Raw genomic sequence first — 144179 nt, 5'->3', positions numbered from 1 at the left:
CCGCCGCCGTCAGTGTCAGCCAGTTTGCCGTGGCATACAGAGCTCCATCGCAGTCTTTAACACTGGTAGCATGCCGCGACAGCGTGGGCGTGGACCGTATGTGCAGTTGACGGACTTTGAGCGAGGGCGTATAGTGGGCATGCGGGAGGCCGGGTGGACGTACCGCCGAATTGCTCTACACGTGGGGCGTGAGGTCTCCACAGTACATCGATGTTGTCGCCAGTGGTCGGCGGAAGGTGCACGTGCCCGTCGATCTGGGACCGGACCGCAGCGACGCACGGATGCACGCCAAGACCGTAGGATCCTACGCAGTGCCGTAGGGGACCGCACCGCCACTTCCCAGCAAATTAGGGACACTGTTGCTCCTGGGGTATCGGCGAGGACCATTCGCAACCGTCTCCATGAAGCTGGGCTGCGGTCCCCCACACCGTTAGGCCGTCTTCCGCTCACGCCCCAACATCGTGCAGCCCGGCTCCAGTGGTGTCGCGACAGGCGTGAATGGAGGGAAGAATGGAGACGTGTCGTCTTCAGCTATGAGAGTCGCTTCTGCCTTGGTGCCAATGATGGTCGTATGCGTGTTTGGCGCCGTGCAGGTGAGCGCCACAATCAGGACTGCATAGAACCGAGGCACACAGGGCCAACACCCGGCATCATGGTGTGGGAAGCGATCTCTTACACTGACCGTACACCTCTGGTGATCGTCGAGGGGACACTGAATAGTGCACGGTACATCCAAACCGTCATCGAACCCATCGTTCTACCATTCCTAGACCGGCAAGGGAACTTGCTGTTCCAACAGGACAATGCACGTCCGCATGTATCCCGTGCCACCCAACGTGCTCTAGAAGGTGTAAGTCAACTACCCTGGCCAGCAAGATCTCCGGATCTGTCCCCCATTGAGCATGTTTGGGACTGGATGAAGCGTCGTCTCACGCGGTGTGCACGTCCAGCACGAACGCTGGTCCAACTGAGGTGCCAGGTGGAAATGGCATGGCAAGCCGTTCCACAGGACTACATCCAGCGTCTCTACGATCGACTCCATGGGAGAATAGCAGCCTCCATTGCTGCGAAATGTGGATATACACTGTACTAGTGCCGACATTGTGCATGCTCTGTTGCCTGTGTCTATGTGCCTGTGGTTCTGTCAGTGTGATCATGTTATTTATCTGACCCCAGGAATGTGTCAATAAAGTTTCCCCTTCCTGGGACAACGAATTCACGGTGTTCTTATTTCAGTTTCCAGGAGTGTATTTAATTAAGCCCCCATGCAAGGTTTGAGTCCTCCCTCGGGCATATGTGTGTGCGTGTGTGTGTGTGTGTGTTGTCCTTAGCGGAAGTTAAACTTAGGTTAATAATTTGTAAGACTAGGGACTGATGACCTCAGCAGTTAAGTCCCATAGACTTTACATACATTTGAACATTTTTCTTCGGATTTCACGAAAAACCACACACACACGACTGTTACGAAATATGCATGCTCATTGCACAACAGTAGCTAAACAGTGGAAGTGAACAGACCACAAGCGGCAGCTTGCCGACAGCGAACGGACGTGACGTTGATTGCTCTTCGAGGAAGGCAGCGCCAACGTGTGAAACGTCAATTACCAAGTAATTTTAATCAGGCTATAGTGTGTTGAATCAAGGGAGTAAATCCACTAGTAAGTGTCTGGATACAGTGGGAATTCAAATTGGATCGTTAATTTCAAGTTGTTTTCATTCATCTCTAAACCAAAGACTATTGATACTTCGGGGTCGGGGGGGGGGGGGGGGGGGTCATTGGGAATATGGCACTTGCATTAAGAAGCTTTCAGTTCCCATGGGTTTCGCTCTGAAATTTAAAGCTACTGTGCTCTTGACTGACTAGGGGTCCGCCATGAATTTTCGACTGAAGAAGGGGTCCGCCAGCCGAAAAGGTTGCATGCAGGGGGGTGCGGCATATTAAAAAAAGTTGCTAGTAACAAACAACTACTTTTATAATTTCCTTCGAACAAAAAGACGCCATTGATCTGGACTGAATTTCGCCCTACGTCGGTGTTAACGCCAGACAAGGCGGATGGGATCGAAGCGGGAATATTCCACGACGTCCCACAATAAATTCTGCAGTTTTTCAGCCACTGGACGAGAATAAAATGTGTTGCATTACTTATTGAAAGCCCTTCTATTACCGTACATAAAAAGAAGGAAAAGAGCGCATCAGCTATTCCAGTCGTTCTATTTTCCTATCCTTCACATTCTGGTGGAAAGTGAGCTTTTCTTGTCGAGTGTTACGCTTACATATTTCACTTCATGTCTCCTTGGAAGCTATTGTACATCGGATGCCTTCTGGTGAAGTATATGACAGTAGTCTTGTCTGAATTGTTTCATTTATTTTTCCTACTCCAGTTTTCTGTTAGATCCAGATGTATTGAAGACTTCTTATTGTTGCCGGATCCTAGTAAACAATGCTGTGTCGTATGTACAAGGAGGGGGGGGGGGGGATGTAAGTCATCTGCAACCCGAGGTCAGTTCATCAGTGCAACTGACGATAACTATAGGGCTGCTCACCGTAATATTGTCCCAGTTCGACTCGGACACTGGCGGTACACTTGTGGACCGTTCTGTCAACACGTCTGGAGAAGCTAAAGTATTTCACCAAGCGGGCTTCTCTCTCCCACCCCCCCACCCCCCAAAACAATAGGGCAATGGTGTTTCAAAGACATTCGTCCTATCTCTCATATTATACCTTCTACCTTCTCAGTGATTGAAAGGTGAAAATTTGGGTGAATTTTATCTTAATGGAGAGTGTAAACTGGAGTGTCTAGATACACTCATACGTCGATGTTTGTGCAACACAATCACGAATGGAACCCAAAATTTAGTCAAAGGTACAGCTGAGACGGGGCATCTGTGATAAATATTAAAAAGGAAATGCATTTTTAACTACTTTGACAACCCTTCATTTTTTGTGCCATGTGCAAAAAAACTAAATAAAATATTAAATTGGGAAGTAGGATTTTGTTACGGTATTGTCTTCAATGACGTGAAGGGATAAATTCGGCATACTATGATTAAACACTCTTTCAAATAAATGTTTTTGTGCGAGATACTTACTTAATAGTAATTTGAGAAAACGATTAGCAAAATGGGTCATTGGGAATATGGCACTTGCATTAAGAAGCTTTCAGTTCCCATGGGTTTCGCTCTGAAATTTAAAGCTACTGTGCTCTTGACTGACTAGGGGTCCGCCATGAATTTTCGACTGAAGAAGGGGTCCGCCAGCCGAAAAGGTTGCATGCAGGGGGGTGCGGCATATTAAAAAAAGTTGCTAGTAACAAACAACTACTTTTATAATTTCCTTCGAACAAAAAGACGCCATTGATCTGGACTGAATTTCGCCCTACGTCGGTGTTAACGCCAGACAAGGCGGATGGCAATGAAACCGCCGTCACACTTTCAGCATCGTTTGAAACGATCGAGCGAGCCGGCCGACGTCGGCCGTCGGCTGAATAGTCCGTTGTCGGATGGACTATGGTCGTATCCTGAACTAAAGCGCGCAGTGCAAGCTTCGTCTCATGTATCTCAAAACCTCCCTACAGTCTTTCGGCGTTCGCGCGGAAGACTTGTCTGCAGTATAAAGCGGTTCCTGATTAGAAAAAGACATCAGTGGGCCATCAGCTGGGGGATCGGGGGGAGATGCTCGAAAGGCTCAAATGGGAAGGCATGATGAGAACTATTTATCGTTAGGCTTCACGAAAACTACAATCAGTGCTGAAGAACGTCCTCACTGTGTAGTTCCTTTAATTATTTTAGCTGTTGACAGCATGAAGCCTAACAAGTTAGAGAGACATCTTGAAACAAAAAGCCCTGAATTAGCGTAAAAACCAAAACAATTTTTTGTCAGGAAACTAAATGTTTTATAGTTTGCAAAGAAGAACTTTACTAAAACGACGAATGTGAGTTCTAAGGGCCATTTAGCCGCTGACCATATTTCGCACAGGGTAGCTAAACATAAGAAACCACACAATATTTCAGAAATTTTGGTTTTACCAGCAGCGACTTATATGGTATTAACAAAGTTTACTGTCTTCCCACAACAACTCTGCTGAGTCCGCCCCGATAGCTGAGTGGTGCCGGCATGGTAGCTCATCGAGTTCGGTCAGAGGGTTAGCTGCCCTCTGTAATAAAAAACTGAGCGAATGGATCAATGAAGAACCTGAACGGGTCTCATGGGACGTCCGCCCCGAACAAATACAGTGACTAATATAAAACCAAATGAGATTTTAAAAAAACGTGCCGGGAGAAGGGGCCCGGGTTCGATTCCCGGATGGGTCGGAGATTTTCTCCGCTCAGTGACTGGTTGTTGTGTTGTCTTCATCATCATCGTCATCTCATCCCCATCGACGCGCAAGTCGCCGAAGTTGCGTCAACTAAAAAGACTTGCAACAGCCGACCGGTCTCCCCGATGGGAGGTCCTAGCCACACGACATTTCATTTCCTTTCAACTCTGCTAAAATGACGAATGTGACGTCCTCTTATCAGTTTTCTAAGAGGATTGCTAAACGCAAGAAACCTCACACGATTGCAGAAATTCTGGTTTCACCTGCAGCAATTGATATGCAATGGTATCAACAATGTTTGATGACGCACTTGCTCAACAGTTGAAAAGTATTCTTATCTCCAGTGACACAGTGCGTAGAAGAAATGTAGACATTTCTAGCCATTTACTCGAGCAGTTAATCGATAAATTGCTTAACAACTGATTTGCACTTCAAGTGAACGAATCGACTGATTTTCATAAAGATGCTCAATTTATTGCTTGTTTTGTTTCGCTGATGAGTTTAACATCCGAAAGGACTTGCTTTTCTGCAGCCAATCCTGCAAACAGCTACAGCTCAAACCCTGTTTGACAAGATCATTAATTTTTTAATCGAAACGGGGTATTGGTGAACGGGGGAAGTGGAGTATGCACAGATGGAGCTCCCTCAGTGAATGCAGTTCATGGTGGAGTGCAAGCGAAAGTTAAAACTATAGCTCCAGGTTCAGTGTGGACTCACTGCATGATATATCTGTAAGCTCTGGCTGGGTCGTCACATAATATTTAGACATGATGGTCCAGGATGGTTTTTAATATATTTTTAATCCAATTAAATTTATCAAAGTCACCTCTAAAACACTTTTCGAAGTGAACTTTTAGTGTTGCAAGTGCTGCAACCAGTCATAAAAAAACAGGTTACAATATTAACGAAAAATCTATAAACAGAAGGCTTTTTACAGCGTCGTATGAGATGGATGATGTCTTTAAAGGAGATTTTCTGTTGAAAATGGCTGACTACAGTGACATTTTTGACAAACTAAAAAGTCTTAGGATTTGACTTCAAGATAATCAAGCAACTCTACTATCTTGGAATGAAATAGTGAAGGTATTCATAAGGAAATTAGAGCTGTGGCAAAACCGAATGGAAAGTGGCATACTAAGTTTGTTCCTTACTCTAGAGTCACTTATAGAGGACATAGATAATCCGATACATTCAGTTGAGATAAAAACCTGCCTTCCTCATCATCTTACAACACTAAAGGTTTACTTCGAAAAGTATTTCAGAGGTTACTTTGATAAATTTAATTGGATTGAAAATATATTCAAAAATGCTCCAGGACCATCATGTCTAAATATAAAAGAGCAAGAACAATTTATTGATATCACTTTCGATACTTCTCTGACGAGCAAATTTCGTGTAGTGCCTTTGTTGGAGTTCCCAACGCCGAGGCAAATTGCAATGAAGTTCCTGATTCCTTTGGCAAATTGTTCGAGACTGGCTTCACAACTCTGGCAGCCATGAAGTCAAACTAACGTTCAAAGCAAAATGTAGGAGAAAAAAAAACTTCTAGTAGCTGTTTCTGCTATTACACCACGTCTTGAAAAGCTTCCGCCTCAAAACCAAGCTCTTCCGTTGCTTTGAACTTTCTAGTTAAAATTTTTAATGTTCTTGAAATCCTTCTTTGCTGAATTGTAAATATTGTTCGTTTCATAGTCATTGAATAAATGCAGAAGTGATAAGCAATTTGATGAGTATTTTGGTTACAATAATTCATGCAGTTTTGTTTTCTGTTCCGTAAAATCCTTCTAAACTGAATTCGGTAAAACAAAGAATAAGGCAACGAATATAAGAAAATACTATTTTTGTTAATAAAATAGGCTGGGGGTGCGATGCTATTTTTCGTTGTGGAGGGAGCCCAGAGGATAAGAGTTTAAGAGCCACTGCTCTACAGTATCCTCTAATATCATGGAAGCTATTCTCTGATGTCTGAACACATGCGCTATCATAGAGTCCTTTTTTCCTTGTCTCTGTTTTCCATATGTTCATTTCTTCTCCGATTCTGAAGATAACCTCCTCATTCCTTACCTTACCAGTCCACCTAATTTTCAACATTCTTCTGTAGCACCACGTCTCAGCTGCTTTGATTCTCTTCTGTTCATTGTTTCCCTCAGTCCTTGTTTCACTACCGTACAATGCAGGGTTCCAAAATTAAATTCTCAGAAATTTCTTACTCAAATTAAGACCAATTTCTGATAATAGTAGACTTCTCGCTCCTTCAGTCTTGAGTTATTTTGCTGTCTAGGTAGCAGAATTCTTTAACTTCATCTACTTCGTGATCCCCTATTCAGTGCTCTCATTTTCCCTACGTATTCTTCAGTTTACTCTCGATCTATATTCTGTACCGTTCATCCAATCAGCAGTTATTATAATTCTGATTCACCTTTACTGAGGACATGAACGTCATCAGCGGATGTTATCATTGATTCCCTTTCGGCCTGGATTGTAATCCCATTCTTGAACCTTTCTTTTATTTCCGTCATTGTTTCTTCTAGATCGAACAGTTGGGGGGAGAGAAAGCACTCCTGTCTTAGCCCGTTTTTATTCCGAGTACTTCGTTCTTAATTCCAATCAGATTGTTCACTCTTGTTTCTTGTACATATTACTCGTCTTTCCCTAAAGACTACTCTTTTGTTTTTGTTTTAAAAACTCTAATCCTTCAAGAATATCTAATCTACGCCCTTTCTTCTCGGTGTGCAAGATGTTGATTTCGGAAATAGCTTTAGACCTGTAATCTGTAATCAGAATCTCATAATTTTTCATTTATTAAAAGGTTTATTGGGTGTATTTCATGTTATATCGATTTCTACAAGCTGTGTCATTCAGTCCTTTCTGTATTTTCTATGATGACGTTTTTATGCTTCAAACTGTACTTCTAAGATCTGAGGTAGACAAAATGTTTACTTTACATGTCACTTTTAAACAAAATATTGGCTTTTATATTATGTACTGAACAATATTATTCTAATTTTCGACTGTCTACATTTGAATGTTTAAGTAGCCAAGTTGTACCGGCGGCTACTAGATGACGCTCTCGCTGCAGTGTTATGTTCACCTGCCGCACTTGTTAATGCGGGTGCCTCAGTCCGTTACAACCTGTGGCTGTACAGGTGTGAGCAGCCCTTAGAGGCTCGCCTTCACACATTCCTTTTAAATATTTTGTGACTAAAGTCCTTCTGGCCAGACATGTAAGAAATGTCTCTGTCTTGTATTGTTAGTCAGTACTTACACTTTTTTTATATAAAAATTTTTCCCATAAATTTGTAATTATGTTATAGACCATACTAAATTCTGATGAAGGCATTCTTAGAAGTGTTGAAACCTGGTTAATACGACTAAAAAATTGTGACCGAAGGCTCATTTGTTTCAATTTTAATTTATAAACGGTCACTCAGCCAAGCAGCCATGTTTAAATCTTTGGCTTTTTGTACTGGTTATGCAATTCTCTGTCTGTTTGATGCGTCACGTAACCACCTTTCTATTCGAAAACTGTTGTATTCAAAATGGCGGCTTCTAAAACGATCCTAATGTGTGGAACATACCCAAGCAGGTTTTGTCCCTCTCCCATCTGATACTGCTGGACTTTAAATTTCTGTTTATCCACTTGCTTTTGTTTTAGAAACCTACATTTTGGTCCATGGTGAAGCATGCAAAATTCACATTAAAACCTTATTTTATAAAATTTGTAGGTGGTAGAGCTTGATATTGCTTGCTGTCGTACGTGATTGTTGGTGTCGGCCGGTGTGGCCGAGCGGTTCTGGGCGCTTCAGTCTGGAACCGAGCGACCGCTACGGTCGCAGGTTCGAATCCTGCCTCGGGCATGGATGTGTGTGACGCCCTCAGGTTAGTTAGGTTTAAGTAGTTCTAAGTTCTAGGGGACTGATGACCACAGATGTTACGTCCCATAGTGCTCAGAGCCATTTGAACCATTTTTTGATTGTTGGTAGGATGGAAGTTTTGAGTAATAACTGCTTTATTTCTTTTATTACGAGGGCGTTCAATAAGCAATGCCACACATTAAAAAAAAAATCAGATTGAATTTATTCAGGATTCCAACACACCATATTATTCCCCACTCTTTGGGCTACAAAATCATAACCTCTTTTCAATGTGAAGGCCTTACACCACCTAACAGAGAGAGCCTGTATGCCAGAATATCGCCACTGTGCTGGTCGATGTCGGAGCCGACATCTTGCTGCAACAACTTCCCCATCATCCACGTACTGCTGGCCTCAGAGTGCATCTTTCACTGGGTCAGATGGAATTCAGAAGGTGCGAGATCCGGGTTATCGGGTGGGTGAGGAAGAACAGTCCAACGAAATCTTGTGAGCTCCTTTCGGGTGCGCAGACTTGCGTTGTCATGGAGAAGAAGTTTGGTTGCATTTTTGTGGCGACGAAAACGTTGAAGTCTAACACTGTAGGAATCACAGCTGTGTGCGAAGGGCCGGCACGCTGAAGATCGGACAAGTCCGCGCGATCTTGTTGCGATGACGACAGTCGCCTCGCCCAACGGCTTACAGTGCTTTTGTTCGCTGTTAGGAGTCTCCGTAGATATTCTGCAAGCGCCTATGACTATGTGCGACGCTCTGTTTTTCCTCCGAAAGACACTCGACAGCGCTCTGCTTGGAACGCACCTCTGTTATAGACACTGTTTTGAAGGCTGTTACTCTGCCGCCACCTATTCAAACTTCATGAAACTATAGGGATCGAAGCGGGAATATTCCACGACGTCCCACAATAAATTCTGCAGTTTTTCAGCCACTGGACGAGAATAAAATGTGTTGCATTACTTATTGAAAGCCCTTCTATTACCGTACATAAAAAGAAGGAAAAGAGCGCATCAGCTATTCCAGTCGTTCTATTTTCCTATCCTTCACATTCTGGTGGAAAGTGAGCTTTTCTTGTCGAGTGTTACGCTTACATATTTCACTTCATGTCTCCTTGGAAGCTATTGTACATCGGATGCCTTCTGGTGAAGTATATGACAGTAGTCTTGTCTGAATTGTTTCATTTATTTTTCCTACTCCAGTTTTCTGTTAGATCCAGATGTATTGAAGACTTCTTATTGTTGCCGGATCCTAGTAAACAATGCTGTGTCGTATGTACAAGGAGGGGGGGGGGGGATGTAAGTCATCTGCAACCCGAGGTCAGTTCATCAGTGCAACTGACGATAACTATAGGGCTGCTCACCGTAATATTGTCCCAGTTCGACTCGGACACTGGCGGTACACTTGTGGACCGTTCTGTCAACACGTCTGGAGAAGCTAAAGTATTTCACCAAGCGGGCTTCTCTCTCCCACCCCCCCACCCCCCAAAACAATAGGGCAATGGTGTTTCAAAGACATTCGTCCTATCTCTCATATTATACCTTCTACCTTCTCAGTGATTGAAAGGTGAAAATTTGGGTGAATTTTATCTTAATGGAGAGTGTAAACTGGAGTGTCTAGATACACTCATACGTCGATGTTTGTGCAACACAATCACGAATGGAACCCAAAATTTAGTCAAAGGTACAGCTGAGACGGGGCATCTGTGATAAATATTAAAAAGGAAATGCATTTTTAACTACTTTGACAACCCTTCATTTTTTGTGCCATGTGCAAAAAAACTAAATAAAATATTAAATTGGGAAGTAGGATTTTGTTACGGTATTGTCTTCAATGACGTGAAGGGATAAATTCGGCATACTATGATTAAACACTCTTTCAAATAAATGTTTTTGTGCGAGATACTTACTTAATAGTAATTTGAGAAAACGATTAGCAAAATGGGTTTCCTCATACAAGTCGTAAACAACGGAATGGGGGAACCTACATTAGAACAAAAGTTATTCATATGACACTGAACAAACAAGTATTGTGATAAAAATTTGTTGCTTATTAAAAGCAGAATTAACTATTTAATCTAGTCTGGCGTTTCACAAGCAAAAACTCGGGCAACAGAAACAGTTCTGACTGGATACTTGTCACTGCTCCTCTCAGAATGTCAACCAAATAGGCTTGGGATATTCGAAAGCTGTTTGTCTAAATATCGATGTATCAAATCAAAGTGAGCGATGTATTTAATCGATACTGGCCGAGCAGCGATATCGGTAACATCCATATTCTGCGGCGATATAATATGATATTATTATTATTATTATTATTATGTCCGCCCCCGGTAGCTGAGTGGTCAGCGCGACAGAATGTCAATGATAGGGGGCCCGCGTTCGATTCCCGGCTGGGTCGGAGATTTTCTCCGCTCAGGGACTAGGTGTTGTGTTGTCATCAGCATCACCATTTCATTCCCATCGACGCGCAAGTCGCCGCAGTGGCGTCAAGTCGAAAGACTTGCAGCCGGCGAACGGTCTACCCGACGGGAGGCCCTAGTCACAAGTCATTTACATTTTTACATTATTATTTTTAGTATCATCATTATCTAACTCATAATGGAGAAAAACTGTGCTTTATTTTTAATATTGAAGTATTTCAACCTAATAACGATACCTACACTTTTTTTACTTTGAAGTTCCTAGAGAAGTTTTATTTGTTCTCTATTGTGTATATTTCATCCAAAAGTAAGGTTGGCAGAAATATTGGCAATGTGGAAGTTGAGAAAAATAGAACAACTCTATGCACTCTTACACTTTTCCAGAATCATCAGTATATTTATGAATACCACACACTGGTCTGTTAGGAGATAACTCATTCACAATGCGGAGGGAAATATCTCAGCCAAGTTGCATTCTGTATCAGATAGCTAGGAATTATTGGTCTGTTGGGGCCTTCGGTTCCAGAAAAAACATTATTTTCAATAGCTGGTGAAGTGACTAAAAACCGAACATGCTAACTAATTATTTTTTAAGTTGTTTTGAAATAAGTTTTGAAATTTTTTCATTTGTATTAACTGTATTTTTGAGTGATTTTTTCCTGTCTAATTTTTCATATGCTCCAGTGTAACATTTTTATTTTTTCTAAAGTATTCTCTGTTTATATCTTGAGTAGTATACAATTATATTTAGTTGTCTTTAATTATTTATTAATTCTTAAAACCAGCCCCACACAGTTTTAAATAACACATGCAACTATAATCAACCCGAATTTTAAAATTAAATATTTGATACTTACATTTCGAAACGCCGATTTAGTTCATTCTATTAATTTTCGATATAGACACGTAGTGCGGTGATATTCGATTGTACCGAATATCGGTATTAATCTTTTGATGGTCCATCCATACAACCAAATGTCATTTTCTAACGGCTACTCCGCACACGAAGCAGAGCGACACAGACATCACGGTTAGTCTATGTCAAGGTGTGTCGGAATCGATAAAGGACAAGTTACTCACAAGCGCCTGCAAATAAAGCAAAAGTGACACGCAAAGAAGCTTTGCTTCAGGTGGCAGAGCGGATTTAGAAAAGTAGTAAGTAACTTGGAGGAGTCTTTCTTCAACACCTCACATTGTAAAGTTTCTATTTTCTAAGCAACTATTCGATTTACTTGTATATACACTACTGGCCATTGAAATTGCTACACCAAGAAGAAAAGCAGAAGATAAATGGGTATTCATTGAGCAAATATATTATACTGCAACTGACATGTGATTACATTTTCAAGCAATTTGGGTGCATAGATCCTGAGAAATCAGTACCCAGAACAACCACCTATGGCCGTAATAACGGCCTTGATACGCCTGGGCATTGAGTCAAACAGAGCTTGGATGGCGAGTACAGGTAAGGCTGCAGATGTAGCTTCAACACGATACCACAGTTCATCAAGAGTAGCGACTGGCGTATTGTGACGAGCCAGTTGCTCGGCCACCATTGACCAGACGTTTTCAATTGGTGAGCTATCTGGAGAATGTGCTGGCCAGGGAAGCAATCGAACATTTTCTGTATCCAAAAAGGCCCGTACAGGACCTGCAACATGCGATATCAAGTTGAAATGTAGTTCTTCGTAGAGATCGAATGAGGGGTAGAGCCACGGGTCGTAACACTTCTGAAATGTAACATCCGCTGTTCAAAGTGCCGTCAATGCGAACAAGAGGTGACCAAGACGTGTAACCAATGGCACCCCATACCATCACGCCGGGTGATACGCCAGTATAGCGATGACGAATACACGCTTCCAATGTGCGTATCCGCGATGTCGCCAAACACGGATGCGACCATCATGATGCTGCAAACAGAACCTGGATTCAACCGAAAAAATGACGTTTTGCAATTGGTGTACCCAGGTTCGTCTTCGAGTACACCATCGCAGGCGCTCCTGTCTGTCATGCAGCGTTAAGGTAACGGCAGCCATGGCTGATAGTCCATGCTGCTGCAAACGGCGTCGAACTGTTCGTGCAGATGGTTGTTGTCTTGCGAACGTCCCCATCTGTTGACTCAGGGATCGAGACATGCCCGCACGACCCGTTACAGCCATGTGGATAAGATGCCTGTCGTCTCGACTGCTAGTGATACGAGGCCGTTGGGATCCAGCACGGAGTTCCGTGTTACCCTCCTGAACCCATCGATTCCATATTCTGCTAACAGTTGTTACGTCCCCTAAGAAAAATTATAGAATTACATTATTTGATTTTCAAACAGCCGAGCAAAACTGAACGTACTCAGACATTACTCTCTTCACTTATTCTGACCAACACTAAACTGACACACAATATTTTTAACGTAACGCAATCTGACTTTCAGAAATCCCTACAAAGAATGGCCCTGACTAACATTAACCTTCACGTTTCACAAATCACTTACCTCACAAAAATCTTCGTTACTCGAACTACTGAAATACAGCGAGCACCACTACTGCCAGCTAAATAAAAGATTCAAACTACTGAAGGCACTAACTACTGACAGACATAGTTAGCAAATGAAAGATTTTGATAGCGAACACACAATGTATTTACCTTAATCGTGTTCAAAAGTCATAATATATAGCAGTTCATGACATCCTGTCTTACAAATTTCAAAACTCCGCCATTTCTCTCCCCACATCCACCACTGCTGGCGGCTCACCTCCAACTGCGCAACACTACGCGCTGTTCACATCCAACTGCCAAACACTACAATAGCAAATTCAAACAATGCAAACCAGCCACAGACTGCACAGCACAGCCAGTGATTTTCATACAGAGCGCTACGTGGCGTTACCGATATAAAAACCTAAACAGCCTACTTACATAGCCCCCACGCTCCCTACAAAAAATTTTACAAATTGTTTTGGGCAGTGGCCAATACAGATTTGAATTTTTTTATATAATTACAATATCAAAGAAATCAAATGCACACACGTGTTGATACAATGTTGGACAAAAGCTAATATTTTCTCACAGTCCATAAAGATAGTCCTGATCGTTCATCACATTAAAATTGCAGTGTTTTTCTCAAAGTCTGAGCAGTAAAAGAAAATGCACATGGAAGTAGTGGATTTCCATGCAGTCTTGAAGAAGTAGTGTTGTCCTTCCAACAGAAAGACAGTGCAGACTCCTGACATGCAGACAGGTAATGGGCCACAACAGAGCAAACCCACAGCAGAGTCAGTGGAAGTTTTGAAGAATATTGGTAGGTAGGTCATCACAGAGTAGACCCATTGTAGTCCTGGTAGAGATTACAGTATTTGTGGGCCATCAAAGATGCAGACCCACTATACTCCTTGTAGAAATAGTGGTATTGGTGGACCATCAAAGCTGCAGACCCACTGTAGTCCTTGTAGAGATGGCCAGCAGCCATCTGTTGCAACTGTGCAGGTGCACAATCACCATCGAAGAGTCTCGTGGACAATATAGCAAATCCATGAACCACCACTTGTGCACTCACAAAATGTTTTTTGAAATGTCCTTAGAACCAGCAATGCTGTTATCCAGTCCATTGCTGAATTATTAACACACGTGCAATCACTATCATTCCCTACTTCTCACATATTGTCCATATACTATGACCAACAGAAACGTGTGCAGTGAAATGTAACATAACAAAGGTACAAAATACATCATTAAAAACATAATAATACAGATAACATTTGTAGTAATACAGGCTTTACAAAACAATTGAAATCATATACATCAGTGTTACAGGAATTATGACACAAGTAAATACATAAAAGATCAGAATAACTTTTGAAAAAAAAGAATAAATAATGTTTAAGCATCTTTACAAGGTAAATAACATATTATCAGAAAAATTCTACAACATAAATCTTATTAGCTAAACACATACAGACAGGAAAACACAAATTGACTAAGTGTAATAACACAAAAAACAGGACACGGTTTGTTTTCAGTGTAACATTTGTTACTGCAGTCCAACCCAAAACTTCATTCCATACATCTTTCGTCTCATTTCAACATTTGTTTCCACCAAAAAAATCCTATCGAAGCATGCTTGCTGTATTTATATCTACATCTACATCTACATCCATACTCCGCAAGCCACCTGACTGTGTGTGGCGGAGGGTACCTAGAGTACCTCTATCGGTTCTCCCTTCTATTCCAGTCTCGTATTCCTCGTGGAAAGAAGGATTGTCGGTATGCCTCTGTGTGGGCTCTAATCTCTCTGACTTCCTCCTCGCGGTCCCTTCGTGAGATATATGTAGGAGTGAGCAATATACTGCTTGACTCTTCGGTAAGATATGTTCTCGAAACTTCAACAAAAGCCCGTACCGAGCTACTGAGCGTCTCTCTTGCAGAGTCTTCCATTGGAGTTTATCTATCACCTCCGTAACACTTTCGCGATTACTAAATGATCCTGCAACGATCCTCTATCAACCCTATTTGGTACGGATCCCACACTGCTGAGCTGTATTCAAGCAGTGGGCGAACAAGCGTACTGTAACCTACTTCCTTTGTTTTTGGATTGCATTTCCTTAGGATTCTTCCAATGAATCTCAGTCTGGCATCTGCTTTACCGATGATCAACTTTATATGATCATTCCATTTCAAATCACTCCAAATGCGTACTCCCAAATAATTTATGGCATTAACTGCTTCCAGTTGCTGACCTGCTATTTTGTAGCTAAATGATAAGGGATCTTTCTATGTATTTGCAGCACATTACACTTGTTCACATTGATATTCAATTGCCACTCCCTGCACCATGCGTCAATTCGCTGCAGATCCTCCTGCATTTCAGTACAATTTTTCATTGTTGCAACCTTTCGATATACCACAGCATCATCCGCAAAAAGCCTCAGTGAACTTCCGATGTCATCCACAAGGTCATTTATGTATATTGTGATTAGCAACGGTCATACGACACTCCCCTACGGCACACCTCAAATCACTCTTACTTCGGAAGACTTCTCTCCATTGAGAATGACATGCTGCGTCCTGTTATCTAGGAACTCTTCAATCCAATCACACAATTGGTCTGATAGTCCATATGCTCTTACTTTGTTCATTAAACGACTGTGGGGAACTGTCTCGAATGCCTTGCGGAAGTCAAGAAACACGGGATCTACCTGTGAACCCGTGTCTATGGCCCTCTGAGTCTCGTGAACGAATAGCGCGAGCTGGGTTTCACACGATCGTATTTTTCGAAACCCATGCTGATTCCTACAGACTAGATTTCTAGTCTCCAGAAAAGTCAATATACTCGAACATAATACGTGTTCCAAAATTCTACAACTGATCGACGTTAGAGATATAGGTCTATAGTTCTGCACATCTGTTCGACGTCCCTTCTTGAAAACGGGGATGACCTGTGCCCTTTTCCAATCCTTTGGAACGTTTCGCTCTTCTAGAGACCTACGGTACACCGCTGCAAGAAGGGGGGCAAGTTACTTCGCGTACTCTGTGTAAAATCGAACTGGTATCCCATCAGGTCCAGCGGCCTTTCTTCTTTTGAGCGATATTGTTTCTCTATCCCTCTGTCGTATATTTCGATATCTACCATTTTGTCATCTGTGCGACAATCTAGAGAAGGAACTACAGTGTAGTCTTCCTCTGTGAAACAGCTTTGGAAAAATACATTTAGTATTTCGGCCTTTAGTCTGTTATCCTCTGTTTCAGTACCATTTGGTCACTGAGTTTCTGAACATTTTGTTTTGATCCACCTACCGCTTTGACATAAGATCTAAATTTCTTAGGATTTTCTGCCAAGTCAGTACATAGAACTTTACTTTCGAGTTCATTGAACGCCTCTTGCATAGCCCTCCTCACACTACATTTCGCTTCGCGTAATTTTTGTTTGTCTGCAAGGCTTTGCCTATGTTTGTGTTTGCTGTGAAGTTCCCTTTGCTTCCGCAGCAGTTTTCTAACTCCGTTGTTGTACCACGGTGGCTCTTTCCCATCTCTTATGATCTTGCTTGGCACATACTCATCTAACGCATATTGTACGATGGTTTTGAACTTTGTCCACTCATCATCAACACTATCTGTACTTGAGTCAAAACTTTTGTGTTGGGCCCTCTGGTACTCTGAAATCTGCTTTTTGTCACTTTTGCTAAACAGAAAAATCTTCCTACTGTTTTTAATATTTCTGTTTACGGCTGAAATCATCGATGCAGTTACCGCTTTATGATCGCTGATTCCCTGTTCTGCGTTAACTGTTTCAAATAGTTCGGGTCTGTTTGTCACTAGAAGGTCTAATATGTTATCGCCACGAGTCGGTTCTCTGTTTAATTGCTCAAGGTAGTTTTCAGATAAAGCACTTTAAAAAAATTTCCCTGGATTCTTTGTCCCTGCCACCCGTTATGAACGTTTGAGTCTCCCAGTCTATACCCGGCAAATTAAAATTTCCACCCAGAACTATAACATGGTGGGGAAATCTACTCGAAATATTTTCCAAATTATCCTTTAGGTGCTCAGCCACAACAGCTGCTGAGCCAGGGGGCCTATAGAGACATCCAATTACCATGTCTGAGCCTGCTTTAACCGTGACCTTCAACCAAAATTATCTCACATTTCGCATCTCCGTCAATTTTCTTCGTTACTATTGTACTTCTTATCGCTATAAACACGCCTCCCCCTTCACTGTCCAGCCTATCTCTGCGGTATACATTCCAATCTGAGTTTAAAATTTCATTACTGTTTACATCTGGTTTCAGTCAACTTTCTGTCCCTAGTACTATGTGGGCATTGTGACCGTTTATTAATGAGAGCAGTTCTGGGACCTTTCTATAGACGCTCCTGCAGTTTACTATTAGCGCATTAATACTGTTATTCCCTGTTGCATTTTGCCTACTCCTACCTTGCCGCGTCTCAGGAGGCATCTTGTCGGGCCTAGGGAGGGAATCCTCTAACCTAAGAAACCCCCATGTGCACTCCACATGTACTCCGCTACCCTTGTAGCCGCTTCCTGCGTGTAGTGCACGCCTGACCTATTCAGGGAACCCTACATTTCTCCACCCGATAGCAGAGGTCGAGAAATTTGCACCCCAGATCTTCGCAGAATCGTCTGAGCCTGTGGTTTAAGCCATCCACTCGGCTCCAAACCAGATGACAGCGATCGGTTCTGGGAACGATACTACAAATAGTTAGCTCAGAGTCCACCCGCGAGCGAGGCTTTCCGTCTTCTCCAACTCCGCCAACCACCTATACGAACAGAGGATGACCTCTGAACCCGGACAGCAGGAGTCATTGGTGCCGACATGAGCAAAAAATTGTAGTCGGGTGCACCCAATGCTCTCTATCGCCGCCGGCGGGGCCTCCTCCACATCTCGGATGAGACCCCCCAGCAAGCAGACAGAGTGAACACTGGCCTTCTTCCCTGACCTTTCCGCTATTTACCTAAGGGGCTCCATCACCCGCCTAACGTTGGAGCTCCCAATAACTAATAAACCGCTTCCCCCGTGTGCCTGCTCGGACCTTGCTGAAGGAGCAGCCACATGTCCACTCACAGGCAGAGCGGGCGATGTCACACGGCCAGCCTCCAAATTGACCCTCTGCCTCGTGCGCCGCGAACGCCGCTGAACCCGCCACTCCCCTTGGGGAGAGGGTGGCCCAACCACATCCGGTACCTGCGAAGATGTCCCGACAGCAGGGACAGTGGGTGAAGCATGTGACACCTGGGGTGTACCATACGACGCACCAGACTCCCCACTGCCGCTACACTCCGAGGCAGCAGCCTGTAGACGGCTGACCACGGCCATCAACACGTTCAGCTGTTCGCGAACAGTGTCCAGCTCCTCCTGCGTCTGTACACAGCAGTCACACATCCTATCCATCCTAAGAAATCAATTTACTGTAGAGAGTTAATCAACTTTCAACTAGACTGATAATTCACTAAAGGCGGCTGATAGTTGACTAAACTGTGGTTACTAGACACTTCTTGTAGAAAACAATGAAAATAGCAGTACCTGTCTCTGGGCTGTATTCAAAACAAAGGCTAGCACTACTGGCACTATGGTTGACTACAGGGAATATCTCTGACTGTATTCAAAACAAACACGAAATCTATGGAACACTATTACTAGCATTCGACAATTAAAGTTTCCTAAAAGCAAAAACACGTGGAAGAAGAAGTGACAAGTAAGAAAAATACAGTTAATACTTAACGTAGCTCGCTGCACAGCAGAGGTGACGCAGACGGCAGTTACGATGACAATATGTTCACATATTTCTTACCTCATTATTTACTTTCCATTATCTTACCTCATCATTTATTTCCAAGAAAATCCTACCTAAACCTGTTGTCCCTAAACCCTACTTTTTTGTTCATATCCTCTTTCAAAATACTTCTTTGGTCAAACCATTTTCTTATACCTTCTCAATGCATTTCTTTCCATTCATCACAACTCGTTTTCTTATATAGCCTATCCCATCTTAAGCTAACTTAAATCTAGTGAGCTCAGGTGCTAAACTAAGGGACGAGGTAATGCAGCAGTGCAAAACAATTAACACAAACAGCAATAATAAAACATGCAAATTGGCAAAGCAAGCAGCATAAACTAGCAAAGCAAATGCAATATTACAACTAATATAAGGCAATGCGCAGTAAAGAAGAAAAATAAATCTGTTGTAAAACTGGCTTAACAGAGCAATACAAAGTCAAATTCAGTAACATTAGGCCTGGCAAACAGCAGCAGTAAATGCAGTAACTTATATCTAAACATGACAAAGCTCAAGCAGAAAAAATATTACAGTAAAAATGGCCATGTTTAATACCCATGTCACATCTTCACACTAGAGTGATGCATCACTGCAACTTACTGTAGCAGACAAGTTACCAAGTCACTGAAAAAAATTATGTATGCAATTCCTGTGAAGTGGAAATGTCTTTTTGCGCTCCCTCGTTTTTTTGGAAGTAGGTCATAAAATTATTCTTTACTGGATCTGTAGACAGAAAAGAGTGATATTAGTACATCCATTAACTTTTATTTTAAGCAATGCTGCAGTGCAGCTAGAAACTAGATATTAAACAAAATGAGCAATCTCTCAACTAGAACGACAATAGATGTAAAATGTTTCTCATCATTTCATTAGGCATTTTAGTAAATATCATAAATTAAGAGCTCCACAGTATAATCACATGTTTTCAAGTTTGAGCGTGTCGTATTTGCGATGCTTTCTGCAAAGAAATGTCAATAGTGAGGATAATGGCCTCCTTTTTTCTCCACCTGTGCCTCTGAAAGGCACACACTAAGGGTCGCCATATGTAACGTCCCCTTAGAAAAATTAATGAATTACTGTGCTGATAAACCTCTTACATTATTTGATTTTCAAACAGCTGAGCAAAACTGAACGTACTCAGACATTACTCTCTTCACTTATTCTGATCAACACTAAAGTGACACACAATATTTTTAACGCAACGCAATCTGACTTTCAAAAATCCCTACAAAAGAATGGCCCTGACTAACATTAACCTATATGTTTCACAAATCACTTACCTCACAAAACTCTTCGTTACTCGAACTACTGCAATACAGCGAGCACCACTACTGCCAGCTAAATAACAGATTCAAACTACTGAAGGCACTAACTACTGATAGGTATAGTTAGCAAATGAAAGATTTTGATAGCGAACAAACAATGTATTTATCTTAATAGTGCTCAAAAGTCATAATATATAGCAATTCATGACATTCTGTCTTACAAATTTCAAAACTCCGCCATTTCTCTCCCCACATCCACCACTGCTGGCGGCTCACCTCCAACTGCGCAACACCACGCGCTGTTAACAGTCAACTGCCCAACACTACAATAGCAAATTCCAACAATGCAAACCAGCCGCACACAGCACAGCCAGTGATTTTCACACAGAGCGCTACGTGGCGTTACCAATATAAAAACCTAAACAGCCTACTTACACAGTCATTGGATCTCGACAAACGCAAGCAGCAATGTCGCAATACGGTAGGCTACAACCCGGTCGTTATCAAAGTCGGAAACGTGATGGTACGCGTTTCTCCTCCTTACATGAGGCATCACAACAACGTTTCACCGGCGCCAACCTTGTGTGAATGCTCGAAAAGCTAATCATTTGCATATCACAGCATCTTCTTCCTATCGATTAAATTTCACGTCTGTAGCACGTCATCTTCGTGGTGTAGCAATTTTAATGGCCAGTAGTGTATCTTTTACATGTGCGTACATAAAATCATGCAGTACATTCCACAACTATGTTTAGGGCCAAAGTTTTCATTTACCTCTCACAATGTTCAATGTGCGTAAAAAAGAGTCGCTTACCGTGAGACCTGGTGAACTTGTAAATCAGTAGTGCAAAGCGAGATCCATCGCTAAGGTAGCTCTTACATGTACAGGGGTTGGACAGAAATATAGAAACACTTCGGAAAATTGGTGTTTGAACATACAGATGTTTAGGCAAGCCTGCAGGGCGCGCTGTAGTGTTTGACCACGAATGGCAGCTGTGCAGCGGCCTCAGTACGTTGCAACTGTCAGTCGTGGTCATAGCAGTGTTCTGTGTAGCTGTGAGTGCATTACGTCAAGCTAAGTGAACTCCAACGTGCAGCATCTTCTGTGATTCTCTATTTTTCTTTTAGTTTTTGCGAATAAAATTTTAATGCTTTTTATACGCTTTACGACTGCCTTAATTTCAATAGTATCAATTAAGAAACATTAGAAAAAGCATTCATAGAAAATTGTTTTGCTGCCAGTGGTCTAAGCTCGTAAGCTAAAAGGAATAGCAGGTATTCGGTTGAGGTGGCCGAGAAATTTCTGTTTGGTGCTGTGCAGTAGCATGTTTTAACTTGATAAAGTGACGAATTGTTGGTGCCAGGGAGGTTGGTCCTTTCGTAACCAAGGCAGCCGAAGTGTTTGGTGTTTCAAGACCTTTCGATCAAAAACATTTTGAATAATCATTTTTTAAATGTTGTAGAGAAAATAGGATCTTAATGTTCATTAGAAGAAGCAAGGCAGTTAATGGAAGAGGCCTTACCCACACCATTTGATACAATTGAAAGTCCACCCACCTCTCCTTCTGAAATTAAGAATATAATAAACTCTATCAAGAATAAAAGCCTAACATGGAATTGATGGTATTTCCAGCAGGATAATAAAAGCTTGTTCCCAAGAAATAAGTTGGATTATTAGCCACATATGTAATAGCTCTCTGAAGCAGGGTATTTTCCCAGATAGACTGATGTATACCACTGCATTAAAAAGGGGATACGTCTGATGTCAAGAACTACCGCCCAATCTCTCTCTTCTGACTGCCTTATCCAAAATTCTTGAAAAAGTATTGCATTGTACAGTAGCTTCATATCTGTGTAAAAATGAAGTTTTAACAAAATGTCAGTTTGGTTTCCAGAAGGGTTTTTCAACAGAAAATGCTATATATACTTTCACTAATATGAAATATTAAATGCTCTGAGTAACCGGAAGTCACCCGTTTGGGATTTTTTGTGACCTATCAAAGGCTTTTGATTGTGTAAATCGTGGAATACTTCTAGATAAGCTGAAGTACTGTGGTATGAATGGGACAGTGCTCAAATGGTTTAAATCATACGTAACTGGAAGAGAGCAGAACTTTGAAATAAGCAGTTCACGTAATAAGCAAAAAACTGGTGATTCTCAAACTGGGGAACATTCAAGAATGGGGTGCCACATGGTTCCATCTTGGTCCTCTGCTGTTCTTAATATATATTAATGACTTGCCATTCTACTGTATATTCACGAAGATGCAAAGCTGGTACTTTTTGCCAATGATACAAGTATAGTTATCACACCCAAAAGACAAGAATTAACTGGTGACATTGTACACGATGTTTTTCAGAAAATCATTAAGTGGTTCTCTGCAAATGGGCTCTCATTAAACTTTGACAAAACAGTATATACAGTTCCACACAGTAAATGGACTGACACCATTGATAAATGTAGACTTCGATCAGAAACCCGTAGCAAAGGTAGAATATTCAAAATTTCTAGGTGTATGCATTGATGACGGGTTGAACTGGAAAAAACACACTGAGGATCTGCTGAAACGTTTGAGTTCAGCTACTTATGCTATTAGGGTCATTGCAAATTTTGGCGATATACATCTGAGTAAATTAGCTTACCAAGCCTACCTTCATTCTCTGCTATCGTATGGCATCATATTCTGGGATAACTCATCATTGAGTAAAAGAGTGTTCATTGCACAAAAGCGTATAATCAGAATAATTGCTGGAGCTCATCCAAGATCATCCTGGAGACACTTATTTAAAGAGCTAGAGATCTTCACTGTAGCCTCACAATATATATATTCACTTATGAAATTTGTTATTGACAATCCGAACGAATTCAAAAGTAATAGCACTGTACATGGCTACAACACTAGGAGAAAGGATGATCTTCACTACTCAAGGTTAACTTTGGCTCAGAAGGGGGTAAATTATGCTGCCACAAAAGTCTTTGTTCACTTACCTAATAGCATCAAAAGTCTGACAGACAGCCATACAGCATTTAAAAGGAAATTAAAAGAATTTCTTAATGGCAACTCCTTCTACTCATTAGATGAATTTTTGAATATAGTAAGTGGGTAATTTCCCCAACCACCACAAAAAAATTAAATATATTAAGTGTCATGTAATATTTTCTGTAATGTAATATCTTGTATAGACGCCTTTTATTAACCTGATACGTTCCACATCATTACGAAGTGTCGTATTCATTATCTATGGAAAGAGTACTATTCTAATCTAATCTACAGACCCTTTGTCTCCCCCAGGAAAGCCGAAGCAACTCAGAACCTGGGCAGCCCACAGTCTTTGATCGGACCGGTTCATTGTAGACATCAGCCCACAACCAGTAGTCAAGCGGCGACACAAAACTTACATAAAAGTAGTCGAGAAAACCGGAGTGAACGGGATGGAAAGAAAAAAATATACCGATAGAAACTGGGCAGCGATATGGGCAAATATTATCAACGAACACTTAGTGTAGTAATCTTGGTATGAGGTAGTGAATTAATCAACAGTACCAAATGAAAATCTTAACTCATGTAAACTAAGAGAAACTAATAGCTGTTCATTCTGCTTTAAATACGCCCAGATATGCCTGAGGAGAAATATTGAACTACCTTTAATGAGTGGAACAGGCCCAAGGAACATACAGATAACATACAGATAACATACAGATAGTAGAAAGCTTATAAGCAGATAAGACATACTATCTGCTAACAAAACTGTTGAATCCTGCCTATTCGCCATATATGGGGTGCCTAGGGAACCTAATTTCTTCGGTCGCTAGACAACAATTCAAGCAAATCGTATTAATGAACTTTATTACAAAAGGAAGTGATTGCAATACTTAATTCTGTGTTAAACAGATGTGTCGCAAGCAGAGGGCGACAGACAAATAAGAAATCTCTTCAGTTTATACAATCCCTAAATCGCTGGTCCTAAAGTTGAAAGGGTCCTGTAGCCACCTTTCCTTAGTCCGGTAGCCCATTTTCGCTAGCATTTCTCTTTCTTTTCCTTGTTTCTCTTTTCTCATAACTCATAGTGGTGTGATTGAATGAATGTGGTTGTGTGTCACGCTGCTGGGCGGTGGCGTAGTCTGCTGCAGAAAGTCTGCGGTAGTCATACAGATTCAGCAGCAGTTGTGCAGAATAGGCAACTGTCGTGGTGGTCAAGTAGGCAAAGGAGTTTGCGCTACTTGTGAGAAATCCACCTGCGTTAGGTTGGTGGCGGAAATGGCATCTTTGGGTTTTCCGGGCCACGAGGAGCGTGGAAGAGGCTGGAGAAGAAAAAGGGGGCATTCTGCCGCCGGTACGGGAAGCGTCTACAGCTGTGCTCCAGTCGAAGAGGGTGAGTTAGACTGACCGCGTGGCGCGTTGTTACTTGGCGAGAGGAGAGCTGTTAGCTTTTGGTCTCGCTTTTCAGCCCTGAAAGATTGCTTCGCCTTGTCGCAGCAAGGAATGCAAAACTTTGGCAGATTTATCTTTTAGTAAATTTCTATAGCAGACTTGGATCCACAGGAAGAGCGCCATACAAAGGTGTCGATAAGAAGTGAGCACTCGCTTTTGTATGAATGTCTGTTTGCCTTCAGCTGTGGCAGTATAAGCTTTCATTTTTCTACATAGCAATAGCTTTGTCTTCTGGTAAATTTTCCTTGATTTATGTATCTTTCGTCCGTGGGGAGCCGACCACGTGGTTGAACATTAGAGTTTGTTGGGCTACAGTCATCACTAACTGTCCGGTCTCATGTTCGTTTTAAAGAACGCTAACTGTTCATGACTGTGTGACGTGATATTGTTGCAACTTGGCCACGATACCTAGAAATTGCGTCTCCACAAACCACGTGGGCACGCAAGTGTACTGCGAAACGTGTACCGTTCACGAGTTATTGCGATCAGTTATCAGGCAACAGCAGTTGTATGAATGATTCACACCAATGATTTTAGGTGTAGATTATAACGGTGTATGTATCGATGCTTTTCTTAATGTCTTAGGAATAAATGTTATCAGGAATTATGTACATGCCTCACATCCTTATCTTAGGAATAAGTGATTTTATCTACAATTTTCTCTTGTGTTCCGAGGTTACATTTTTGCACCTAAGCCACTCATCTCGTAGCTTTCCCGTTAGCACATCCAACGCGTTTCCTTACGCACAGGTCCAGTGATTAGTTTCCCCTTTTATTTTAAAACAAATGCTTTAGATTAAGTCTTATTTTCAGGTGTGTTGCTGGAAGTTGATCTCTGCACAGTGTTCAAGCTTGTACTATTTTATTTTAAATGGTTGATTCTCGTGGACAGTACACGGGAAATACTATTAATTACATCGCATCCCCTATGAGCGATATCACGACGTACGTATTTTTATGAGTTTTTGGTCTGTGATCAAATTAATTTATTTTCCGACTCGGCCAAACCTTTAATTAGTTGTATGGTTAGAGTCGGTGGCGACCCTAATATTCTCACGTTAATTTCACAATCAACAAGTATTTCCATTCCCACTCTTAACGCAATAACCCGTACAAACAGGCTAGCTACAAAGTGCCTAATCATGATGCTGCTGTGAAATGGGCCGCGACCAGCCCTGTAGAGGCCGCTGCTGTCGCGTTGTCCTCCTAGAAAGGGGTCGGTCAGCGTGTTATTGGTTGACGTTTTCTTCACAGGCCTCACTGCTTTATCGTTCCCGACCGGCGTGCCGGCGCTTGACTTAACGCCAAAAAAAAAAATGCTATACTATGGTTGCTGGGAAACTTTGGCGACAGCATCGTAAGTGAAACTGACAAAGAACTGGAGAGATTTGTTAATTTTCTATATATATATAGGGGCAGAGAATAACAAAACTAAATATTAAAGAGCCACATATCAAAGGTACTTGGAAGCTATTTTACAATAGAGACCTTGTAAAATAAAAATTACTTCAAGACTTGTCTTTCCAAAAATTTTTAAAAATTATTTTTATTTATGCGTTGATTGTGTTGATTTCAGACTTCAGGAAGAATATAACAATTCCAATCCCAAAGAAAGCAGGTGTTGACAGATGTGAAAATTACCGAACTATAAGTTTAATAAGCCACGGCTGCAAAATACTGAAGTGAATTCTTTACAGACGCATGGAAAAACTGGTAGAATTCGACCTCGGGGAAGATCAGTTTGGATTCCGTAGAAATATTGGAACATGTGAGTCAATACTGACCTTACGACTTATCTTAGAAGCTAGATTAAGGAAAGGCAAATCTACGTTTGTAGAATTTTTAGACTTAGAGAAAGCTTTTGCCAACGTTGACTGGAATACTCTCTTTCAAATTCTAAAGGTGGCAGGGGTAAAATACAGTGAGCGAAAAGCTATTTACAATTTGCACAGAAACCAGATGGCAGTTATAAGAGTCGAGGGGCATGAAAGGGAAGCAGTGCTTGGGAAGGGAGTGAGACATGGTTGTAGCCACTCCCCGACGTTATTCAATCTGTATATTGAGCAAGCAGTAAAGGAAACAAAAGAAAAATTCGGAGTAGGTATTAAAAACCATGGAGAACAAATAAAAACTTTGAGGTTCGCCGATGACATTGTAATTCTATCAGAGACAGCAAAGGCCTTGAAAGAGCAGTTGAACGGAATGGACAGTTTCTTGAAAGGAGGATATAAGATGAACATTAACAAAAGCAAAACGAGGATAATGGAATGTACTCGAATTAAGTCGGGTGATGCTAAGGGAATTAGATTAGGAATTGAGACACTTAAAGTACAAAAGGAGTTTTTGCTATTTGCGGAGCAAAATAACTGATGATGGTCGAAGTAGAGAAGATATAAAATGTAGACTGACAATGGCAAGGAAAGAGTTTCTGAAGAAGAGAAATTTGTTAACATCGAGTATAGATTTAAGTGCCAGGAAGTCATTTCTGAAAGTATTTGTATGGATTGTAGCCATGTATGGAAGTGAAACATGGACGTTAAGTTGTTTGGACAAGAAGAGAATATAAGCTTTCGAAATTTGGTGCTACAGAAGAATGCTGGGTAAATGGGTAGATGGGTAGGTCACATAACTAATGATAAAGTACTGAATAGAATTGGGGAGACGAGAAATTTGTGGCACAACTTGAATAGGAGAAGGGATCGCTTGGTAGGACATATTCTGAGGCATCAAGTGATCACTAATTTAGTATTGTAGGGCATCGTGGAGGGTAAATATCGTAGAGGGAGGTCAAGAGATGAATACTCTAAGCAGATTCAGATGGATGTAGGTTGCAGTAAGTACTGGGAGATGAAGAAGCTTGCACAGGATAGGGTAGCATGGAGAGCTGCATCAAACCAGTCTCAGGACTGAAGACCACAACAACAACATGTATTGATTCATTCCTTTAATCAAGAAGGCATAAGTCACTTTCTTTCATATGCTCAAGATTTACATGTATGTACAACTTTAAATTATAATATTATGCCAATAACAGAAACAGCCAACAATAACGACAGAAAATTAGTTATGGGACAGAAATAAGAAAAGAAATTTATTTTCATGGCAGAAAAGGCCGATGACGATGAGGGTGATATTCGTGAGCGTAAGAAGGGGCTCTGTAGGTCTTAAACTGAAGCAAATTTTATGAAAGTGGTTCACATTGTTGCCTCTGTATCCTGAGGTCTCGGGTTTGATTCCTGGCCGGATCGAAGATTTGCTCACGGATTGTGTGTGTGTGTGTGTGTGTTCTCATCATTTCATCTATCAAAATCGACGAGCAAGTCGCCGAAATGGGGTAAGATAAATACGTTTGAACTAGGCGGTCGAACTACCAATAATACCAGGCGATCATTTCATTTCAGTGTAGCCGCCTGCGGCGCTTCGATGTTTTCATTCCACCGTTCTGATGGGGCTACTGCAAGCCGTCAGTACTTAACGTTTCGAAGCGTTTCACGATTGTGTCAAATCTAAATTAAGTTTTAATAACTGTCACATTTCCGACTACACTGTGTCATAAATATTTGTGTTTGTCATAAGTATTTGTATTTTTGTACAAAAAGATTCTACCACCTTTTTGTGCAACAGTATTTTTTAGTAATTTAAAACCAAGAAAATATTTTAAAATTTTGTTTGCATATTTTTATAAATGCTCTCGATTGACGAACGACAATGGGCCGCTGCCAGTCGAAATAAAGAAGAAAAATAACAGTTGAAGTGATATTCAAGACTCGAACAGTTCCTTGCAGTAATAAATACCCTAATTATCATATTTACGGTCAGTGACCAGGCACACGCACAGCGTGAATGATCACACGAAGGAAACGAAGTACATCTGATAATAAGAAAATGAGACACGAAAACTATCGACTCGGAACGAGCTGGGAATCAATTTCGTATGGGAAAAGAAACAGGCGAGTTACGAAACGTATTCGTTGCCGTGTGTCGCTGGCCGACTCAGCCAGCTGCGCCTGATGAATTGAGTATGAAAGCTGCCAACACGGATACGAACTGCGGCTGGGAAACGAAACGTGTGGTTAACGAAATGTCTCACCGACCACCGTATCGGCAGGTCAAGTTTCGTGGTATAACCGTTATTCGATATCGGGTGCCCACTCGAGGCGTAGTGGTCCTTTCAGCCTACTGCTCGATTTTGACAAAAAGAAGATACACGTAGCCCTAACTAATGGAGATGACGTGGCTTATTGAAAAAGTAAAATGACAGTATACAAGGGAATCAAGAAGAACTGATTTCAATTGTGTGAAAGATAGAAACACATTGCACATGTTACTGGATAGAGGAAGGTTAGACACTATGCCATACATTCAACATGAGGACCATGCGTTGCTCGAGAAACACCGCAGAGATAGTCCGTTTCATTCCACACCGTATCAATAATTCCGTGTTTAGTGGATCGATAGCTTCAACAATTAGATTTCTCAGATCTTGAAGATTAGCTGCCATAGGTGGGACAAAGATTATGTCTTTTACGTACTCCCACAAAAAAAAATCGCGGAGTCTGAGGTCTGGTGAACTGGGAGGCCAAAAACAATGTACAAGGTCTTGTTGTCCATCTCTTCCAATCCAGCATTCTGGGGCGGTGTTGTTACGACAAAACCGCACCTCAAGATGGAAGCGATGCGGAGAGCCGTCATGAATGAAAATGAAATCATTGGAATCCTCGTGAAATCGAGGAAACAAACAATTTTGCAGCATGCCTAGGAATGTCAGTCCTGTCAAAAAAGAAAGCTCCGTAAACTTTGTGAAAAGAAACGACACAAAACAATCTCAGTATCGGTGAGCCTCTTTCATGTTCGACGACGTCGCCAGGATATTGTGACCCCATATTCTTATATTATGGAGGTTCGTCCGAAAAGATGACTCATTCGGAAAAAGTGCCCTCTGCTATATCTCGAAAAATTCGAATGCAAAATTTATACCGTCTTTTGTGGTCGCCAGTCGCCAGTACGCAAAGGCTGCAGTATCTGCTCCCTGTAAGGCTTCATATGCAGTGTTGTTTCGGAACACCTTACACCGTTGTTTGAGGTAGTTGATTTCATTGGCCTGCCCATCTTGTGGACTTCCGACGGCTCCGTGTGGGCACATGTCTGATATGTTCGACATTCTCTGAGACGTGCGTGGCCGACGAGTGCTGTTCCCTTTGGGTATGTAACTAACTTCCAATAGTTTTTTATGCCAGTCATAAATCTGCTTCTTAAGGGGTGGCTTTTTGCTGGATCGACGGCAGAATACATGTTGCACTTGCTGAATTGAGTGAATTAGCGCAAATTCCAACACGCAAAATGATTTATGTTGTGAAGTAGTCGCCATGTTGCTACAAACACAACTGTACAGCTGCGTTAAGACTCTGAACATTACACAGCGACATGCCCAGTGTCTTTCTATCTTTTACAGTTTGACTGTAACAAACAATTCAAGTCTGTTCTTTCTCTCTGAATCAACCCGTATTTCACACACAGGTATACCCACAAATATTCATTAGACTTACATAGAGTTGTTTTCCACATGACCTCCATTACATTCCAAGTATTTTGTGAGTCTGCATTTGCCACATGTTCTTGACGCCAATTGCTTTTACCAGTCTCACACGACATCCTTCATTTCCTACTGTGTTAAGTATCTTTCCTGTCTTTGTAATCTTCCAAAATTGTGAAAAGTAAACAGTCACTTGGAGCTAGGCTGGAGCCTACGACGAGATGCTTCAGTATCTTCCAGTGACAACTGTTCAACAGCTCAATCATTATTTGCGCAACATGAATTCAATCTTTAACGAACAACAAACACACTCCCTGACGTAATCGCCCTCCCTTCTGCTTTTTGTCGTTCAGCTATGGTCTCACATAAACTGCAGATATTTATGAAGTAATCTGTAATTAACAGATCAGAAAACCCCATGTCGATCTCTAAGGATTCCATAATGACTTCTTTCACTGAAGGGTTGGGTTTCGAATTCTTTTGCCAATGAAAACCCAGTAGCACTGCATCTACAATTTCGTTCTATTTCATAATGTACTTTGAGAAAGAGTACACACATCAGGCCCTAACAGCAACGTAAGTGGAGAGGCTTTTTGGGAAACTAAGGTTACAAAGCAGCAAAGGAAACGAAAGAAAAATTCAGAGTAGGAATTAAAATCTATGGAGAAGAAATAAAAACTTCGAGGTTCGCCGATGACATTGTAATTCTGTCAGAGACAGCAAAGGACTTGGAAGTGCAGGTGAGCGGAATGGACAGTGTCTTGAAAGGAGGATATGAGAGGAACATCAACAACAGCAAAACAAGGATAATGGAATATAGTCGACTTAAATCGGGTGATGCTGAGGGAATTAGATTGGGAAATGAGACGCTTAAAGTAGTAAATGAGTTTTTCTACTTGGGGAGCAAAATAACTGATGATGGTCGAAGTAGAGAGGATATAAAATGTAGCCTGGCAATGGAAAGGAAAGCGCTTCTGAAGAACATAAATTTGTTAACATCGAGTATAGATTTAAGTGTCAGGAAGTCATTTCTGAAAGTATTTGTATGGAGTGTAGCCATGTATGGAAGTGAAATGTGGACGATAAATAGTTTAGACAAGAAGAGAATAGAAGCTTTCGAGATGTGGTGCTACAGAAGAATGTTGAAGATTAGATGGGTAGATCACATAACTAATGAGGAGGTATTGAATAAAATTGGGCAGAAGAGAAATTTGTGGCACAACTTAACTAGGAGAAGGGATCGCTTAGTAGAACATATTCTGAGACATCAAGGAATCACCAATTCAGTGTTGGAGGGCAGCGTGGAGGGTAAAAATCGTAGAGGGAGACCAAGAGATGAATACACTAAACAAATTCGGAAGGATGTAGGTTGCAGTAAGTACTGGGAGATGAAGAAGCTTGCACAGGATAGAGTAGCATGGAGAGCTGCATCAAACCAGTTTCTGGAGTGAAGACCACAAACCATAACAAGGTTACAATTTATTTTACTCATGGACATTGCACACATATTCATTAGACTTACACAGCATTCTTTTTCGCACAATCCCCATCACGTTCCAAGCGTTAAGTGGGTCTGCATGTGCCACACCTCCCTGCCGCCAATTGACTTTACATGACAACTTTCATTCCCCAGTCTTGTTGAAAAACAGTTTCTGCCCTTGCGATTTTGCAAACTTCTGAAAAGGAAGGAGTTATCTACGACTTTGGGTAGGGGAGAGGGGGTTTTTAATGTCCCAACGACATCTGTTCAAGAGCTCAGCCATTTTACGAACATTGTGAATTCGGTCTTTAATAGGCAACAAATACGCTGCTTGCTGGTTTTTAATCGTTCAACGATATCTTTTATGGTCTCACATAATCTCCAAATATTTCTGGATTAATCAACAATCCGTCGATCAGAAAAATCCGCATCGACCTCAAAAGAACGTCGCGATGAGTTTCTTCGCTGTTGCATTTAGAATTATTTTAATGTAAATTGAAGGTGGAAGGGGAGGGGAGGGGAGGGGGGGGGGAAGGAACTACTAATGTTAGCTGAATCGGGACTTATGAGGAATCAGCGGCGACGAGTGAAAATCTGTGCCCGATCGGGGTTCTAATCATGGATCTCCTGCTTAATAGACAGCTGCGTTAACCATTGCGCCACCCAGGAGAAAGTGTTTACTGTAATCGCGCGGGCTATCTTTGCACGCATCTCGTCCGACCCACATTCCCCCTAGCGGCATTTATCCATAGTACCCGTCCGTGTGCGCTATGCTCGTTACTTGGAGATTCCCTCAACAGGTTGAACGTAATTCTGTATACGCACTGAAGGTGATGGATTCATTGGCCATCGAGGCGAAGGAATAATATGAATGCATAGTTGCTGTTCTTTCGGACACCACGCGTTCATATAACAGAATTCTCTTGCCGAAGAAAACCCAGTATGCTGCCGTTACATCTGTCAATCACACTAGTTCAGTTTCACAAGTAACAGAGAGGAAACAGTACAGGACTTTACAGTAATAACCATTCTGACATTCTGAAGTGCCACATGAAACCCCAAAAACTTGCATAAGAGTGGTCAGATGGGGGATTTCATAACAATTCTCCTGAACTACGATGCACTATTTTAATCACTACGCCTTACTGTCTAGTGAAAACTTTCTTAAGTATGTGTGGCTGTAGACTGAAGGAACTATTTTCGTTCTCTTTGAGAAGTGCCTTCGCTGCGTAACATCTTTATTCTGGGAAATTATACGACCATTGGGGCCAGTAGTGGTGAATTTTTCAGTTGGGGCAGCCAAGTTTAGGCAGTTTGTGGAAGTGGTGTCTCGTGTAAGCAAGGGGCACAACATGATCCTAGTGTTAGATTTTCTGCATCAGCGCATTCCGTAATTGACCTTTGACGACATATAGTGGAACTGAATGGGAAGGAGGAACTGTTGTCAGGCACAAGGTGTGTCCAGTCAAACCGCGATCATTACCAGTAAGGCTTGATCTGCATGATTGTGAGTCGAAAGGCACCGTGTAAAGAAACGGGTTCTCTACTTCTGAAAAGAAAAACAGTTTTAAATAATAAAACATGACCTACACAAGGAATCTGACTACTCCTGTTGGTCATGGACAAATAAAAGATTTGGCATAGTCTTTGTCAAAACGTGCAGAATCTTATGTGGGGACAATAAGACGTCAATTTTAATCTAAATATGGTATTCCAATGTTTATATAATAAAACAATTAGGTAATTCAGTACAATTATTATATAGATACGATAAATCACTTTAACGGGGGCCAAATGAACAATTAAAGTCAATATAATTCCAGTAAACCTGCAAAAGTAAAAGAAATTATTGTAGGGGCCTACATAGACATCGCGCATCTGCTAGATGCCCATGAAATACGTAATTTTGTTTTGAAACTGACAGCCAATGAGAAAATAGGTGCAAAAAGACTATTGGTCAGTTTTCAAGCAGTAATGGCGGACAGCATCAGCTGGTAATATGTGTAATATTATGGTTGCTAATTTTACTGCACAAAAGTAAAATATGTACTCCCTCCAAAAGAAGTTACACATAAAGATTAAAATAAAATTATGATGAGCAGCAAAATGTCTGAGAAGAATTCTGAAAAGAAATTATTAATTGAACTTTAATTTAGCAGGATTCCGACACTGCCAATAAGACGAAATAATGGAAAGAATATTTATTGGAACCAAACAAAATTGAACCTTGATGTGACAGTATTTTTAAAACAGATAATTTAACTGCAATCGTCTTTAATTTTGAAATGAGAGAGAGCGTAATAATTTTCTTTTAATGTCTTAACTGTTGCTGCAGGCAGTGCGAAGACGTCAGCGGTGGTCCGCGCGGACGATGTGTGAAGTTAATCCTGGTTCGTGGCGTGGAGTGGTATTCTAATGCAATAAGTTATATAAATAACGGACATATTTATAAACCATCTTGAGAACGAATTCTTTACAGAAAACCCATTTGCCGGCCGGAGTGGCCGAACGGTTCTGGGCGCTTCAGTCTGGAACTGCGTGACCGCTACGGTCGCAGGTTCGAATCCTGCCTCGGGCATGGATGTGTGTGATGTCCTTAGGTTAGTTAGGTTTAAGTAGTTCTAAGTTCTAGGGGACTGATGACCTCAGATGTTAAGTCCCATAGTGCCCAGAGCCATTTGAACCATTTGAAAACCCATTATGGGGAGAAAAAAATCGTATATTATTATAGATACGTAGATGACACACTGTTGTTAGTAAAAGGGAATGAAGAAGTAATTGACAACATACTATCCACTTTCAAAAGTTGGCATGAATCAATAAAGTTTACTGGTGAAATTGGGATAAACGGTTCCATAAATTTCCTAGATTTATCAATCCAAAGAAAGAATGGTAGGCACACATTTGGTATCTTTCGCAAAAAAACATGCACAGATGGTATTGTAGACTACGCATCAAACCATCCCATTCAACATAAAAAGGCGTTTTTTAATTTCGCCATTAATCGTGTATTTGCCATTCAGTTGTCAAAAGTAGAACATGACAATGAAATGGCAACTATAAGATATATTGCTAAAGTGAATAATTATCCTAACACATTTGTCGATATAATATATAGGAATGTAGGGAAAAAATTTGGTAATGAGATAAATACCTTGATACCAAAAGAAAGTACAAAATTTGTGACCTTGCCTTATTATGGGAAAATGAGCATGAGAATTGCATCGATTTTCAGAAAATGCAAAGTGAAAGTAGCTTTCGAACAACAAATAATTTAGAATGGGTCTTACAACATACTATAGATGTAAAAAGTGTACTTGATTCATCTGGGGTTTATAAAATTGACTGTCCTGACTGGAGTATGTTACGTAGGTCAGACAGGGAGGAGACTGGAAACTAGGTTTAAGGAACATGTTGTTCTAGAAAGAAAAGACGCAGCAGAGAAATCAAGTCTGCCAGCACATTTATTGTCAACTAAACATAGATAGCCATTGTTAACGTTAAATGGAAGGTAGCCTTTTTTTTCTTCATTGTAATTTTAATCACCTCATACAAGGCGGGCTGGCAGCAGCATATTACCCTGCTCTTCAGCCTTGAGTGGTACAATAACATGACATATAGGTGGCACAGACAATACAATAAAAACGGCGGGCAAAAAATGTAGATACAAAAAACAGTAAACATGAAGCCGTCGACGCTGGATGAGAAAAAAAACTAACACTTGTTGACACAGCGCACATAACACGGATGACTGCGACAGCACATGTGAACAGTGTTGGTGTGACGGCGAAAGGACACTGAACACAAAACGAAGGCACACACACGAGACACTGATGGCGATGATCTCCGGCGCGCGAATGTTCACTGAGCGTGTGCGAGTCCGGGGACCTGCCAAGGGAGGGGGAGGGGGAAGGAGAGTAGGACAGGGAGGGGGCAGAGCAGATGCCATGGGCAAGGGAGACAGGGGGAGGGGAGGAAAAAAAGGGGGGCTAGCCCAGGGGAAGAGGGGTGGAGGAAGGGGACAGGGGAAAAGGAAAGAGAAGGGAGGGAGGGTGCCAAGTGGAGAGGCCACAGGAAGTCGGGGCAGGTAGGATCAAAGTTGATAGGAGGGGTAGATGGAGGGGAGGAGGACTTCATCAGGGAGAGGGAGCTGCTGGAAGCCACCTTTGAGAGGGTAAGGAGGGTGGAGAGATGGAGACCGGGTGGGATGTGGGAATAAAGGCGCGGCAGCGGGCAGGGTTGGGAGAGGATGGGCGAGACAAGCAGGTGAGGAGGGTCGAGTTTGCAGGAGGTGTACAGGAGCCGTATCCTTTCAAGGAAAAGGAGGAGTTGGGGGAAAGGAATGAGATCATACAGGATCCGCGTGGGGGAGGGGAGACGGATGCGATAGGCGAGGCGGAGAGCATGCCGTTCAAGGATTTGAAGGGATTTATAAAAGGTAGGGGGGGGGCGGAGATCCAGGCTGGATGGGCGTAGCAGAGGACAGGGCGGATGAGGGATTCATAGGTGTGGAGGATGGTGGAGGGGTCCAGACCCCACATATGGCTCGAAAGGAGTTTGAGGAGGCGTAGTCGGGAGTGTGCCTTGGCCTGGATTGTCTGGAGATGGGGGGTCCAGGAGAGGCGACGGTCGAGGGTGACGCAAGGTACTTGAGGGTGGGAGTGAGGGGCGATAGGACGGCCATAGATGGTGAGATAGAAATCAAGGAGGCGGAAGGAAGGGGTGGTTTTGCCTGCAATGATAGCCTGGGTTTTGGAGGGATTGACCCTGAGCAACCACTGGTTGCACCAAGCGGTGAACCGGTCAAGATGGGATTGGAGAAGGTGTTGGGAGCGCTGCAGGGTGGGGGCAAGGGCAAGGAAGGCGGTGTCATCGGCAAACTGGAGAAGGTGGACGGGGGGTGACGGCGGCTGGAAGGTTGCTTTTCTCACGCCATTATGTAGCAGCCACTTGCATAAGATCTAAACGAGTACCACTTTCATAAGACTATATTTATATAACTTACTGCATTAGAATAACACACAAACTCATGAGGGTAACTGTTAGCAACAATTAATACGTGAAGCTGTCATTTTTCAAAATAAGTATTCAAAAGATCACGCTTTATCGTATTGTTCTTATTTCTCAGCCACTAAGTGCGACATATTGAAATGCTTACAAGCGCTACTACCGCCAACAAAGTGCATTTTGTAAATAAAGTGCACGTTATATCTTTTGTCAAGTAACATCTAATTAAGGTAAGACATGTCCCAACATGACAAAATATGCAATACTTCCTATAACGTACTTTACGTAGCCATATCAGTTTTATAATTAATTTTAGCCCATGAGGCGTAAACTGTCACTGCTACGTGCTATAGTAATTTTAAACATCTAGCATATTACAGACATGAGAAAAAGTAAGAATTGTAATTTTACATAGTTTTACTCATAATAATTTCATGTTACTACTCAGTTACTATACAACATAAATATTACAAAAAATGTCGTCAAAACTGGTAACTTCAGGCGCAGCTCGTAGAGGACGCCATACGCAAAACCGATGTCTACTGTGAAACCAACATATATTTTTACGACAGTAATGGTTGAACTGTGTAAGCATTCACTTGAGCACGAACAACTGCTACAATTCCGCACTGTTATTTAATGTTAACATTAAAAGACATCGATGTGATGGACTTATAACTTTCGTAAATCACATTGTAATATATACTCTTGTATTTGTTTTAGCATTGATAATGACCTGAGACAGGTCGAAATCTGATCTGCGTTGTGACTATAAATGTCATCTTAAAGCAACTTAATTCTACGACTGATTGGTTCTCTACATAACCCAATATTTTTTATTTGTTAATACGTCACATTGTTTCTTCATTCATTTTGCTACTGTTTTATATTTTATATTGTACGAAAATGAATGTTCTGGTTTTATATGCTTTGTAAATCTTTGGTTAGGCTATGAGAAGTACTGTGTCAGAGAGAGAGCGAACGACTATCGATAGAGAGCGTGCGAGTTGTTGTTGTATCGGAGGAACAATTAATTACAGTGCGTCCGCTGTGTTAATAGGAGATCGTGCGTTATTAAGTGAACAGTAAAACCTAAAAACTATATCGAGTGTTTGCGGCGACGATTTTAGATATTGTGTGAACTTTTGACAATTAGCCGTGAATCAGACACCATTGTCGTGTGGAGACACTAACTGTTAGAATTGCGTGAAAGTGGAACAAACCAAAATGTTAAGTAAAAGTACAGTGCTGTGATTTGGTCAAGAAACATTTATATCATCAAGACTGTATTAAAGACGACGACGTAAATTGAACTGATGTTTAACGGACTGTTATAGTGATAAACACATGTGACTGTTTTCCTGTGGCAACACGGAGAAAGAACTGTGCGAGGTATTGGCATTAACCGGCTATATATCGTAAATACTAAAGACATTGTATGATTCCGACCTACCTGTGCCGCGTGATTAATTAACTTTTAATAATAAAACGTCGCGCGCGTAACGACATATAACCACAGTCGTTGCGTGCACCCACCCTATGGAGGGCAACCTGATGAAATAAAGTATAGTTGAAATAAATGATGCATACGTAATATGACAAGGTAATGCACAAAAGAAAAAAAAATATCATCGACTTTCGGGGAAAGGAATGTCCTTACAACCGGGAAATCACTAAGGGTGAATATGGAATCGAACTTAACGAGTAGGTGTGAACTGTGTAATAGAACCATTGCAGGGTAGTGAAATACTAGATACAGCATGCTGTTTGGTGAAACGTAGAATTGTACGAGTACAGGAAAGGGACGGAGGAAAAGTGGTAGCCCTCAATGTGGATAGTTTTGGGTCCGAAGATGTGAAGATTAGTTGCTAGATTCCCAGGATCTGTTTTTTTTTTTCTGAAAGGGCCGTTGCCTGCCACGCCAGTAACACGGTACAGGACTCCAGAAGGAAATGAAGCACCGGCATATAGAATACCACGGTCTTTGCAGCCAGTTTTACAAGAGTTCAAAGATCAAAAAATAACTGATGGAACAATATAAGAAAGTAACTGTACATACGGGCAGGAATTGTAATCGTACTTAAAAAGCACACGGATGGTTCGGAGAATATCGGTTTCGTTGCGATTATCGCTATTTGAATAGCAAGACTACAACAGATGCATACCCTATTCCGAATATCACGGAGACCGTAAATAATCTATCTAGGCAATACAAAGTATTTCTCGAGGTTGGAGTTAATGAGCAGATACCATCAGTTAGAAGTGGCTCGACCAAACACAAAACTTTCAGCAAATGGGGAACACTACCAGTATAGGAGGATGCCTTTTGGGCTGAAAAAGAGCTGGTGACATTCCAAATGTTGCTGGACGAAGTACTGAGAGGCCTGAAACCACGCCAGTGACGAGTATATCTTAATGACATTATCACCCATTCAAGGGATATACAGGAACATAGACACCGTCTAAAAGAAGTATTCAGCAGATTACAAGCAACACGTCTCACACTCAACGCTACAAAATGTCTCTTTGCATTGCAGGAAGTTAACTGTTTGGGCCATACCATAAGTAAGGATTGTGTAATGGCTGCTCCGAGGTTGGTTCTAGCACTACAAGATTTTTTAGAGAGCTGCAATGTTTCCACGGTCTCGTGAGTTACTATAGGAAGTTCAATAACGGATTTGCAAATATTGCAAGACGGCTTACGCAATTCTTGAAGAAAGGGGTTACGTTTGTGTGGTCAGAGTCAGTAAAAGAAAATTTGACATCTAGACCAGTTTTGGTGTTTCCAGACTTTCAGAAAGAATTTATATTGTCATGTGATGCATCAGACTACGCCCTTGGTTGCATTTTGAGCCACGAAATCGATGGTCAGCAACACCCTGTTGTCTTTGCATCAAGACAATTGAACGCCGCAGAAAGAAATTAGTCTACATCGGAGAGAGAGAGATAGAGAGAGAGAGAGAGAGAGAGAGAGAGAGAGAGATGCTTAATCTGATATACAGAATAACGTACCTTCAGTGTTACTTGCACAGGAGCAAGTTTAAGGTGATATCGGACCATGCAGCTTTAAAGTGGTTACCAGGCTTGAAGGCTCGTCTAGTAGATTAACGAGATGAGCATTAAAACTCAGTGGACTTGAGTACAAAGTAATACACAAGCCGGCAAGCTAACAGAAATGAGAACGGACTAAGCAGAAAAACAGCTGTAATACAAGCACTGGGTCACGATCTTGCGGAGTGACAAGCAGCGCAGAACACCGGCAAGGAATGTAGGCAGTATAAGAAACAGCACCAATTTGGTGCGCATGCATGTTTATTGTGCAGAGAGACAAAATTACAGCCACAAGTGGTGGTGTCGGCCAAGTTAAAATTGGGAGTGTTACGTGAGATGCATGATCGCATATTGTCAGGCCATGATGGATGCAGAGTGACGAATAGAAGGGCGGAAAGGAAAGAAGGATGATGTACATCGATACGGCAAGAACTGTGTGGATTGTGGAAGGATGTCCAGTTTGACTCGGAGGCAGGTACTGTTACAAAGATTGCCAGAAGCAACAGAACAATTTAGTTCTTTGGGGTGGACTGGTTAGGATCACTCAACCAGCAGGGAATCGTTACGCCGAGATTGTGCCAATGCCGAACTAACAGGCAATCAGAGTCGCACAGGCATTAGTTGATGGGCGGATGTTGAGTTTGGAGTGCCCAGACGAGGATAATGGACCAGGGGACGAACGTTATGTCAGACCTGATGAAGGAATTGTGTCAGTTGCTGAGAGTGAAGAAGATGAGGACTAGCCCACTACATCCGCAAGCTAATGGTAGGAGATAAAGACTTCACACACAATTTGGAAAGTGCTTAGTTACTACATGGATACAAATCATTCAAACTGAGATAATACGTAATTTTTGTCGTAAACGAACGTAACTTTGCTGTACATACTAGCACAGGGTTATCACCATTCGAGGTAGTGTATGGCAGAAAGATGCCTTCACCTTTCTACACGATTGAGCAGAAAAGTGGCAGAAAGGGAGAAGCAGTCCGCGATTTTGCAAGAAAAGTAAAGGAGACGTGGAACAGTATACAAAGAGTAGTAGGACTGCTTTAGGGAAACAGGAAGAAGCAGTGAGGCGTGTGGGGACGTTACCGCTGTAAAAGCTGGGCCAGTGGGTGATGTTGTGAAGTCCATAAACGCCAAAGGGAAAGACGAAGTTTTTAACACGGTACCAAGCCCCATACCAAGTAGTCGACACCATTTCATTGGTGACCATGAAGTTGCAGTTACCAACAAGGGCGATGATTGTGCATGTGGGACGTCTGCGACCATTCAATGGTGCGCCAGGGGCGAACTATGAGATCTGTTAGTTAAAGGCAAGGGAGGGTATTAAGAGGAAAAAGCGAAACGATGAGCGACGGGAGAGCGAAATGTGGATACCTCAGACTCGTCATACACAAACGTCACAGTAGTTATGTGTATCGATTTTGTGGAGTTTGTATGTGCAGTGTAGGACGTAATGTTGATAGTAATAGGTGTAGACCTTGATAGGTCAGCTAAACCAGCTGCGCAGAACAGGTAATTAGGATTGTGGAAAGGGCCAAATAAGGTTGGGGTCAGTTTTACCTTCCAATTGTAATTTATTGTAATTTAATAACTCTTTTACAACCAAAGCGGCACATAGCCGGACCTTTACCGAATGCAACTCTTTCACGGCTGAAGGCCTCCAAACAAGAAATCTTAACAAGATAAAAATCCAGTTATGATAGCAATAAAATTATTTTTAAAAAAGCATCAGCTCAAAGTAGATAGAACGAACATATGCAAGGTGCAAAACTAAAGGCTGAAGGCCACCATTAAGTTTCAAAATTTTAGAATATATTACCATATACTTTTAAAGGCAGAAGGCCACAATGTTTAGAAATCAACACGATAAAAATCCAATTAAGATAGAACTAAAATAATAAATAAACATCACAGCAAAGTAGATATAACAAACATATGCAAGGTGCAATACCAAAGGCTGAAAGCCACCATTAAGTTTCAAAATTTTAGAATATATTGCCATAGGCTTTTAAAGACAGAAGGCCAGAATGTTTGAATACAAATAATCTTAGAAATCAACAAGATAAAAATGCAATTAAAAAGGCAAATACGATAAATTAAAAAAAAACATATCACGGCTAAGTGGAAAGCCTCAAGGCAAAGCAGATAGATTAAACATATATAAGGTGTAATACCAATGGCTGAAGGCTACAATTAAGTTTCAAAATTTTAAAATATACTACCATAATCTTTTAAAGGCGGAAGGCTGCAATGTTTAAGCTTGAAAGATAAATTAAAGAATTAATTTTGCAAAATTTTTAAGAAAAGAAAAAAATTACCATAAGCCTTAAATTTTAGCAGCTGAAAACAGATAATTAAACACTGGTGGCACTCAGAAGCCTCCAGGGAGGTCGGTCTGCCCTCGTTCACTTAGGCGAGACAGGCGGTGAGCCAAACTACACTTGATCCGTCGGAACCCAACCAGGGGACAGCAACGGACCGACTGACACAACTACTTGCTCCCCATCAATCAGTACATGAGAACTCAAACAGAAAACGTTACAGACATGATAATCCGCAATGGAGTATGTATTAGCTGTCAAAATTACACACAATGTAGGACAGCGACAACAGGTCAGGACAGGACGCTGCCTGCAATTACGTTAGTGTCCAGGGCAGGTAACCGGAACACTAACGGCCACAAGGCAGAAAATTCCACTTGTGCACTCGAACTGTAGTCAACGAAAATAGCTAATTGCACCGCATGGCGGCTAAGTTTCAGCAGTAGAAACACTCGGTGTTGCTCACAGGAAAACCTCCCCAACAGCAAAACCACCGAAACGAACCACCACAACATGAATGGACGTGGCTTGGGTAGTTGAAACCACTACTCAACTTTGACGTCCTGGGTCGGTGAAACACTAAGCTCGTAGCGATCGGACAGCTCCACACACACTCCGACACTGCGCAGGGACTGCCAGCGGGCCCAGCCGACTGCACCGCACGGAGGTAACTTACCTCGTCCGCAACGACCCCCTCAGAATGCCGACAACACCTAAGTCGTCCCTCAGTGGAAATAACGCGAAGTACACACACAACGTGACAAACACTTGCACAAAGACCTGAATAATACGCAACAGTAACTAAGCACGCACGAAGACACATCATGAGTCGATGAGCGCGCGCGCACACACACACACACACACACACACACACACACACATACAGACGACTCATGAACGATCGGCGAGCCAAAACTCGCAGTAGGACGACCGACCGACGATCCGTCCAGACCGCGGCCCGGCTCAAGTGACGCGTGGTGGCAATGGTCGGGCGAGCCATGCTGACGCAAACCTCACTGCTGTTCCAACCCCACTGCACTAGTGCCGCATTGCAACTCCCTGACTGGCAGGTCCGGACTGCATTCCAGACGCGTTTCGACTGACTGGCAGCGCGAACTCGCTACGAACTGCCTTATGACAGACAACGACCGGGAAGTAATAGCAGTCGAGCAAAGATACTACGAGATGAGATATATCGAAACGCGCTGCTAGAGCTAGCCATAGTCAGGCAAAGCAGCAACTCAGTGACAGCAGTAATTTAAATTAACCTAGTGAGGTGGAAGTACGTTAAAAACAGGGTGTAAAATACATGATGGCAGGAACACGAGCTACGCACGGCTCAGACCTATGTGTTTATTTGTCTTAGTCTTGTCAGCAGAAGATCGCTATTTAGAGACAGCAAGCTTCTTGGAGGGAGGTGAGGTGACATGTATCCCTGTCCTCAGGTTGCCAGATGAGGGAGAAGAAGAATGCTAGTTTTGGCACTATTGTACCTCTTCGCCGGGTATGAAGTAATGGGATTGTAAGTGCACCACCAGGATGATGGAGTGCTGTTTTCCAAACAGTCAGATGTGGTATTTTCTGCCCATAAATGGTCTCTAAGTATTTAATATGAAGGAGCTACGAAACGAAATCAGGAGGCTGGAAGAAGTATTTCCAGGGGAGCAAGAATTAGCGATTGATAGTAGGAAGCAGGGAGAGGTCTCAAAGGAACAGAGGAACTTGCTCGGGGCATATGCACGATTAAAGGAGCGGATGTAAGATTGAAGTAGTTCCACGTGAGCTTAGGAGAGTAGAAAGGGGATGGACAGACGCTGGGGTTAGAATACTGTAGACAGTCTTCGGGGCAGCAGACGCAAGCGATGTGAGCAAATTGAATGAAATGGCAGAAGCAGCAAGAGAGTTAGCAGAAACGAATAAAGTGACTGTAGAGTGCCATTCCACGCAAATTATGAACTTGGAAAGCAGCGTGCTAAGCAACACATGCTTGCTCCGTCAGTTGACTAAGGATTATACCAGATGCAACATTAATCTTGACAAGGTTATTGCAGTCGCTAGGAGATAGCATCTGAGACACAAGACTAGAGCTAAGAAATCTGCAAGAGGCATTGCATCAGGTCCATCCTTACTCTCGCCCAAGCAATTTCTGAAGAGGATGAGGAAGGTCCAAGGAGAACTACCATCTGAATTACAACTAGAAGAGGAACGAAGTCGTCAGAACTTACCATTTTACTACCATACTGCAGTAGTGGGTTTAGTAGCAGATAGCGCGTGATTGTAGGTATCGGTAAAAATTCCAGTAGCTGGGAAACCCGCAGAATTTAGGCGCTACACAGTGCACACTTATCCGGTGAAGCTAGCAGTAGTTGGGAAATTTATGCAATTAAGAGAAGAAGTGGTGTTACTACTAGCAGAAAGCTGGGGTCAACACTTGGAGATGAGTGTGGGTGAACTCCAGGAATGTCGGAATGGTGCAGTCACCATGTGCCCAACTCATGAGACTATAATGAGTAGGGACACATGCATCCCGCAACTATTTAAGAAACTATGCCATCTTAGGAAAGTATAACACTTAAAACACTTGATAATGGCACTTTGAAGCCAAAATCTTGATTGTATAAGTGTAATAGTAACACTGTAAATAAACAACAGTCTAATGGCGGTACTGACTTTAAAGAAATATATTATGACTGTGGCCCCGCATTATGAAAATAATTATTTAAGAAAGAAACAGAAGCTGAGGAACATCTTTGCCCAAAGGAGGTGATTGAACCACAACGGTATTTTCGGAGAGCAGGGATCCACTGGGTCTCTTCAGTGTACAGTGACATTGTGGTAGTTGCTAACTGTTATGAACAAGGGAAGCTCACAGGGGCAAAACGTTTGGATTTGCGAGGCAGCAGACTACTAATTAAAGGGGCTAGGTTGATATAGTAGGACCTATGTTTTATTTACCAGCGAATTACCCTAATTAACGTGACACAGCCAGAGCTGTATTTGCCAGATGGACCACTAGAGATCTTATCCAAATGGAATCTTATCATGCTGGACGATACTTGGGAGCCAGGTCTGGATCACTCCATAAGCCAAATGATAGCAGTCCAAGAAGGGCAAATAACTGCGGAACAAATGCTAAAGCATGTAGAGGAGTATCAGTATAGGAGGTGTCAAGTAATAGCGTCTTTAAGTGTTGCAGTTCCTGGCACCATGATGGTTCTGATTTTGCTCTGCCTGTTTGTTTTTCTTAATATTTGAGGCCACGTAGCGTGAGGAAACCCAATCCAGAGATAATACAAGTTCCGGCGGATTGGATTCTCAGGGCAAGATATGATAGACAGACCGACTTGTTTGATATAGTAGTTTTGTAATAGGAATATACAAGGAAGTTCCTGGCAGATTAAAACTGTCTCCCGGACCGAAACTTGAACTCAGGACCTTTGCCTTTCGAGGGCAAGTGCTCTACCATCTGAGCTACCCAAGCATGACTCACGACCCGTCCTCACAGCTATAATTCTGCCAGTACCTCGTCTCCTGCCACGCAAATTTCACAGAAGCTCTTCTGCGAAACTTGTATAACTAGCACTCTTGGAAGAAACGATATTGCGGAGCTGTGAGGACGGATCGTGAGTCGTGCTTGGGTGGCTCACATGGTAGAGCACTTGCACGTGAAAGGCAAACGTCCCGAGTTCAAGTCTCGGTCAGGCAGACAGTTTTAATCTTCCACGAAGATTCATATGAGCACACTTTCCGCTGCAGACTGAAGATCTCATTCCGGAGGAATAGACATGTTGGGATTATTGTAAGATCAAGAGTATAGTTGTAATGGGTCAAATTAAGACCCAAAGGACAGGGTATTCTCCATGGAGGGAGGCAGTGTAGTGGCACTGTCCAATCAGAGTATTAAATCAAAAGTGATAATTGAAGCTATATTAGTCGCCAATAAAGTTAATTATATACTTCTTGAGACATTATTTTCTTCTCCCCTAAAATTGTAGTTGGTCAGTTCGTTTTTATATCATAGTTTGAGGTCGATCTAAGACGAAGTGTCAGCTATTACTGCTGCATTCTATTGGAGAAACGTGTATGTACTGTTATAGAACAATTTACGCTAGGAAATAGCACTGTGACACTTTATTTGAGAGTCCACACTTACATATCAGGTTTCATGTGTAAGTTCCACAGCAACAGCTCTCTTGCAGTACCTAATACATTATTATTTTACATAATATGTTGTAACGTTCTTTATAAAAAGTTTTGTTTTTGTTTTTTATGAATATGAAATACAAATTTACTGTGTGATGTGTAGTTGAGCAGATGGTATGCTTAATCAGTTTTACTGCAATCCAAGAAAATTAAATAACTTAACCTGAAAAACCTGTATGCAATGCCTATAATGAAATCAGTTGCTCTGAAATTTACCCAGTCTCATGAGCGCCAGGTTCTATGACACTGTACAAAAAAACTGACAAAATTCGCTATGCAAATAAAGAATGAAATAAATTTTCCTTAGCTCTAGAGTCGCAATGGATGCAATCTTGGTATTCTGTTCTCTTCACAGTGGGCATCGAAAATATTCAGTCTTGGCACAGAGAAGTGCAACGCTGGCCGTAAAATAGCTTCATACAAATAACATCAGTAGATTGGTTGATAAATGCAGATGTTCAATAAAAATACTACATATTGACTCAGTGCTGTGTAGTGCTGCCCACATTGAAGCTGTTACAAACATTAACACTTTTCTGATTCTGGCACATGAACATTTTTCTGATTCTGATTCACAAATGATTTGTTAAAACCAATATTTATTGCGTTCAAATAAACACGACATGCAAGAGGATCAGCTATTGGTAAGGGGATACCCTAAGACCAAATGTTCAGTTTGCAAATTTGTAGTCAAAGAAAAGTTTCTCCTTCACAAAATCTGACAGGAAACGTTTTACATTAACTTCAAAATCAGTGAACTTCTCAACTGTTCCACAATTCTCACTTAATGTCGTAATTAAAGACACTTGGACTGTTACATGACAAAAAGTCTGACATCGTTTGGCAAAATAGATAGCAAAATTTAACTTCTCTGTATCAGGATTACACGGCAACTGCTACTGCGCTCCGCGCACCTCTACTTACAATCGATTCTGCCACTCTGGCAGCATCTTTGGTTCAGTGGTGTCAAAAATGCAATATTTTCTACATATGACAATCGGTTCAGGTTATTTCTCGTGAATTACATTACAAAATCGGGCTCCACGTACAAGTGGACCCCTGACAATGTGTTTTATTAAAACAATAATACAGACAATGCATCTGTTTTATAGAAAATAATATAGACATTATAAAAATGATGAGAATATTGAAATAGCCATTGTTCGTATAAGTGTGTGGGGGGCGGGGAAGCGGGGGAGGGGGGGGGGGCGTGTGCACTTACAATAGCAGACTTTGGAAGGTAGTGTGTGGTGGCTACATTGTCACAAGGCTCAGTAACCGAGGTGTGAGACTGGATGACAGGCTGTTGGGGCCAGGGGCCAGGGAAGAAGCGACTGTCAAAATTAACACTTTTTGTCCAACTTTGGTTCTGCATTGTGGTGGAGAGATAATCACGCCCCTGCCTTGCAGGGGTGGGCCATTAGTTGGTCAGCCAATGGCTAGCATGTGTCCAGCTGGCAGCAACACATGCTGGCACCATGCTTTACTGATGTCTGCACGTGGCACCGGGATCATGTCTATGTTGAACGAGCCTCAGAACTGACGTCAGTAGTGCATACTGGAATCTTGCAGCGGTGGCCCCTCTCTAATGGATGAACACGCCAAAGTGGCAAAGGCAACTGGCAAGTGGCATGTACACCGCATTATCGGTAGGCAGGTGCTGTGACCAGGGTGCAACCAGCTGCCTCCTGGGAGGAGTTGAACTGCTGGTGGGGACTCAAAGAGGGCTGCAGATGGCGGCTCCATGTCATCTACTAACCTGGTGTATCACCTGATGGACTGCGAATGAATCTTCTACAAAATCAGCCGTTCTTTATGCCATATAGCAGCGCATTTGGTCTGCCAATACGCCACTCCTGGCCACGAACTCAGCAACACCACTGAAAGCCCGATAGTGGAGACATCGCCTTTCCTATGCCACGCATAACTGACTGCCCTGGGACGTCATGCTGATCAAGGCTAACCCAGCTCACAGTAATGCCACGTGCTTGCTGCCTTAATCCAAATGTCAGTGTGCCCAGGTCGCTTGCCAACAGCGGCTAATGCAGTGTTCCACCACACTTTCTAACTAATTTTGCTCTTAACCTGGTAGCAGCACTACATTACACTGCTCTGTGGAGAAGATCCAGCTCCTCAGGCCTTCCTTACGACTGTCTCCCCACCATGTGTCACATATACATCACAAATTCCGTTGCAAAACATTAGGTACAATTCTCAAAGTACAGAGTCCACATTTGTCTTCCACCCTTACATCCTCTTAAATTCTATCACATACAACTTTTTTTACAGCACGATATTCACTTTCAAACTCTAGGAATCCAGTACACCGGGACATGAATTACAGGTAGCCTTCGACCTCAAACAAATGAGGGCTACGCAAGGCAGAGTTAAAGTCATTACAGTGCTAGGTATTGTGCCACTCAAGGTCACAGGTACTCTTTCTTGCCCTTTCCGATACTGTTCAACATGCTGCATGAACTGCTCTGCACAGATTCGCCACTCTTGTGTGGCTGTTAATTGGTTCAGGGAATGGACCAGGTTGGGTTCCCATACAGGGTTCAGAAAGGTGGCTCCTATGGCCAAGTAAAGCTGCAGCTGTGTTATGTTCAAGTGATTAGCTGCGTTAATTGTGGATTGTAGATAGAAAGTTGGCCCAGTTGCTTCACATGTTGTCTATCGCTCAACAATCCACGATCTTACAGTTCCATCCATCTCGCCCCCACTAGCCTTCCTTGTTCGTAATGACTCGCTACTATTGCAATTCTGTCATACATGGACTAAATCCAATGCAGACCTGTTTGCTGGAAATACAGCCTATATTCCATGATATTTCTTGGGCAAATATGACCCCCTACTTTGCCACGAATAACTGCTGTGCATGTGACTGTGTTCGTTCGAATTACACGAGCTAGACATACTGTAACTCTCCCATCTCTGTTCGCGGTGTACAGCAACCTGAGGCAATGGACTACCATCAACTCCCCCCCCCCCCTCCCCAAAAAGTCTGTTGTCATTGAGCAGTATCCTTCACAAAAATAAAAATAAAGAGATATTATTCTAATAGAAAAATCATACGTTCATTTTTAATGCACTACTCCCCTATCCCGCACATAATATTCTAAATAATAATAAATAAACACAACAAAAATAGAATGACGTTTTCACTCTGTAGCAGAGTCTGTGCCGAAGCGAAACTTCCTGGCAAATTAAAACTATATGCCGGGCCGAGACTCGAACTCGGGCCCTTTGCTGTGAGGAAGGGGCGTGAGTCGTGCTTGGGTAGCTCAGTTGGTACAGCACTTGCCCGCGAAAGGCAAAGGTCCCAAGTTCGAGTCTCGGTCCGGCACAAAGTTTTAATCTGCAGGAAGTTTCACAACAAAAATACATCTGCTACTTCCTTGATATCAGAGCATATGGCATTTCCTTACAAGGGTTCATTTACTCTTTCTAATGTACTCTTCCCCTTCCTCTATTTTCTTTTTTCTTTGGCCCCACTCTTATTGTCCCTGGGATTAACTCCAGGGCACCTCTGAACGGTCATAGCTGTCCAACATACATTATTGTCAACCTCGTCGGAAACTATACCCTAACACTGTGTGGTGATGTGGTTTCTGTTATCTGGTAAGAACCTTGGTATCTCATCACAAATTTCTTCGCCTTGCTTTTCAACGTATATGGAGTAGACAAAATTAGCCACTGCTCCACTCTGTATTTTGGTAAGCTTCTCATATGGTTGATGTTTTCTACAGTCTCTCAAATGCCATGGTGTTCACCCTCTTTAGAGTTTCCATACCTCTCATTCTTCCCACAAACTCAATTTTTTTATTTATTTTATTTTATTTTATTTTTTTGTTCGTTATTGATCGTTGTGTTTGGTCGTTGCGGACGTCGCAAGACATCCTGTTCAAGTTCGATGGTTGATCCTTCCACTCAGTTTCTTTTTATTACAGAGGCCAACAGGCTCTCTGACCGAACACGCTGATCTACCTTGCCAGCATTTTTATTTTTATTTTTTTTTCCCTTTCGTTTGTTGCATCTGCTCGGGGCGGACATCGTAAGACGTACGTTTAAGTTCGTTGTTGATCGATTAACTCAGTTTTTTTTTTTATTACAGAGGGCAGCTAACTCATGGATCGACTCTCTCTCCTTGCCTACATTATGTCAAATAGTGACGACATTTTTCTCGCTTACACCATCTTGTATGATACTGACAACCGTGCAATGGTGTGGACATACGAAATATACGTGACTCAATCATTGCGGTGAGAGATGACACAGTAACTCACTTCCTCCCGCTCTTCTTATGCACCTATTCCATTCTTCCATTCTACTGAGGGTGAAGTGGACTAGTTCTTAATATCTTTACTGGTAAAATACGTCATAATTCCTTCATCAAGTTGACATGAAGTTCGTCTCCTGATCTATAATCAACATTTTTGGTACTTCAGACTTAAGTATCCATCTATTAACATTTGCCTCTGCTTACTGTTTTGACATAGGTATCATTACAACGTCCGGAAGACATGACCAAATATCATCAGCACAAAATTATTCCCCACTGAAGTCTGGTTAAACAGTCATAACACATCCACCTCAATCATCCCAAACGATTTTGAAGCTTCTGGCAGTCTCTTTAAAGATACTTGCTTATGACTCAAGTCAACAAGCTGTGCACACTGCACACAATTTTCACATATTGGCCCACATCTCTTTTTCTTCCTTTCCACCAGTTTTACCTGTACCCTTTACTTTGTGTTCTGTGTCCTGCATGACCAAACGGCACATGGTCTTGAACTTCCTTTAGAACTTCCTCCTTCAACCTAGCTAACATCACCACTTGCAGCCCTAACCTTGTTACCTTACACTAGAAACCATCACACATGCTGAACTGTTATTGTGTCCTATGTTGTTTGCATTAAATGTCAGCAGCGAGACCATGACCCAGTATTTGTACTACACCTGTCCTCCTGCTTTATGTGTCCGTATTTTCCATGTTGCTTCCCTGGCTTGTGAACTACTTTGTAGTTAAACTAACTGAGTCTTAACGCCAATGTCATTAGTCTGATGGATGGATCCTTAAACCCTAAGCATCATTCCTGAGCAGTGTGGTCAGTCACCACTTTAAACTTATTCCCATAAAGGTAACACTTCATACTGTATGTGAGACTAAGCATTTCCCTCTCCATGATCGAATAGTTTCTTTCAACTCTATTTCCATGACACAAAAGTGATAGGGTGTTCCTCACCATTGATCTGACTCAGAACGAGAGCATGATTAGATACATGGCAGAGCAGTATGAACTCCTGTAAATCAAGGAACACCAACACTGGACTCAATATCAAAACTCTCTTCAACTCTTTGTGCACCACCTGAAAAAATTGGTTCAAATTGCTCTGAGCACCATGGGACTTAACATCTGAGGTCATCAGTCCCCTAGAACGTATCACTACTTAAACCTAACTAACCTAAGGACATCACACACATCCATGCATGAGGCATGATTCGAACCTGCGACCGTAGTGGTCGTGCGGTTCCAGACTAAAGCGCCTAGAACCAATCGGTCACAGCGACCGGCTGGACCAACTGACATTCCTCCATCTACATCATTTTTGCACCTCTTTGGAATGGTTGCTGCATCAGAGAACCTCCTTATGAATTTCCTACAAATTTTAAGAGTCCCAAGATGACTGCAGTTCTTTACTTGTCTTTCGCATTGGAAAATCTCGCACTGCCTGTAACAGTCTTTGAGCCTTTCGCACCCCATCTTTGCTAATCACAGACACTAAGTAGCTTACTTCCTCTAATGCAAACTGACAATTCTTCATACTCAGCAACAAATGTGCAGACTTCAAACTCTTAAATACTGCACTTCTCTCAAACGTTTTCTTTGTCCTACCACGTCCCTTGGGAACACAATTATATCTTCCAGGTAAACTAGACACTGCCAAGGCTTCAACCCCTTCAGCACTCTATCCAACAAGCGCTGAAGTGTTGCAAGAGCTTTCTTCAGCCTGAACGGCATCCTCTGATACTGGTAACAGCCCCAGGATGAATAAAAAGCTGTCTTCAGTCGCTCCTCTAGAACCACATCCAACAGATGGTATCTGCTTCTTAAATCCATGGTAGAGAAATACTGGCACTGCCTCAAGTTATCAATGGTCTCTGTGATTCTGTGTATGGGGTGTGTACCTGTTACAATCTTACTGTTAAGATGGTGGTAATCACAGCAAAATCTTTGTTTACTGGAACCATCCATAGACGTTTTGGCTAAATCACAATTCTTGTTACTCATTGACTGTTACTTTTTTCTATTACCCCATCAATCAACTGCTGGTTAATAAACTAATCCAGGATCACTGCAAATACTGAGGTATTCTATATGGTTTGTGGTACAAGGTGCTTCATTCTCTGTTGAAATTCTACATTTTGTGACAGGCAGACTTTGGGCCCAAAAAATCCTCAAATTCAACCAATAGCCAATACCTCCTCCATCTGTGTTCTCTCCCCTTAGATGCTCCACCTTCTAATGATGTGCAGCCTTAGCTGTGTCATATGGCTGTTTATGGCCAACGCCTTCTGTGTAGCAATCCTTCTCCTACAGGTTGTCGAATCTCATTACCAACATCCCCTTTGTCAACTATACTTCTTTGGTGCCTAAATCGTCAATAAAGCTGGGTAATACCTTCACACTGTTCTTTTCCCATACACATACTCCTTTTGATCGAACAATTCGCTGAGTATAATACATCGTTGCTTCCAAGGGTTCTATTATGCATAAAATATTGAATGATAGGTTTTTCTCCAAACTTACCCAAAACGTCTTCCCAGCGCCACTTGACAAACAGCGATGTGGTTGAAGGCTTACTGTATTTATACATAATTTAATTGGACTCCTCACTATGATCGATGCACCTCGTGACGGATCGACAATGACAATTGCTTGCCTTAGGTGGAATGTCTTTCCACCGAGTTCCACCACATGTTGATGGAGGTCATTTATGATATGATTTTGATGCAAAACCTCTACTGGAGTACCATGCTATAGCCTTTACTTATATGAAGCGCTACTTCCACACACTCCTTAAACCTGACTGCCTCCACCCAAAAATCTATTACCACCAAACCCAATGGCGTTATATCACTACCCTCCACTTAACACAATTATAGCTTGGTGGGTTCCATCACCACTCACTAGTTCTCTACTGGCTACAGACACATGTGCTCCTGTGTCTAATAAAATCTTGTACTTCCATACCTTCACCACATTCACTCTTTCATATTCCACCTCTGCATACATACTTGTTGTACCTAATTTAAATGGGGATACCTTTTGGCAGACTTCGTAGCCCCTCTTGCATTTAATGGGTGCCTCCTTCCTCCCTGTCCACCTCTACTATCATTACCGTATCGCTGTTGATGACCCATACCACCCCTATTCTATCGAGGTTGGCAACACCGCTTTTGCACATGCCCTGTATGCCCATATTTCTAATACTTAGCTTTTACAAAGAATGCACCACACCTATCCCTCACACCCACCGACACACCAGTCTCACCATACTCCATTCCTAATCTCATAGCTGAATGGAGGTCCTTATGGGCACCTTTCAGAAATGGCCCTGAGCACTATGGGACTTAACATCTGACGTCATCAGTCCCCTACACTTAGAACTACTTAAACCTAACTAACCCAAGGACATCACACAATCCATGCTCGAAGCAAGATTCGAACCTGCGACTGTAGCAGACGCGCGGTTCCGGACTGAAGCGCCTAGAACCGCTCGGCCACCGCGGCCGGCGTATGGGAACCTTTGTGCATACTCCTCGACATATCCGTTGGCAAGCCCCTTCGGAAAGCATCAAGCACCCTCTGCTCAGCATTAACTTTTCTTATTCTGTCAGCAAAATTTTTCATAGCTTGTCTCTTAGCACTCAGCTGCTGCCCAAGTAATCTCGCGCTATTTTGCTTCTTGGGCCTCTGCACAAGCCCCTGTTTCATCTAATCAGACGTCTCTGCCTTATTTAAGGCATCTGTGCATCTCACAAAAGTCTTTGCCTCTCCTGTTAAACGTAACGTCGCTACCAGCAACAACTGGATATTACTGGACTAACCTTCACAGTCGCCAATGTTGTCATGTCATCTAGGAACATCACATCCTCAGACGACCTTCTAGAAAATGGATTGACTATGTTAGTGTGAGATCTACTGCAAAGCTCAGTGCCCTGAACAATGTTAACCTCTCATTTCTAACTGCAAGCTTATTAAACAAAACCATATTTACTGAACTGCCTCCATCCCAGTGACTCCGCTATTGCAACACTTTTATCCTCCATTGATATACAATACAAATAAGCAGTAATTATTAACTATCAAAAAGAAAACAATTAAACCTTGCGCCTTATCATCAACCATATAGATTCTCTACATTGCACCGCAACATGACTAAAACGATGGAATTTCAAACAAGTTACAGATATAGATTCAGCACTTGGTGTGGAATTCCCAAGCCGACTACTTTGAGTGCCCCTCATAGGCACTAAATACTTGTCTTTACTACTCTCACGAAAATCAGCCAGTTCTTCTTATCTAAATAAAGTAACCCTGAAGTGAGACCACACAGGTAGCCGAGCAGTCTAACGCATGGCTTTCCGGAGCAGGATGGAGCGCCTGGTCCCCGGCACGAATCCTCCCGGCGGACTTGTGTCGAGGCCCGGTGAGCCGGCCAGTCTGTGGATGGATTTTAGGCGGTTTTCCATCTGCGACGGCGAAAGCGGGCTGGTTCCCCCTATTCTGCCTCAGCTAATGTCAGCGATTGCTGCGCAAACAAGTTCTCGACATACGCGTACACCACCATTACTCTACCACACAGATATAGGGGTTACACTCGTTTGGTTGAGATGTTCCCTGGCGGGGGGGGGGGTCCACTGGGGGCTGAACCGCACAATAACCCTGGGTCCGGTGAGGGGTGGCGGTGGGGTGAAGTGGACTGTGTAGTCGTCGTGGGGATGTGGAACACTGCAACTGCGGCGTGGACGGAGCCTCTCAGTCGTATCTAGGTCCCCAGTTCCCATACAACATACAATCATGAAATGACAATGATATTCCCATTAGATTCCATGGGTGTCACATACAAAGAAGGTAACAAACAGTTCTTCCACTCACCCCATCATGTTAAAGCTGCAAATCATGATCCAGACGTCATGCCGCATTGATGGTGCACCCTCTCTTATCCACTAAACGCGCATTAGTACGCCTAACACCACTCTCTAGGACAACCCTGGGGGTCGTGTGAGGTGGTTACATTGTCAGGAAGCTGACTCGCCGAGGGGTGAGACTGGCTGGCAGATTGATGATGTCCAGGAAGAAGCGGATGTCAAAATTAGTACTTTATTTTTCTGCAGCTTGATGGAGAGGCGATCACACCCTTACCCCATAGAGTTGAGCAGGTAATCAGTCAGCCACACCGCCAACATCAGTAGCGTGTACTGCAGTCTTACAGAGGTAGCCCCTCTCTGATGAACGACCAAACCCCGCTAACCGAAGTGAGTGGCAAGAGGTGCTCCCATTGCAATGGCCGGCCGGAGTCGCCGAGCAGTTCTCGGCGCTACAGTTTGGAGCCGCGCGACCGCTACAGTCGCAGGTTCGAATCCTGCCTCGGGCATGGATGTGTGTGATGTCCTTAGGTTAGTTAGGTTCAATTAGTTCTAGGGGACTGATGACCTCAGACGTTTAGTTGCATAGTGCTCAGAGCCATTTGAACCATTTTTGAACCCATTTGCAATGTAGATAGGTAGCTGCTACACTCTGTGACCCATTGCATCTAGGCAGGAGTCCTCTTTCTGCTGGAATGGACCGGCAGACCTGCTGTGCAATGGCACGAAGTCCGGTGGATGGACTTTGTGCAAATAGCAGGTACCCCAATATGGACTCAAACCTGTGGGTGTGGCTCCATAATGTCATCTCGCATTAGGTATCACCTGTGCCCCGGTCGTTCTGCTAGATTGTGATCGTATCTGCTACAAAATCAACAGTTATTTACACCAGATAGGAGCACATTTGATTTGCCAACGTGCTCATCGTGGTCATGTACTCAACAGCACCACTGAAACCCCCATGGTGGAAACATTGCCTTGTCTCTGCTACGCATAACCACTGTGTTGGTAAGTTACGCAAGTGAGGCTAGCCCGTCTTGCCATAATTTCACATACTTCTTGTCTTAACCCAAATTTGACACACCACACTCACAGCTGATGCAATGTTCCACCACACCTTCTCACAACATTTACCCTTAACCTGGTAGTGGTACCGAATGATATACTCCGTCTTCAGGCCACGAGTGGCCTACCGGGACCATCCGACCTCCGTGTCATCCTCGCTGGAGGATGCGGATAGGAGGGGCGTGGGGTCAGCACACCGCTCTCCCGGTCGTTATGATGGTATTCTTGACCGAAGCCGCTACGATCCGGTCGAGAAGCTCCTCAAATGGCATCACGGGGCTGAGTGCACCCCGAAAAATGGCAAGAGCGTATGGCGGTCTGGATGGTCACCCATCCAAGTGCCGACCACGCCGGACAGCGCTTAACTTGGGTGATCTCACGGGAACCGGTGTGTCCACTGCGGCAAGGCCGTTGCCCCGACGCATGATATAGTTTTGATAAATAATATAGACATGGAAACACTGTAGCTACACCCTTAACGTGTTTTTCACAGATATTATAGATGTGGTAATGTTACTGTGATATTTGAGAAACATATAATTTTAGCTAGCATGTATTTTGTAGAAATATTTAATTTTAGGACCCACTGTGTCTTGAAACGTCCCCTTAGAACAATTTGTACACGACTGGTCTATGTGAAACGTCCTCTTTGAACAATTATACACGAATGTGCTTAAACTGACACACAATATTTTTAGCGCAACACAATCTGACTTCCAAAATTCCCTACGAAAGAATGGCCCTGATTAACATTAATTAACCTATACGTTTCACAAATCACTTACCTCACAAAAATCTTCGTTACTCAAGCTACTGCAATACAGCGAGCACCACTACTGCCAGCTAAATAAAAGCTTCAAACTACTGAAGGCACTAACTACTGACAGGCATAGTTAGCAAATGAAAGATTTTAATACAGAACAGACAATGTATTTACCTTAATAGTCATAATATATAAATCAGTTCATGACACCAATTCTTATAAATTTCAAAACTCCGCCATCTCTCTACCCACGTCCACCACTGCTGGCGGCTCACCTCCAACTGCGCAACGCTACGCGCTGTTAGCATCCAGCTGCCGCTGCCCGACACTACAATGGCGAGTATTACAACAATGCCAACCAGCCACAGACTGCACACGGCACAGCCAGTGATTTTCATACAGAGTGCTACGTGGCGTCGGTGTTACCAATAAAAAAACCTAAACAGCCTACTTACAGTCTTGCGCCAAGTGCTATACAACAGTCGAACTAGGCTCCTTGACAAGTGCTCCATAACCTGTGAGTTATATCACCAGTAGTTGCTTAATGGAAAAAATAACAAGTTTACATTTTGCGATTAGCATTTGTGCTCTACAGTTTTTTTTCTGTTTATCCGTATTTTTTATTAATAATACAGACACTCTGGTTGTAGAATCACTGTAAGTTACGTTAGTATTGTCAATATATTTAGATATTTTTGATAAATAATCGTCCTTTTGATACTTCTGAAAGTGGCATCACTTTCTGCAAAATTGAGGTCGTTCGGATACCTTTGAACATGGTCACGCGGAGGCTACGTACTGAGAGACATTTCGATTTAATGGCTGGCAAAATACTGCGCTGTGGTTGGCTATTTCGTTGTAATGGCTGGTAGAATAATGGCCTGTGATTGGCTGTTTTCTTTTTAATGTCCATTTAAATACCGATTTAAATTTAAGACAAGTGGGCTAGTCCTCCCATCTTGCATTTTTTAATTTCCTGTCTCCGGCATTTTTATTTCCACTTCTGCAAGGCTGCCAAGCGAAGGCAGCTTAAGGGGAGGTTTACTATCTTTTGATTCAAAAAAATTGATTTTTTCTTAAACTTCATTTTTGGATCCATAAAAGTGTTTAGAATCCACCACTGAAACGGTTTTTCCGAATACGGAACGGAAATGATTGTTATTCGCGGTTGAACAAAAAAATGGATCTGCCTGAAATCGGTTTTTTTTCTTTCGGAGGACGAGTTATTGTACCGATTCTTGGGAGGAAACACACAAAATTCAGATGAAAGTTTGAACGCGTGTGTTTGGAAGCTAGCTCCCAAGCATTTTCATTCTGGTGCGAAGACGCTGGAGATTGCAACTTTCCTGGAAGTGAGCAGCTTCAGCGAAGGGTGTTCAGCAATTCTGAAGACCATGACAACGATGAACGTCACCCTGGGAATCTATTCGACGCAGTTTGCCAAGCATTCGGACGACCACCGGATTCAGGCGACAGAAAACCGCTTGTCACCGGCTATACGAAAGCTCTGCAGCAGCGCAGGATGGCCCAGATCGAGCAGAACGCCCTCTATGAGGAAGAGGAAGGACTAGTTTATGGACCCAGAATAGCAGATTGAACGTATGTTGCATAATATTGCATTCATATGTAGTCAAAGCTTCAAACGCATTTTTCTCGAAATGACTTTTTTTTTTAATCACGCGATATGGTAACTTCAAATCTACTGAACCGATTGGCATGATTCTTTATTTCCGACGAAGGTAACTAAATTGTCTAGGAGTTGTACCATTTTTATTCCGATCCATCAACTATAAATGTTTTTACTTGGCCGACGAAGTCGAAAAATCGATGAAAGAAACCCTATTTTTTCAAATTGCCGCCATTTTGTTTCCTACGGTCCAAACAACTTAAGCGAGGTACAACTCCTAAAGAATCCTATATACTTCGCTAAACTCAACTCAATTTTGATTTCAAACGAGCCGGCTGACCTGTGACATACCGCGCGTGGAAGTTTACATCGAAATTGTTTTTCGTTCCGACGGCACTACCGCCTTTGTTTTTCGACATTTCCAGTCGAAGAAATTCCAGTTTGTAGAGGAAATATCTATAAACATTTTGACCAAATTTAACATTGATATCTGCAACATATCCTGAGAAAAAAATTCTCAAAGAACATGCTTTTTTTCGGGCTAAAGATAGTAAACCTCCCCTTAATTCAATGTAGTTGCGACCGATTGTAGCACTACCAAATAGAGGTCTCCTGAACTCAGTAAGTGGTCCAAAGACTTGGTTGCTATACTCCTTATGTGTAGGTTAGAATTCACCCCTACTTCTATCTTCATTCATGTAGAAGATATAACCTTGCGAAACTGAATGTTCTTAAAAGCTCTTATAGGTAACAGCTCGTAACAAAACAAGAATATACCGTCTCGAAATAGTGATGCAAACAAATGCAATTTTATGTATCGGTTGGATTATTCACTCATTTCTTTCGAATGAAACCAGTCTGTCGGAGAAATAAAATGAAAACAATACGATAACATCTGATGCAGCTTCGCATATAGAGTGAATTTTCCTTACTTCTTGAAACATGTATTCATTCTTTCAAATGGAAACCTTCTTTAGTGCTTTACTCGTTACCCGTTCGTTCTTCTGAGAGAAAACAATCTGTAGTACTTTCATTGGTTAAACTAAAAGAGTGAGATACACCGGGGATACGCATACGCCAAGAGGCTTACCCCTGGGTGTACATGAATAAATCTCAGGGGTTACGCCAAAGTTAAAATAAGGATTACACATGTTCATTTAATTTGTACCAGATACACTAATTCTTCCTTTCTTCATCTACAACTTATTAATAGGCTACATTGCTATGGGTTAACTTTTCCACGTGCAACTAATGGATATACAATAAAACCGATGTATCGTTGGGGACAGATATTTGATTGTAGAAGTTCAGTTAGAGGCATGTGAAGAAGTAAGATGTTAGCCACAGTTTGCAGCCATTTTAATGGGAAGGTGAAATGATATCCGTAAATTAATAATAATTTGAATGTGGTCCTTGATAATTTATTTAGCCATTTATTTGTGTGAGTGAGAAGAAAATTAAGTGACTCACTATGTACGTAGAAGACACATCCACGCTCACAAACCTGTTTGCATTTCACGGCCTGTGGGAAGTAGCAGGCAAAGTATTTGACGCGTGTGAAAAAGTACTATTCGCACTCACACACTGGAATTTCGGTTTCACAGTTAATCCTGTCACCAGCCAACACTGTGAACAATCTGTAACGGAGTTTGCGGCCCTCTGGACAGCTGGAGACGACAGTGGGACCCTCTTGATCCCCGGAATGTTCCGTTCTGGGCACAAACAATTAATCATTTTGACATTGTTAAGTCGTTATTGTTGTTTGCTCTCTGCTATTGCCTGCCGTCATTGTTACTATGGTTCAGATATTTACTTTATATTTAGTGCCAACAAGTAACTTTTAGTTCAGTTTTTCGGTCCTGTTTGCGAATAGCGCGTTTACCTAGAAGTGAACTTTGGCACCCTTACACACTACTGGCCATTAACATTGCTACACCAAGAATAAATGCAGATGATCAACGGGTATTCAGTGGACAAATATATTATACTAGAACTGACATCTGATTACATTTTCACGCAATTTGGGTGCATAGATCCTGAGAAATCAGTACCCAGAACAGCCACCTCTGGCCATAATAACAGCCTTGATACGCCTGGGCATTGAGCCAAACACAGCTTGGATGGCGTGTACAGGTATAGCTGCCCATGCAGCTTCAACACGATACCACAGTTTATCAAGAGTAGTGACTGGCGTATTGTGACGAGCCAGTTGCTCGGCTACCATTCAGCAGACGTTTTCAATTGGTGTGAGATTTGGAGAACGTGCTGGCCAGTGCAGCAATCGAACATTTTCTGTATCCACAAAGGCCCGCACAGGACCTGCAACATGCGGTCGTGCATTATCCTGCTGAAATGTAGGGTTTAGCAGGGATCGAATGAAGGATAGAGCCACGGGTAGTAACACATCTGAAATGTAAGGTCCACTGTTCAAAGTGTCGTCAATGCGAACAAGAGGTGACCGAGACGTGTAACCAATGGTATCATCACGCTGGGTGATACGCCAGTATGGCGATGACGAATACACGCTTCCAAACTGCGTTCCCCATGATGTCACCAAACACAGATGCGACCATCATGATGCTGTAAACAGAACCTGGATTCATCCGAAAAAAATTACGTTTTGCCTTTCATGCACCCAGGTTCGTCGTCGAGTACACCATCGCAGGCGCTCCTGTCTGTGATACAGCGTCAAGGGTAACCGCAACCATGGTCTCCGAGCTGATAGTCCATGCTGCTGCAAACGTCGTCGAACCGTTCGTGCAGATGGTTGTTGTCTTGCAGACGTCTCCATCTGTTGACTCAGGGATCGAGACGTGGCTACGCGATCCGTTATAGCCAGTGGAAAAAACTCGACTGCTAGTGAAACGAGGCCGTTGGGATCTACCACGGCGTTCCGTATTACCCTCCTGAACGCATAGATTCCATATTCTGCTAACAGTCATTGGATCTCGACCAACGCGAGCAGCAATGTCGCGATACGATAAACCGCAATTGCGATAGACTATAATGCGACCTTTACCAAAGTCGGAAACGAAATGGTACGCATTTCTCCTCCTTACACGAGGCATCACAACGTTTCACCAGGCAACGCCGGTCAACTGCTGTTTGTGTATGAGAAATCAGTTGGATACTTGCCTTCAGAAGTGGCCGTGCGGTTATAGGCGCTGCAGTCTGGAACCGCGAGGCCGCTAGGGTCGCAGGTTCGAATCCTGTCTCGAGCATGGATGTGTGTGCTGTCCTTAGGTTAGTTAGGTTTAACTAGTTCTAAGTTCTAGGGGACTAATGACCTCAGAAGATGATTCCCATAGTGCTCAGAGCCATTTTGAACCAGTTGGATAGTTTCCTCATGTCAGCACGTTGTAGGTGTCGCCACCGGCGCAAACCTTGTGTGAATGCTCTGAAAAGATAATCATTTGCATATCACAGCATCTTCTTCCTGTCGGTTAAATTTCGCGTCTGTAGCACGTCACCTTCGTGGTGCAGCAATTTTAATGGCCAGCAGTGTATGTGCGGCGTCTGTTCTTTCGGACATTCTGCGGCCGTATATACACATTGATGAAGGTGAAATACGAACTCAGCCACATGAAGGCACCGAAATAATTCATTGGCGACAAGTGAAAATTTGTACCGAATCGGGGCGCGGAACCGGATTTCCCGCTTTACACGAGCGGTCGCCTTCACCGCGTTAGCTATCCGAGCTCAACACTCAGATTCTCAACTGGCCGCACACTACTAAGGCCGTGTCGCAAGTGAGCGACAACTTTAGGATACGCGATACACCAGCGACAAGCAGCAGCATAAGGCGAAAACCTTGGCTGTCCTGCGTGCGAGCGACCATGTCGCGCTACAAGATGGCTGCTTAGAGCCGAGGTGTTTCTATAAAACGGTGTCCTTAACCTGTAGAATATTGTAGCTGGAGAGTGAGGCTACAGAATTAGGTTTAATTAAGAAAATAAAGCCAATAGGAATGCTGTGCATGAAATTAACAAAGGGAGGAGTCTCCATGGAGAATTTCGTAAGTATCGTCAACTACGAAGATCACTGGACAACTTCTTCGAATACACGGGTACGAGCAGAGGATCATTCGACTGTCTCATCAATAAATTAAATATGAATGTTTTTTACGTGATCAAGAACTTTTAAAAGCCAATAAATGCGGGGGAATGACTATTACATGACGAACTACACTAAGTACAAACGTAAGTACCCAGACTGACAGTATTGAACAATGGGTGGCTGCGGTGTAGTGGTAGCGAATTCACTTTATAATTACATGCGAGGAAAAGGTCTGGAGTTCGATTTTTTTTTATGACTCAGTTACGATTCTGTATACTATTGTTACAAACAGAGTACCTGTGGTCTAGGGGTAGCGTATTTGATTCATAATCAAAACGTCTTCGGTCCCGGGTTCGACCCCCGCCACTGCCTAAATTTTGATAAATGATCAGCATTGGCGGCCGAAGACTTCCGGCATAAGAAGTCAGCCTCATTCTGCCAACGGTCTTGTCAAAGAGGGCGGAGGAGCGGACATGAGGATGCAGAAGGCAATGGAAACCACTGCATTAAAGACACGTAACGTGTATCCACAGGACATGTGGCCTGTAGTTGAAGAAGTGTCATGATGATCTCTCCATGGGCAAAAGATTCCGGAATAGTCCCCCATTCGGATCTCCGGGAGGGGACTGCCAAGGGGGAGGTTACCACGAGGAAAAGATTGAATAATCAACGAAAGGATACTGTTCTACGAGTCGGGGCGTGGAATGTCAGAAGCTTGAACATGGTATTGAAACTAGAAAATATGAAAAGGGAAATGCAAAGGCTCAATCTAGATATAGTAGGGATCAGTGAAGTGAAGTGGAAGGAAGACAATGATTTCTGGTCACATGAGTATCGGGTAATATCAACAGCAGCAGAAAATGGTATAACAGGTGTAGGATTCGTTATGAATAGGAAGGTAGGGCAGGGGGTGTGTTACTGTGAACATATCAGTGACCGGGTTGTTCTAATCAACAGCAGACCAACACCGAAACGATAGTTCAGGTATACATGCAGACGTCGCAAGCTGAAGATGAACAGATAGAGAAAGTGTATGAGGATATTGAAGGAGTAGAAGAAAAGGTTACAGGAGAATATGGGCTTGGGACAAGAAATGAAAGAGGAGAAAGACTAATTGAGTTCTGTAACTAGTTTCAGCTAGTAATAGCGAATACCCTGTTCAAGAATCACAAGAGGAGGAGGTATACTTGGAAAAGGCCGGTAGATACGGGAAGATTTCAATTAGATTACATCATGGTCAGACAGAGATTCCGAAATCAGATACTGGATTGTAAGGCGTACCCAGGAGCATATATAGACTCAGATCACAATATAGTAGTGATGAAGAGTAGGCTGAAGTTCAAGACATTAGTCAGGAAGAATCAATACCCTAAGAAGTGGGATACGGAAGTTCTAAAGAAAGACGAGATACGTTTGAAGTTCTCTAACGCTATACATACAGCAATAAGGAATAATGCAGTAGGCAACATAGTTGAAGAGGAATGGACGTCTCTAAAAAGGGCCATCCCAGAAGTTGGGAAGGAAAACATAGGTACAAAGAAGGTAGCTGCGAAAAAACCATGGGTAACAGAGGAAATATTTCAGTTGATTGATGAAAGGAGGAAGTACAAACATTTTCCGGGAAAACCAGGAATACAGAAATACAAGTCGCTGAGGAATGAAAAAAATAGGAAGTGCAGGAAAGCGAAGACGAAATGGCTGCAGGGAAAATGTGAAGACATCGAAAAAGATATGATTGTCGGAAGGACAGACTCAGCATACAGGAAAGTCTAAACAACCTTTGGTGACATTAAAAGCAACGGTGGTAACATTAAGAGTGCAACGGGAATTCCACTGTTAAATGCAGAGGAGAGAGCAGATAGGTGGAAAGAATACATTGAAAGCCTCTATGAGAGTGAATATTTGTCTGATGTGATAGATGAAGAAACAGGAGTCGATTTAGAAGAGATAGGGGATCCAGTATTAGAATCAGAATTTAAAAGAGCTTTGGAGGACTTACGTTCAAATAAGGCAGAAGGGATAGATAACATTCCATCAGAATTTCTAAAATCATTAGGGGAAGTGGCAACAAAACAACTATTCACGTTGGTGTGTAGAATATATGAGTAATATATGAGTCTGGCGACATACCATCTGACTTTCGGAAAAGCATCATCCACACAATTCCGAAGACGGCAAGAGCTGACAAGTGCGAGAATTATCGCACAATCAGCTTAACAGCTCATGCATCGAAGCTGCTTACAAGAATAATATACAGAAGAATGGAAAAGAAAATTGAGAATGCGCTAGGTGACGATCAGTTTGGCTTTAGGAAAAGTAAAGGCACGAGAGAGGCAATTCTGACGTTACGGCTAATAATGGAAGCAAGGCTAAAGAAAAATCAAGACACGTTCATAGGATTTGTCGACCTGGAAAAAGCGTTCGACAATATAAAATGGTGCAAGCTGTTCAAGATTCTGAAAAAAGTAGGGGTAAGCTATAGGGAGAGACGGGTCATATACAATATGTACAACAACCAAGAGGGAATAATAAGAGTGGACGATCAAGAACGAAGTGCTCGTATTAAGAAGGAAGTAAGACAAGGCTGTAGCCTTTCGCCCCTACTCTTCAATCTGTACATCGAGGAAGGAATTATGGAAATAAAAGAAAGGTTCAGGAGTGGAATTAAAATACAAGGTGATAGGATATCAATGATACGATTCTCTGATGACATTGCTATCCTGAGTGAAAGTGAAGAAGAATTAAATGATCTGCTGAACGGAATCAACAGTGTAATGAGTACACAGTATGGTTTGAGAGTAAATCGAAGAAAGACGAAGGTAATGAGAAGTAGTAGAAATGAGAACAGTAAGAAACTTAACGTCAGGATTGATGGTCACGAAGTCAATGAAGTTAAGGAATTCTGCTACCTAGGCAGTAAAATAACCAATGACAGACGGAGCAAGGAGGACATCAAAAGCAGACTTGCTATGGCCAAAAAGGCATTTCTGGCCAAGAGAAGTCTACTAATATCAAATACCGGCCTTAATTTGTGGAAGAAATTTCTGAGGATGTACGTCTGGAGTACAGCATTGTATGGTAGTGAAACATGGACTGTGGAAATACCGGAACAGAAGAGAATCGAAGCATTTGAGATGTGGTGCTATAGACGAATGTTGAAAATTAGGTGGACTGATAAGGTAAGGAATGAGGAGGTTCTAAGCAGAATCGGAGAGGAAAGGAATATGTGGAAAACACTGGTAAGGAGAAGGGACAACATGATAGGACATCTGCTAAGACATGAGGGAATGACTTCTATGGTACTAGAGGGAGCTGTAGAGGGCAAAAACTGTAGAGGAAGTCAGAGATTAGAATACGTCAAGCAAATAATTGAGGACGTAGGTTGCAAGTGCTACTCTGAGATAAGGAGGTTAGCACAGTGGAGGAATTCGTGGTGGGCCGCATCAAACCAGTCAGTAGACTGATGACAAAAAAAAATACTAACTTTTATGTACACAGTTTACACTGTATCGCTAAGTATAATTTGAAGGCCTTGCCAAAGAACTTGATCTTCACCCTATCCCAGCATCGCTAAGTATATTTTTAAGGTCTTGCCAAAGAACTTGATCTTCACCCTATCCCAGTATATCACACATTTAATTCCTAATAAATTACAATGAACCATGAAATTATACAGATATTTGCTGTTTCGAACGTAATTCAGCAGCAGTCAGCGTTAAGGCCAAGCGTTTCCATTAATCTAAATAACCTGTAAAAGTAAAGCTTACAAAATTTTGGGAAACGTTTGGTGCACCTCATTTTCTGTTCATGATTTCGAGCATCATTCAATGGCACATACAACGCTTCTATGATCTACTTATTTCTTTTACACAAATCATTTCATAAAATGTTTGACCAATTTCTTCCATTTTTGAATTTCAAGTTTTATTCAGAAAGCACGATCTTACTGACACTTCGTTTGCCTTCCTAACGTACTTGATTCGAAGGAAGCCTTTTTGACATTTAAATACCGCACCAATGTATCTTTTGACACTCCATTTACAGCAGCTTTTCGTGAAATATTTCAATTTGTCCTCAGCTTATTAATTAAGTTTTCGTCATTACCCTGATTACTTTCTAGCAGTTAAATATTTTCATGACAAACTAGATCTCATTCTGGTCACTTTGATACCCCGTTTACGTGTTTATCTCCTTTTGTTTGGCTATGAAAATTTGAACAAAAGCTCATGGTGTAAGTTATAGGGAGTCTTGTTTCCGCTCTGCTCACGCGTTTACAAAAACGTATCGAATGTTAATCATATGATAAAACAGTCCTTTCTGCGTGCTGTCATTTCCAAAATTCGCCTTTTCGATATCTTGAATGTTTTATGAGATACGACGATTTTTACGACCATTTTATTCTCGAAGCGCAGGAAAGGTTCGGACGCGCCGCCAGTGACCCGGATATAACAACCAATATCTCAAGAATGAAAAGAGATATCATTCATCTCTCAACTTTAAGTACAATTTAGATATATTGGTTACATTTCATACGCAATAATGCGTGGTCTTAAATGAACTATACGGAGTATCTACACAACGTGATTTTACCTCTGCAAATTCTTAAAAATTTCGTGCAGCCATGTACTCAATTTTGAGCAGCACAGTAACTATGACGAACAACGAAAATAAATTCTGATCTTTATCATTTAAGGATATCAAGCTGCAGAAGAATCAAACTTTTTCACCGAATAGTTATCTTAAAATCGGATGTTCAGTAATTCATAGCTGCCGTCACGTCCGCTCCACTGCTTTGCCAAGAAGACACGTGGCGGTCGCTCTATGTTGCTCGTGCTGCAGCGCCAGGATTCAAACACGTTTGAATGGACACTTGTCGCCTCAAGCCGTCGCGCGCTGTCGCTCACGTAGGACACGGCCTTACGTAGCACCATACTCGTTGCTTTGGTCGCAGTACTTAGCACGATTTCCTGCGAGAGGTGGGACCTAGTGTACATCCAAACTGAAGATACGTCATGGACGAGGCTCTGTCGAGGGGGGGGGGGGGGGGGGGGGCGAGGCGCTACCGAAGCACAAGTTGAAAATTCAGGCAGGACGTGCAACGTGCTTGAAAAACGACGCGGTTTAAGTGACCGCTCCGGTAAATTGGGAAATACGGTGTTCGAGACCCGATCAGGCACAAATTTTCATTCGTTGCCACTGAATTATTTCAGTGCTCTCAAGAGGCTGCTGCAGGCATTCCCCTTTCATCAAGTGAACTTTGTGTCTGGATCAAAATGTCGAAAAGCTCAGTTGCATGGGAATGGGAAAAGTCATATGACTGCCTAAAAAGTGATCCTCAAGATAATTTAATACGATGATTGGAATACTCTCTTTCAAATTCTGAAGGTAGCAGGGATAAAATACAGGGAGCGAAAGGCTATTTACAATTTGTACAGAAACCAGATGGCAGTCATAAGAGTCGAGGGACATGAAAGGGAAGCAGTGGTTGGGAAGGGAGTGAGACAGGGTTGTAGTCTCTCCCCGATGTTATTCAATCTGTATATTGAGCAAGCAGCAAAGGAAACAAAAGAAAAATTCGGAGTAGGTATTAAAATCCATGGAGAAGAAATAAAAATGTTGAGGTTCGCCGATGACATCGTAATTTTGTCAGAGACAGCAAGGGACTTGGAAGAGCAGTTGAACGGAATGGATAGTGTCTTGAAAAGAGGATATAAGATGAACATCAACAAAAGCAAAACGAGTATAATGGAATGTAGTCGAATAAAGTCGGGTGATGCTGAGGGAATTAGATTAGGAAATGAGACACTTAAAGTAGTAAAGGAGTTTTGCTATTTGGGGAGGAAAATAACTGATGATGGTCGAAGTAGAGAGGATATAAAATGTAGACTGGCAATGGCAAGGAAAGCGTTTCTGAAGAAGAGAAATTTGTTAACATCGAGTATAGATTTAAGTGTCAGGAAGTCGTTTCTGAAAGTATTTGTATGGAGTGTAGCCATGTATGGAAGTGAAATATGGACGATAACTAGTTTGGACAAGAAGAGAATAGAAGCTTTCGAAATGTGGTGCTACAGAAGAATGCTGAAGATTAGACGGGTAGATCACATAACTAATGAGGAAGTATTGAATAGGATTGGGGAGAAGAGAAATTTGTGGCACAACTTGACCAGAAGAAGGGATCTGTTTGTAGGACAAGTTCTGAAGCATCAAGGTATCACCAATTTAGTATTAGAGGGCAGGGTGGAGGGTAAAAATCGTAGAGGGAGACCAAGAGATGACTACACCAAGCAGATTCAGAAGGATGTAGGTTGCAGTAGGTACTGGGAGATGAAGAAGCTTGCACAAGATAGAGTAGTATGGAGAGCTGCATCAAACCAGTCTCAGGACTGAAGACCACAACAACAACACACAGTAGCTGCAAGTATAATTCATATTCTGAAAGCACACTAACTAAAGATATTAGAAGAAAATTATGGAATCATGACAGATGTTTCTCACCAAAAATATTTCCGTTAAATGACAATGTAGGCATTAAAACGAGTGACTAAGTCACCAAAAAGTTAAAAACGTTGTAAACTTTATACGCACTGACCACGTGACCTCAGTATTTACCAAAAGTGAATTATCGTTTCATCCCCATCGACGCGCAAGTCGCCGAAGTGGCGTCACATCGAAAGACTTGCACCAGGCGAACGGTCTACCCGACAGGAGGCCCTAGTCACACGACATCGGTGATGGGTCCAAACCAGTGTGAAGAGGCAGACTTCAATAAATTTGAATAAAACAGCAATTCTTGATGTACTTAAACATAAATTTACAACGTAGCACAGTTATTGGAGTTTTAAAGCCAACCAAACATTGATACTTAATGCCCGAATTACGAAAAATTCGTATTTAGCAAAAGAAATAAACGAAATTTTGAATATAATTCATTTTCGATAACATGGACTTTTTACCTCTCCTTGAAATAAAATACGTACGTTAAAACTTTGAGGTTCGCCGATGACATTGTAATTCTGTCAGACACAGCATAGGACCTGGAAGAGCAGTTGAACGGAATGGATAGTGTCTTGAAAGAAGGATATAAGATGAACATCAATAAAAGCAAAACTAGGATAATGGAATGTAGTCGAATTAAATCGAGTGATGCTGCGGGAATTAGATTAGGAAATGAGATGCTTAAAGTAGTAAATGAGTTTTGCTATTTGGGGAACAAAATAGGTGATGATGGGCGAAGTAGAGAGAGTGTAAAATGTAGACTGGCAATGGCAAGGAAAGCGTTTCTGAAGAAGAGAAATTTGTTAGATTTAAGTGTCAGGGAGCCGTTTCTTAAAGTATTTGAATGGAGTGTAGCCATGTATGGAAGTGAAACGTGGACGATAAATAGTTTAGACAAGAAGAGAAAATATGCTTTCGAAATGTGGTGCTACAGAAGAATGCTGTAGATTAAATGGGTAGATCACATAACTAATGAGGAGGTATTGAATAGAATTAAGGAGAAGAGAAATTTTTGGCACAACTTGACTAGAAGAAGGGATCGGTTGGTAGGGCATATTCAGAGGCATCAAGGGATCACCAGTTTAGTATTGGAGGGCAGCGTGGAGGGTAAAAATCGTAGAGGGAGACCAAGAGATGAACACACTAAACAGATTCAGAAGGATGTAAGTTGCAGTAGGTATTGGGCGATGAAGAAGCTTGCACAGGATAGAGTAGCAGATAGAGCTGCATCAATCCAGTCTCTGGACTGAAGACCACACACACACACACACACACACACACACACACTTGTGTCTAAAAGAATTTGGCAATCTAGTCATTGTTCATGTGTGATAGAAAAGGCCGAATAAGTATGTAAGTGAAAACATTCATCTGGCTTCATTGCTGGAGATTTGTTTCATTCGGTTGTCTCGCATTGAGTGAGACCCCTCAAAACTGAAGAGTGAATGAGAAACATTCGAACAGCGGACGAGTCTGCAGAAAAAAAAACGATTGAATGAGGAAACAGTTGACAGGCTAATGGCTCTTTAAAACCAGTCCGTTGCCCTATCATTACCTCCAACAGGGCGATGTCTCCTAAAGCATGAAGAAAAAAATCTTTCGCAATAACTTTCTTTTCTTGAGTACTAGAAAATGTTACGAAACAGATTTTGCAACTCCATGTATGGTAGTAGCAGCTGGGATCGGCGAGGGCGTGGTTCCATGAGGCCCTTGAAATGTCTGTAGGGTAGCGTCTGCAGTTCCCCTTATGCAGGTGAGACAAACGTGAGTCACGACTGCAGAGCGGACGATCCATACTGCGGCGCCTCTGCGACCCTAGCGGCGGGCCGCTGGCCAATGGCAGCAAGCGCCGCCGTCGCGCATGCGCAGTGGAGCCGAGCCGTGACGGTTCGGGTATTACTAGACCCGGGCGGGAGCGTCCCTCAGCCACTCGAGTAGCGACGCGAGTAGGGAAAGGTCTGCTACGATTCGTGCGTGAGACGGAAACACAAGACACACAAAAATGAGGGAGATAGTACACATCCAGGCGGGCCAGTGCGGAAACCAGATCGGCGCCAAGGTGAGTGCTAAACTGCAGTAGTACAGCGGCGCTATCTTCCTTGCTTATCCTAATACGTGCTGTGTACACCTACCGGTACCATAAAGAGCGTGTACTCTCTGTGGACTTCATTGTTGCTGTATTGCACTTATAACAAATGCCGCTGCCTCGCACCATAAGGTCTCGGTATCGAACAAAACCATTCATTCCTCTGTTTAAATGTGACTTCCGAGAGTTCTCGCCTCCCCCCCCCCCCCCCTCTCCCCCCCTGCTCATCCTCTCTGCCGTCTTGCCCTATTCATTCCTACAGCAACTTCTAGAGGTTGTTTCGCACATGTCTCCTCGTATCGTCCTTTATACACCTCACATAACGTCTCTGAAGCGGTTTAGTTATATATTTCGGATCACCTCACTTCAACCCCCTTTGTAGCAGTTCATTTCGAATGCATATGGTTTTTCTGTCGGAATTTCGTACTATCCAGATTTCTCGCACCTACAATGCTGAGTCGGAACCGTGTAAAAACCGACGGGCTTGTAATGGAAAGTGAACTAGTAATTCGTGTAAGTTTTCCTGTCTGCCTCAGTATTGCTCGGTGTTTGAACTTTTCATTTATTTTCCACCCTCTGGCAACGAATCTTCGCTCGTCATCCGAGTGAGGACGTGTTTTGTGTCAAGTTTTCCAATCTCCTGCTTGTTGTTTCGCTGTCGTATGACATATACTCAAGGATTACTCCTCTTGAAAATGGCTATATACTTCAAAATTGCCAATAATACAGATGTACAATCTCGCGCAAATAATGCCCTTCACTGAATTCGAAAGGGTATGGAACTAAACAGGAAAATAACTAATTTTGTTGAATATACGTATTGACAGTTGTTCTTTATTGTGTAAAGTCCCACCGTATGAGGAGTGCGTAGGACGCAGAGCTTCCTCACATATAAAAAGATACGCTTTCAAGGCCGCTGGTATTCATTCCTGAAGCAGGCACAGATTCACAGCTTTCGCACAAAAAATTGTGAAGTACTCATTGAGATTTTAGTAGATTTTCTACTATCCCATTTGTCAGAACGATCAATGCACACCCGACGATTATGGGTTTACTTATGTTTTTCTTTTTACATGTTACTTTTTAAATTTTTATGAAGATCAACTATTTGTCAACTCTCGAAACAGGTAAATATTCATGTTAGGTAACGACCAAGCGTAAAGCTAAGTAAGGAACAACTGCATTATTCGTCTTGAGGTTGAAGCACCTGTGTCCTTGGTTGCGTGCAAATACATTTGCATTATTTGATGCACTGATTGGTAAAAATCCTGGGGGGAGGCGGATTACAAATGAATGCCAATTATGAAGTTTATTCTCCTGGTCCTCCTTCTTCCCCCCACCCCGCCTCACTCCAAACTTTTCTAAGGTGGAAGTATGTATATAACCATAGACGTCTGCAGAAATTAAATTTGTTCAGGGGGGAAACTGCCAAACAATGATATCGTTCCCCAGCTATTACTAAAACCATAATGTTGCCTCACTGATGTCACCCACTTAATTCTACAATTTGCTAAATAAGAAGTTTACGGAAACACACGAAATCGGCTGGTCCCGGCGAAGGTTCGAGTCCTCCCTCGGGCATGGGTGTGTGTGTTTGTCCTTAAGATAATTTAAGTAGTGTGTAAGCTTAGGGACTGATGACCTTAGCAGTTAAGTCCTATAAAGTTTCACACACATTTGAACATTTTTTGAACACACGAAATCATTTCTAGAATTGTATGAGAATTCTGTGATGATTAAAAACTCAATACTCCAGAGTCCAGTGAGGAGGAGGCAGGCAAGAGCCCCCTTTTGCCGCTGCCTCCCTCCCCCCCTCCCCCTTCTAGAGCAAAATGCAAGATGACCAACTATTGTGATCAACAAATAGTAGTAAGGAAATATTCTTGATGGTTTGTTCGTTGTTGTTGATACAGGCGGTGATATCGCAGATTTGTTTAAAAAAGTGATGATAAAATCAAAGGAAAAGCCATAAGTGGGAGGAGCGTCGTGAAAATTTTGTTATAGGTATCACGTCAAATGTATGCCCGAATGATTCCTTACATGAGGTCAAGGTCAGATGTGCCCTCTGCCTCCTACGTTGGCCTAAAGTCCAAATCCAGCGACTTCGGAGTCCACTGGGCCTAAACTGTCAAGTTCGTGGTGATAATAAGATTAATAAGAAACCCTACAGCCGTATTGATACACCTTTATTATGTCACGACCGGTTTCGTTCGAAAGATCATCAGGTTGCACTTTCTTCACAAGAACTAACAATGTTGTGCGAATATCATGAGAAAACATGCTTGGTGAATTTGCCTGCACTTGCTACCGCCTGGATCTTGGCTAAGAGGCATATGGTGGTTTCGTATTTCTAGTGCTTTTGCAGGGAAGCATAGATAAAGCGTGCATTTTTAGTTAGTTCGTTTTGTATATTTTTACTTCGTTTTTAACGTTGAGGTTAAGACTAACCTAACGACCTTATTACCAACAAATGTATCGAAACTTCCTGGCAGATTAAAACTGTGTGCCGGACCGAGGCTCGAACTCGGAACCTTTGCCTTCAGCGGGCAAGTGCTCTACCAACTGAGCCACCCAAGTACGACTCACGCCCCGTCCTCACAGCTTTAATTCCGCCAGTACCTCGTCTCCTACCTTCCAAACTTCGCAGAAGGTCTCCTGCATACCTTGGTGGACCACTTGCCCGCGAAAGGCAAAGGTCCCGAGTTCGAGTCTCGGTCCGGCACACAGTTTTAATCTCCCAGGAAGTTTCATATCAGCGCACAATCCGCTGCAGAGTGAAAATTTCATTCTAGAAACAAATGTGTCGTTCTCCATGTAGACTAAAGTGGGACAAAAATTGTTTTCAACGTGCAACTCGTCGCTCTTCACCGTGAAGAAACGTTTAAAAGATTAGAGGCGTGTCGAGGAAATTAGAGATGAAGGGGCAAGGAAAACGGTATATTGAATTCATTCGCGAACTTTCTGACGGAGTATGGACTGATTGCGTACAAGGTCAGACAAAAATTGCAAAGGTTTTTGGTTTCTACGCGTGACATTATGGTTGCGTCTGACATCAAACGTGACTTCCGTCTGCCAGTCTTCTTCTTTAGTGTGTCTTAGGGTAGATTTCAGGTCGAGGCCCTCCATCGTGTTCTACTCTGAGCATTCTCCTTCATCTGTTGTACGTTCGTCCATCATTCCAGTGTCAAAAATGTAATTTGTCGCCACTGTTTGTGACCAATTTAAACTTCTAGGTCCCCATATAATTTGCTGGGTGTCAAGGCTTGAAGAAAGCCTAAAGTACTACGGTGTTCAGACTACTAACTATAACGGTCGCGACTGCTTTACTAAAGTGGCAATGGCCATAGTCACCTCCTGCAGCTGTCTATCGCCTGCGGTGAGATCTCCTGCTGCTGACGCTCGTATACACGTAACTGTTTGACATTTTGCTGCTGTGTTAATGTCGAAGGTGCTCTTTGGCTTGCGATCTATATCTTGCCTCGTGCAACTCAGCACGTAGCCTCTACTGTCTACGTTTCAGTCTCGTAGCATATAAGATTTGTTAGGTGTATACCACTTTTCAGTAGACCAGAGATCGAACTATAAACCCGTAGCAAGGCGGAAGAGGCACTCAGATAATTTGCCTATCGCAAGCAATTATAATTATTTAGGTCATCAAGGCACGCTCTTAACTTCGTGTCTCAATAAAACTGACAGTTACGCTAAGATATCCTTCTTAACGTTTCCGTGTAATACAATCAGAGGTTGTCCCGCGGGGTATGTCGGCGTAGCACCATTGAAATGGCAGCAGGTTTCACAATTTGTGACGGGATGTACAGCAAACCCGAGGGTGTTAAAGCCAACGGCAAAATTGTAATAAAAACAATTACAGCATTTTACCAGCGCAGTCAAAAAAATCAGTTGTTCATAAGAATAGTGGTGCACATAATACATTCTGCTGTAAAATTCCATCATTTTTAACCAGAAACAAGGACTCCGTGGAAGGCATTGCAGGTTCATTATCACTGCGTCAGACACAAACGATCTTGCCATAATCTCTTACTTTTTGTGATCATGTAACTGAGTGGACAATGGCGACGAAAATGCGATTTAGGTGGCAATTGTACATAGACTTGTACTTCCCAAACGTTGAATTATCAAATCGCGAACTACAACCGAATTTAGTTGTGTGTTCAGAGCGCAGGTAACAAAATATCTCCATTCCATAAAAAATTATTTACTGCTTACACAATGTGTTTAGTGTAAACTGCAAACGATCGAGGTGCAGCAGTGGTTAAGCCCCTGGATCCACTTTCGGTAATGATGAAGTGCGAATACTCCATCAGCATTTATTTTCCCCACAGTTTCTCTGAAGTATATCACAAGGATGTCAAGATGATTCGTGCAAAAGGGCACGGAAGATTTCCTTCCACCATAGTCATCCAAGAGAACTCCTGCTCGGCCACTAATGACACTAGCGTCGACGGAACGTTAAATGCGGATCTCTGTAGTTTTTCTGCACTACGTTTTTCCGTCGTTCGCAAAGAATGTTGCACTTCAAGTTTAAAATTTGCTGAAGTGAAAAAAAATAAATTTGAATTACGGCAGATATGAGAAACTTATGTTATGGTCGAAACGGCTACTCCTCAGTGAAGTGAGACTTCTGTTTACATACTACTGCCCTCACCACAGGCAAACTGAGAGACACGTTGGGTTTGTATTCGTTAAGAGCATATTTAAAATCCCCGCCTTGGTGAAGGTTTTCTGCACTTTTCTGTAGCACTTCACGTGGTCAAAATGGTACCTGCCCTTCCAATTCTGTTCAATCTGAATTTGTCTTCCATTTCTAATAATCCAGTGACTGACGAAACCTAACTTTCTTCCCTTTTCATTACTAGCATCCAGGGGATGTAGGGGATAAAGTAACGAACGGATGGGAGCCTAGTGTCCTTTATAACGGCATCGCAAAATGTTTTTTTACATAGGAACACACGTGCGGGAAGTTCGGTTTTCAGGGAAACAATTTGCGTTTTTGTGCCAAACTATTTGTTCCTTTTTACAATTGCTACCGTGAAATCAAAATACCACTCAATGTTAAGAATGGTTAATGTACTGAGCGTAGCCATTTCGAGAATCATTCCATGTTTTGCTTGCACTGAAAAACAGATCAGTCTTCCCATTTAGAGCTTTAATATGATATCATCGTAAGATAAATGCGTCTGTAACAGTTCAGTATCAATCGATGAACTGTAGTCTTGACAATCAGTTCTTGATGCTGCTTTCACTCTTTTTCTGGATCCAGAAACCGTATTTTGCATTATTCCCCAAAAAAGAATGGAAGACACCATAGGACGCCAAATTAAGTACATTAAAAAAAATCTTTCACGTGAGATTGGTTAGCAGTTGGTGACTTGCTGCTCTGAAAACTCACATATCCACCGAGCGAGGTGGCGCAGTGGTTAGCACACTGGACTCGCATTCGGGAGGACGACGGTTCAATCCCGTCTCCGGCCATCCTGATTTAGGTTTTCCGTGATTTCCCTAAATCGCTTCAGGCAAATGCCGGGATGGTTCCTTTGAAAGGGCACGGCCGATTTCCTTCCCAATCCTTCCCTAACCCGAGCTTGCGCTCCGTCTCTAATGACCTCGTTGTCGACGGGACGTTAAACACTAACCACCACCACCACTCACATATCCATTTCGATTAGAACAAGAATGAGGAATATAGCAATTCGTCCATAATTGTTGAGCTGGACTCTGAAGTTTATTTCGGATGGACGTATAATACTGCACCGTGACGATTTTCGCACCTGAATACAAAATTTCAGCTCAACTATATAACGTATAATCTGTAGTAGAGCAGTTATTGACTAATAGTTTTAAGCCATGCAAAGAAAAAACATTAATTTAAAAAACTGGAGAGGACGCGCTAAGGCTTCATGGGGTCGGAATTGGGTCACAGGCTCAGCAGCTCCGGATGTGCTTACATCTTATTGTGTTTACACTTTTTAACAAACGTGTCCAAGAGGGAGATTGCGAGAATTGTTGCCGGCAGCTGGCGGCCATCTTGGTCCGCGACGGCGCTGCTGGCGTTTCCGGTGGCGAAGTGGGACGAGTTTCTCCAGCAGTCTCTCCCACAGGCCTTCCAGTCCATATTTTATTCTGCACGTGAATTACGAGGTGCGCCGAGAAAGCTGTTTCCGTCTCTCTCCAGCTGCGTGTGTTGGGCGCCACTGCAGCCGGGCCGTTAGGGGCAATAAACTCTTAATGCGTTCACCTCATAGTCTGTACAGTATCGCACCCGCAAAATGCGAATAAAAGAATGGCAATCGTAGTCGGTCTAGTACAGCGGTGTTGCTGAATTTTGGCAACTTTCCATCATTCACGGGTGGGGGAAAACCGGTGTGCCACAGGAATGGAATTCTTTTCCAGCCCAAATTTCGCAAGTGTGTCTTGGAGGCTCTGCGTTATTTTCAGGAAGCATTGGTCCTTTTTCTCTTTTTAACCGGAGAAGGAAGTATTTCCAGGGATAAGAACTTATCCTGTCTACACTATACGCAACACACTTAAAGGATCACCTATTCTAAACAACGTAATTATCTCCCATTGGGACGATTAGTTTGAAACTTGGCTCAAAAGTTCCTATAGTCTTCGTCTGCAATATGCAAAAGTTAGCGATGTCACCCTCTGGTTCGTTGACGTTTAAAACAGCAAGGTGTCAACACATGCGAAGAAAAAGGCCACAGCTCGCAAATTCAAGCGAGGTTTAAGTGAGTTAATAATATCACATTGGCACCAAATTTCACTACAATTATGCCAGGCGCCTTGATATCATGGGGTTTTTCTTGTGGGTTGCCGAGGAAAACATTTCGGACATACCACAGCTCAGATGGATGGATGGACTGATGGAGAGGGTTGTATGGGCGCACGACAGCAAGGTCTTCAACGCCCGCTCAGTAACAGATTGAGACGGGTGTCAAGAAAAGACTCAGAACAGTAAGATAAAACAGAAAGTAAAAAACAGGGAACATGCTTGGAAAACTATGCGCCTATCCGCGCCGAAGCGTGGGACGAAGCATGCCGCCAACAGTAAAACATGGGCAACACAAGGAAGAAAGTGCTAGAGGGAGCTAAAACAATAGATCAGATGAAAGTGGATGGCTGACCGCAAGGAAAAAAGGGAGGACCCAGCCACTCTGCAATACACTAAAACCTCCAGCCTAAAAGTTTAGGCCAGAGTGCAGACACATCACAAAACTTTAAAACTCTAGACACACACGTCTCGTCGTTAGCTAAAACACAGGGCAGATCCCCATCAACTTGTGCTTCTGCCCATGCATCACGGTATAAAATGCAGTCTGTTAAAATGTGGCGTACAGAGACGTGCACACCACAAAACGGGAGATCCTCCCGCCGTAATAGAAAGCTATGTGTGAGAGGACAATGCCCAAGGGTCACTTCTTCCCGCCTGAGCAACCGGCAGGAGGAACGCCACGGCCGAGTTGTTGACTTCACCAACCGCAGTTTATTGGCCGTCACCGCCAGCCATTCTTCCTCCCACAATTCCATGCACTTCTTGTGGAGTGCAGAAATGACAGACTGCAAGGGGATCGACAGGAAATGGCCTGAGCGTGTGGCATAAATGGCGTCAGTGAAACCATCCCTTCCCTTGCGTTCATTCCCCCACATTTCGCGGTCGAAAACGACAGTTCGCAGTGTGGCGAGAAAAGCAACGACGTTCTTCACAATCTTTGATACTGCTGACCTCTCTCGACGATTCAGGCGTTCTCTAAGAATGCCCGTAGGTTAGCAACCCTGTTGAACGTGATCACACCCTTTGGAATGCAGTGCGGCTGCAATTTGTGCTCTGATGTACATGGTGGGACGGGCAACCACTAGGGACCATTCGAAACCATCCGACAAAATCTGAACGTGATCCGAATGCTTTTCTAGAGCTCCTGGTTAGCGCCCTCCTGTGGGCTGTTCACAGAGGAAAGCGACATTGACACATGCACGAATAACGCGGCAAAGGATCCTTCTAATAATCCCCCCGTCGCCAACACCCTCGGTGCAACCCAACTGCCTTTTTTTTTTTTTGAGCTTTAAAAAAATATACGTCAAGCTGTGACCGATGCCTTAGGCGCTCGCACACAGGCAACCCTCTTAGACACCCCTCTATTGCGGATGGCCTTCTAGCAGGCGCGAAAGGAGTAGCGTAGTTCATCTGCTTCTGTCTAGGACTCCCTAGTCACGGTCTTTTTCTGTACAGGTACATTATTAAGGTGCTCAACAAAGGTGGGGAGAGGGGCGGGGGCAGCACACCAATGCAGTTGCCGAACGGGAGGGAGGGGTGTGGGAGGATAGCGGCTTAGAAGGATCCTTTCTCGTTTTAGTCATTCAAGTGCCATTGTCACACCCTACTTCGATCTCCCCACAGGAGGACGCCAGATAGGTCTGAAATAAGCACCCTTTCCTGCTTGGAATTGCATTCAAATCCCGTCAGATGGTCTTCAGCGCTGCCTATTGGTACCACCCTGTACATCAGAGCCAAAACGTTCGTGACATTTGATGTCAATGTGACACCATAAACCCACGTTACACCTCACGTTAGCTTCTGAGCTTTTTTCACATGTTGCTGTTTGAGACGTCGCCGAACCTGAGGATGACGTTACAGGGCGGCACGCTTTTGCACCATTGAAGAGGACGGTTGTAGGCACCATTGCGCCAATTTTAAACTTGCGTCGCTGTGGGTGATACTTACAGGGTTTAGAAAAAAGTGATCCATCACTTTTGCAGCGCACTGTATTATGTTTAAATAATAATTAATTCAAAGGCAGATTTCCTTCATCCATGTGTCTATGGTCTACACAGGTTGTCTATTATTGCTTTGAAGGAAAGTATGAAATCTTAGGGTTTAAAGTCCCGTCGAAGACTAGGACTCTGGAGCACAAGCTCGGATTGGAGAGTTGTTGTTGTTGTTGTGGTCTTCAGTCCTGAAACTGGTTTGATGCAGCTCTCCGTGCTACTCTATCCTGTGCAAGCTTCTTCATCTCCCAGTACCTACTGCAACCTACATCCTTCTGAATCTGCTTAGTGTAGTCATCTCTTGGTCTCCCACTACGATTTTTACCCTCCAAGCTGCCCTCCAATACTAAATTGGTGATCCCTTGATGCCTCAGAACATGTCCTACCAACCGATCCCTTCTTCTGGTCAAGTTGTGCCCCAAACTTCTCCCCAATCCGATTCAATACTTCCTCATTAGTTATGTGATCTACCCATCTAATCGTCAGCATTCTTCTGTAGCACTACATTTCGAAAGCTTCTATTCTCTTCTCGTCCAAACTATTCATCTTCCATGTTTCACTTCCATACATGGCTACACTCCATACAAATACTTCCTGACACTTAAATCTATACTCGATGTTAACAAATTTCTCTTCTTCAGAAACGCTTTCCTTGCCATTGCCAGTCTACATTTTATATCCTCTCTACTTCGACCATCATCAGTTATTTTGCTCCCCAAATAGCAAAACTCCTTTACTACTTTAAATGTCTCACTTCCTAATCTAATTCCCTCAGCATCACCCGACTTTATTCGACTACATTCCATTATCCTCGTTTTGCTTTTGTTGGTGGTCATCTTATATCCTCCTTTCAAGACACTATCAATTCCGTTCAACTGCTCTTCCAAGTCCTTTGCTGTCTCTGACAGAATTACGATGTCATCGGCGAACCTCAAAGTTTTTATTTCTTCTCCATGGACTTTAATACCTACTCCGAATTTTTCTTTTGTTTCCTTCACTGCTTGCTCAATATACAGATTGAATAACATCGGGGATAGATTACAGCCCTGTCTCACTCCCTTCCCCACCACTGCTTCCCTTTCATGTCCCTCGACTCTTATAACTGCCATCGGGTTTCTGTACAAATTGTAAATAGCCTTTCGCTCCCTGTATTTTACCCCTGCCACGACATCCTCCTGAGTAGTCCCCGCCCGGAGATCCGAATGGGGGACTATTTTACCTCCGGAATATTTTACCCAAGAGGATGCCATCATTAATCATACAGTAAAGCTGCATGCCCTCGGGAAAAATTACGGCTGTAGTTTCCCCTTGCTTTCAGCCGTTCGCAGTACCAGCACAGCAAGGCTGTTTTAATTTTTGTTAGAAGGCCAGATCAGTCTATCTTCCAGACTGTTGCCCCTGCAACTACTGAAAAGGCTGCAGCCCCTCTTCAGGAACCACGCGTTTGTCTGGCCTCTCAACAGATACCCCTCCGTTGTGGTTGCACCTACGGTACGGCTATCTGTATCGCTGAGTTACGCAAGCCTCCCCACCAGCGGCAAGGTCCATGGCATGGTTCAAGGGGGGGGGGGGGGGGAGAGTTAGGCTGATGGAAATTGCCCAGGTCCTTGCTGAAGGAACCATCCTGGTATATGCCATTTAGGGAAAGCGCAGAAAACCCAGATCTCGATCTCGATCCCGTCCAAGAAGACAGTGTCTCGGCCATTGCACAACCTCACTACGCGTCATGTGCCGAGGGAGGTGGCGCAGTGGTAATAAACTGGAGAACTTATTGAGGGGGGGGAGGGTGGTTCTAATCCCCGTCCAGCCATCCTGATGTTAAGAAATGGTCTGTTTCCGTCCCCAGTCTGAGCTTGACTTGGTCACTAATGACCTTGTCGTCGATATGACGTTAAACCCTAAGCTCGTATCCTCCTTATTACTAGAGTTGTCTGCTGTTGGCTGCAGCGTCAGACGTCACCACCTCGGGCGGAAACGCCCCGCAAGACGCGCCTACTAATGAATGTTACGCAATCCCATTACGCTCAGTGCTGTTGACACCTCCGTAATAAGCGCCCACGAAATGAGTGTCGAAGCTTCGCCTGGGATTATGGGACATAGCCTCGAAGTCAGAAACCCAAAATTCTTGAGGTGTTGCCGCTAGCTACACTAAGCCTGAAATCCTTACTGTGCAAACAGGCAATAAATGGGCTTTTCGGATACAACCAAACGGATTAAAAATTATTTGAAGCACACAGTTCTTAAAATTTGTCACCACGAAAACTAGTTTCACCATTTTTTGTCGCTAATTGAGTCAAACCCGCTCTAAACCTGACACGAAAACTTACAGTTTGCACTACATATATGAGCAACGCCTTCTCAGTCTCTAATATTGTTATTTTTGATTGAAGTATTTCGGAATGGCCTTATTAAAGTCCGCGTCAATTATGGAGTAAATGTGGAAGCTTAGATGATTGCTTCTGCCAGCTTTGTCGGCAGAGGAGCAACAGCGGAACGAAAATACATCTAGGTTCTCTGTCTCAGATCAGTAGTCTATCATTAGCCTTGTCGTGAAGCTGACAACGAGGATATACATATGAAATGCCTGCGCCCATATCCGCCCACTCCAGCGCCACTAACGAAGAATGCATTGGCGAGTGTGACGTATTGACGTCTGGCGAGTGACTCATGGTCTGCATATCGAATGTTTGTAAAGAAAAAATAAAGAAATTTTCAGAGTTTCTCTTCAAAATGCGGTATGTATGACATCTGTACAATGTTTAGTTCTTGTGCAATAAATAATTGAAAGTGTTCCCGGACTTTATGTACATCCTGTATATATTTTTAAAAAAGTACTATATGAATGCCTGAATTGTTGATTTTTGACGACGGGTGACTAGAGACTTCAGTGGCCCCAAGACTGTCGATAATATTGTGCAATATTGTTGACCATCTACGGATAAGATTGAAGTAGCGCAATGTATTGTACATTATTTAACGGGCTAACTGAAATTATTGTTTTAAAGTTATTGGTGATCTACAGGCGTGTGTAAAATGAAGCGAGTATTGTAACCATAAAAAGAAACGGAGCAATACGATCTGTTGTAGAAATACAGGAAAATGTACTCGGAAGTGGGTAAACCGTAATTAGTAGAGAAAAATACATGGCAATTTAATTCTAGGAAGGACCTGAAAAAAATCAGCTACACAACGAAAAACGGTGTTGCAGCTGATGAGCTACAGTAGCCAACACGATGGTACTTTGATGCTATTAAACCTTTTGCGAGGGCAAGAAATCCATTCATGTTGAAATATAATCACAGTTTCATCATTACATATATGTACTCCTTTCTTTACCTATATGTAATGAATCTTTGTGTAATAGTTGTACACGTTTTCCGTCGCGATTAGCCTTATTGGCTGCTAATATTTTAGGTCTTCAAATGAGTTTCCTTTAGCGAAATTACACATGCGTTGACTTGCAGGAATAGCGTCTCGCAAATGTGTCGTTTTTCCTTGATTATAGGTGTATCCTGTAGGAAAAATACATCAAATGAACGAGAGTCCACCGTCAGAAGTTCCGATAAATCATTTGGATCTTTGATCTTCAGTTCACTAAATTTTCATGCGTTCATCTTCCCTTTTTATACCACTCCCTCATTCATTTACGCTTTAATTTTCCACGAGCGCACCTAAGGGGCTGAGGTCCATATCCGCCACATTTGCACCTCCTACATTTGACACGTTTGGGCAATATCACTTCGCTGACCGGAGACAAGCGTCACTATATTGTACAGTACTGTTGATTATCTAGGAGTCGCTAAACGTTGAGAAGACATCGTATAAGAATCACAGATGGAACTAACATGCCACTGGTATAAATTAATACAGGGTGAAAAGTATTTAAACCGACAAACTCTGGGAGGTTGTAGGGGACATCAAAACAAATATTTTTCCCTAATGTCATTTTTTCCTATGAGGATAATTTAAATCGTTGGAGGCCGTATTACGATCTTCAGTTGTTAGAGGGCGTATTACACTCTTCAATTGTAGGCAACTGGTGTCCACCAGTGTAGTAGCCCATTGTCCCTGTTCACTAATGGGGCGATACACCTGGAGTGAGTACACTGACATGGTTGGTGCGTACTGCGTAGCGCACCACAACGGACGAGTTGCACAGTGGGTTTATCAACAACAATATCCTAATCGCCGTATCCCGCATCATACGACCTTTGCCGCTGTGTGCCAACGTCTGCGTGAGGCCGGGTTATTTAGCAGATTACCTGGACAGGGACGCTGTCGCACGGTAAGAACGCTGCAATTTGAGGAAGCTGTCTCGCAGCATGTGGGGCGGGATCCTTCAATCAGCACTCGTGCAGTTACAGGTAACATGGGGACGAATCAGACGAATGTAATAACAGTCCGAGAGCAATTGTTACGTCCATTTCACTTATAGCGTGTCCACAACCTGGAACCAGTTGATTATCCACCCAGAGCACAGTTTTCGCAGTGGTACCTGGAACAGTGTGAAATACATCCTACATCTCCATCCTCTGTGTTGTTTGCCCATGAAGCAACGTTCGGGCGTGATGGAGTCTTCAACATGCACAATTCACATGTTTGGAGTGAGGATAATCCACATGCCACAGTTACTAGCGCTCATCAAGTGTGGGTCTTCGTTAATGTGTGGGTCGGTGTTGTTGTGAACTGTTTAATTAGGCCGTATCTGCTACCTAGGCCATTAAATGGCAGGCACTAAAAAATGGTTCAAATGGCTCTGAGCACTATGGGACTTGACAGCTGTGGTCATCAGACCCCTAGAACTTAGAACTACTTAAACCTAACTAACCTAAGGACATCACACACATCCATGCCCGAGGCAGGATTCGAACCTGCGACCGTAGCACTCGCGCGGTTCCGAACTGCGCGCCGAGAACCGCGAGACCACCGCGGCCGGCTGGCAGGCACTATTATAATTTTCTCGCCAGAGCATTGCCAGAATTGCTGGAAAACGTCCCGCTCCCAACATGAAGGGGCGCCGGCACATTTAAGTCGTCGCGTGCGTCGATTCCTGGACAGACGGTTCCTAGAAATGTGGATTGGCAGAGGTGGTCCTGCACAATGGCCTGCTAGATCCCCAGATATGTCCCCTCTGGACTTTTTTGTGTGTCGAGGGATGCGCAACCTTGTTTACACAGCTCCTGTTGCATCAGAAGAGGATCTGGTTGAATTCAGGATACTCCTGTAACCTTTGTTTACGTGTCAATGGGGGCATTTTTGAAAATCTTCTGTAATTGAAATTGGGTTGTGTTAATGTGCTGTCTCTTGGTCATAAAAAAATGGAAAAGTGTTTGTTGGTTTAATTAATTTGCCGCCAGAGATATCTTCATTTACTGGTTTAAATCTCATATGAAAAAATTACATTAGGAAAAAATATTGTTTAGATGTCCCCTACAACCTCCCAGAGTTTGTCAGTTTAAATACTATTCACCCTGTACAAACAGAGAACCTATTAGCGGCACCCTTCCGAACGAGTTGAAGTGCATAATGGAGCTCGCCAGGTTGTTATTACAGGTAAGCGATCGCGGAATTTTAGGGCACGTTGTAACTGCAGCGGGACGCCGCGTCTTTGTTCTGCTGCAGCGGCGGCGACTGGGGGAGTGTGGCACGCGGCGGCCATGCCAGCCCCACCCCACCGCGGTACAGTCGCTTCACCTCGCAAGTGCACCCTGCATTCTCCACGCCCAGGGTTGCAGCCGAAGCCGTACAAGGCGGCGGTGCGACCGCTAACCGGATCCGCCGACCTGGTCTCGCCTTCCCCTTGGCTTCCCTTACGCAGTCGCGGCTTTAAAAGGCTCCCTGTTGTCTTTCCTTAAGAGGGCACCACGCTGTCCGGAAATACCGCGACGTGAGAGCAGTCAAAACAAGTGGAGAGCCCCATATGCATTAGCACTGAAACCTTCTTTTCGTCCGTCCTTCCGAGCTGCCGTAGCGTGATGCGAAATAACACTCCGCGGTCGCGGTCTGAATCCCCCCTTGTTCCATATGCGGCGCCCGGAACAAATTACAAGATGTATTGGTCCACGAATTTTAATTGGAGACGTTTGTAGGCGGGCCCGAATTAATTTGCTACACATGTAAAACTAGTCTAAATTCGGGTCGCCAGCCTGCTTTGGTCCACGAGACAGGAAATAATATCTGCCGGCCGGTGTGGCCCAGCGGTTCTAGGCGCTTCAGTCTGGAACCTAGCGACCGCTAAGGTCGCAGGTTCGAATCCTGCCTCGGGCATGGATGTGTGTGTCGTCCTTAGGTTAGTTAGGTTTAAGTAGTTCTAAGTTCTAGGGGACTGATGACCTCAGATCGTGAGTCCCATAGTGCTCAGAGCCATTTGAACCATTTTTTGTTTTGTTTTTGTTTTTTAAGAAATATCTCTCTATTCTGTAATATCGTTTCCCTATATGGGAAGAGCAAGTCCTCAAATTCCCAGAAAGGTACGACGTAGCAATGGAATGGAGGCAATACTGCCGGGCGGAGTGGCCGAGCGGATCTAGACGCTACAGTCTGGAACCGCGTGACCGCTATGGTCGCAGGTTCGAATCCTGCCTCCGGCATGGATGTGTGTGATGTCCTTAGGTTAGTTAGGTTTACCTAGTTCTAAGTTCTAGGAGACTGATGACCTCAGAAATTAAGTCCCATAGTGCTCAGAGCCATTTGACCATTTTTGAGGCAATACTGGTCGCTGAATAATCACCATCCTCTCATCACTGATTTTGATCCTTCGATACCTGTGGAAGCAATGCAAATGCCCAGAAAATTTGGTGCAGACTTAATCATGTGAGACTAATCACGGCAGGTGTAAGGCCATTTTCCACAAATGAAAACTCACTGATTACCCACGATGCTACTATGGTGCAGAAGAACAAACAATCGGTCACCTGATCTTCGAATGACCTGCGAGGAGGTTTGAAGGAGAATGGAGGGATATCATGAATGCTAGTAATAGCTGCAGTGGCTGTCTCCCTAATCTTTCGCATATTGTTGTTTGCAATCAATCATTTAATAATATACATATATATATATATATATATATATATATATTTGTAATTCGTTTATTATATTAATTAGTAGTATGTGTGCTATTTTACTCTGTAGATGCCATACGATAAATAAAGAAATAAGGTCGAAGTCAGTAGGGAAAGAGTTCCAGAAAAACATCTCTCCAATTTTCACAGAAATAAATGGTATTTAGCCAAGTCTATCAGTATCATGTAACACCTCTCCACTCTCTGCTCTAAGCACTTCTGTTACCGAACCAGCCCACACTCATTCGCCTGCGATACTCTTACCGCATCAGGAAAAGTGCGTAAGCAGAATTCGACGGCTGCGCAAGAGACCGCACCTTCCAATGTAGGGCTCCTATAAACGAGTTATTCGTTTTAAGATCATTGACAGAACTGCAAACCTACATATTTTGCATTATGCTGAAAAGCAAGAAAAGAGCTTTCGTGTGTTGTATTGTGCAAGAAGTTTAGCTGTTTAAAGCCACGAGGCTAAATCGCCACAATATAGGAGTGTGGGCACTGATTTCTCATGAAATTGTGACGCATGGACGATCTTCACCGAATTTTGTGCAGTTCCACAGACGAAACTGATGTGCCGTATTTCTTTAGTGAGGGAACCGTGACAGTGCAAAATGCAGAACTTAGTGAGTTAACCATTCTGTTCGTGCACCACTCATATTTGTTGTTGTAATACTCTGGAAAATACAGAGCATTTCAAAGTGAATGAATCACTTCTTGTAGGCCTTCTGTGCCGAAAAAGTAACTTCGTTGAGCCCAAAAGATTATTAAGTCCGGACTTCCAAATTATAAGCATTTAAGAAATAGCAACTCTGTGTTTAGTGAAAAATTGACATATCTGCAGGTATCCTGTGAAGTGATTTAACGCCACAGTCCCCCAGAAGGAGCCAAAGTGACGTAAAACGGCAATATGCTATTGTGACATTAAAAGTAATGTGAATGTATAGCATATATGCTACACTACCTCCAGAACGATTTAAGATGAGATCCAGTGTTTATTCGCTGAATTGATTGGTTTTTCAAGACGTTGATGAGTAGATACGTGAAAATAGCTGTAAACGCATGCTGTTGGCCCAATATGATAATGTCCAAGCAGTATGATAATGAACGTCCGTAGCTGAGTGCTCAGCGCAGAGAACCTGCATTCGATTCCCAGTACTGCTAGGGATTTTTCGTCGGTGGAGGACAGACTGCAGTCAGTCTCGAGAGACCAACTGAGAAGGTATTTCAACAAGTGGTATCGGCTACAGGTCACGAAAACTACAACGACCGGGAGAGCTGACCCATGACAGTTCATACTACATCCAATGACGCCATCGGCAGAGGATGATACGGCGGGTCCGTCTCTAAGCATGAGCGCGCCACGTCTTGTCGACGAATATCATAAAGAAACAACTGCTAACAGACATCTGTCGCCATCGTAGTCAGTGTAACACAGTGCTCTTGGATCATAAAGCTGGTGCCGTCACAGCTCGTTCATTTTCAACAATGGGGTTGTTGCTGCTACTTTGCTACGGTGTTGTAGGATCTAAAAGGATGCAGAAACTATATAGAGTCAGAAAGTACTACATAATTATGGAATGATATAGAAATTTATTGAGATAACATACAGAATCGGTAGATGTGTCGTGTCATTTTGCAGCAGCCGGCCTCAAGTTTCACGTGTCACTTTGGTTCGATGTGACTACATTTTTGATGCGTCAAACATCCCATCGGTAATCAATTTCCTTCCACGCTCGTTGCAACAAGAGGAGCGTAACTTGTGCAGCGGCAGCGTAAATTCGATTTTCGTGTCACCTAAATAGCTAGGCCGCGGAGGAACAGGCACGCGGTTCTTAATGAAGCCCCACAGAAAGAAATCTTTTGGTGTCAAGTCCGCGGAGCGAGGTGGCCACGCGGATGGCCCTTCACGGCCAATTCACAGACCCAGAGAGCCGATTATCCAGGAAACCTCGCACTTCCGTGAAGTGCAGTGGTGCACCGTCTTGATAGTAAACCATCCCATCTCGGTAATATTCATCGATGTGTTGCTCCAGAGTTCGTTCCATGAAACCTAAACACACAGCAAGCACGCTCCACACCAGTGAAAGTAGCCATTTTAACGGTGCGCTATGCTGGCGCTCCTGGTGGCGGAATGGGGTACTGACACACAACGTGAATCAAACTTGAGGTTATTTGCTGCAAAATGTAAAGTTGTGAAGTCCATTTTGACTCATCCTGTACTGTCTGATTGAAAGTTTTCCGGTTTCTACTGGCGGAGGAGTATTACTAATGTGAGAGGCAAATGAAACCTTGTCTTTGTTATACATCACATTATAACCAGCCTACCTTAGCAGCCATAAACGTTTTCTCACATCCAATTTTAGAAAGTTTATACAATTTGTTACTTATTTCTAATGAAAAGTTAAATTTTTGAGTGCAATATTTTTCATTTACGTAATGTCCTCTAGGAACGCTTCATAAAGTGTAGAAATGTAGTTGTAGGCAAAGATTGGGAGACTGGGGTTGGCGGTGTTTGTCAAGTTCTGCCAGGGACGCAGGATAACTTGAAGCCTCTAATGCCCTCAGGACTGCGTAAAGAACTATAAAAGAGACGAAATGCAGAATATGAACCGGGAGAAAGTAAATGAAGCAGAGACAGAGCAGAGGCGACAGGAACCAGCACAACGACAGATGAGCAGAGCCGATGTCTACGTGAGAGGGAGAGGCAGGCTGTGTCCCGTAAGCTAGGGCAGAGACTGACCGCACCGTGCGTCAGAACCAGAAACAGAACAGAACCAGTTCCCGGTCGCGGCACGCCTTGGATACGGTCGCTGCTGGAGGCAGGCTGGAGCGGCCTGCAGCCACTAAACATAGCGCGTTGCGTGCGGCAATGCACGAGCTTCCAACACTGCTGCGAGGAAAGCCAACATATCATCGCCTCCTCACTTACTGAATCTCCAGCTGATAGCTGCTTCACAGCTAAAGCCTCACAGTTAGAGCCGCGTCTAATGCAGATACAACATGTGGGGACTGTCTGGTCTTTTATCTGAAGAGCGAGTAACACTTGTGGTGGTGGAAATGGCCTTCCAAGGTGAACGCTACTGCTACAGTACAGGAGGTGGTGATTTTTGTAGCCGGCGTGTTGTATCTACATCTATACTCCGCAAGCCACCTGGCGGTGTGTGGCGGAGGGTACCTTGAGTACCTCTATCGGTTCTCCCTTCTATTCCAGTCTCGTATTGTTCGTGGAAAGAAAAATTGTCGGTATGCCTCTGCGTGGGCTCTAATCTCTCTGATTTTATCCTCATAGTTTCTTCACGAGATATATGTAGGAGGGAGCAATATACTGCTTGACTCCTCGGTGAAGGTATGTTCTCTAAACTTCAAAAAAAGCCCGTACCGAGCTACTTCTCTCTTGAGGAGCCTTCCACTGAAATCTATCTATCATCTCCGTAACGCTTTCGCGATTACTAAATGATCATGTAACGAAGCGCGCTCCTCTCCGTTGGATCTTCTCCATGTCTTCTATCAACCCTATCTGGTACGGATCCCACACCGGTGAGCAGTATTCAAGCAATGGGCGAACAAGTGTACTGTAACCTACTTCCTTTGTTTTCGGGCTGCATTTCCTTAGGATTCTTCCAATGAATCTGCCTGGCATCTGCTTCACCGACGATTAATCTTATATGGTCGTTCCATTTTAGATCACTCCTAATGCCTGCTCCCAGATAATTTATGGAATTAACTGCTTCCAGTTGCTGACCTACTATACTGCAGCTAAATGATCTTTTTTTCTATGTATTCGCAGCACATTACACTGGTCTACATTGAGATTCAGTTGCCATTTCCTGCACCATGCGTCAATTCGTTGTAGATTCTCCTGCATTTCAGTACAATTTTCCATTGTTACAACCTCTCGATATACTACAGCATCATCCGCAAAAAGCCTCAGTGAACTTCCGACGTTATCCACAAGGTCATTTATATATATTGTGAATAGCAACGGTCCTACGACACTCCCCTGCTGCACACTTGAAATCACTCTTACTTCGGATGACATGCTGCGTTCTGTTATCTAGGAACTCTTCAATACAATCACACAATTGGTCTCATAGTTCATATGCTCTTACTTTCTTCATCATACGACTATGGCGTTCTGTTATCTAGGAACTCTTCAATCCAATCACACAATTGGTCTGATAGTCCATATGCTCTTACTTTGTTCGTTAAGCGACTGTGGTGAACTGTATCGAACGCCTTGCGGAAGTCAAAAAATACGGCATCTACCTGGGAACCCGTGTCTACTGCCCTCTGAGTCTCGTGGACGAATAGCGCGAGCTGGATTTCACGCGATCGTATTTTTCGAAACCCATGCTGATTGCTACAGAGTAGATTTCTAGTCTCCAGAAAAGTCATTATACTCGAACATAATACGTGTTCCAAAATTCTACAACTGATCGGTGTTAGAGATATAGGTCTATAGTTCTGCACATCTTTTCGACATCCCTTCTTGAAAATGGGGATGACCTGTGCCCTTTTCCAATCTTTTGGAACTCTACGCTCTTCTAGAGACCTACTGTACACCGCTGCAAGAAGGGGGGCAAGTTCCATCGCGTACTCTATGTGAAACAGAACTGGCACCGTATCAGGTCCAGTGGCCTTTCCTCTTTTGAACGATTTTAATTGTTTTTTACCCCTCTGTCGTCTATTTCGATATCTACCATTTTGTCATCTGTGCGACAATCTAGGGAAGGAACTACAGTGCAGTCTTCCTCTGTGAAACAGCTTTGGAAAAAGAATCGGTATGCCAGCCAGAAATAATCGTGAGCGTTGAGGCAATCATCCAACCGACGCCACCACATTGGAGATACCTGTTTGGTAGAACACCATGTCCTACTGAAGTCTGTAACTGCCTGCTGCACATCCTCGTCTGATAAGAATCGTTGACACTTAAAGGCCTTTTTTGAAGGCCCGAAGGCATGAAAAATCGCATGGGGAGAGAGATCAGGACTACAGGGCGGGTGATCGAGTGCCTCCCACGTGAGTTTTGTAATGGATGGGACTGGCCTCTCAGATCGGTGTCGAATCGTGACCAGCACGGAACTTAGCGGACCATTTCACAACGATTGTTTCCGACGGACATGCTGCCTTACACACATTCTTCATTCTCCAATGGATCTCTAATGGTGTTTGTCCTACGGCATCTAGGAAAAGAATAACAACACGTTCATCTTGTTTGGGCGCATTTGATAATAACGTCACCATAGTGCACGGATTTACCGTAAGCACTTCGGAAACGCACGGATGCAACACTAATCCCTTGCCTGCAAGTCGGTGCTTATGTGCTAGCATCTGAATCGCACTACGATGTATATACGCCTCAGCAACGCCCTTAAACGTAAATTTTTGATCGCCCCAAAATTTACTAGTTCTATACTCACTATAGTGTTAACGCATTTATTAGAAAGCAAACACTTGCTGGTGTGTTTTACTACTGTATGCCACTCACTTAAAAGGCGCGCTACTAAAGAGCCGGTATAACGTTGGCAAAAGGCCTGTAGGTACTCGGTGTGACGTAGTGGGGCAGGAGAATTGGGATTCGCCTGCTCGCACTTAGCTTGGCGCACACACTGCATGACCCTGCTTAACGAATATCTTCGGCGGTCAGCAGTACGTGATTAGGGCCGTTAATGTAATTATAAACGCTAGATAATTTTCAGCTGTTGTTTACGACGACAGCTTGCAATAATGTTTGGTGAACATTATAAATCTTACTTCTCTACCTACCATTTCTTGCGATCATTATTAAGATTTTTACTTCGGTGGGACTGTTTAATTTGTCCGTAAACTTTTCTTAGAGCAACTGTACGCTCGTCGCCGTGTTTAAAACCTTCACATGTCGCCAATTCGTACGTTGATGTGTACCACGGGTAAGTTTGCAGGCTCTTAGTGCAGCTTAAATAACCTAGAAGGGGGCAGAGGGGCATTTTGCTGCTACGCTGGCCCCCAAAATAGTAGGCTCACACATTCATGTATGTACTAGAGACATGTAACGGTGTTAAACACCGAAATTTACCTGCAAGTGCTCATAGGGCTGTTCGGGGGATTGAACGAACTAATTAATTACTTGTATTTTCTGTTTTTGTATTTGACCAGACCCGTGTCAGTCAACAGTTCCAATAACTCTTCATTTTGGCCAGAAGAATAACATCGTTGTTGCAATTTTGTCAAATATAGACATCATTGGCGACCGTGGCTGTTATATAAAATTGTTGATGGTGTACAGCAACAATATCGTCTTACTCAGTTGAGCCCACAGCTCTATAGCATTTCAGAAATATGTGTCATCTGGATTTTTACTGGATGTATTTATTTCACAGTCGCGATTTCCCCATGAGTGTCATTTTTACGCGATGACTCTAGCAACACACAGCATGTTAAAAACCAACATCCCTATAATTGAACTGGTTTTCAGCAAACAGTATGTTGTGACAATTAATACTTCAAAAGGGTACAAACGTCGAAATTCGGTAAATCCAGTAACAGTCCAGATTGAACATGCAATCATTTCTGCCGTAAAGTTCATATTTGTGCATTGTGTGCGCCATATTGAAAAAATTTGTTCTGTGTATGGAAGTTCCAAACTACGGGCGACTTTGAATTTTATTATAAAGAATTTTCGATTTTCGGAACTGTGGAGTGGGAAGTAGCTTTGCTAGTACATAATTGAATTGGGATGCTACAAGCAGTTGAAATAATTAATACGTAATTTCGGCAGTTCCTACGCCTCAAACATTTTCGGAACTCGATTGTATTGGCAGAAAAGTGACTAGATGATAACTAGGATTCAGGATGTCCTATAAGGTAGAAGTCAGATGCCGTTCTTAATTGTAAGAGACTGATATACTTAATGTCGACTGTACACCAAGATCTGTTCACTGTAAATATTTAATAATCCAGTGAAAACGTCGAAAGCTCCGTAACCATACTGGAAGTTGACACATAACGTAAATAAATGCATTGCTTTTAAATTGGAAAGATAACCATTATTTTCAGAGTGCGCTGTTGACGATTATCACTGGCAACGGTAAAAACTCTGGAATAGCTGGGAATAAATGTCGAGAGTGACCTGAAGTGAATGACCACTTAAAACGGATTCATTGTAGCAGTCTTAATGACATGCAATTCTCTCTTGAAAGAAGTGGCTTACAAAACGCCCGTTCTATCGAGTGTTGATTATTGCTCAACAGTGTGGGGAACTTTTCCCAACTGTAATAACAGAGAGGGTAGGTAAAATCCAATTAAGCGTTGCGATGATGCTCAAAATAGTGGCGGCAGGTTCGACAAGAGAGACAACAGACGTTTCTGTCGAAATTCCGAAACCCGTGTTTCAAGAAGAGTCGGGCAGCGTATTACCACTACCCATGTATGTTTGCGAAATGACCGCACGAGAAAATCAGAGGAATTAAACTTACCGAAGGTCGTACGTCCCACGTGCCATTCGCGTGTCCGACGCAGAAGAGGGGAATAGTGGTACCAAGCAGTAGCCTACCGAACACGCCGTGAGGTGGTTACTTAAGCTGCACGTGTTGCGCAGTTCACAGTATTAACGCATTCAAGTTCTTCTTGTCGAAAGTCAAAGATGCAAATCTGTGCTCAGCGTTGCTCGCCGAACCGGTGGCCCAGCTACCTGGAAGGATGACGTAATGGGGCGCGCTCGGCGAACGACGTCAGCGCGCGATTTAAATACGCCGGCATGGCGCGGCCTATGACGTAACCGGCGCGGCGCCGCGAATGGCGGTGGGTGTGGGCGCGCCCAGCTTACGTCGCCCCTTGCTGCCTGCCGCGTGCTGCAGAGCTTTCGTAAGCGGCTGCGGTCTTTTAAAAGGCGCTTCCCGCATTCCGAATGCTATCGAACAGCTGGTAACTAGTGTGCCCTCTCACGTACTGGCTTTGCCCCGGAGTGCGCCAGCAACGGTACAATAAGCCCGTTTGATGCGAAGCATTCCTGGAAAACACAATTAAGCCAGATCTGCAGGTACTCATTCGTGGAAGGAAGACCGTAGGCGAAAATGTCAATAATGTTGCTACTTAATGTGTGCAAACGAGTGAATTATTAAATTTTAAACTTTTGTCGAATAAGTAGGTTGTTGTGAATAACTCTTTTCACCAAACTTAGCGATTTCTCGAAATTTTTTGCTGTGAACACGTTTTGTTACCAACGAGAAACGATAATTCTCACAACTCTCTTAAGCTACATGTTGCGTGCTCGTAAGGAGGGCAGCCTCTACCAAAGTATTAAAATAATATTATTGGGTTGCTGCACAAGTTTGTAGCGTTTTTCCATAAGTTTAATAAACGCAACAAATACACATAAGGACTTTAGTCTTCACTACTGTATTCTCCCTCACCGTTTGCAGCGTCTGCCAATGCTGGGGTAACTTTTCGATTCTGCGACTGTAGAAATGTAGCTTTTCTCTATCTACGTTATTCCGTGATTTATTCAGTTTTCAAATTTATACTGACCTTTTGATCACCCGGTATATAGATAGTCAATCTATAGACTTTGAGAGTGAATTTGCCAGTATCAAAACATGTTGTTGTTGTTGTTGTGGTCTTCAGTCCTGAGACTGGTTTGATGCAGCTCTCCATGCTACTCCATCTTGTGCAAGCTTCTTCATCTCCCAGTACCTCCTGCAACCTACATCCTTCTGAATCTGCTTAGTGTAGTCATCTCTTGGTCTCCCTCTACGATTTTTAACCTCCACGCTGCCCTCCAATACTAAATTGGTGATCCCTTGATGCCTCAGAACATGTCCTACCAACCGATCCCTTCTTCTGGTCAAGTTGTGCCACAAACTTCTCTTCTCTCCAATCCTATTCAATACTTCCTCATTAGTAATGTGATCTACCCATCAAATCTTCAGCATTCTTCTGTAGCACCACATTTCGAAAGCTTCCATTCTCTTCTTGTCCAAACTAGTTATCGTCCATGTTTCACTTCCATATATGGCTACACTCCATACAAATACTTTCAGAAATGACTTCCTGACAATTAAATCTATACTCGATGTTAACAAATTTCTCTTCTTCAGAAACGCTTTCCTTGCCATTGCCAGTCTACATTTTATATCATCTGTTCTTCGACCATCATCAGTTGTTTTGCTCCCCAAATAGCAAAACTCCTTTACTATTTTAAGTGTCTCACTTCCTAATCTAATTCCATTATCCTCGTTTTGCTTTTGTTGATGTTCATCATATATCCTCTTTTCAAGACACTGTCCATTCCGTTCAACTTCTCTTCCAAGTCCTTTGCTGTCTCTGACAGAATTACGATGTCATCGTCGAACCTCAGCATTTTTATTTCTTCTCCGTGGATTTTAATACCTACTCCAAATTTTTCTTTTGTTTCCTTCACTGCTTGCTCAATATACAGATTGAATAACATTGGAGACAGACTGCAACCCTGTCTCACTCCCTTCCCAACCACTGCTTCCCTTTCATGTCCCTCGACTCTTATAACTGCCATCTGGTTTCTGTACAAATTGTAAATAGCCTTTCGCTCCCTGTATTTTACCCCTGCTACCTTCAGAATTTGAAAGAGAGTATTCCAATCAACATTGTCAAAGCTTTCTCTAAGTCTACAAATGCTAGAAACGTCGGTTTGCCTTTCCTTAATCTTTCTTCTAAGATAAGTCGTAAGGTCGGTATTGCCTCACGAGTTCCAGTGTTTCTACGGAATCCAAACTGATCTTCCCCGAGGTCGGCTTCTACTAGTTTTTCCATTCGTCTGTAAAGAAGTCGTGTTAGTATTTTGCAGCTGTGGCTTATTAAACTGATTGTTCGGTAATTTTCACATCTGTCAACACCTGCTTTCTTTGGGATTGGAATTATTATATTCTTCTTGAAGTCTGAGGGTATTTCGCCTGTTTTATACATCTTGCTCACCAGATGGAAGAGTTTCGTCAGGACTGGCTCTCCCAAGGCTGTCAATAGTTCTAATGGAATGTTGTCTACTCCCAGGACCTTGTTTCGACTCAGGTCTTTCAGTGCTCTGTCAAACGCTTCACACAGTATCGTATTTCCTATTTCATCTTCATCTACATCCTCTTCCATTTCCATAATATTGTCCTCAAGTACATCGCCCTTGTACAGACCCTCTATATACTCCTTCCACCTTTCTCCTTTCCCTTCTTTGCTTAGAACTGGGTTTCCATCTGAGCTCTTGATGTTCATACAAGTGGTTCTCTTATCTCCAAAGGTCTATTTAATTTTCCTGTAGGCAGTATCTATCTTACCCCTAGTGAGATAAGCCTCTACATCCTTACATTTGTCCTCTAGCCATCCCTCCTTAGCCATTTTGCACTTCCTGTCGATCTCATTTTTGAGACGTTTGTATTCCTTTTTGCTTGCTTCATTTACTGCATTTTTATATTTTCTCCTTTCATCGATTAAATTCAATATTTCTTCCGTTACCCAAGGATTTCTACTAGCCCTCGTCTTTTTACCTACTTGATCCCCTGCTGCCTTCACTACTTCATCCCTCAAAACTACCCATTCTTCTTCTACTGTATTTCTTTCCCCCACTCCTAGAACTTAGAACTACTTAAACCTAACTAACCTAAGGACATCACACAACACCCAGTCATCACGAGGCAGAGAAAATCCATGACCCCGCCGGGAATCGAACCCGAGAACCCGGGCGTGGGAACCTCCAAATGTCGTCGATGAAAGTGTGAGTGGGAAGATGACGAAACAATATCTGAAGACGTTTTTTCTGTCAGTTTTGAATCCACATTTGTCGAGAAAGTCATTAGTACTTTGTGACTCCTCGTCTGGACATAAGGATGAACGAGTACTACTGGAAGCATCTGGCGGAAAACATGCGGATTTAAAAATCATTCCGCCTAAAACTACAAAATATGCCCAACCTCTGGATGTGTATTTCTTCAGGCAATATAAAATATACGCCAAGAGACTAACAGACTTCATTAAACTACGTTCCAGTAATATGCTGCCGAAATTGCACGACAGATTCTTTATCATGAAAATGCATTGTGTCATTTACAATCAGTTATCTGCGGGAGTATACAGACCAATGCTTCGTTACGCGTGGCAGAACGCTGACTACGATATTGGTGAACCGGTGAACAACTTCTAAAGAATCATTGACGTGGCGTTCAACACTGATATTATAGAATGTGCAAATACGCCATGCGATCAACTTGCATTTCTTCACTGTGCGTTTTGCAGTCATTCGTATTACTCGGAGCATTTTATTGACATTCCGTATTTACATTTATAGTTAAGATTGCTGCATTGCGTATGGAGTCTACAATTACCTCTACAGTGATATCTAGAGCATGACTGCAGAGTTTTGCAGAAATACGACACCCACCAGCACATTCAGAGGTACATAATGGTCCTATAACCAAACGTTCATACAGGTCTGTTTTTTCGGGCCCAAGTACTTTCCTGGTCAGTAGACTAAAAGCAACCATAGTTCAACGACACACAGTCTCTAGTTCAGCCACGTATACGTGTAGTAGTTGAACTGTGCAGTGAGCTGCAGCGTAGACAAGAGCAGTGGTCGTCTTACGAGCCTTTAGAGGTGTTGGTACGCAGCTGCTACCAGTATTTGTAACGGACTGCAGATGGCATGCGGGCGGTTGGTTCTCCACAGGAAACGGGCTTTCCGAGTTCCTGTGGTGGCGCCCTTTCCCCACCTGCCCCATATCGAGCAGACACACCGAGTCGAAACGAGGCCACGAGAAGCGAGGTCAGGTCACAGGTCGTAGCCCGGCTGAGCCACGCTCGTGTATTTTGGGAGGACAGTCTAGTTGTCGCTTCTTCGCGCACGTGCCAACGGTTGCCAAATCGGCGGGCCCCCGCTCGCTTTCGACAGGTAGAGCTATGTGTACGTGTGTGGTTCCATACCTCAGTCGGCAAGGGCGGAACCTTATAGGATCACTTTGTTGTCTGTCTGTCAAGCTCCATTTTTCCTCTGAAACGGGTAAATGTAAGAAGCTGAAATTTATGTCGCAAAGTAAGATCCACGATCCCTCGGCGGTGTGAATAATTGAAGCTTCTAAATCTATGCAGTCAAAAGATCGGCGGGTACTGAAAGAGATCCGATCACCGTGAAATGCTGCATGATTTTCAGGTAAACTGTAGACAGCAGCCAAAGGACGTGATGTCAGTTACGTCGTTCATCTGAGGAGGATTTTGTTTTATGAAGTTCAGTACTATATACCGGGGGCCAGTATCGGTATGCACGCACTGCCAATATATTCCTAAACGCCGCGCATAAAAACGGGATTTTTCCGGTGCTCATACCTCGGTTTCTATTGGTGATGTAAAGGTAGACTTAAGTATTTTGGATAGTGTGCTAGGGACAATTTGCTAGGGAACTTACGGAGGCACCATTTAGCTCATGTGCGATTCCTGAGAAAACCCGAGAGAAGTGTTTCCACCATTTTTCGCTGTGAGGAGCGGATATCGACACAACGAAAAGCAGCAAATCGCTCAAATTTTAACGATTTATTCTCTAGGCATTTAACTAGAAACGTCATGTTCCCATTTTCAAAAATCTGTATCTGCTATAGAGATAGTATTGGGTACCAAAACCGAGCCGCGAGTTCCAAGACGGCTATGCACAGCAAATGGCTGATTTTATTGCGATGTATTCCTAAGATCCCGATCGCGAATGACCTTGAAATTTTTTTTGATATATCTGTCCGTTTCCGAGACAGAGAACTTCAAAGTTATCCTAGGTAAAATCCGGAGTAGATTATAAAGTGACGAAACTGTAAAACGTCTTTGTTGTCAGATTTCTGGGAATCTTACGTTGTAGTACTGAAGCAAATGCATATAGTGCTGAAGCACACGTAAAATCCGGACAGAGGTGGAAAATTAGTTTTCCGTTGTTTCAATTTCACGTAAGTAAACTATCAAAATTTTCCTGACTCATAAAGTTCTTTTCATACGATTGAAATGCCCTGCTGTGGCGAGGAAAAGAAGCAAACCAGCAGAAAAATGTTTCTGTCGGAGCACAAAAAAGGGCGAATATGCTCCTGCTTAAAAGACTCGGAGTGAAAAGTGCGGTACCAGGTGACTCATTCTACCTTACTCAGTAGCGCCTTTAAAAAGATGTTTGAGTAGAACGGTAGGCACTACTCTTGCACTCACAGCAAATTGAAAACGAAAGTTACTATCGTCGCTGGACGTAACGTGACTCAACAACGAATCACAGTCAATACACGCAGACACTTGGTGGCGCTACTGAGGTCACCAGACTGATAGCCTGTGACGTTCCACTACGCAATTTTTCTTGCTGCGGGATGCGTCATGGCCAGAACAAGCGCATAAAAAGTCAGGACATGCATTTCGCACCGAGAGCAGCAAATAGCTTTCGCAATGCAACCTCCCTGTGACTATATAATTTTTTCCCTAGGGGAGGCAAGAAATAACCGATAACAACAAGCGTCGTCTTCCATCGTACAGATCAGCTTATTTCAGTTGAGGGAAAGGTCGTGACCTGTCAGACAGTTGATCCAGTGTTGAGCTTGGCTGCCAAGAAGGCCACATATTGTGTTAGCGTGCCTCGGAAAAGATAGGTCTCTGGGTTGAGATACAAGCGAGTGAAAAATATCATGTAGTTTACCGGTGAGTTTGCATCGGGTGCTCGTAGAGACATCTTCCTCAGTCCTTGTCATTCTTGCATGACTGATGAGTATCAGGTAGTGGTTGGTTTAAGAGGGGGGACGAACTGCTTGGTCATCTGTCCCAGTATCAGGTATTAACTAGACGTGTACATCTACAGCTGTGTGCGTGGGAAATGCATATGTTGTTCATGAATCATTTCATTTTCTGCTATTTCAGTTCATAGAGGAGGCAGTTTTACCACGCTTTCACAAGCACACGGATGGAATTTGGTATCTTAGCTTCCGTGCACAGTTCCACGGCCAGAAGAAATAACAGTAGTCAGTTGTAAAGGACCAAAAACAAATTTTCTGTCCCATTGTCGCTAACAATACTGAGTGATGTGGTTCTCGGCAAAGGATACAAAATTCCTTTTGATTAATTCTTGAGCTGTACGCACCTTTTTTGACAACGAGTAGCCCATGTACGAAAAAAATGGTGCGATGTTGTATTTTAATCATCTCATCTCTCAGGTGTACGTGTTCCGCTCAGTTTTACGAGACTTGAACCACCATCTTCCCGAATGAAACTCCAGTCTTACCACTGCTCTAACTCTCTCGGTGACAATATCAACACGCCATTCGATTATACGCTCAGTTTTACAAGCAAGTGAATGCCTTAATCTTAAATGTAACGTCCGCAGCCACATTTCTCGTAGTGGTCTGGAATCTGTATAAGTGCGGTTTTGGACAGTGTATAGATAAACAGTGTAATAGTTGAATGTTTTGTTTTGTCGGTTGCAGTTTTAAATGAATGCAAAATACCGGAAGAGTCGCTTATTTATATTTATCAAAAATGCCTTCTGAGGTCCGTTAAGAAGCTATTTCGTTCGAATGAGGCAAACCGGGTGCTTCAAGAGGATAATAATCCGAAACCTCGCAGCCTTCTCTGTACAGAGTGGAAACAGGACAGTGGGGTGTCCACGAGGGATTGGCCTGCAATGGTCCGGATGCAAATTCCATCTAAATGTTGGGTCGTATATCAAGATAAAGCTTAAAGGAAAGCCAATATATGAAGCAGCTGTTAGATCAAATGAGGACGATATGGAGATCGTTACCGAGAGAATATGCAGAAAGTATGGTGAAAAGCATGCCAAATGGTTCAAATGGCTCTAAACACTATGGGACTTAACATCTGAGCTGATCAGTCCCCTATACTTAGGACTACTTAAACCTAACTAATCTAAGGACATCACACACATCCGTGCCCGAGGCAGGATTCGAAACTGCGACCGTAGCAGCAGCGCAGGTCCGGGGTGAAGCGCCTAGAACCGCTCGGCCAACGCATGCCAAAAAGGTGCCAAGCTGTAATCGATAATGGCGTACACTTTCTTGTGGAACTGACTACAGGTCGGAACCAATCATTCAACTCCTTGCTGTAGGAGACAGTTATCCTCGGCCGCCTAAAAATATCTGTACAACACACAACAGAACTTGTTATTTAAGGCGAAAGCCAGCGTACTCAGTTTAAATAGGTAACAGTCTTTGTTCCGCTTCATTCTTATTCAACTATGCCGGTGCTATTTTGATACCGGTGTCGGTGAGCTGTGCTAAAGTTTTCCTTCTATGGCTGAGTAGGACAGAAGTACAGACATGTTGGATGTGGTATACCAAATGAGCCATAAGATCTCCTTTATACTTCAACTGTTACGGGGCAAGTCGCCCAGCTGGAAGACATCTGCCCTAAACAAAGGCCTCGATAATCGTGCGCTGAGAAGTCAGTGACACGTAATGTATTCGTCTACAGAGCCGATGGAGGTTTACCATGCTCTGAAGTTGCTCTTTGCACCGTGCCTCAAAGGTGAGAGTAAATATGAATGCTCTTTGAAGATTACGAGCGGCTGTCTCTGTGAGGAAGATCAGAAAGCCGGCGATGAAGCCATTGACTCGGCGCCTCTGTTTATGCCACACGTGGACGGGAAGGACGCCGACGTAGGGTGTGGCGAACGCTGGCAGAGAGAGACGGAGACGGGTATGTGGCGCCACGCCAGTTCCCGCAGTGCGTGCTATTCTTGTACGCAGGTCACACACGCACCGCACGCAGCACGGTGGCCACCGAGGCAGGATCTCGCCTCTGAGCGTCTTATCGCCACCTCTCTACGGTCTGCTTGAGAACCTCCAAAAGCGAGACTCGTAGCTTATCGCTGAGAGCTTTCTCACGCTTCCGGCGCCTCTCTGAAGTCAGAAACCGGTGAAGAATCCAATTTTGCTGCCTTAATTTCGGCATTCTTATCTTGTGTTTCTGGACCCGTTGAGATCAAAAGTTAGGAGGACTTTAAGCGTGACTTTTGGATCTGTCAGCTGTAGGTTCAGACAGCCTGCTGGAAAATAAGCTCAAAGATGTCTTGCGGATATAGTAGAGCAAATCTGGATTCACTCTCGGATAAAAAGTAACGTTAGAGTTGATGACGCCACAGACCCGGACACCTCCAGGGAGAACCATACATACCTTCATTCTCACTCTTCGTGACCACTGTCGGTTTGTGGGATGCGGAGTGCTACCGATCTTCACTGCTGGTTTACGGCAGCATTAGCCTTTCTATACTGTACAGAGAAACTTAATGAAACGTGGGTTACGATGTGGCATAAATGCCACAACGCGACACTTTTTTTTTGTTTCAAACCGGATCCATTCCCAATGGCTCAGTTAGGGTAGTGTGTGAAAATCAAGTGCTACACTCTAATCTTGCAACACTTGCAAGAATATTTATACTAAACTCCGTCCGAACAGGCCTTGGAAGGCTCAACGGTACCGACCGGGCGCCGTCTTTCCTCAGCCCAAAGGCGTCACTGGATGCGAATATGGAGGGGCATGTGGTCAGCACACCGCTCGCCCAGCCTTACGTCAGTTTATGAGACCGGAGCCGCTACTTATCAATCAGGTAGCTTCTTAGTTTGCCTCACAGGCGCTGAGTGCATCCCGCTTGCCATCAGCGCTCGGCAGACCAGATGGTCACCCATCCAAGTGCTAGCCCAGCACTTAACTTCGGTGATCTGACGGGAACCGATGCTACCACTGCGGCAAGGCCGTTGGCTTGAAAGAATGTACGGTTACCCGCAAAGCAGCGTGCTAATGTAAAGATAATTGAATTTAGAGTTTCAGGCTCTAGGAAGGCAACACTTATTGTACTGTCGTTAGGTGTAACATCACATATAGCAACTCTCCTCTTGAAACGAAATTGTTCTCTTTCCACTTGAAAAGCAACACGCTACGGAAAGCCTCGATCACAGCACTGAAGAGAAATAGAGCTTTCTCTCAAAAAATATATGCCCTTGGTCATTAAAGTAAATATAAGCTGTTGTCAGTTATTGACCTTTGACCGCAACTGAAGGGACATTTTACTGTTAAAAACATTCAAAAGCCAAAGCCGCACAAATATTTCTTTATTTAAAACAGCCGGTTTTGACAGACACAAAGCTTTATGTTTTTAAATATTTTAGTTACGACAAACCTTTTATAATGTGCTGTGTTTATCCACAAGACAACTTGGCATGTGGTCAATCTTAAAATGAACACGTTTCATTACAAAAAAGATTTTTTAAGCCCTGAAGGTGACAGCAAAGTCTGTCGCAAATGGTTGCTTTAAATAACGTAAGATTTATCTTAGCTTTTGCATGTTTTTAACAAAGAAAACGCATCGCTCCTTCTGTCTTCTCAAAATGAGCAAATTCAGTTATTTTACTCGTAGCTGAGTAAAACCATCAAGAGACAATACAGTCACGTCTGCGCTGTGACACAACCGCGGCTGTTGCTCCTTAATGCTGGCACCGGGGCGAAACATCGAATGTTTGTATAGTGAGCAATATTCGCCGATGCTCACGTGCTCGTTATCTCTACCACAGATAACAGCCGGAGAATTAAATTGCCTGTTCTGAAGGAAATCCCGTGCCAGCTGATCATGTTCACCGTCTTTTAGTGTTTTAGTTTTGTGAGACCGCTGACTGGCAGATATGCGCAGTTTCCTCTTTTCATATTATAATGAACGACTGCTCCCTAGTCCAAACCGCAGTGTCATGTAGCTTCGCCTAAACCGCAATATCACGTCTGTTCCTGGCTTCTAATTTTATACGGGCATTGTAGAATTTCTGCACATCTTCCGGATATATGCTACTGAAAAGCAATAGCGCCCACATTACACATATTGCTTAACGGCGGAAATTCAGTGGCTTCCAACGGCAGCACAGAAACAAATGAACTTTGTTAAACATCGTCGATTACCAACGGTTCCACAGTTGAGTTCGATATTTGATAAAAGACAAAATCAAATTTCAAAAATGGCTCTGAGCACCATGCGACTTAACTTCTGAGGTCATCAGTCGCCTAGAACTTAGAACTAATTAAACCTAACTAACCTAAGGACATCACACACATCCATGCCCGAGGCATGATTCGAACCTGCGACCGTAGCGCTCGCTCAGTTCCAGACGTAGCGCCTAGAACCGCACGGCCACTCCGGCCGGCCAGAATAGAATTTTTTAAACTTTTCAAATATATGTTGTTTATTAAGAGATTGCTGCTCAGGTTCTGCAAATTTAGCAGGCTGTGTGTGCTTTTTGACGTGAAACATATTCAAACCGTTTCCTCTTTGTAGTCCAAGCTGTAACGATTACGACCTGCAGTTTGCCATTGTTCCAAAACGGTTGTAGTAGGAAAACTCTTTCGCTATTAATGAAGCTGTTCAATGCAGCAATACGTTTACAGCGTCCGGACGGGCCTGCTTTATAGTCACATCCACGTTGGATCACCATTCTGTCACAGTCTAACTGAGAAAGACTTGACACTGCATCAAGTGCTAATTGACGTTACATAGCACATACAACATTCACACATTACACAATTAACATAAACGCTACTTACTTTGATTTTAACCACACAAGGATCCTGATTAACTCTAGTTTCTCTTAAACACCTGCCGGACACTTCCTTCGCCAAAATTTCCTTCCCTTCAAAAACATGGTTACTATCTGTATTGTGGAAGGCTTGAACTATGAATATCCTCATTTTACATTTTGGAAGTCAACATGAGTTAGGCTTATAGTATCGAACCCCACACCCTAGAAATGCACTTGAATGCAGCTGATTTCTCCGTCTCTCATTCATGTTTTCCGCACGTGCTGCTAGATGCGCTTGCGGTCACAAATGCTGCATTCGCACGCTCCCTATAGGCTCTCGAAGAGAATCAGACTTGTTTGTGCAGTTTGCTCGTATCTAGCCACTGGTTTGTCAGGCAAGGCGTACACATAACTACAAAGTTTGTCAATTTAACCTCACTTTTGAAGCAGACACTGTTCGTGTACGCTGAATTTTGGCTACAAATTCAGTTAAAGCATTTCTGACATTGACGCTGGCACTGTGTTTAAAGAAGAAGAAGAAACTTTGGTTCAGGGAATTATTTAAAATGAGAGAGAAATATACAGATGAAAACCTGTTAAAAGGAAATCTATACTTGGAACATGGTGACTGCGTCAACGTTTTCCGAATGGATTCAACGTTCTCCGAATGGACAATGAAACTTTTAATAACTTGTTAAGAGTTATTTCGCCCACACATCTTAAAAGAAGATTAAAGAATGCGAAAATTTATTCTGTTTGGTCCTGTAATAGCGGTTTATGAAAATACCACAAGTTCTGAACATATAGTTTACATCGTCCGTGGAAGAAAAAGGTTCAATTTCTTTTTTTTTTTTTTTTTAATTTGTTGAACGCTCACTCGCATGTAGTTCGCAGAATACTGAGTTGCTTCTGAGTCTCTTCGGGCGTGATCCTGTATATGGCTGGGAAAGATGTGACCCCTCTACCTTTGTGTTAGGTGACTGCCAATGCTATTTGGTTTTTATCCTCGATCGTAGTTCCCATAGTTGTGGAAACCACGATTCAGTGAGATAAATTGTTATAAAACTTATTTTTCACGAAACAAACGCGGCAAAACATCAACACAACGTCCCGCATCTTTTCGAATTTTCTGTCAGTTAAAGTTTCCCTCAAACACGCTCTGTGTTTGACAACTACGTCGAATGGCATCAAATATTTGGCGAACATCGTAAAGTGTGACAAATTATTTGTCCGTCTACGGGGATCTGTTGATGAACTCTCATAAAATGTGGTGTTGTTCGTATTCCTTTAGCTTCGAACTGCGAACCGTTCCGTACAGCTCAGTATTAGGGTTGCGAAAAACCGACCAGTTAAAACCCATGCCGGTATTTTTGCTCTGAATAACCGTTATTTTTCATTATTTCTTTGGTTACGCTTTTGACAGGTGCTTGTTATTTTTTAGTAATAACCCATAAAACAATTAATTAATTAGCCATAACAATAATGCTAATTTTTTCATTTTTAAATAAACCTTTTCTTTAAAAAATGCAGTAATTTTCATTCTTTAAATTTGCTTTTGTTTGAAGCATTGCGTTATTATAGAAAATGGGAAAAGCGATCAGAGCTATGTTAATAACAATGCCGACGGAAACGAGCAACAAACACATGGCATAAGAATTGATACAGAATTGCTGAGACAATAACTCCCGTTATCGTGTGTCGTAGCTTAAGGTACGCCTGTACATTCAGTGTGTTAGAATCACCCGCACATGGGACATCGGTAGTTTCCTGCTGTCGTCGCCTGTATTGCAGAATGGCATCAGCCCTAGTTTGGAAATATTTTCTAAAGTGACGTAGTAATGAAGTATAATGCATCATTTGCTTTAAAAGAAAGATTTGTCTGACACTTCTGTGAAATAATAAATGAGGAAGCAAGTTATGATAACAGTAATAAATGAAGCTTAACAACAATTCATTCATAGTATACAATGAAGTAGAAAGTAACTGATCTGCTCTCTGTGTCTACGTAATATGCCTTCATCTGCTTGCAGCCCTTGACAACAGGCAAATTTAACACGAAAAGTAAGAATTCTTCAGTCTCGGTTTTCACCCTTTAGTAATGACTATTTGTAATGCCCGGATAGTTGTATGATCCCCGATTACAGCATGGCTTTTGAGCAGAGTTCCAAAAAATGCTGGCTACTTTGTTTAGTGTTCAAACACTTATCACTTTTCGGGAAAAGCCTATTTAATTTAACATTTTGATTATGTGTATCTTGAGACTGAGTCAAAATTGTTCAATCTTTGTTCAATTACTACATTTACTGCTGCAAATAATAGGAATAAAATACCGAAAAATCGGTTATTTCAGAAACCATTTATTTTGAGCCAGGGATAACCGCTGTCCCTGCTCACACCCAAACCTCCAGGTACCTCCTCAGTTCGGTATCAAACGTTGTATGTCGAAAGAGTATCAACCAAAACTCCGATTTAGTTCGTGCTATGTGCTGCCGTCCAGGAGAACGGGCGTAAACTTTAAAAAAGTAACACCAGAACTACGTATCAGAGCAAAAGGATAACTGTTAAGTAATACGTTTAGCTTCCGCGGTGAAGTTGGTAGTGTGCTATATCGTCGTACCAAGGGTCCTGGATTCAACCCCGTAATTTTTTTAGCTGTTTATACATCAAAGTGTTATACGGGACTAATAATACTTTCGCAAGTGTGATGTAATTAATTCTTTATTCTACTGTTCTGATTGTTTGTATTTATTTTGTGAAATTACAAATACAATAGCTTCTTCATTACGAGTGTCTGTTCTGTCGCACATGTCGACAGAACACCACATGCCCATACAACAGCTTCACGCGTAAACAGTTAAAAAAAATTGTCATCAGTGGGGTCTGAACGCAGGACCTCACCCTCTGCAACTCACCCGCGCGAAATCTACAAAGCAATTATTCACAGATACGCTTTTCCAGTCCTCCGTAGTTCTGGTGTTACTCTTAATTACAGTTTACGCATGTTCTACTGGACGCCAGCACATAGCACGAACTAACTCTAACGACATAAAACGATTAGTACCGATCTGAGTGTCTGACATCTGGATGTTTGGGTATCAGTATACCAGCCTATTCACCGAGGCTCCCTCATTTGCAGACGCCCTTCCTCTGAAGGATTTGCGCGGTGCAGAGCACTGAGCGGGTTGCGGTGCTCTCACCACACACACACACACACACACACACACACACACACACACACACACACGCTCCTTTCACACCGGCCCGCTAACCACACGCTTGAGGAAACGCGTCGGCCTCGCTTGTGAAGAGGCTCTGCGCCCCTCGCGGAGCCCCATTCTGTCCGTCAGCCTCTGGGCTTTCAATTACGGGTGCGCTCTCGCAATTAAGGCCGAGCCCAGCGCAGACGCTCATTACGCCCTTTTGCACGCTCCCGCAGTACACGCATCTCCTGACGCAGCTCCAAGTGGGACCTCGCAGCCACGCCCCTCGTTACATTCACGCTGTAGCTACCGAGTACAGCGACGAAACACACGTCAGCAGGCGCTCACGCCCATATTCAGCCGTCTCTACTCCCCCTGATGATACCACGGTTTTAATTACATAAGCACACAGCAGCGGACTGAAACTGCTTCATAAAAGAAAAGAAGAATACTTTTTATTATTTCGCATGTGAGGAAGCCGCAATGCCACAATAATACAGGGTGTTTATAAATCAGTTATACACAAATAAACTTCAGTTGTGAAAATGGGAAATAATTAATAGTAATGTTTGATAAGCACTGAATGCAGTATGTCTTCCTAACACTGTTAGTTCCCGACGTTCCCGCTAGGTCGCATGCACGATGGAGTTCTAACAGTCATCGTAGAGTCGTGTAACGCTGCAGAGTGTGCGCAGTGTTTATGGTTTCCTAACTCAAATCCGCTACTACAATTCAGAGGCAATATCTACATAGGCACTACGCACTCCACCTTACGGCGCGTGGCGTAGGGAACTCTGTACAACCACTAGCCATTTCCATTCCTATTCCACTCGCAAAGAGAACGACGGAAAACGACTGTGCGCCTCCGTATCAACCGTAATTTCTCGTATCTTATTTGCGTGGTCCTTATGCGCAATATATGTTGGAGGTAACAGAATCGTTCTGCAGTCAGCTTCAAATGCCGGTTTTCTAAATTTTCCCAAATGTGTTTCTCGAAACGAATGTCGCCATCAGTTCCCGAAGCATTTCATTGTTGTTCAAACTTACCGGTAACAAATCTAGCAGCCAGTCTCTAAATTGCTTCGATGTATTCCTTTAATCCGACCTGGTATGAATCTCAAACACACGACCATACTCAAGAATAGGTCGCACTAGCGTCCAATATACGGTCTCCAAACCGCCTTTCCTACCACAATCCTCACACTCTTATTCTATTTCATATCACTTTGCAACGTTACGCCCTGATATGATATTTAAACGAAGTGACTGCATCAAGCAGGACACTACTAATGTATCCAAACATTACAGATTTGTTTTCCTGCTTGTCCACATTACTTAGATTTTTCTACATTAGAGCTAGGTACCATTCATCGTACCAACTAGAAATTTTGTTTAAGTCATCTTGTATCCTTCTATTGTCCGCGAGATAGTAATGCTTATAGAGAATAAGAGGAGCCCTATCACACTTCCCAGGTGCCCTTCTGACGATACCCTGATTCATAGACATAAGCTTCTCTGCCTCAAGAAAATTTATTGTATTCCAGCTGAGGATACGTCCAAAGATTCTGCAGCAAACCGATGTTAGGGATATTGGTCTGTAATTTAGCGGGTCCGTTCTTTTGTCCTTGTTATACACAGGGATGACGTACGCTTTTTTTACAGTCGCTTGGGACTTTGCGCTGGGCGAGAGAGTCGCGATAAATGCAAGCTAAGTAAGGGGCCAGAGCGGTAGCGTATTCTTTGAAAAGCCTAATTGGGATTCTATCCGGATCTCGTGATTTATTTGGTTTCAACTCCTTCAGTTGTTTCACTGCGCCTGGGATGCTTATTACTATATCGTCCACATGGGAATCTGTTCGACGTTCAAACGAAGGTATGTTTGAACGATTTATTGAACGTGAAATTTAAAACTCCGGCTTTCGTTTTGCTGTTCAACTACTCCAAGACTAAATACCGCCAGCTACCACCTCAAAGACAAACAATTTTAATTGGTACAATAATTTCTTCGAAAATGGCTGTGTATAACATCGGACGCCGACTCAGTGTAGCCAGCAGTCTCTGACGCAGCAATTGAACAAGTTCGGCAGTCTTATTACAATCGTAATCCGGCTAAATCAACGAGACATTCCAGCATAGAATTGAATATGCCTGATGTTACGGTGTGGAAGGTATTGCTAGCTTAAAGAGAAAGTGACAAAGGAAAACTAGCTGCATTCTGTGTAGAGATGTTTAACAAAATGCAGACAAAAGATGATTATCTTAATAAAATTGGATTGAAGTGTCGAAGCCAACTTCCATACCTGTGGTAAAATAAATGGGCGTAATGTTAGGATGTGGAGTGAGCAGAAACCACGTAAGGTAATTGACCATGTACGGGACTCGCCTAAGGTAAATGTTTCTTTGTACTGTAATTGATTACATATGGGACATTCGTCGTGTTACAAAAGGTAGGCACACATAAGCTATACTGCATTCAGTGTAGTATCAAACATTTCCCTAAGTTAATTACCCTTTTCACAAATAAAGGTTATTTTTGAATAACTGATGGCTGGGTGTTCTGTGATGTCCTTAGGTTAGTTAGGTTTAAGTAGTTCTAAGTTCTAGGGGACTGATGACCATAGATGTAAAGTCCCATAGTGCTCAGAGCCATTTGAACCATTTTTTTGTTGAATAACTAATTTATAAACAGCCTGTATACACTATCCGATAAAAGATATTCGGACACCGCTATGGCATATGGAACTGCCCACTAGATGTCACGAAAGGCGCACCCGCCAGTATAAAAGGTGACAGGAAGTACACGCTGTATCAAAAAGAATCATCCGATTTAAAAATAAAAAAACTGTTATTTTAGGTATGTGAACAACGTACTGTAAACGTACTGTACTGTTGGAAAGAGCAAACTCTCGAGTTTTACATGGTTCCCGTTACGTAGAAGCAGTGTGGGCCCACTTCAGTTCTAGTGAAAATGGTGTCGGGACATCTGAAAGCGTTTTGTGTTGTACCTTTTGCGCAGTGCTGGTCAATAATAACTGTTCAGCGTGACTTTCGTACTAGTTGTGGTGTGGGTTCTCCTATAGCACAGGGCATGGACAATTCCGAGAAACAGGTTGTTTGTGTAAAGACAAATCGCCGGGCCGCCCCAGAGTGTCTGACACAGACGTCGAAGCATCCGCCATAGTTTCATGAGGAGTTCGTAGAAATCCTTTCGTCGTGCAGCTCGACAGCTCAGCATGCTCCCGATGTCCGTCTGGCGTGTGTTGCGTCGACGTTTACACATGAAACCGTACAGAATTCAGCTACTGTAAGCTCTTCGTGAAGGCGACAAACAGCAAACGTGTGGAGTTCTGTATTTCGTTCTTGGCAAAATGGAGGATGACAGTTTTTTTGGTCGGCCGCTGTGGCCGACTGGTTCTAGAAGCTTCAGTCCGGAACCGCGCTGCTGCCACGATCGCACGTTCGAATCCTGCCTCGGGCATGGATGAATATGATGTCCTTAGGTTAGTTAGGTTTAAGTAGTTCTAGGTCTAGGGGACTGATGGCCTCAGATGTTAAGTCCCATAGTGCTTAGAGCCATTTGAACTATTTTTGAACAGTTTTCTTCCACGCTTAGCGTGTAGTGACGATGCAGCATTCCATTTAAATGGAGAGGTGAACCGTCATAATGTGAGAATATGGGGGACGGAACAAACACATGAAGATTGTACAACATGAGAGGGACTCTCCAAAATTTAATGTATTTTGTGCAGTTGTGCTGAAAAGGTGTATGGTCCATTTTTCTTTGCCTAGAACACTGTTACAGGAAGTACATAACTGGATATGCTTGGGAACTTTCTTTTCCCACAGTTAGAGACTGATTCGAACGACTTCATTTACCAACAGGATGGGGCACCGCAACACTGACATCTGGAAGTGCAGGAGCTTTTAAATCGAAGGATTACTGGACGATGGGTCGGTCGCACTGGACCAAATGATTCAGCCGTACATTACTGGCCACGAAGGTCACCAGGCCTGACTGTATGTGATTATTTCTTGTGGTGGTTTATAAAAGACACTGTTAATGTGCCTCCGTTACCAGCAACAGTGAACGAACTGAGACATCGCATCAGAGCAGCGGTTGAAGCTGTAACTCAAGACATGCTCGCTGCAGTCTGGGAACAGTTTGAATACAGTTCATGAAAAAAACAAAATTCATTTTATATGTTTTCAGAAACACAGACGTGCCAAATCGGTTACACCCTGTACTGTGCTGTCAGTAGCGAAGCAGTAACGGCAGCGTGGGTCGGTCACGAGAGCTCTGTGACTTCGAACGTGGAATAGTCACACCACATGAGTAAAAACTCCATGAGTACATGTCAACCTTTTTAAAGCTGTCTAAGACGACTGTTACTGTGACAGTGAAGTGAAAAAACGAAGTAATAACCACAGGTAAACCAAGACTTTGGCAGACCTCATGTACTGACTGACGGACCGTCGAGCATTGCAGAGGTTGGTAGTAAAAACTCGCACGAAATAAGCGGAAGCAGTCACCCGTGAGTTCCAAAGTGCTACCAGTGGTCCACCTAGCACAATGGTCGAGCAGATACTCCTAAGCAATACGTTTCTATAGTGACACTTCATGTGATAACAGTGAGGTAAATAAGATGTGTTGCAACGATATTGGGATGTTTTTCGCGGTTAGCGTGTTGTCACCTTTTAGCACTAAATGCGGAATGATATGAACACATTACTGCGTACTGTAGAGGAACAGTTAGGAGACGGTGATTGATTGCATCAGCAGGACAATGCCTCTTGTAAGAAAAGAGCATCTCCGTAATGGTTAGTGGACAATAACATCCCTGAAATGGACTGGCTGCCCAGATAAGCACCCACTTGAAAATCTTTGGCATGAGTTTATCGTGGGTAGCATTCAGCTCACGCTAGGTGAGGAGAACCCGACGTCATAGTGACGTAACACTACGTCATCGTGACGTAATAACCTAAATCGACTACATGAGTGCGTATATCGATTTTTGCGGTTGTACCGATAATGTCAAAGCTAAATGTAAATACATGTGTACAAACGAAGTGACAGGAGTTATCTGTTACGCTCATCCCAGTTGAATTAATTATTAAGCTGTAATCCCAACAATTTGGGATGGTATTATGTGTTTCAGGAACATAATGAATGTCTGAACGAAGGAACCATAACGAAAGTAAAAAGAAAAGATTTTAGTCAATTTAAAAAAAAAATCCGATGAATCGTGCATAAATCGTGTGGATAGAAACGTGAAAGAATTATTAAGCTGCAATCCAAAGAATGTGGGTATTATTGTTGTTTCATGTGCATAACGAATATCTGAATGAAGGAATCATAACCATACCGAAAGTGATTGGCATTTCTTATTACGATTAATCGTGCATAAATCAAGTGGATAAAAACGTGAAATAGGGAGAAATTAAAGTGTTTCGCATTTTTATAAAAGCCAATGAATTGTACATAATTCATGTGGGCAGAAACGTTAAACTGAAAAACTGAAGTTCGAAGTAATTCCGAATGTTGCTGGAAATATTACACCATCTAGTTCCATTTAATTTTGCCTTCATGTTGTAAATCAACTAAGAACAATGAACAGTGCATATTCAAGACGCACACAACAGTCGATGTATACAGAATGCACACAACAGTCGATAGGAAAACTCGTGAAACTCATGATCATGCGTGCTTACGTCACGTTGACGTAGGGCTCTCCTCACTTAGTATGAAATGAATGGTACCCGTCTATCGTTGGCTTGCTGCTGCAGATGTCGGAGCTATGAGCCGCATAAATAATATCGCTGGAGTTACAGTAAATTAGAATACCTCTTACATAACAAATTAATTACAGACTTCTGAACCATTGAACGGAAAAAAATAAACTTATGAGATGAAGGTATTTTCTTTTCTCATCTGATTGTTGTTTACTGTTTAAACGAAATAGGCCAGCCGCATATCTTTGTGTGAGTGCTGTTTCCAGGATACAATGAGTCTTCATAACATGCCTATTTTCAGCGGGCACCTCAGAGAATGAAATTACGGAGAAACCACATCATCCATTCGTCGTCTGAATCATGGACGTGCGGAAAGTTGTGTGCTGCTGTCGTTTATAATTAGAAATGAAACGAGCGGTACTGGCAGCTGCTGAAGACGGGCCGATTTCCAAGAAGCATTCCTGTGGGCACCCAGGTGTCTCGCTATGCAGATCCTCTTCCTGCTTAACATGCGCCAACGACTGTAGTCGGTCTGATACCTTCAGAAAGAGAAGCAAACATGTGTTTTCCTAACCTACATGCATGCTGCGACACACTGTTCAAGCAAAATGCGTAATAATGGTGAGAATTAAACCGTCTGTAATTACACAATTTTGTTATATAATCGACGCGCCCGTAGAACAAACATTGTGTTAAAATCTGACGGTGTTTATTATGAGGCCAATGGCAATTTACCACGCGGTCACTAGGCTAGGGCGGTCCTATTACCAGTCAGAAAGTTCGATTGCATTCATTTCCATTGAATGGTCATCTGACTTCTAACTTGGAATATTGAGTACACGATCGCGACCAGGTATTTTTCACGTTTATTGGCCTCTCCATGCTCTCAAATAAAAAAATACAGTTGGAAATAGCTTGCATCAGCTCGAAACAGTGGTTAGTTTTAGAACATGATATGTTTAACTTCCTAGGGTGATTCTACAGATTCTGATTGATGCCGTTTCTCATAGAACGTCCACCTCCCGGGTTGGAGTGTGAAACTATAAAGTGCACGTGCCCTCTCTAACAACCCTACCACAACAAAAGTCAAAAATTAATTATGATTGTAGTGTTGCTCATGCTGTTAAATATTGCATTTTCTGGCAACAACAAAATTATATTATGTGGCAGGTGTCATTAGAGCACAGTTATTAGTCATTTCTTGAAATGGTCCATCTTGGTATGCAACAAGACGTGCGAAATTTGCGAGGTATAAGAGAAGTACTGGTGACAGTGAAACCTGCATATCTCGGCGGGTAAAGCAAGGTTCTAGATTAGAGTCTGTCCGGCACACAGTTATAATCCTCCAGGAAGTTTCAAAACAGTGCACACTCCATCGAAAGACTTGCACCAGGCGAACGGTCTACCTGACGGGAGGCCCTCGTCACACGACATTTCATTTCATTTTCACTGCAATAAAAGACTAGTTCTAGCAGTCTAATGTTTTAAAACGATCAGCCCAGCAAGTATAGTTTCATACAGTTGTCTTTTGCAGACGCAGGTGTTTTAAAGAGCAACTTGTCTCATTGTTGCAGTTCTGGGAGATCATATCCGACGAGCACGGCATCGACCCGACAGGCGCCTACCACGGTGACTCTGACCTGCAGCTTGAGCGCATCAATGTGTACTACAATGAGGCGTCGGGCGGCAAGTACGTGCCGCGCGCCATCCTGGTGGACCTGGAGCCGGGCACCATGGACTCTGTGCGCTCCGGACCCTTCGGCCAAATCTTCAGGCCAGACAACTTCGTGTTCGGCCAGAGCGGCGCCGGCAACAACTGGGCTAAGGGCCACTACACGGAGGGCGCAGAACTTGTCGACTCAGTGCTCGATGTTGTGCGCAAGGAGGCCGAGAGCTGCGACTGTCTCCAGGGGTGAGTAATCTGTGGTGATGCCTCTTCTGAATCACTTTTGGCCATGTACTTAAAACCTTGTCCTTTCCTTGGCAAATCAAGATGTACATGTCTGCATGGGTTGATGATGTTATTGAACTAGAGCAACCTACTTCAACTTTGCTTACTGTCTTAGTCTCCCACTTCTATATTTACCACACTCTGTTACCAAATCAACTGTTACTTAATCCCTCTGGATGTGCCCTATCAACTGAAACCTTCTTCTAGTTATTCAATTTACCTATCTAAACTTCTGTATTCTTGTGTAGCACCACATTTCATAATCTTACATTCTCATCTAACCTGAAATGTTTACTGTCTATGTCTCTCTTCTGTGCAATGCTCTACTTCTTCAGGCAAACTCGTTCAGAAATAGCTTCCTAACATTTAACGTATATAGGAAAAAACTCATTGCCTACTGTTGATGGATGAGTAGCATTTGTTACTGTTTGGTTGTTACTATTTGCCTTGACATTGACATCATGCAAGTTTTACACCAGTCATGATGGTGGTCTGTAATGGTCCATCCTGTTTGCAGGTTCCAGCTGACACACTCACTGGGTGGTGGCACCGGCTCCGGAATGGGAACGCTGCTCATCTCAAAGATCCGTGAAGAGTACCCAGACCGCATCATGAACACCTACTCGGTGGTGCCCTCGCCCAAAGTATCTGACACAGTGGTCGAGCCCTACAATGCGACACTCTCCGTGCACCAACTGGTTGAGAACACCGACGAGACCTACTGCATCGACAATGAGGCCCTGTATGACATTTGCTTCCGAACACTGAAGTTGACCACACCCACATACGGTGATCTCAACCACCTCGTCTCACTCACCATGTCCGGAGTCACCACATGCCTCAGGTACGTACGCTGCTGATCCCGTGCCGCACATAGTGACATTGGCAACTCGGCAAAGGGATGAAAGAAGTGTAAATCAGAACTAGGAGGAGATTCTGACTGGTTCATTTATATTCTTGGCATCTTGCCAAACATAAGACAGAAAAAGCTGTATACAGAATAGCCATACTGTCTTCAAATAACTTTTGTCAGAACAGATAAGCTATCACATTGATATGAGATAAATGGAGCGGACACCATCATTGTTAGTGCATATTGACATGCTGCCTGTTACATTCCTCTCGGGATCTTTGACCGATGACCATTTAGTGATTTTTTGATTTTTTACATCTCATCAGCAGGTCGACGTTACCAGAGATTCACCTTCTATTCCTGCTGAAGATAAACTGGAAGGTGAATCTTTGACGTAATGCATTTGGTACTGTGTGCCACTAATAAATTGCTCCCCCAAAAATAAGAAATTAGAGGAATGCGGCAACTAGAGTTGGAATGATGAACGGAAAAGAAGACAATTGAGTAACAAAATGCTTCAGACACGAGAAATACTTGTCCAGAGCTGGACATCTCAGGTTTCAGACTGGTTCGTAAACTCACATACTCTGTTATGAGAAGCAGCAGTACATGAACTGACAATGTGGTAGGCATCTGTCCCAAGGAGCCTGTAAGTTCTTTATGTGCCTGTACTGCATCTAAGTTAACAAATGGGACTCATATTTGTCTGGACAGTATGTGAATAATCGGTGGTAGTTCCAGTTGAGTTGATTTAAGTTATTCACCAAAGAAACTGTCAACCATCTTTCAGCCTGGGGCCATTGTGAGAATAATCAGCATATTATTTTCATCTTTGCTTTTTCTCTGCCTTTAGTTTTGAAAAAATTGCTTAATTATTTTGCAGTGATAAACGAATGATATACAGAGCTGTAATCAACAGAACAAACTTTTATAAATACAGTTCAAAAATGGCTCTGAGCACTATGCGACTTAACTTCTGAAGTCATCAGTCGCCTAGAACTAATTAAACCTAACTAACCTAAGGACATCACACACATCCATGCTCGAGGCAGGATTCGAACCTGCAACCGTAGCGGATGCTCGGTTCCAGACTGTAGTGCCTAGAACTGCATGGCCACTCCGGCCGGCTATAAATACAGTATTATTTTTAATTTCTGGCATTGGCTGAGGCATACTTGTAGGCAAGACATGTGGGTTATGTTGAGTGCCAAAGAAAAGGATGTGGGGCATTACTTGTATGTCATCTCTTAAAAAACATAATGATCATGAAATAACCTCAAAATTTGAGAAGGAAAAAATGTTATTTCTAGGGAAAAAGAGAATTCAACAATTTTACTTCTAGAGACATGCTCAAAGAATGAAAAGTGTGACTATTTTCTGATTACACTATGTTTGCGTGCAAGAGAACGAGAAAGTGTCAAAATATTTGAATGAAACTATGTATTCATTAACGGGTACTTACCGTGTATGCAGTCTCCACTGAGGCATTGAGGCATTCTTTACCGCACTATGCCAATTATCTGTCTATCACTGGTGTGACTATCATCTCACTCATGAGCTCTTGTACTCTAGCAAAGAGTATCTCACTACCCCATTCCTGAGCAACTGTTGAGATCACAAATAATGAGCGAACTTGATGCATGTGCTGACTGCTTGTAGTTTGAGCAGAGTGACAGTTTTGGTCTATTTTGCAGGTTCCCAGGTCAGCTGAATGCCGACTTGCGCAAACTGGCAGTGAACATGGTACCTTTCCCACGGCTGCACTTCTTCATGCCAGGCTTCGCGCCATTGACGTCACGCGGCTCACAGCAGTATCGTGCGCTCACTGTGCCAGAGCTTACACAGCAGATGTTTGACGCTAAGAACATGATGGCTGCCTGTGATCCCAGGCATGGCCGCTACCTCACTGTCGCTGCCGTATTCCGTGGCCGCATGTCCATGAAGGAAGTAGACGAGCAGATGCTGAACATCCAGAACAAGAACAGCAGCTACTTTGTTGAGTGGATACCCAACAATGTGAAGACAGCTGTCTGCGACATCCCACCCCGTGGACTCAAGATGTCCGCCACCTTCATCGGCAACTCCACCGCCATCCAGGAGCTGTTCAAGCGAATCTCTGAGCAGTTCACCGCCATGTTCCGCAGGAAGGCTTTCCTTCATTGGTACGTAATTCAGAGTTGTGCAGTTCCCTGAATAATGTGAATGAAACAATCATCGTGCATTCTCTAGTGTAGTTTTCTTATTCTTAAATATTATTTAACAAGTAATTCAGGAGCCAGTGGCGTAACTAGGATATCACAGCTAGGGACCATGCCATGGGTGCTCCTCCATTGAGGGCAAAGTTTTATGATGGGTTAGATGAGGAGGAAGGGCAAAAGAAAAGAGGAAGAGGGAGAGTGAAGGAGGGGTGAGAAGGGGACGTAATGAATGGTGGTAAGATGGAAAGATATATGGTGATGAGATTCAGACTGGTCTGTGCTGAGCAACAGTTCCATAAAGCCTACCTCTCCCTTGGAAAGAGATGCTCATGTTTAGTTGTTGGCTACCAGATAGAGTTCGTTTCATTATGCTGTTGTGCAGTTCAACAAATATGTAAGGAGTATATTTTGCATTTGTTGTTTTGTTTGTTATTGTATTTCATTCATCAACAATGTAACAGTGAAGAAGGAATTATTTTTTGTTGCAAGCATTGTTACTTTGGACTGAGGGTTTTCCATGCTTCATACTGTATTGTACAAAAACTAGTCACTGAAATGTGTGTGAGTGTCTTTACTTGGTTGAACAGAGTATTAAACAAAAAATGGGAACAGATTGGCAGGGGTTGGGAGGCACAAAGTTAAAGTATTCCCTGGCACCAGTTACCCTTGTTCGGCCACTGGCTAAAACACTGCACTCATCTGTGAAGTGACAAGAGAGCATATGAGCCATTTAGTCCCACTGTCAAATTGAAACCTGCCTAAGCAAACACACTCCCAGACAGTGATCCATATCTTTAATGGGGAAAAGGTGCATACTTGTTAAGTGTTAATTTTGATTGTAGTACTTGTGAAAATTATGTGAAAAGAATTGGCATACCTGAGGGTTCAACGACTTGATACAAAAGGGTTATCTTCCATCATGCACAATGACCTCTTTGATTGTAAAGTCAGAGTTGATCCAAAAGTACAGGCTGTGTGATAGAAGTGTGGAAACTTGTGCCAGTTCATAGTCTCCTCCTATTGAATAGCACTAAAGAGGTCACAAAGCTTAATACATCCATCTGGCAGATGGATCACTATGCCATGAAGTGTCTTATGCCCACATTTCATGAGACACTGTGTATAGGCTTGGAATTTAATACAGGATATAGTTAGCAGCCTCAGATATGGAGGCAGGTAATGTATAGAAGAAGGAAAAAAAAAAAAAACATCTGCACTGTCTAATCATTCTTTGGAGACCTCCGTCAGCAGGTAATCCTCAATCAAGACTAAAAACTGCAAAACTGATAGTATACCATACTGCCTTTGTCTCCATATTTATGTGTGGATGTCAAACCTGACCACTTTACTACTGTAACACTAAAACAATGGAACATCTGCAGTGGAACCATTGGACAATCAAATAAACTGAAGCTGCCCTCAGCTAGAAGGCTGGTGTGAACACCATAATTCTTTCCAACATATAGTCCTGTTGAACTGACTTACTCAGCCAGTAATTGGGTAACTACAGTTTAACATTAACTCCAATCCATGGTGCAGCTGGGCATTTTTCATATTAATAAATAATTTCCAGAGGCGAAACAAACAATAAGTGTCAAAATAAAATCTCAGATCATCTTGGGACGAAGTCCCAGGCATTTAGATTTGTAGTCTGATAATTACTGACTTAACAATTGAGTCAGTTTGGAAAATCAAATGGGAGAACTAAACAGCCTATTTGCATGAGAGCACCAGTGAACAGTATAGGAATTATCTGGAAGATGCTGATGAAGTGACTGTGTGTAGTATATTAACGGTGACAGACTTCCTTGATAAATTCTCTATATCAATTTCATTCCTGCTAGGAGTCACTGTTTTGTCCTTCTACAGCACAGCAAAGAGCTGTTGAAAACAAAGTTGAAAAAGCACGAACAAAATGAAAACGCTAGCCAGTGTATGACAAGCTCTGGTGCTTAACCATCTGGAACTCATCTGTTCAAACAAGATCAAAAAGAGGCAGAAGTATGAGTAAGTTGAACAGTCCATCTAATAAGTCCAGAGCCTCCTCCTGTGTATTCATATGACACATAAGTAATATCACCAAGAAATTTACTGGAGGAAAACGTTTACATGCATATGAATGGTGACCAACAATGTTAATGCATGTCTAATGCTGTTCTGCCCCTGTTTTCTGTGGAGAATGTAGCCTGTCAACTTACTACTGAACAGAAAAGGTGTACTTTCACTAGTTTCTCCAATTTGTTGTAAGCATTACAGACAGTATCTAGTTCAGCACTTTAGTTTGACTGCTGTGGAAATGTTTTGTTGATAAGTCTAGTTGTCATCATTAAAATCAAAATTAGGTTCTGTTGAAGAATAATATGACAAAAGTTTTCTGCAGAGCTCAGGGCCCCAAAACAATAGCAAATACGCACTGTAGCATAAGCATAAGAAATACCTACTTCAGATCTAAAACAGAATCTTCTGAGAAGGCAGCCATTTACTAAAAAGAAATAACTATATGACAAATAAGTTTACTCGTGTAATTTTTTCGCATCTCAGCTCCACAGTTCCATAAATCATGGAAAGTTTGGTTAAATTTGCTTATTTGCCCAAGGTATGAAATAATACCATGTTTACTGAGAAATCTACAATAGAAACTAGTGTTTTGGGAGTTTTTATTTTTTTATGAATCTAAGGAGTTATATAGCAACAAATGTAGTATACATTCCATAATTCTGAATGAAAGCAGACAGAATGGAATCTCTTATTAGAGCATTATCCAGTCTCAAAAGCTTTCATAGACAAGTGCAATTGAGGAAGACTTCCAAAAACAAAGTTAAATTCCCAGAAAGGACTAACTGAAACCATGCCACAAATTTTACAGGAAAACTGCATGCTGTTCTGTATTACTAAAAAGGACTCCAATGAAATGCCTTGAGAATGTCACTGTTATAGACGACTTTTTGATGGTATTATTCTCAGGGATAATGTTGTCCATACATATTAGTGTCCATGATCATCATAGTTCATAATCATACAACATCCAGTTTAGTTTCTTTGTTAAGAAAAGCCCTTGTATGCTTTTTAATTTTCAAGAATTTGCCACTCAGTATCCAAACTAAAGGTGCCCAGACATGTACAAATCGTAAAAGTTACTAATGCATATTTCTTTATTTGCTACTTCTTTATTTTAGGTACACTGGAGAGGGTATGGATGAAATGGAGTTCACTGAGGCAGAGTCCAACATGAATGACCTGGTCAGTGAATACCAGCAGTACCAAGAGGCCACAGCTGACGAAGATGCTGAGTTTGATGAGGAGCAAGAAGCAGAGGTTGATGAAAACTAAGCTCAACCCTCAACCCACAAGACACAAGGAGGCAAATTGCAGTGAACAGTCATTCCCGGGGAAGGCAAACTGTGCCACAGGCGGCTTTACTGCAAAGACTGCATCTCTCCTACAAAAACAGTGCCGCCGTGATAGTACTGCCACTTCACTATACTGGTTATTTAAAAACTTCGTACGATGTTTTACTGGCATTTCTCCTGGATTCTTCCCAGAAGAAGTAATTGTGAAGCTTTTTAAATCATAGTTTATACATTTATTTGTAATATATAAGTACATGGTAGAAACTGGCATGTTTCAACTTTACAAAATCTGAACACTGATTTTTTTATTTTCTATTTTTTCAATTAAACTCAGTATTTAGCAATTCACATGTGGACATGTTATTTAAATACCTTGTAAAAATAAATTTGCATCAAGTGTGTACCAAAACTGTTTTATTTTGTTCTAACAATATATCGGCAGATAGAGTAAAGAGTAGAAGTTGTGAGGTACTCAACATCAATTTGAGACAGTGCTCTCTCAAAAAGCTAAAAAAAGGTACCCAGCAAATATAATTCTCATTGAGAACTTAATTTGCAATTATAAAATATTTTGTGCAGCATTACTCCCTGGAATTTAGTAACAGTTATAAGGGAGTAAGTGGAAAAAATTGCAACCAACCAGCTGAACTTCTGATCATGGGACGAAATTCCATTATCTATGACCCAAATGAGTGAACTGATGCATTTCACATGCTGGACTTGGAGGAAGAAATAGTGGAATTAAAATTACTATATAAATATGTTGAAGCTGGTTATACAAAGTTTAAGTTATTTAAATGAATGCAGAGGTAGTTTCTGCACAAAATACTGCATACAATTTTTGTCTTATCCCCCCCCCCCTCCCACACACACACACACACACACACACACACACACACACACACACACACACACACACACACACACACACACACACACACACACCTCTATTTGCTAACCAGCTTTGTACTGGGAATGTGACCTTCACTTCTTCTTTGTGACATTTAGCAGCGTTTTGTGTTGATGTAAGTTCAAAAGCAAATTGGATCAGAATAGAAAACATGTTTTACTATTTGATTACATTCTCAGAGAAAATTACAGAGAGCATCTAAAACTGGACGACAAACTTTTGTTCTGGACCAAAAATGCATGGTGAGTTTGGGAGACCCCACAGTTTTTTTGCAGGTTACTCAAGCTTTCATGTCTCACCCAATCCTTTTATACTCCATTTTGTGACATCTTTCCTTTCATTTGTCAGGTTAATCAATCTTGTCTTGAAAGTTGCTTTTACAAAAACCGACACTCTGAAAACCCTATAGCTATCTGGTAAGTTAATTTCCTGTATCTCCATTCGGTTAATGCACCAACTGAATATTTGAGTAAGCAAAGTCTTAATAAATAGCCAGTGATAAATATTTCAAATGGGAATCACTTACATTGCGTACAATTGTGGTTACATTTCCTGGATTGTTGTATTTAATAAGTATTGCTTCAAACTGTGAGATTTGAATAGTCTGTGTGCACCAAATGGTTTTGTTTTCTTTGTTAGGCTATATTAAAGCTTTCAACAAATGATTATCCTGTTGAAAAGCAGCAGCATTTTCCCGCTGGTGAACTGATGGCCTTTCTGATTTATGCTGTTTCGTGGGATTATTTGTCTTTTTCTGCCCAATTCTATGATTGCGAAGTTTGCAGAATATTAATTCCAACATTTCATGGGCATTCATAGCTGTGCGACCCATGCTTTGCAATGTTACTGATCGAACTGACAAGGCACCTGGCTAGAAGTAGAACCAAAAGTAACTCTATTTGAACATTAGGGGAAGAATTCTGGCACAGTTGAAAAATGTGACAGAACTTCTTTTTCCCCAGTCCCTATAGCTATAATAGCTGATGGCCAAGAGTGTAAATGAACTAGAATTTTTATGTCAGAAGGGAAAGGATTGGTGCAAGGAAATAAACCTTGCATTCCTCTCTCAGGGCAGTAGCCTAAAGCAGAACTGTCACATTGTCATAGGGGTTGCTGATCTCTGATGGTGTTGTAAAGGTCATAATTGAAATCCATGATGGAGCACAATTAATCAGTTTATTCACTTCAGAATAATAAAATATCACCAAGTGTACAACACAGAGCATTCAGGAACAGTTTCCATGCATTTTGTTGTTGAGGTCAGCAGAAAATTGTTAACAAGGTAGTTCAGACCCAACATTTTGTTGTATTTGACATAACCACAGTTCAAAATATGCCCATTAAGAGTATTTGTATTATACCAACTTTTGAACTTCAAGAGACAAACATATGCATTTCTTTCTTATAAAATACTATTTCCCCCGACTGAGTAATATGTTGCATTATGGGGCGTGTCTCTTAAATAGACTATTCAATCATCCACAGTTGATGTGGCAGCAGCAGAGCATCAAGTGCTTTTATATGCCGTTGTGTCATTGTGTTCATACAATTTTTATTTTGCAAATTGGTTCTTATGCAAATTTTCCTTTCAAATAGGGCTTCACCAGATGACACAGAATACCAGTAGCTGAGAACTGATTAATTTTCAGTATTTGTATGCAGAAAAGAAAGCTATTTCAAACTATCTCAGATAATATAGTTCATCCAGATGCAATTTACTATGATATATAATTCTGCAGTTTGAGGTAGAATTTACATGTACTTCACATTTATTGCAGCACATGGTTTTTTCCCACTTCCAAGTTATAGCAGATGTTTAAGTTGAAGCAGTAGAAACTAACATTGTGTAAAACCTGATGTTCTTGGTCCACTCAGAGTTACTTTTATTAGACAGTGGACTGCCTGCCGGTATAACTGGGAGCCACATTCCATGCAATCCAAAAATATGATTTTTTTGCTGCAACCATGTCATCTTGTTGGACTGCATTTTAATATCCATTTCAATATGGTAACCAATATAGTATACAGCTCAGAAGAATCACTCTGAAGGGTGAGGTGGGGATTGGAGAAACAGCCCTTCCTTTCCTCCCCACAGTTGCCCATGGTCTGTTATCAGCTTACATTACAAGTAGCCATCATTGTCAGTCCTTTTTTGTCTCCTAGTTCATAGTTTATGGTCTCCCAGTTTGTTTTTTTATTACAGCACCCTTATCTTGTGTCCATTGATAGCAGTTTTTTTTTGTGTTAAAATTAACGGTTTTAAGTAATGTCTCCCATAAGTAACTTAAAAGTAGATATCGTCAGACTAGTTAGTCAACTTAAATCATTTAATAAAAGTAAGCCTTCCAGTCTATATTGTATACCAAATAGATTTGTGTCAAGTACACTGATTCAATAGTTCCACACTTAACAATCATATAAAACTGCTCACTCAACAAAACATCCATACCCAAAGAGTGGAAAGTTGCACAGGTCACAGCAATATTCAAGAAAGGCAACAGCAGTAATCTACTAACTTACAGATTCATATCATTAACATCTATATGCAGGAAGATTTTGGAACACATATTGTGTTCAAACATTATGAATTACCTCAAAGAGAATGGTCTATTGACACATGCTCAATACATACTGAAAAAACATCGTTCTTGTGAAAGACAACTAGCTCTTTAGTAATGTGAATGCTGAGTGCTTTTAACAAAGGATTTAAGAGTGATTCTGTATTTCTAGATTTCCAGAAGGCTTTTGGCATCATAAGTCACAAGCAGCCAGTAATCACGTTATATGTTCAAAGATAATTGTCTCATTTATGGAACTGGATTCATGATTTTATTTCAGAGAGGTCACAATTCGTAGTAACTGGAAAGTCATCAAGTAAAATAGAAGGTAGTGTTATAGGCCCTCTGCTGTTCCTTATCTATATAAATTATTTAGGAGGCAATCTGAGCAGCTGTCTTAGGTTGTTTGCTGATAATGAGTCATTTATTATCTTTTAAAGGCATCAGAAGATCAAAACAAATTGCAAAATGATTTGGAAAAGATAGCTGTATGGTGGACCATAAATAATGAAAAGTGTGAGTGCTAAAATGAATCTGTTAAACTTCAGTTACCTGATAAATCAATGAAGTCTAAAGCCAGTAAATAAATTCAGCTAAATACCTAGGAATTACAGTTATGAACAATTTAAATTGAAAAGGACACATAGAAAATGTTGAGGAAGGTGAACCGAAGACTGTGTGTTACTGGCAGAACACTTAGAAGATGCAACAGATCTAATACAGAGGTTGCCTACACCACACTTGTCTGTCCACTTTTGGAGTATTGTTGCACTGTGTGGGATCCTTACCAGATAGGTTTAAAGGAGTACATCAAGAGTGTTCAAAGAAGGGCAGCACATTTTGCATTATCGTAAAACGGGAGAGAGTGTCACGGCCATGATACAGGATTTGCAGAAGACAGCGTTAAAAGAAAGGTGTTTCTCATTGTGGGTGGATCTTCTCACGAAATTTTGACCATCATCTTTGTTCACTGAAGACAAAGATATTTTGTTGATGCTGACCTACATAGGAAGAAAAGACCAACTTAATAACATAAGGGAAATCAGACTGATACGGAACGATATAGGTTTTTGTTTTATTGTGCATGCTGTTCGAGAGTAGAATAACAGGATTATTGTGAAGATGGGTCAATGAACCCTTTGCCAGGCACTTGGGTGTAATGTTCAGGGTAGCCATGTATATCTTTAGACCACATCTTGCAGTTACAGAGTAATCTGTCCTAATGGAACTACCAGTTCCATTAGGGCAGATTACTTTGTGACTACACAATATGATCTGAAGAGGGGCAGCATAGGCTGAAACCAGTTATTTTGAAATAAAAGAACAGCAATCAAGAGACAGAAAATAAGCATGTTTTGTGTTGAACAGGTTGTTGAACAGCTGTTAACATTACATACACACAAATGAAGAACCGGTGCACCAAAGAGATGAAACAGTATTATATATGTAAATCGTTAAAACCTCTCCAAGCTTGTCACAGATACAACATTGACATCAGTACATTCAGTATATGGAATGTACTGTCCTGCCCAGGGTGTGTCGCATAGGTGGAGACAGCGGATGACTTGAGCTACGTGGCCTTGTCCAAACATAGTTAGAGGCTATCCTCTTTCCAGGGGGAATAGTTTTGTCCTACACCTATATCTTAGACTTCACATTCAGGCCAGTCATATTGGTTTGTTCCCACAGCTTACCTTTAAATGACGACAAGTTTTAAAACAGAATGGGATGCATGCCAAGTGAGTTAGACAAGAACTCGATTCATCAGTCCATACCACAGATTATGGGGAGAACAAAAATCAGAATATTTAAATCAACAAACATCAACAAAAAATTTTTATGAACACACCATCATTTGACTGTATTGTTGTTTATTTAATTACGACCCAAGTATATACATGAATCTTGAAACACAATGAATTTGATATCTCTTATGGAAGTAGGCCTTACAGCAGAAGTGTGTTTCATACGCTATTCAACGAGGAAAATTTCAGTGTATAAACTGGTATTAAATATAATCCACATGCAGTGCCACACACAAATTTTGCAAGTAAAACAGGTAGAAGAATTAATGAAGAAACACTCTCAGATGTCCTGCAAGGGTTCAATTTGTTTTACAAAAAAGGGCAATGAAAGGATCAGATGAGGAAACACAACAACGAAATCCACTGTTTTATTTTTATTAATTATCTGTAAACATGTCAGTGGTGCAAAAACAGTTCATTACAAAAAGTAACTCTTCGATTATAAAGGAAACAACAGAACTTGGACTATACAAATAAAAAAAGTAAATGAAAGCAGCAATATGGACTCAATTTGGAGAAAAGTGTTAATGAAAGTAACATTATAAGTGGGTGTTAGGCACTGAAGTTAACTGCAAAAATGAACACAGTAACTGATGTGATGGAAAAATAGAACTGCATTCAGCACTAGGGGAGGAGTTTCAACAACCATTCATAACACTGGATGGTGAATGTGGTATAAACCACAAAATGAGGAAAACACTGACCCCATAAATATTATATTTAACTTTTTTAGGAAGCAGAGCTTAATAATGTGCTGAAGTATGACAAAGAACATAAATCTGTTGGGCTGTATAAAGCTTGCAGCAATGGTGTAACATTGTACTGGAATATGGACTCTATACAGCCTGGTGGAATGAAGACTTCCCTCAGATTTTTCGAGGCTGTTGTGCCCACCCAAAAACAAATGATAAATTCACTGGAACAGTTGGCCTAAACATTGCAGACATGCCAAGAATATTACTTAGTGCAGCTAACTGAATCTGAGAGAGATGAATTAAAGGCTACAAAGCCCTTCCAAAGAAGTGCCCAATATGCTGGACATGCAGTGTCAGCATCTGTTGGTACCAATGGTACAAGCATGGTGCGAGAGCTCATCAACATACGGACTGGCAGCAATGTCAGAATTCAAATCTACAACACCCCATCAGTCAAACAGCAATCACTGATTGCACAGTGAGCACAGCGCCAATTAGAGCTGGTGTTCCATTAAGAGTAAAGACGAACAGGAACTGTTTCCTGGAAATCAAGCTGTAAGGGTGCTGCTCTCACACCTCACCACTGCACAGTTATCCAGCAATGTTGTACTGATTCAGACAGCTGTAGGAATGAATGGTTCATCATGGTCAAAAAAAAAAAAATTATTTGGTATGAGTATCCTTTGTCTGGAGGTTGCATCTTTGATTAGGAATCAAAAGTACTCGGTCTCGGATTTGGACCCTTCCACTGCCTAAATTTTGAATAAAAATCATCAGGAATGGCTGCGGAGGACTTCCAACAAAAGAAGACACCCTCATTCTGCCAGAGAGGGCAGAAGAGCGAACAGAGGTTCATGGTACTCTCTTGCCATTGGGATGGGTTACAGGCTTTCTCTGTTGGAAAAAGATTCCGGATTAGTTCCCCAGTCTAATATGTGGGAGGGTACTGCCAAGGGGGAATGACCATGAGAAAAGGATGAAATAACCAATGAAAGAATAACAGTCTGCAAGTTGGGACATGGAATGTCAGGAGTTTGAACATGGAAGGGAAGCTAGAAAAATGCTAAGACTAAGTCTACATATAGTGGGGGTCAGTGAAATGAAATGGAAGGAAGAGAAAGGTTTCTGCTCAGATGAGTATAAGCTAATGTCAACAGCAGCAGAAAATGGCAGGAGTAATATTTGTTATGAAAAGGAAGGGAGAGCAGAGAGTGTATTACTGTGAACAGTTTAGTGTTTATAGGATCGTTCTCATCAGAATTGACAGCCAACCAATACCGACAACAGTGGTTCAGGTATACATGCCGACATTGTAAGCAGAAGATGAGAAGAAAAAAAGGAATATTATGATTTAATGTCCTGTCAACATCAAGGTCATTAGAGACAGAGCATAAGCTCAGATTGTGTCAAGTATGGGGAGGGGAATCATGCCCTTTCAAAGGAACCACCCCAGCATTTGCTTGGAGTGATTTAGGGAAACAACGGAAAACCTAAATTTGGATGGCCGGACGTGGGTTTGAACTGTCGTCCTGAATGTGAGTCCAGTGTGCTAACCACTGCGCCACCTCACTCAGTGAAAAGATAAAGTATATGAGGATACTGAATGGGTAATTCTCCATGTAAAGGGAGATGGAAGTAAGTCATGGGGTATCGGAATGCAGTTGCAGGGGAAGGAATAGAAGAAATGTTATGGGAGAATATGAGATTGGTAGTACAAATGAGAGAGGAAAAAGACAACTGAGTTTTGTAGTAAGTTTCAGTTATTAATAGCGAATACTGTGTACAAGAATCACAAGAGGAGGAGTTATACCTGCAAGAGGCCAGGAAATATGGGAAGATTTCAGTTAGATTACGTTATGGTCAGGCAGAGATTCCAAAATCAGATATTGGATTGTGAGGTATATCCAGGGGCAGATATAGACACAGATGACAACTAAGAGTAGGCTGAATTTTAAGAGAATAGTCAGGAAGAATCAATCCACGATGGAAAGGAAATGGAAGTAGTATGGAATGAAGAGATATGCTCTAAGTTCTCTGATGCTATAAATACTGTGGTAATGGATAGCTCAGTAGGCAGTTGAAGAGGAATGAACGTCTCTAAAATCTCAGAAGTTGGAAAAAAACGTTGTTACAAGAGAGGTAACTGGGAGGAAATTAGGAGTATTAGAAGAAATATTTCAGCTGATCGATGAAAGTGCAGAAGGAAGGAAACGGAAGTTGAGGATCTCTTGGATGGCAATCAGTTTTTACTTGATGAAAGGTAAAGGCACCAGTGGAGCAGTTGTGATGTTGTGGTTGATAATAGAAGAATGACGGAAGAAAAATCAAGACACATTCATAGATTTTGTCGACCTGGGAAACACATTCGACAACGTAACATTGTGCAAGATGTTCAACATTCTGAGAAAAATAGGTATAAGCTATAAGGAAAGACAGGTTGTATACAATATGTGCAAGAAACAAGAGACAACAGTAAGAGTTGAAGACCAAGAACGAAGCGGTCGGTTTAAAATGTGTGTAAAGTAGAAGTGAAGTATTTCGCCCCTACTGTTCAATCTATGTGTCGAGGAAGCAATGGTGGAAATAAAACAAAGGTTCAAGGTTGGGTTAATAATCAATGTGAAAAGATATCAATGGTAAGATTTGCTGATGGCATTGCTGTCCTCAGTGGAAGTGAAGAAGAATTAGAGGATCTGTTGAAGGGAGTGAACAGTCTAACGAGCACAGAATGTGGATTGAGAGCAAATCGAAGAAAGATGAAAGTAATGAGAAGTAGCAGAAATGAGAACAGCAGGAAACGTGACAATTAGGGAACATAAAGTTAAGGAATTCTGCTACTTAAGCACCAAAATAATCCATGACAAACGAGGAAAGACATAAAAAGCTGACTGGCATCTACAGAAAGTGCGTTCCTGTCCAAGAAAAATCTACTAGTATCAAACAGAGGCCTTAATTTGAGAACAAATTTCTAAGGATGTACGTTTTGAGCACAACATTGGATGTTAGGGAAACACGGAATGTGGGAAAACTGGAACAGAAGAAAGTCGAACAAAGCATTTGAGACGCCACAATTGATACTGAAAAAACATGGTTGAGAGCGTTTGGGGGCGGGGCGCAGTTGTAAGTCCCTGGTGTGGAAGGATGTTGTCAGATCGGCCCTGGCAGGTGGAGACTTTCAGCAGGACAATAAACACAACTCAAAGCACTCACCAAGGTTTTTTCATCTCGTCTGACCAACATGTTCACCAGAGGTCTTCCCCATTCTGCATATGTTGGACATTATACGATAGTGCCAGGTTCAGTGTGCTTTACCACACATCCATTGACTACCTGTGTCAACAGGTAACATTAACATATAACTCTATGTACCAAAATGACATTGGACACCCGTATCAACATACATGGGTCACAGAATTCCATTATATTGATATTAGGGCTGGGCACGACAGCTGCCTACCTGGCAGCTCGCTAGGATTGTGAGCAAGGTAGTCTCCCTGAGAGCGTGATTCGCACGCTGCCTGCCTATGTCAAGGGAAAAACTTCCCAGCGAATGTATCTGTCTCTTGAGATAAACAGGTATCTGTTTCGAGTCACTGCTTTGGTCCACGCAGTTCCGAAACATTGTTATATAGTTTTAATATCCTTGTCACAAATGAAACACTCAAGTAAGATAATAAGCAATGAACACATGCTATTTACTAACATCTATTATCATATTTCATTTAATTTTACACAAAAGCGTGAAGTTCGAACCAGATCTACCAAGTGAAAAAAAGAAAGAAACGTTTTTACACTGCTCAATACTTTTTAAATGCACTTCTGTTAATATATCGATGTTTGTAATAGAGTCACCGATCTTTTAATGGGTTGTTCCAGTAAGACGAATATCAGACCATTCTTAAGTTTTGATTACTGAAAAAATACTTTTACATGCGTGTTTGGTTTCATATGTACGAGGGTTATTCAGAAAGTAAGGAACGATCGATCTCGAAATGGAAAATACACTGAAAATCTGATGAAGCTTTGCACAGATGCGTTCAGCACTGTGTCTAGTACACTTGTCGATCGCATCACGGCGCTCTTTCTAATTCTGAGCTCACAGTAAGAACGTAAGGATGGCTAGAAATTAGCGTCTCCCACTAAGTATGAGGGCCTGGCGCAAGTTTTCGCCTGAAGCTATGCAATCCACATAACATAACTGTCATGCAGTTCGTTCTATGTGGCAATTCTCGGCCGCACTCTGCAGGGGCAACGAAAATGCTACTGCACGGTTTTCGACAGGAACTGAATAGATGTCCTAATCTTCTGCCCTTCTCTGTTTCTGTCCATCTTTCCTCCCCCATCTCTCTCTCCATCTCCTCCTGCCCCCCTCTCTCTGTCCATCTCCTCCCCCCTCTCTCTCCATCTCCTCCTGCCCTCCTCTCTCTCTTTCTCTCAGTCTATCACCTCCTGCCCTTCTCTCTGCCCATCTTTTCCTTCCCCTCTCTCCACTACTCCCAGTCCATCACCTCCTGCCCCTCTCTCTGTCCATCTTCTCCTCCCCCCTCTCTCTCCATCTCCTCCTGCCCTCCTCTTTCTCTCTGTTCATCACCTGCCCCCCCTTTCTCTGCCCATCTTCTCCCCCTCCCCCTCACCCTCCATCTTCTCCTGGTCCCCTCTCTCTCCCTCCTTCCCGACTCTCTGCCCATCTTATCCTCGCCCCCTCTCAATCCATGTTCTCCTACCCCCTCCTTCTGTCCATCTCCTCATACCCATTTTCTATGTCCATTTCTTCCCACCCCTCTGTCCATTTCCTCTTCCTCCCTGTCTCTGACCTTGAACGTTGTTTATTGTTATTACAAATTCAGTATTCTACTCATAAGCTAATAAGTGAAAAAAAAGCTTTCCTGTTTGCTAACAGTGATTCACTAACATATATTTTAGAACGTTTTCCTATCATTAAATTTATATACATTTATGTATTACACATTTTAAAAAAATACGTAAATAAAAACACGAGCAGATACGAATGGGACACTGTGTCCTAATTTCACACAGATCAGTCAAGAACCTTCCCAGATCTAACGATTTTGAACAAACCAAAATATACATTCTTATAACGTTTCGTCTTTTATTACATATATACCAGATGGCGTTTCTGTAGGTGTGCAGAAACAGTTGAGTATTAGTGTGCAATGTCGTGTCAAAATTTCAAGGCGGCCCATGAAGAACTTCCAGAGTTTAGAGATCCTGAAGAAACGAATATCTATGTTTGCACTTATATAGTAAATGTAGATGTTTCTAAGCTTAAATCGCCCAAGTTTTGGCCGATTGCTTTGAAATGTTGATACAGTGTTCCATTGTTATGCGCGGTTTTTTATTTACCTTTTTTTAAATATACGTAATATATAAATTTAATAATAGGACGACGTTGATACAAAAAGTATTAAACAGGTACACCATATAGTAACGAATTAGGTACTTAAAAAGTCACCCATATTAGGATTCAATGTTAACTCAAAATCCATCGATCAAGAACTTTCGAAGATACACGACACTAAACAAACGAACAGTCACAAAACGGGTCAGAACATTGTTGCAGAAACAGCATTCACTCAAAAACCTGGGCGGTGGCACGATTCGCCAAGTACCCAAGATTCCCCCCCCCCCCCCCCCCTCTCGACGCCATCCCTCCCCCTCCTCACACACCTGTCCCCGCAGGCCTAGAACCGGCCCTGACCACATTCATCCTCTGTTTTTAATAATGAGAGCACTTAGCGGCTTCCAACAAACTTTAAGCATAACTTCATACGTTTCCTACGCTTATATGCTTAACGTCCAACATTTAAAAATTAACTAATCTGTGAAGTACTCAGACGTTTGAAGCTGTTTTACAAATGGAAGTGCAATTCTTTAAAGAATCATCGATGGGGGTTCGCTGGTATTTTCTAAGCAAGAAGGACTTCATCACACTGAAGTCTGCGTCAACAACTCTCACAATACGGCAAGTTAAGCAACATTAATTACGAGGTCTGTTTAAACCATTCCGGAGTATTCATAACTTCGCGCTAATGGCGTGTTGGAGCTAAATGCGGTTGGCATTCCTCCACACGCCTGTGTTTAATGTGCAACTGCCGGAAGTTTCATTTTTGAATGTCTCTTAGTTATTGTTCAGTGCTGTTTTGAGTAGAACGTTGTGTCGTTCAGTTTCCGAATGTCGAGATAGCAACGCATCTGCATTAAATTTTACGTGAAACCCAAGAAAACCTTTACAGAGATACACCAAATGCTGCAAAAGCCCACGGCGATGAGTGCTTAAGCTGTAGTCGGTGTTACGAATGGTTCACACGATTTAGAAATGGCCGGAAAGAAGTTAAAGGTGACCCTCGACCAGGACGCCCTTTGACGTTCACCGACGAAGCTCATCTCAGGAACGCCAAAGAAATTGTCCGTGCCAATCGAAGGCTGACTGTCCGAGAGATTTCCGAAGAATGTAACATTTCAGTTGGATCATGTCATGAAATAGTGATACAGCATCTTGGAATGCACAGTGCTGCCGCCAATTTCGTCCCACGGCTAGTGAATCAAACCAGGAAGACCTTCCCCTCGCAACCTGTGAAGAGCTTTCAGATCGCGCAAATGAGAACGAGATGTTCCTTAACAGAATCATAACTGGTGATGAGACGTTGGTCAACGATTATGATGTTGAGGCCCCCAGGTTCAACCCTCACAATGGCTTGGGGCAGGTTCTCCAAGACCCAAAAAAATCCCGTCAGGTCAAATGTCAAAGTTATGCTGATAGTTTTCGTTGACTTTGAATTCTTGCCACAGGGACGAACAGTTAATCGATGATACCATCGGGACATGTTGCGAGACCTGCTAAAAAATGTGAGAAGGAAAAGGCCTGAAATGTGGCGTGGCAATTTATGGCTATTGCATCACGATAACGCACATGTACAGTCATCCCCGTTGGTGCGTGACTATTGTACAAAAAACGAAATCACTGTAGTGCATCATCCTCCGTACTTTCCAGACCTGACCCTGCGGTCTTTTCTTTATTTCCAAAGCTGGAAACCCCGATGAAAGGACGAAGATTTGCAAAGATGGACGAGATAAAGGAAAACTCGCTGGTGGCGCTTCGCACGAACCAGCAGAAGGAGCACCAAGACTGCTTCTGGAGGCATAAACGGCGTTGGGAGCGGTGTATCAATTCTGGAGAAGAGTACTTCGAAGGAGACCATGCGTAGTAAGGAAAATGTAAGCAAAGAACAATTTTGTGGACAAAATTTCGGAATTTTGCAAGCAGATGTCGTATGTCAGTGCTTTCATCCAGAGTCAAAGATAAAAACAATCTTTATTCCTCTTTTTCAACTGCACTTCGACATCGTTCGCCATTTATTCAGTACGTCTCCAAACGACTGTCATATAAAGAGGAAATCCTTCGAAAGAGTAAATTTCTGCTGGACAGAAAATTGTTATGGTAGTCATAAAGTATTATTTCACAAAATCCCCATCGCTGAAGGTAAGGGGTACTTTCGCTATTTTGAGAGCTGTGTGATAGCTCAGCTTCATTGCAGCTCCGTTGTGCATCGCATGATTCTGCTCCTGTAACTGCATTATAAGCAGCAAGTAAAATCGAAAGCAAAACTACACTACTGGCAATTAAAATTGCTACACCAAGAAGAAATGCAGATGATTAACGAGTATTCATTGGACATATACATTATACTAGAACTGACATGTGATTACATTTTCACTCAATTTCGGTGTATAGTTCCTGAGAAATCAGTACCCAGAACAACCACCTATGGCCGTAATAACGGCCTCGATACGCCTGCGCATTGAGTCAGAGCTTGGGTGGCGTGTACAGGTACAGCTGCCAATGCAGCTTCAACACGATACCACAATTCATCAAGAGTAGTGACTGGCGTATTGTGACGAGCCAGTTGCTCGGCCACCATTGACCAGACGTTTTCAGTTGGTGAGAGATCTGGAGAATGTGCTGTCCAGGGCAGCAGTCGACCATTTTCTGTATTCAGAAAGGCCCGTACAGGACCTGCAACATGCGATCGTGCATTTTCCTGCGGAAATTTAGGGTTTCACTGCGATCGACTGAAGGGTAGAGCCACGGGTCGTAACACATCTGAAATGTAACGTCTACTGTTCAAATTGTCGTCAATGCGAACAAGAGGTGACTGAGACGTGTAACTAGTGGCAACAGATACCATCACGCCGGGTGATACGGTAGTATGGCGATGACGAATACACGCTTCCAATGTGCGTTCACCGCGATGTCGCCAAACACGGATGCGACCATCATGATGCTGTAAACAAAACCTGGATTCATCCGAAAAAATTATGTTTTGCAATTCGTGCACCCAGGTTCTTCGTTGAGTACACCATCGTAGGCGCTCCTGTCTGTAATGCAGCGTCAAGGGTAACCGCAGCCATGGTCTCCGAGCTGATAGTCCATGATGCTGCAAACGTCGTCGAACTGTTCGTGCAGATGGTTCTTGTCTTGCAAACGTCCCCATCTCTTGACTCACGGATCGAGACGTGGCTGCATGATCCGTTACAGCCATGCGGATAAGATGCCTGTCATCTCGAATGCTAGTGATACGATGCCGTTGGTATCCAGCAAGCCATTCCGTATTACCCTCCTGAACCCACCGACTCCATATTCTACTAACAGTCATTGGATCTCGACCAACGAACAGCAATGTCGCGATACGATAAACCGCAATCGCGATAGGATACAATCCGACGTTTATCAAAGTCGGAAACGTGATGGTATGCATTTCTCCTCCTTAACGAGGTATCACAACGTTGCACCAGGTAACGCCGGTCAACTGCTGTTTGTGTATGAGAAATCGGTTGGAAACTTTCCTCATGTCAGCACGTTGTACGTGTCGCCACCGGCGCCAACCTTGTATGGATGCTCTGAAAAGCTAACCATTTGCATATCATAGCATCTTCTTCCTGTCGGTTAAATTTCGCGTCTGTTGCACGTCATCTTTGTGGTGTAGCAATTTTATTGGCCAGTAGTGTACATAACTCGTTGTCAATAACAGTAATATTAAAAAAAAAAATAACGTGTCCATCTAGTGAATTTATCTCTCTCTTAGAGAAGTTTAGCTTCCCTTCCTTCAGTATGCACACGACCAATTTCTAATGAAGCAGTTTGAAATGTCCCTTCACATTAAACTTGTTCAACGCCAATGATTTTGTGTGACAAAACAAACAATGAGCGCCGCTTTGTTTTTCAATACAAAATAATTTTCATCCCAATTTGGCTTGAAGCTGAAGGATGCAGTAGATTTTCGTTTTGAGGATCATAACTCTTTTCCGGCTCAGTGGTTCTAGCTTATCAGTAAAAACGAAGATTTCAACATAGACCATTTCCGTCGCCACAACTCTAGGTTCGGCAGAATCGTGGTGACAGAGATATTTACCTTTGTCTATTCATTCGTGGCATGAAATACGTTCACAGGTCCGGCGGCTATTTTCACAAAAAAGGGGATCTAGCAGTCTGTCATCATGAGCCTTTAAAAATGAATGGGAATGACAGAAGAGAGATATGACAACTCTCAATGTACAGTACATTATGCAGCAGCATAATCGGCAGGTACAGCAGGTTTTCTGTGGAACGACATTCGATACCATGCAGAATGTATTTAAAGATTTGGTTGACAATGAAAGAGTAAAAAATTAGAACCACCGACCGACAGGATTCATTGTTCTGTACATCAAGAAGCACCCTGTGCTAAATTTGAATTTGCAGGCACATAGCATGTGCTATGAACAGTAAAATTTCTGAAGTCGCACGCATTATTCCACTGTAAGTTGCAACCTTGAACCGAACTAGTAGAGACTGCAAAGTTCGTTAGTTAAATCAAGGGGCATGCCTAGAACCATTTTTCGATTTAAAACTCGCTGTTTTTGAATTTAGGAAGGAAGAAACAGTGCAGGAACGAAAATTAGGACATACTGAGTGAATTGTAGACCTCACATTTTAAATAGACTTGACTGCACGCTGCCCGCAGTATGACATTAAAAGGTGAGGAACAACTCCTTTATGGTCTGATGGCGATGCATTTAAAAAGAAAATCGCGCTGTAGAAGGGACAGATTCCAATAGACACAGTCCTGTTTCCTAAGCTCACTGCTGTTAAAGAAAACTTGAGGTTTGAAGAATTGATTGTGGCCTTCAAAGAATTGCGATGACAGTTTCCTGAACATATTGAGGTCACTGTCAATCTTACTTCAGTTTTCGAGCTATTTTCGAGACCGTTTGTCATTTCAGTTGAAAGCGCCTCTGTGCACGTGCAAATGTAGCTGATTGATCTGGAGATAATTCCCATTTTATAGACAAATCTGTTTAACGTTAAAACTGTCCAGGACGTCTACATCGGTTTCCTCATGTCAAGTCCCCACATCTCCTTAAGGGGACCACACCCTGCCTCTGTAACCCATGTTAATTTCCACATGTATTTGACCCATTTCTGAAAAAAATATTTGATGCAGGACCTTAATATTTTTACTGTAAATTACATGATTCTAATAGAGGCAACTGTACTAAAATCTACTTTATCCATTTTACAGTTTTTAAGAAATAGTTTTTTAAATTTATTAACAAAAAATATCAAGTATTTTCTGCAGAAAATATTTTTTGTGAACTTCCTTATGGGAGAATATTAATGAATGTGGTACCAGAGTTGGCTTTTTACGTTATGCAGAATCTCTGAAAATTTCTTTCATTTATCTATGATAGTTTCTGATATAATGGGGCATATGTACTGAAAATTTTAGTTTGCGGGAAATTGACTTTAAAGAAACAACTTTTGAAATTTGTTACTTACAGTTAATTAAAACTGTCTTGCTGCATATGATGGACCTTCTTTGGCCTCTAGCAGGTCTTCCTGCTTCTTTTTCACCTTCCTGGACGTTTGTCTTGCTTTCTTGGCCATATTAGATGCAGACCTGTCTGCATCGGCTATCCTCATTTTATCGCAATGTTGCAGTTCAGTGATCATATTTTCACCAGGATTAATTCCCAGCTTTTTCAGTACCCAACACTTTCGAATATTACCACAATTGAATGTAATAACAGCACCATGAACTCCTAGTTTCATTGTATGCATACCTACAAATACAGATTTATGAAGGCGGTCCCAAATTATGCTGTTGAAACATTCATTTGGGTTCTGTGTGTGCCCATGAAGACATTTCCTTAGAAGGTCAGGATGAGCCAAGTCTCTGAAAACAGGTTTAATTGCTGTAATAACAGCAGCAGGAAGAGATTGCTGGTCAGAATAAAATTCTCCAGTTGCATGACCCCTATTGTATTTCCACCACGAATTTTCTCCTGATGGACACATTCCATGACATAGCTTGTCATCAGTAGAGGACTATGGAAGAATATGGCCCAAACATCTCTCTTCATTGTCTCCACATGTTCTTTATTTCTACTAACTACCTGCCCATAGTATACCTGCAAGTTGTCTATAACAACTACTCGCAATCACACTTTTACAAAACTAACCGCCTGTTTGAAAGCGTGTTGTTTACAAACAGCAGAAACAAAATAATGCCGACCGTTGCATTCCAAGGATAGCCAACACATTCGGGAGTAAAAAACAAATCCCTAACGTATAATGTAGGGGATATAAAGATCAAAAATATATGCAGAAAAGTGGGTGACAGAAAAGTGGGCGTGGCACATAAACACACGTGGTAGGAAAATTTTAAATGCTCGAAAAAACTTTTTTCAGCTAAATTCTTTTCAGAATACTTCAAAAAAATCTTAATCTATCGAAATATGATGAAAAACGAAAATCGATTTTTTCGACCTGAACCACGGCTTGGTCCTCTTAATGAGATCGAGAAAGTGCTACAATATTTCAACCAAACGTGTCTATCGAAGACGTTTATTTGATAACGAAACTACATAAGGCATGATTGTGTGGCAACCTTAGGGCAAAAATCTGTGGCTGTCTGCCTCCGTCCGCACACTGTCAGTTTGTACTGGGTAAAAATATATTAGGTCTTCAGCACGCCAAAAACAATGAAATTATACTGAAAATTTGTTTTGTTTTTGCTTCATGTTGTGGAGAAATGTCAAGTATAAAACCAAGTTGCATGCAGTACGTCTGCATTGCCATTTAAAAGGGGCACATTCGCAGTTTCCCCCTATTCCTCCTCCTCGAACTCAAGACATGGTGGTAGGGCTGTGGGGGAATTGTGCCAGCCAGGTTGAGGACTGTTGCACTTGGTCCAGGATACGGCTTATGAGCCGAATTCTTGGCCATGCCTAATTTTAACAGCCCAAGGTCAATAGATCGCGTTACCGTTCACTTGCCCATTTGAAATGAATGGGGTTGTAAATTATACAAGACTGTGCTTAAACTGGCACACAATATTTTTAGCGCTACACAATCTGACTTTCAATAATCCCTACAAAAGAATGGCCCTGACTAATATTAACATATACCTTACACAAATCACTTACCTCACCAAAAATCTTCGTTACTCGAACTATTGCAATACAGCGAGCGCCACTACTGCCAGCTAAATAAAAGATTCAAACTACGGAAGTCACTAAATACTGATAGGCATAGTTAGCGAATGAAAGATTTTAATAGAGAATAAACAATGTATTTACCTTAATAGTCAATATATATATATATATATATATATATATATATATATATATATATATATATGTTCATGACATCCATTCTTACAAATTACAAAACTCCGCCATCTCTCTCCCCACGTCTACCACTGCTGGCGGCTCACCTCCAACTGCGCAACGCTATGCGCTGTTAGCATTAAGCTGCCGCTGCCCAACACTACAATGGCAGACAAATTGTTTTGGGCAGTGGCCAATACAGATTTGAAAATTTTTTTTATAATTACAATAACAAAGAAATGAAATGCACACACTTATCGATACAATGTTGGTCAAAAGCTAAAATTTTCTCACAGTCCATAAAGACAGTCCTGATCATTCATCAAAGTAAAATTGCAGTGTTTTTCTCAAATTCTGAGTAGTAAAAGAAAATGCACACAGAAGTAGTGGATTTCCATGCAGTCTTGAAGAAGTAGTGTTGTCCTTCCAACAGAAAGACAGTGCCGACTCTTGACATGCAGACAGGTAATGGGCCACAACAGAGCAATCCCACAGCAGAGTCAGCCGAAGTTTTGAAGAATATTGGTAGGTAGGTCATCACAGAGTAGACCCATTGTAGTCCTGGTAGAGATTACAGTATTTGTGGGCCATCAAAGATGCAGACCCACTATACTCCTTGTAGAAATAGTGGTATTGGTGGGCCATCAAAGCTGCAGACCCACTGTAGTCCTTGTAGAGACGGCCAGCAGCCATCTGTTGCAACTGTGCAGGTGCACAATCACCATCGAAGAGTCTTGCAGACAATATGGCAAGTACATGAACCACCACTTGTGCAATCACATTTTTTTTTTGGAAATGTCCTTAGAACCAGCAATGCTGTTATCCAGTCGCTTGCTGAATTATTAACACACGTGCAATCACTATTGTCCATATACTATGACCAACAGAAACGTGTGCAGTGAAATGTAACTTACAAGTTACTTAATGTGATGAACTGGTGTCAATTACAATTTTATAACATAAGAATTCATTAACAAAGGTACAAAATACATCATTAAAGATTATAACAATACAGATAACATTTGTAGTAATAGGGGCTTTACAAAAGAATAGAAATAAACATATACATCAGTGTTACATGAATTATGACATAAGTACATACATAAAAGATCAGAATAATTATTGAAACATCAACTTCACACATGAGCATTAAAACAGAACAGAATAAATAATGTTTAAACATCTTTACAAAGAAAATAACATATTATCATAAAAATTCTACAACGGAAATCTTATTACCTAAACACATAAAGACAGGACAAACACAGAGTCTCATAGCGTAATAACACAAAATACAGGACAGGGTTTGTTTTCAGTGTGACATTTGGAACTGCAGTCCAACTCAAAACTTCATTCTGTAGATCTTTCGTCGTATCTCGACATTTGTTTCCTCCAAAAATATCCTATCCAAGCATGCTCTCTGTATTTTGTTCTCATCCTCTTTCAAAAATAGTTTTTCTCCACTGTACACTACTTTTTTGGCCAAACCATTTTCTTATAGCTTCTCAATGCTTTTCTTCCAATTCATCATACTTAGTTTCTTATATAGTCTAACCCCTCTTAAGCTAACTTAAAATCTACTGAGCTCAGATGCTAAACTAAGGAACAAGGCAATGCAGCAGCACAAAACAATTAATACAAACAGCAATGAAAAAAATGGAAGTTGTCAAAGCAGGCAGCAATATAACTTATACCTAAACATGACAAAGCTCAAGCAGAAAAAATAGTACACTAAAGACAACAATGCAGATAAGGGAAATGTATATTCACATCTTAATGTCTATATAATTGAAGTGGTGCACCACAAAAATTTATTGTAAAAAAATATTACCATGTACTTGAAAAGAAAATTCTGTATGCAATTTCTGTGAAGGGAAATGTCTTTTTGTGCTCCTTCGGTTTTTTTAAGTACATCATAAAGTTATTATTTACTGGATCTGTAGGCATAAAATATTTGTATTAGTACATCCATAAAATTTGTTTTAACCAGTGGTTCAGTGCAGTTAGAAACTATATATTAAACAAAATGAGTAAATAAATGCATAAAGCAAGCCATATGGCATTTCTCTCAACTAGCAGGACAATAGCCATGAAATGTTTCTCATCGTTTCATTAGGCATTTTAGTAAATATCATAAATTAAGAGCTCCACAGTGTAATCATATGTTTTCAAGTTTGGGCGTGTCGCATTTGCGATGCTTTCTACAAAGGAATGTCAATAGCGAGGTTACTGGCCTCCTTTTTTCTCCACCTGTGCCTCTGAAAGGCACACACTAATGACATTTTCCTCAAGACCTGGCCGCTCGCAACGCATTACGTCACGGTCACTTACCTTTCTTACCGAAATATTTACGACAGCAGTTTCCGCTACAGTGACAGTCTCATATAAAAATATTTTCAAAGGTTGAGAATTTGCGTTACAAATGTGGAGAAAATAAAATCCTATAAATATAACATTGTCCAAAAAATTTTCATCGGCA

The 144179-nt window shown here is 42.3% G+C and overlaps 1 protein-coding gene across 1 annotated transcript; it reads left to right on the top strand.

The window, feature by feature from the left end:
- Positions 1 to 71212: 71212 nt before the first annotated feature.
- Positions 71213 to 123472, top strand: LOC126278532 (tubulin beta-1 chain). The gene is made up of 5 exons (XM_049978707.1): positions 71213 to 71397; positions 116286 to 116623; positions 117180 to 117506; positions 119210 to 119677; positions 122890 to 123472. The coding sequence occupies exons 1-5, from the start codon at positions 71341 to 71343 to the stop codon at positions 123041 to 123043; spliced, it is 1344 nt and encodes a 447-aa protein (XP_049834664.1). The 5' UTR covers positions 71213 to 71340; the 3' UTR covers positions 123044 to 123472.
- The last annotated feature ends 20707 nt before the right edge of the window (positions 123473 to 144179 follow it).

Source organism: Schistocerca gregaria, chromosome 6, assembly GCF_023897955.1.
Source record: "Schistocerca gregaria isolate iqSchGreg1 chromosome 6, iqSchGreg1.2, whole genome shotgun sequence".
In the NCBI taxonomy this organism is placed as follows: domain Eukaryota; kingdom Metazoa; phylum Arthropoda; class Insecta; order Orthoptera; family Acrididae; genus Schistocerca; species Schistocerca gregaria.
The sequence above is the reverse complement of the archived record's forward strand: the minus strand, read 5'-3'. Positions and strand labels throughout refer to the sequence as shown.

Excerpts from the sequence above, each read along its gene's own strand:
- LOC126278532 (XM_049978707.1), top strand. The coding sequence starts at position 71,341 with ATGAGGGAGATAGTACACATCCAGGCGGGCCAGTGCGGAAACCAGATC. Across the intron at positions 71,398-116,285 it reads GAAACCAGATCGGCGCCAAG|TTCTGGGAGATCATATCCGA; the intron begins GTGAGTGCTAAA and ends TCATTGTTGCAG. Across the intron at positions 116,624-117,179 it reads AGCTGCGACTGTCTCCAGGG|GTTCCAGCTGACACACTCAC; the intron begins GTGAGTAATCTG and ends TCCTGTTTGCAG.